Source organism: Pipra filicauda, unplaced genomic scaffold, assembly GCF_003945595.2.
Source record: "Pipra filicauda isolate LSUMZ 115617 unplaced genomic scaffold, ASM394559v2 scaffold244_size1468961_pilon, whole genome shotgun sequence".
Lineage (NCBI taxonomy): Eukaryota > Metazoa > Chordata > Aves > Passeriformes > Pipridae > Pipra > Pipra filicauda.
This window is the reverse complement of record NW_024104359.1, coordinates 1,283,466-1,427,644: the sequence shown is the minus strand read 5'-3', so window position 1 is coordinate 1,427,644 and position 144,179 is coordinate 1,283,466. Positions and strand designations below refer to the sequence as shown.

Sequence of the window (144,179 nt, the reverse complement as noted above, 5' to 3'; positions counted from 1 at the left end):
ACAGGAATAAAAGAAAAAAAAGGGGTTTTTCTAGTGTTCATTAATTCTTAATCTTTAAAACAAAGGTTGTCTTAATGCTCAGGAAACCTTCTTGCAATGCTTCACTAGTGGTACGAAATGGGGGGGATGATTGACAGAGGTTAAAGCAGCGACACTGGCTCAGTGTTTTATACATCATCTCAAGTTTTTTTAGTGGTTATACAGCACTACAACCTACACATTTTAAGCACTAAGTGCAAATCACTTCTCTCCTGCCACTGAGTACTCCCATTCATCATCTGCATTTCCCTTTCCTACAGCAGGCAAAAAAAAACCAACCCAAAAAACACTTTAAAAAGTTGCACAACCACACTGAATTACTATTATTTTATGCTCTTGAAAAGAAGGGAAAAACCTGTTTGCTGTGCCCACAGAGAGTAGGACAAGAAGGATTGAGATTAAATTGTAGGGAAGGTGATTCTGCTCAGGCATTACAAGATTTTTGTGATCTAGAAGGTTGCAGGTCTGGAGCATTGCAGGAATAATCTTGATAAACAAGGAAGGGTTTTCAGGTTGATCAGGCCTTAGGGAAGAGAGATGGACTGGATGACTCTTGATTGCCTGACATTTTCTTAAATGATGCTTTTAAACTCTTTTTTTTCCAATATGTGATGCCAACTTACCTCGAGGAAGCTGAAAGGTTTGTAGGCAGAAATGCCCACTTCATCAAAAAAAGGGCACTAAAAAAGAGAAACCCAAAGAAAAATGCTTTTTAGATAAAAAGTAATATTTTGGGGGTTTTCTTACTATTTTGCTAAAGGATTCCATTTCACTTTGTGTAAATTGTTGAAAGACTGGCCTCATAAAACCTACTCTTTTTAAGATGTCCCATGAAAAGGAAATATAACAGATCAGAAATTAAAAGAAAATAAATGAAACCTTAGTTATCCAATAAATAGTTGTTGAAGCAACAAGAATTTTTACATGGACAAGGCCCCAGGTTCTTTTAAAATATCTTTTATATGCTTATTTTGAAAAGTTTGATTTTATTTTACAATGGAAGGATGATTGCCAATGAGAGCAGTTTTGCCCTGGCTAGGCAAACAAGGTGACAACATGTCCCAGATCCTCTGAGCATGGTCAGCACTTTTCTCTTTCAGAGACCAGAGGGGCCTCCCCTGGCTGATTGTAGCTCCTGCTGCTGAGATTTTTGGCACGAGGCATTTTTGGAAAGTTCTTTGGAAGGAAGTAGGATGCAGATCAGACACAAGGTCCTTGCAATCAATAGGAGTTTTCATACAGATCTCAGATAGTTCATGTATTATTTAAAACACCGTTGTGGACTTGCCAGGAATCACTTGAGAATGCACAGACTAAAAGCAAGAGAAGCACCTCCAGTCTGATGGGAAATTCTCTCCTCTGATATTGGGCACCATTTCTGCAGATATTGCTCCTCCAAGGCAGTGGCAGATGCCACCTTTGACACCTTTAGTACATCCCAAACAGCCATGAACCTGCATTTCAGAGCTCCTGCTGAAAATTTAAATGTATCTTGCATTTTGAAAGCAAGACCAGCATTATGGAAAATCTACTTTATGTGTGTATATATATATATTTTTATCTGCTAAAGTAACAAATTCCCCAAAGGGGTGTATTTTTCCACATCCAGTCGCTGGTCGCATTTTGATTGTTCCTAAAGCATTAAAAATTAAAGAGAGAAAAGATGAACTAATTAATATCAAATGGAGAAATCGATCTGTTATAAAATACATATTGAGCACAATGAGGTCTTTAATTTGTTGGTGTTTTACTTCAGGAGCAGAGAAAGAGGGAGAATGTGAAAAAATCCCAGACAGATCAGAGATGATGTGAGCGAAGTTTTCAATATTTCATCCCCCCAAATATAAAATAAAGTAGATGTATCAGTGACTTGCTTCATAGAGGAACCTGCAGCTTTGTGGTGAATTAGGAATGCCAAACACACACAATTAGTAGGTTCATTCTGCTAAATGGTTTTAATTATTCTTGGCAGAGGCAGAACAATTCTACAAAAGTTATTTATGATTTTTTTTAATTAATTGAAGAATTTAAATGAAGCACTTTAAACAATGGTGCCCTTGATTAAATATGCACAGTGCAATTGGCAGCTGAACCCTAGAGCTGAAAAGTAGGGGTGTCCAGCCTGGATGGCTTCCAGAATTTTCCTGCACACGCAGGAATTTTAAATATTTAACACATTTATTCTCATAAATTTTATGGAATCACAGAATAGGTTGGATTGGAAGGGACCTTAAAGACCATCTTGTTCCAATCCCTGCCAGGGGCAGGGAACCTTCCACTAGAAGGAAGGATTTCACTGACTTTGTTTGAAGGTTTCAAACCAAATTAATTCTCTGATCTTGGATAAATTCTTGGAGATCCCCATGCACTTACGGATAAGATTTTTCAGGAGCACCCAGCACTTGCCTTGGTTTCTTTCCAATCCAAATAAAAGACCTATTTGTTTAGATGGGAGCAGAATTAGGGCAGTGCAGTGACTTCTGATATCCTAAAAAAGGATAGACAGGACAAACCCTTGTGTTGAGAAATGTTTTATGACATAAAAATTTACATCTTAGAATATGAATCTCTAATTTTGAAGGTCTTTTGATCTTATTCATCATCATTTATTGTCCAGTGAATTATAAAAATAGATTATTTTCAGTGTATAGCTAAAAACATTCAAGATTTAAATCACATACAGCCAGGTTGCTTCACATAACTCAACAACCCCCCTTTTTAAACCAAAATAATCCTGTTATTATTGGGGATACAAAATTAGAGAAAAGCAATTCTGTCACTAAAGAGCTTAAAAGCTAAATAAAAATATTCCTGTGATTTCTATCCCCCTTCAAGTAGTTTTTGTAGCATTTAAAAATTATTTTATTCAAAACCTGTAAAAGGGTTTTAGAGTAGGACATTGCCTTGCAAGATGCTGCAGGGTAGTGCAGGGTGTAAAACTTGCAGGAATAAAGGACTTAGAGATCCTAGAAAAAAATGGTGATGCAGAATTTTGGGAGGTTTGGATGTTTAAGGTTAAATAGAGCAGAAAAGAATAGAGGAAGTAGAAAGTAGATATTTCGAATAGAAAATAGAATTTTGAATAGAAAAATAAAATATAGAATACAAAAGAGAAGAGAAGAGAAGAGAAGAGAAGAGAAGAGAAGAGAAGAGAAGAGAAGAGAAGAGAAGAGAAGAGAAGAGAAGAGAAGAGAAGAGAAGAGAAGAGAAGAGAAGAGAAGAGAAGAGAAGAGAAGAGAAGCGAAGAGAAGAGAAGAGAAGAGAAGAGAAGAGAAGAGAAGAGAAGAGAAGAGAAGAGAAGAGAAGAGAAGAGAAGAGAAGAGAAGAGAAGAGAAGAGAAAAATAGTGTACAGAAAGTGTAAAATAGTAACAGACTGGGCACATTATTTTACTTTTTGAAACAGTTGTAGAAACTTTTATGGAATATTTTGGCTTTGTTTTCCTGGTAATAAAGGTTTTAAAAGCCCACCAACCTTCAGCACTGGAGGAGGATGTACCTTTCCATTTCACTGGGTTTATTTCTCTCTAATTATCAGGTTTTAGTACATCCTTCCACTGCCCCCAAAATCTAAAAATCATAAAAATCAGTCAGGGCTAAAAAAGAACTTTTTGGCTTCTCTGGAGCAGTGCTCGTTGTTCCAGGCTGTTTAATCCATGATCCAAACTTCTAGCATGGTGAACAGTAGGATAAGGATCCCACCATCTTGCCTGTGGATCCATCCCAAAATCCCATGGAATCCCAGCTGGAATCCCATGGGGGTTCAGGGCTCCTCTCTTCACTCAGAAGAGACCAATCCCACCTCAAATTTCAGAGTAGAGCTGGTTAGTTCTTCTATTTGTTTTTGGGGGTTTTTTGGGTTTTTTTTTTTGGATGCTGATTTACTTTTAATAGAGATCACAGTTCATTAGCTGATTACATATATAAGAAACTTTGTGACAACGACAATTATTTAAACAAGTCAGACACCTCAAGATCTATTTATCTCCTGCTAAAAGTAAGAAAGACACATAAAACTTGGGGGATGCATAAAAAACTCTCTGAAATGTCTAGTCCACCTCTGGATTTTTGCTCCTTTTTTAACCTTAGGGCATGCAGTATTAGCTAATGGATTTTAAACTAGATCTAGCTCAGTGGAGAAGGCTTTTCAATTTTATATGCAGCAGAAAAAGTGAGTTTTCACACAGAATTTATATTCCTTGCTGAATCGAAGTCCATTTGCCTTTGATCATCATAAAGAAATATAAATCAGCTGTAGCCTTCCTTTTGATTATTTACCCTTTTACACAGACCCCTCAGGCAGAAGAGACTCGTGTTTGCTCTTGATTAATTTGCTGTTGTGTCTTTTAAAGGCATGTGCTGGTTGCAGCAGAAACATGAGGGGTTTTTTTTGTACTGAAACCAGTGGACAAATCATATCATTTCCTCTTATTATTCCCGTTGCAGGAGAGGTGCAGACAAGCCATAAAACTACCAGGTTTTAAACAAATGAGGTGGGAAGTGATGGGTATGAGGGGGTTTTATAGAGCAGTTCTTATTTCACATTTCTACTGGAAAATAAAAAACACCGTAATTTCTCAGCGTTGTTCACAGACACTGTTATACCAGAAATTACCTGAAGTTAACCCTCTGCACATTAATTAGGGATTGCTTGGGCTAAGCCAGACTTTTCTGGAATCTTTTTAACATACAGGAAAGAAAAAAAAATTCAACTTCGGGGAAAATTTACAGAAACAGTTGCCTCCTTCCTGCTAATTTACAAAATCCTGTAAATCCTGGGTTTAAGGGAAGATCTTGCAAAATGAGAAAGGCAATATTGCACTGTGAGGATGGGAAAGTCTGGTCTCTCTTCTGCCTTTATGAAAAAAGGTGGATAAATGCAGGAGGAGACAAGGCCTGGGAAGGAGTGACAGGACATTGGGAATTCCCACTTCCCTGGATCTCAAGCCCTGGGACTGAAGGTCTTGAGGCCATCAAACACAGGAAATGTGGTCCCAAAACTGCCAGCCCTGCTTGCCTCAAACAACAAAGTCTGAGCAGGAGAGAGAAAGAAGGAATTCTGATTTTTTTCCATGAACACAACGTCCTGGAGACAGAGTTGGGGTTTCTGTCCCAGATTGCTGCACATGGAGCTCCTGCTGTTGGTACCATGAGCTGGAAAAGCTCTTTGCTTTTCTTGTTTCAACCTGCCATTGTAGATGACCAAATATTGGGCACGTTTCAGCTGGTTGGTGCTGTTACCCAGTGGTTTTATGTTGCTCAGCTTTTTCTTCATTTCAAGCATTAGAGATATTCTAAGTTGCCACCAGATGGTAAATGTGTTTCAGATATGCTGACCACCCTTCCTGAAATGCTTGGCAATGCCTGGGAATTTTATTTCTTCTAGCCACTGGTCACAGTGTAAAGTAGAGAAGAAAATGAGTTAATAAATGATGGATAGACAGATGGATGGATGGATGGGCAACTACAAATTGTTTGAATATGATTATCACTCTAGTTTTACCTTATAATCCAGGTTAAATATCCATATTGTTGAAATAAAGAAAGAATATTTTAGGGTCTGCAATTAATTTTGCAGGTCTTGCCTTAAAACATAGAAAACCCTCTTCTGTCTTCCCCATGTCTATAATTATGGTTTTCAAAAAAGATCAAAAAACAAGGTGGTGTTATATGTAAATTCCCAAGCTACAAACAAGGAATAAAAACGTTATTCTTGGCCACATTGTTTTCACTAAAGACCATAATGCAACACCTTAAAATATAATTATTAATCAATGTGCTGATGCTGCTGATTATCCAAAGTTACTCCTGGAAGGGTTAAATACTTGAGGCTGCATTACTGTTGGCAGCAAAATTGCTTAAAGTGCAGGAAAGTTACAGATATTCAGAAGCATTTTATGAAGTTAATCTAAAACATTTAAGTTAAATTAGGTTAAATTTGAGTGTGAAGGTGAATGAGTAATTGATAAAGGTGAAATAAAAGCAGATTTTCTAGGAAGAATGTCCTAAAACAAGTGTGAGGTCTTCAGGTGGTTTTCGAGCCATTAAAATTCACATATTTCACTTTATAGTAGTACATAGCTGTTGTTTTTTGTTTTCATGTAAAGTTCCCAGATATAATTTTAAAAAAGGTTTTTTGAAGCTCCTTTCTTAGACATCAATGTGGGATAGGAAGGTCAGATTTTGAGAGTCAACAGAAACACAAGGAAGAGGGTTTTTAACAGGGTTATGATCAGCCTAGAAGGGATATCTTGAAAGTCAATGGCAAATGCTTTCGTTGCCTTTGGCAGAGCAGAGTCAGCCTGGATCTGGTCTCCTCTGGAAAACACCTCCTTGTTTTTCATCAAAAGATCATTTGAACTATCAAACACTTGAATCTGCAAAAATAGAAATCTCCGGAGGAAAAAAAAAAAGGACTTAATGTTGACAAAAACAATGGTTGTGCTCCTTGCTTTTGATTGTGACAGGAAAACCTCCAAACCAACTTTTTTTTTTAATTTAATTTTTATTTTATTTTATTTTTTTTAAGGATTCCTGCACAGCTGCCTCTGGTTCTCAGGTCCTGAAGGCATTTGTGAGCTGCACCCTTGGCAGCAGGTCCAGCACCTTTGGCCTCAGAGCAAGCCTTCAAACGGACAAAAAGGGAGGTGGTTGGGTACAAATATAAATAAAACAACACTGCACAGTTGGCACATACTCAAAATACTGTTGGATTGTCCTTTAGCACTGCTGTCCCCTGGGAGATGCAGTGCTGTCGCTCTGGGAAGTTAAAGGTGCTCCAGGAGTTCAAACATTGAATATATACCTGAGGATGCAGTTCCTCACCCCAAATATTTGCAAACCAAGCAGAGCAGACTAAGAAACTTGTTCTCATGTCACTTCTTCTGCCTTTTGTTGGATTTGAGAAATTAATTTAGATTTTTCTGGCGCTTAGGCCAATGACTGCTCAACCGCTGCTCATTCGTTCTCTATAAATACATTAAATTGTTTAAGAAAACTAAACATAACAATTGGAAGATATTATATGGATTTTAAAGAAGGATTTCTGAACTGGAGGCTGTTGTTTGCCAGCTGATGTGTGTTCTGTGTGCGAGACATTGGCCTCCACCAGCAGCCAGAACAGAACACCGCAGGGTCAGGTGGTGATGGTGACTGCTGCTACTTCGCAATTTCTTGGTGACAGTGATAGATTTTAAAACAAATTGGTGCTTAGATTCCAGGGGAAAATCCCTCAGCAGATTACAGCAGTGTCAGGAGGGGTCAGAGCCAGGGCCTGATCCCTCTGACACATTTTCCTACCTCCTGCCTCTTGTTAAACAGCACAGGGAGAGGTTTCCTCCTGCCCCTGCCCCAGTGAAACGCTGCAGTATTGCCCCAGCCCTCCCCTAAAAACATTTTAGCACATATTTAGTGCTTTTGTGTGGTAGACAGGGAAAGGAAGCAGAGAGGAATCCCCTCACACATGAAGCTGTTTGTCCTGTCCCTACCTGCCATTTGTTACACCACGGGCCAAGATCAATAAAAAGGAAAATAGATATTTTACCTTATCTTATCCAGGCAGGACCCAAGTTGTCAGAGAGGCCACGCTGATGAAAAACAAATCTGCTGAGGACATCCAGTCTTGCAACAAATTCACTGAAAAGACCAGAATCTGAAGACCTTTAACTGGTAAAGGGTTCCTAATGGATAATTTGTGATGTAGTGAGTGATAGAGTGAATTATTGGGAAGCCTGAATTTGTGGAACACACATCTGGGGTGTTGAGCCAAGATCTGCTTATCCCCTGCCCCAAATAGCACCAGAGCATAAGCAACTTTCTGATAAAAATGTAAGTAGTGAATTGGCCACTGTCAAAAATCCTCCAGACCTAAATCCCAAAAGCATCAGAGATCAAAGAAAGTATCTGGAAATGTATGGACTAAGTGAAGGTATTGGCTGTACCTGGGACAGAGATAACTGTTTGTCTCTGCTGAGAAAAGAAATCTGCCATCAATGAAAAGGCAAAATGGACTATTGTCAAGTTATAACAGCAAAATTAGACTGTATTTACTGTTGTTTCTACAGAGCAGACAGCACTGATGGTTGCTATACTTAAGTGTTGTTATCCATGTTATTCAGCTTCACTGCAGCAAACAGGGGAAAAAAAAAACAAACCTAAAATTGAATGTTGGAGAAAATGAGATGATTGTGAGATCAGGGTTTTGCTGACACTGTCTGTCCCTTCAGCCAACACAGTTGCTCTCAGGTGACCACAAAAGAGCCTGTTGAGGAAAACACTTCTCTCAAGGGCAGGAAGAAATCATCTTTTCTTGCAGGGTTCTGAAATTCTCATTAAAAAAAGACGATCCCAGTTTGTAATTTTAACCTGTTTGTGACGATTCCCATCTACTTTGGCGTGGAACTGCTGTAAGGATGTGGCAGGAATTCCTCACTGGTTGCAAGGGAAGTTGGCACCATCGGGATCCTGGTCCACTCAGCCTCCTCCAGCTTCAGCTGCCAACCTGTTTAATCAGATCTGCTGCCCTTTGCTGTCATTGCCACAAGTGCTCCAGGTCTAAATGAGAGCCTGGATCTCCCCACCTTGTCATTAAGGAACTCTGAGAGCACAGTGGCCGTGGTAGGTGGTGATTATTTTGCCAAGGGGATCATATCAAACCTCTGCACTGTCCCAGAGCAAATCATACTTGATGGTTCTAATTGAGAGCTCCATTTCTCTAGACTGATGACTTGTGTCTTTGCAGCACTCTTTTCCAGCCTGGAATATTACTTGTTTCCTTCCTTCACTGCCACTACACGAGCAGGTGTAGGGTTTTATCCTTTGCCAACCCTGTAATCTGCTGTTATTTCTGCAAGGTAGCCCTTTGAATCAGGTATTTCAATTCCAGTGATTTGATTCCTTTGGCAAGGTTTACATAAATAAAATATGCCATAGCAATCCAATTTGGAGCTTACGTGATTGCCTTCACTGCCTTTGATCCCCAAACACTTGAAATGTGATTCTTTCCCTCAGCACAGATACCATCAAACAGAAACTTCCCTCAGCTCTGTTCAGCCCAGACCTATCAGTTTTAACAACCTTCACTTGAAAAAAAAAATGAAATAAAGTAAAAAGAAATTAACAACCTCGTTCCTAGCAAAGTGATGAGTGGAACCATTTTTTTTATGCCTTAACTTATTGATTGCCCTTAAGCATCTCATTTCAAACGTTTTCAAAGGGGAAAGCAAACAAGAGTGTGTTTTACAAATAAAAAAAATCAGTTTAATGAAAAAGTCCATAGGACAAATTGATTATGATCCTTGCTTGCGTTTTGATTAGGAATATTTTAAAACAATTTTGGAAACTATTTTTCTAGTTACATCCCCGAACTCGCTGTTTACTGAACTTCTCAATGTACATATGGATGAAAACTAAAAAGAGAAAGCTGATTAGAGAACGACAGAGATTTTCTAAAAGGGGGATTTACTGAAATGGATCCTGACTTGCTAAGGCTGCAGAATGTATTTATATAAGTGATTCACCATACGGATGTGGGAAAACGTTCAAATATTTGTGTATCAAGTTTCAGACTCTCATAAATGTTTGCTCCAGAAAGTAACACCGACTATAAAATATCTCTTTGCTCTAGAAAGTAACAGTGCCTATAAAATATCTTTTGGCTCCCAATCATACATTTAATTCAGGGAACCCAGAATGACAGCATTAACCAAATGCAGAGGCAAGGCTTTAGTACCTGGGTAGTAAATCCCTGTCGTGAGTGAGTTCATGACAAGACTCCCACTGCCAAGTCCATGTTTACATGGCAATTCCTAAATCCATCTATGCCATTTGAGGTGTTTTTCAGATCTTGGAATTATATATCCTGCCAAGACTTGGCCCAAAAGTTGATATCAACCACAGTAGCTTGTGAGTGCCTGTGTCTGCCACAAGAATCCTTGTAGGGTCACTGGCAATTCCATGTGTAGGGAAGAAGGATCCTGCCATGGTTGTGCAGGATTAGTGCTGCAAATCAGTGCAGAGAGATGGTCCATCAGTCCAGGTTAGGAAAGGTGGATGAGCTCCTAAGGTCTATCCAAAAAAGATAGATCTTAAAAGTCTCTGGTTTAACAATATCTAATTAAAAAATGGCCTGTAGGGCCACATCCTACAGCCAAAATCTCTCTGGGTAATTGGAATAACATACTGCCATCACTCTTCTCCCCCAGGATAAAAAAAGAGCTGCCCATCCAGACCTCAGGTGAAACAGAGCTTGGAGGAAGGTAAAGAGAGACAGACCATCACCAAAATTGTATTTACATTCCTAAAATCATGGAATCACAGAATGGTTTGGGTTGGAAGAGTCCTTAAAGCTCACCCATTTCCAGCCTCTCTGCCATGGGCAGGGAACCTTCCACGAGACCAGGTTACTCAAAGCCCCATCCAGATGGACACTGTGAGAAAATCTCAGTCATACAAAAACATGTTTATTTTAGTGAAGTTATTGTTAGATTCACTCTTTAGTTCTGATTTTACTCCCTGTAACATAACATGGTTTTTCTCAGCACATTGAATTTGAACGAAAAGGAAGAAAATTAATATCCCTTGTTATTTTTTTACAGTTTGGAAAACAAGAACTTAAGGAGAAAATGCAGTATGACACAGCCATTGCTGCAAACATGATATGATAATTTAGATAACTGAAAAATGCAAAACAATATAATTACCTGACCTAGTGCAGAAAAAATGCTGTTGCTGCAGTGTGAACTTAAAAAGGGAGTAAATTTGGGATTAACTTCCTGGATAGAGGTCTGGGTAGGGTATCATCAGCTGAAAATACTGTCATTATTCACAGGGCTGCAGTTGAGTTGGTGCAAAATATGTCACCCTGTCATTTAAGGCACAAAAAAAAAAAAAAATCATAAAAATCGGTTTGAATCATGTAATCACAGGTACCTCTGGGACAGCCTCTTTGTCCTAAAGAAGAACTGAGGGTATTTTGGAAAGCACATCCACTTTATGTCTTCATCCAAGGAAACAACCACAAATCAATTGGATTAGAGCCTGCCTGGGTGATCCAGGAGTTAAGGTTGTGCATGTCAGCATTTCTATTAGGTTGATAAGTAACCTGCTGTGAAAAATCTCACCAGTAGCCAGGATGGCCTCTGCAAATAAGTTGTCTTATTATTTCCTCCAAATTTTAAATCATTGGTCATTTGGAACTCGTGTCAGCTTCATTTTGCTGCTGTGAGCCTGCCAACTTCAAGAACATCCTTGTGCAGATATTTATACCTGAAATACCATGTGAGAATTGAATTTATCTGCTCAGGTTTGGAAAATGAATGCTCAGCTAGTCCCTGTTGGTGGTAATGGAGGAGTTAAGGCTCCCAGCAATTTTGGGGAATGTAGGCTTTAAAAATTTATTACTAAAAAATGATCCAGCAAGTTTAGTCATCCTGGGTTTCTATAATGAAAAGATGTTTAAATATATAAACACACAAAGCAAATATTCAACTAGAAATGATTCACAGATGCATTTTTAAAGCTTTTGTGACAGATTTTAATATAAAGTTTAAACAAAATTGCCGGAATAAAGCTGGTGGATATTGAATTCTTGACTTTGTTGTTCTTTTAGGGATATATATGTTCAACAACAGAGATCCAACCACAAAAAAAAGGTCTTGCAAAATAGACAAGATCTTAAATAGGCCAAATGAACCTTGAAGGGAGAAAAAGGCAAAGCTGCACAAACTGCCAGTGGAAACTGAGAAGACTCAATAAGTCACAATATCAATAACAAATCTTTGCTTTGTTGCAAAGGCTGTGTGTGGTGTCATTAGACAGGCAGGTAAAAAGGGAAACCCCATTCCCCAAGGTAGACTTCCCAAAAAACATTTTTCCAGCCGCTCCCCTGGAAATCAGGACACTCAGGGGCTCATTTTCTCTGTCACATCAGAGTCTCAGAGGGGCTGAGATCACCCAGCCCAACCCCTGCCTGAGCAAGGGCAGCCAGAGCAGGTTGGGCTTTGAACATCTCCAAGGATGGAGACTCCACAGCCTCTCTGGGCAACCTGATCCCGTGCTTGACCACCTGGTTTTAACGCCCCACGTTTCACTTGGTGCTTGCTGGCTCCTGGCCATTCACTGGGCACCACTGAGAAGAACTTTTGGACAATCCCAGCTCGCTCAGCCTCTTAATCATCTTCATGGTCCTTTGCTGGACTTGCTCCAGTATGTCCTTGTCTTTCCTGTACTGGGGAGATCAGAGCTGGACCCAGCACTCCAGCTGGGTCTCCTGAGTGCTGAGTGGAGAGGAAGGATCTCCCTCCTCCTTCTTCTGGCCTAAACCAGCCCAGGACAGCAGTGACCACCTTTGCTGCAAAGGTACATTGCAGCTTTATGGGCAGCTTGGTGTCCACCAGGACCCTGGGACCTTTCCTACCCAGTGTGTGCTGGTGCAGGGGTTGTTCCTCCCCAGGGGCAGGACTTTGCACTCCCTTGGTGAACTCCAGGATGTTCCTGTTGGTTTCTCCAGCATGGCCAGGTCCTGCTGAATGATAGCACAACCCTGTGGTGTGTCAGCCACTGCTCCCAGCCTGGTGTCACCTGCAGACCTGCTGAGGCTGCACTTTGGCCCCATCCAAAGCCCTTAATGTGGAGGTTAAACAGTGTCTGTTCCAAGGGAAGTCCATTTTATACCCTCACCACTAATAAATTACATTTCTACACAAGATAAGTGTTCATCAAATGAAAATGATGCTACAGCTTTTTCCATTTTCCCCCTCACTGCCATTACAGAATAGGACACAAGTGCACCTTGGGAAACTAAATTAATGTATTCAAATGGGGGGGGTTACCTTGAAAACAAGCTGTAAATATCTCTTAGAATACATTCAATCTCTGTTTAAACCATCACGAGGAACATTCAATTTGGTAGCCAACTAACCGAGCAAAAAAAGAATTTACATATAAATTTTTAACAGTGTGTTTTGAAATTAAATCTGGGTTGTGTTGACCTCAGCGTCTGTGCTGAGCCCAGGGACGAGAAAGGGACCAAAGAAAAAGGTCCCTTTGCCAAAAAAAATGCTTTTGGCAAAGTATCTTTGGAAATGTTTTTTAAAACTGCATGTATAGGGTGAAAAAGAAAAATTTAATTGCTTGGCTTTCGGTTAACCCTGGAGAATATTGATAATAATGTTTTATCTAAGGTAGTTATAATTGTTCTGTTCCAGGAAGCCACATTATAATCACATTAAGACACTTCAGGGTGTCTGCCCTAACAATGGCATGTCCTGCTGGGCCTTCTTACTCAAATGTGCTCACAGGGGCTCTCCCTGCTGACTGTTCATTTATCTTTTCCAGGCACAGATTGATCCCAACTTTCACCACGTTGTATTTATTTTGCTGAGAAGAGCTTTGATCAATGCATATGAGCTGAGACAACCAAACTCACTTTTCTAAGGAGAGTTTTCCCAAAAAATATCCTGATGAAATTTATTTATTTGTGCCACACCTTACAGTCTATTAATCCACACACATGGCAAGATAATAACCAAAGGAGCAGACCATGAGAATTGTTTCCCCATTTGGCAGGATTGCTTATTCTGCAGGAAAATTTGACTTAATGGGAGTGCAGACTCATGGGCCCTCACTGCTCATCCCAGAAATCCAGGCACATCCAGTTGGGATGGTCTGAGACTCTTATAAGACACATTGAGTTCCTGGGAATAAGGTATTTGGGAATGTAGCACTAAATAACACAGATAAAGACCAGCCACTTATTTCTGTGGCAGCTCTATTGTGAGTAGATATGAATGTGTTGATGTGGAAAGGGGTATTAAACACTACTTCACACAGGCCCCATATTTTCCAGTGTAAAAGGATATGGAAAAACAACCAGCAGCCTCCAAAGTGCCACAGCCAGATTTTTGACACCATTTCAGCACTGAAACGACATTAATTCAGTCAGTTTACAGCAGATTACTCAGGTGAAGGCAGCAAGTAGCCAAACACAATGAAGTGTGCAGAAGAGATCTAAAGTTGTTTTCATACTTCAATTTAAACAAGTTCCTCAGTAAACCAAAGCTGCTCTGAGTCCTTTCACCATCCTTCTTAAGTGGGAATCTTCCTGGGAGCACAGCAGTATCCCATGGGATACACTCCTCTGGGTTCTCTGATGTCTAATAAAGGGGGAACTGATCTTTATTCTTATTGCTTGCACTAATATCCTCCCTTTCCTCCAGCTTCTGGTTTTTCCAAAAATGGAAGGCATTTAATATCTCTGTGAACTCCCTCTCTTTGTTAAATTTCATTATAAATACTTAATGACTTAAAAAGCCATTAGTACAGATAGCTGGACAGGTAAACAGACATATGAATATGCAATTTTATATATATATATATTATATATGTGGTTCATACACATCTAAAAATTAATTTCACCTTGGACACATTAGCAATATTTTCCCACTTCTCCAGTAACATTAGAAAGTAAAATCCTCTCTAGCAGCAAATGCGATTAAAGGTAATTTTGTCTCAGACTCCTCCAAATGACAAAGCAGAAAGGCTGCCTTTTATACAGGTGAAGTACCAACAGTTTGGAAATTACATGTTTAAGTAATGAATGAATTCCCTCTTGGTTTGTTAACTCAGCATGGCCTAAATTAGTCCTGTACCTCCCTTGCATCCCAACCAAGAGCATCTGCAGAAAATGCACGGGAGGATGTAGAAACCTATAGAAAAATGTGCAGCAAAGGGTAGAAATAAATTCCTTGTGTTACTTCAGGGCTGTGCTGCTCTTCTGGGGTTGTAATGCAATACAAAATGCTTTGTTTTTAAAGCTCAAAAGAGGAAAAAAACATACTAACATTGGGATAAACATTATTGCTTGGAGTCTTCTACAGAGAAATTAAAATGGAAGCCACACATTAGTGCCATTAATGGCACTTTATCTGAGATTTTTCTTAATATTGCAGGATCCAAGGGCTCAAGTTCCACATTAATATCTGTTTTATGATTCCCCCTGCCCTTAGAACGTACCATAATTTCATTATCAATTCCAGACACCCCTGTCTGAGATGTATTTTCAGTGTTTACAATGCTTTCCAAAACAGAGCTAATGAACTGTGTGTTTTAAAGGATTCTGGGGGGTTTGCAGGCAGGTCTGGTATTAGAGATAGAAGGCAAATGGCAGCAATAAAGTTCAAATGATGCCTGGTGTACAAATAAAAGTTGCAAGCAGCAATATCTTTGCATAATCGTGACTCATCTGAGTTATCTGCAAGCAGAGGACTTGGGATGGGAAATCAGGAATTTCATGAGGGAAAGGAAGAAGTTCTCCATGAGAAAGAAGGAAGTTCTCCATGCTGGGAGCATGTCTATCACCAACTCCTTACACACATACACAGATATATATATATAATATATATATATATTACCCAGCAATATATATATAATGCACCCCACACTCACCCAGAAATTATACCCTCAGATTCAATTTGCACATTAAAAAAAAATAAGAAAAATAACAAAAATCACAATTATTTTGATTTTTCCCCCCCCTAGAAATTCTAGTTTAGTCTGATTTCTTCCACCTCTGGTTGTTTTTTGTCTTTACCCTTCCTCCTGCAGCTTCAGCTTCTCGCCCGCTGCTCCTTTGCCCAGACATGTTACCCAGATTTGATCCAGGCTAATAACCACTTACATTTCTACTTCTGATCACTCTCAAACCTCTCTCTACATCACTTTTTCATATCTCCACGGTCTATATATCTGTGGAGGTATTTACAGATATCTCCATGTGCCTCTCTGATATTTTATGCTCGGAATTACTGACACAAGAACCTGTTTCCTCATCTTCTCTAGAACACCCAAACATCTTCTCTTGCTTTAGCATTTCACTGTTAGTTCTTGCACCACTTACATCCTTTTGCAGATCTTTTTACTCTTTAGCTGCACAAATATCCTGCACAACTTCCTCAGAACTGATTTTCATTTTCACACAGAAGGGTTTGGGCAGATCAGATTTTCATGGGAGCAAAATGACCTGTAGCACCCAGATGCAGAATGTAAATGCACATTAGTGAGGAATATGTACATTAAAACCAACCAAATAAAAAAAGCTTACAGACAGTCTGGGAAGATCCTGACCTTGAACTGTCTATGGTTGGCAAGTGCTGTAACAAGGCTGCAAAGCTCCAGCCTGTGCTGTATCACAGCATGTTCTCTTATAAGCACCTTTGGAGTTGACAGGAAGAAACATATTTTTCAGGATCAGCTCAGTCATCTTAAACCAGACACTTCAAATAGGTCAAAGGATTGTAAGGGTTGCACCACTCCCCAGCCATTAATTCCAGTGATCAGCTCCAATGCAGATGTTGGCACTGTCAGTGTGCAGAGTTTGGCGAGACAGAGACTCACTCAGTGGGATTTCCCTCCCAGGAGCTTTTGTCTCTTTTCAGCTCATCCGCTAATGAACATTTGTCCTTGGCTTTATGGCAGAAACCCTTATCAAGACAGAAAGATTGTTATTTGTGCACCCAAATTAGAAGGGAGATGGTGCACAGAATCAGAAGAGAGTGCAGTGGGATCCCCCAGAGACTTCCCAGGAAAACCTCTGTACATAATCCTTTTTTCCTCTTTCAGGTTTTATCCCAGGTCTTACACCTGGACAGAAGTTTATGTAAAGCCTGTCAAACCACACTGTGCTTCAGCCAATTTTAGCATCTTCAAAGCAGGTTCAATTTTGCCTGCACCATAACATCCTTTTCCTGGTGGAGATCTGCCTTACACTTTGTTTTATTGCATTGCAGGCTGATTTTTAACTTAGCTGGAAACTGTGAACACGGCCAGAATAATGTTCTGAGACGTGGTGAGTCTATTTAGCCTGTAATGTATTAGCTATTTCCAGAGGAAATAATTCTTCAGGTTCATGTGTTTTCCCTCTTGCTCAGCTACAGGACTTCTCCCCGGTGGGCAAAGTCTTTAAAGGTCGTTGTCTGTGTGTAGATAACCTCGAATTGCTCCAAGATCTCGCTGCTGCTTTCCCTGCCACCCCTGCAGTGGGGAGTTTCTCCTGCAGGTGAGGCAAGGGCTCATTATCGCCCTCATTATTCTAAGTAAGCCAATTTAGCGGTGCTTTCCCATCTGGAGCTCTCTTTACCAGCTAAAATGCAAAATCAGGTCTGAGACAGGATCATTTGATCAGATCAGGGAGAGTTCTGGCAGAATTTGTGGGACTTTTCTCCTCAGGAAGGGTTTAACACGAGGAATGGCTATTCTTCTGACCATGCTGTCTAAGAAATGATTTTTATTTTGTGTACACAGAGGTCTGTCCAAATTGGAAGTACAAAAGAAGTGATGGAGTTTAAAAAGGGAAAGCAAGAAAAGCTGTGTGGGAAGGGTTGATTACCAACATCCAGGCCAGGAAAACTGCTGAGGATCCACACTGGGATCACTCCACAGAAACACATCCACTGCAGAGGTACTGACTTGCAATAAGCATTTTGGAGCTGGTGTCTACGGGTATTTCTACATCCTCTTGTTTCAAAGGAGATTATAATTAATTGTATCCCAGTATTTCCAACTCAACTAGGTACATCCCAGCTCCAAAAGCAGAGGAAGACTCTGGAGTAAGACTCTTTCAGCCAGGAAATGTTAGAGGGGAGAGGAGAAACAAAAAGCAAGAGCAGTCTGACTCCATCTGAGTCCTGAATAAATCTGGGATCCAGGCACATTCCAGGGTAATTAATTGCCCTGTACAGCTCCATCAGTTTCTGTTGGCTTTAAGCACTTGCCTCTTAAAATTCTTGCCCAAAGCCTGTTTTGGCATGTTTTCTTAATGCTTTCTTTTCCCTGCTGAAAACCCTGGCATTCAGTTTGTGTTGTGAACCCTGCGTTGAATAAAACCCACAGGAGAGGGGGAAAAAAAAAAGAAAGAAAGTGGTGGCAAAACACCCTTTTGTTTTGAAAGAACTTGCCCTGAATTTGGTGGTTTCTGCCCTCAGCTCCACCTTCCCACTTTTCAGAGGTGATTGGGACTGGCCTCAATTTCCTGGGAGCCTGGAGAAGGCGTTTTCCTTGCAGTGCCTTTAGCTGGGAAAACCCTCCTTGGATACCCTGAACTCAAACCTACAAAATCCTCCTACCCACTAATTTATAAACTAAAATAAGCAAACTGGGACAAGCAGCTTGAAGAAAGACTTTCAACTTATATGTTTATGTGTTTCCACACGGTGTTACCATTTCTATCATTATTTTTTAATAACAGCCTGAGTGGCTTCAGAAGGAATTTCTGGACTCAGGATATTTTAAGGGCCTCCTGTTTACACTGTGTTTGGGTTATTAGACATTCAGGAATATATTTTTAGAGAGAAATATTTCATGTATTAAAATTCTTGCAAGGAGGAGCAAACTTCTTGTTATCTTCCAAAAAAAAAAAAAAAAGCCTGAAAACAAAAAAATAAACAAAATAATTGTAATACCCGAAGGAAGGGAGAAGTAATAGAAAAATGCAGATGTCCAGTGTGATAAATATCATTTAATATTATCCATGCCGTTCTTCAGACACAAACAGCACGTGGAGAGCATTTTGACTTTGATGTTTGGTTACAGATGTTTGCTTGTGATTATTGCCACTTCCTCAGTGAATTCCACTGCCTGCACACTGGGATGTTGCTGGGTTGGGTCATTGACTGTCCTTAATTCAGACAGCAGAAATTTGTGATTGTAAAAATAGATACTTTAATTTAGTTGGCCTGTCTTGATTTAATAATTCTACTTTGCTGTGCAGCCAGGAGTCCTTAGCAACCAATGTCAAGGCAGCTCCTGAGGGCCTCCCTTGGCATTAAATGTGCCTCCAGGTCTAAGTGACCTCTGTGCCTCCATCCACACCTGCTGCCAAGGATGTGCAGACAGGTGGGGAGAGTCTGGGATGCTCTGCCTGCGCTCCCCAAAGCCATCCCAGGATATTGGACGTGCTGAAAATTGCCTGGCAGCCTGTAGGAAGGGTAGGAAGAACTAAAACTGCATTTCTTCACTGAGGGAGTGGTTAACCAAAGCGGTTAAGCTTTGGAACAGGCTCCTTAGGGCAGTGGTGGAGTCACCATTCCTGTAAATGTTCATAAATGAGTAGACAAGTGGCATTTGGTGATAGGGTTTAGTGGGCAAGGTGGGATACAGGAAAAGGTTGGAATTGGTAATCCTGGAGGTCTTTTCCAACCTTGATGATTCTCTGATTTGTGTTTTTGTGCAAGGTTGGGGCATTCCTGGGCTGGAGCTTGTTTGGAAGAGGGATGGACAGGGCTGGCTTTGCTGGGAGTTGCCCTTCCTGGAGTGCTGCATCCTCCTGGATGGAGCCAGAAGGTTCTCAGTAAATGCTGGCACCCAAACCCACCCAGAACCAGGGAAAATCAACAGCTGGATCCTCTCCTGCCCCAGGGCTCAAATGCAGCTTCAGGATAGCCACAGAATAATGGAATAACAGTATGTTTTAGGTTGGAAGGGACCTTAAAGTTTGTCTCATTCCAACCCTTACCACTGGCCAGGTTGCCCAACTCATCTTCTTTCTTACCACCTTCACGTGCCTGTTAAACAGAGAATATCATTACTGGTGGCAAGATTTATTGGCACAACATTCCTATTTACAAGGTACAGGTGGCCTTTAAGGCAACAAGACCTCAAGAGACTTTCAGATTAATTGTTTTCTGCTCAGTTGGAAGTTCATGTTATTTTGCATCAGGTCCTGGTGGGATCCCAACATTCTTAATCTCCCAGCTGCAGGCCCTTCAAAAACTGAGGGGCTTAAGTCTATTCCTTTAATTTAGTCCGAATTTGAAAGTTTTTCTAGGATCTCCTTTTAATTCATTTTTAATTCCTTTATACATTTTTAATTACATTATTAGAGTGCTTGTGTTGAAATTCACCTGGAGTGCTGCACAGAGATAATTAGTTAAAGCAGAAGGAGAAAGCCTATTGTATTTGATGCTGTTGAGGATTACTGGAATTCAAAATATTCTGGCTTTTTAACTTTCAAATTGTACACTAATACAGCCCAAATGGAAATTTGCATACAGAGTATGAACCTGGCAAATGTGAATGGGAAGGAACAAAAAGACAAGCAAACACCCACTTTCCCTGGTAATCTTATAATGCTCATTATTAGGCCTGAACCAGTAATGAGACTGTATCTGAATTTTGATTAAAAAATTAATTGCTGGCTAATCGTAAAAATAAAAATAAGAAGAAAAGGATAAAGCAAAAAAGAAAAGGGCCATTTAGAAGGATGGAATTAACTGTAACACAATGAATTCCCAACTCCAGCAGTTTAGGACATGTTCTAACAGCCTTAACAAAGTGTCATTTCCCACTCCAGGTCCAGAGTATGGGACAACAAACTCTGGCAATGTCAACAATACCAGCACATTCCTATTTCAAACAATAAGTGCTAATTTGTTCTTTATTTACAGGTGGAATTGAAAACAATAATATTACATTCATGCTATGGAGCTGTAAATATTAGTGTTACTGGTTTGTCTCTCTGAGTTTTTGGGGGTTTCCTACTGAGAACAAGGAAGACAAGTTTGGTTTCTTCTGCTTCAGCCAAGGAAAATTTATTGCTTGGAAAAGCTCATTTATTTTTAAATCTTTGCTCTCCTGATGGCCATTCCTCTTAATAGGGATTAGCTCAGAGGACTGCTCACCAGAGAGGAGTTAAAGTACAAATCATGGTATAGAATGGACTTCAGAGGAAGGTTTGGAGATGATCTTGCTGACAGCTGATGTTGTGTGCCCAGTTAGAAATTTTAATACCACTTTGCTTCCCTGGGAAAGCAATTGATTTCACTGATGTGCTGCTCCAAACCTGGCAGGTGAAACTCTGCTCAATTCATGGGGAGTTGGATATATGATAAATTCAAGATGTATGTCAGAAACTCCCTGACTCACTGATTTCCTAAAAACAATTGAAATAAATAAATAAATAAATAAATAAATGAACCCAGAGTTGTATTTGACTGTGTTCTGTACAAAAGTCCTCAAATGCTGCAGGGAAGAAAGAATTTCCCTGTGGGAGCAAAACAACAATACCTGGAATGGAAGATATGAAAAATTTAAAAGCCCACGTGCCTCGTTGCTTATTTGTATCATAAGACACTTGCAAAAAAGTTAAAAAATAGGTGAAATTAGGTGAAAGAGTAGGGGAAATTCAAAGAGCAGCAGAGAAGGTTTTTGGAAAAGGAGACTTTGAAATTACAAAAATTTAGAAAACTGAATTTTTCTAATCAGAACTGAACACTGAGATTTAAGGTTGCAGAGACTGTGCTTCAGAATTACAGTCCAAGCTTCTGTTGGTCCCTCCATCTTCAGGGAGGTTTCAGTGTAGAGCTTATTTTTGGTACAATATTGGTGATGGGGTGTGTATGAGGCAGCTCAGCAACAGAGTGTCTCAGAATTGAAGACAAAGTCCTAATTTTCCACTGAAAAAGCCACTTTGCTTACAAATTTGAGACCTCTCATTCTCTTCCTGTATATATTTTCCTTGAATTTCCTTGAATGTATTTCCTTGGATTTCTTGTCTGCTGGTTTTACTACTTAACCTGGTAAAAAAGTTCTGGTGGAGAATTTAAATTAAAGTTAATTCACCTCTCTGTTACCACGTACTTGCCGTGGATAAAGAAGAAATCTGGCAGAGGAGGAAATTCCCCTCTCTTCAAAGGATGTGAACTATCCCAGACAAGGATCTCAAGACTGGATCTTCCTTTGGGCAGTAAGATATCAAGGCATCCTCAGAGAATTTCAGAATTTGTCTTATTTAACAGTCAAAAAAAGGCCAAAGGTCCACTTTGAGACAAGCAGCACTCCAAAGCTCTGTGAATAAAGCCCATCAGTTCATAAATCAAAAATTAGGGAGTTTGATGGAGACATCAAATCTCTGTTTTTTGATCACACCACCCATGGGAATCTCAATCCTGTATAATTTTGTACCAGGTAAAGATTTTTTTGACTCGTGGCTGCAAAGTGGAACTCACAGAAGGAAACTTAAAAGGTGCTTTACCAGTTCTTCCTGCCTGGGAAGCTTGACTGGTTCTTATTTCCCTGGCTCTGCTGGACCATCCATGACTGACCCCTCTGATGGACTTGCACAAAGAAAAGCAAGTTAAATCACTTTTTCTCTCTTCATTTTTCCTTGAGGTGGTTTGCTTCAGCTGTAGAGTAAAATGTCTTTTACAAGGACATTCCATAGTTGCAGAAGAGAGAAAAATCCTCCTTTGGGGGGATGAAGGAACACATCTGAGGTGGGGGGAAATCTTCAGCTCCTGAAGGACCCCATTAATTTCTAATGGCAGGGAAGGAACAGATGGGGCTTCTGTGACAGCTGAGAAATCTGAGGGACACTTTTCAGTCTGTGCATGACAAATGTTGAAAGACAGTAAAGCCAAGCTCTATCTGTCATTGATGCAGCAATAATTACCAGTAATTTGAATTGCTGACATGGGCCTGATTCAGAACCTTTTAATGCCTTTACAAGACTTGCTCTTGGAGATAACTGGAAAAGGAGATTGCTTTTCTTTGTTTGCTCTGTTCTTTCTGAACATGCTGGGTTAGTTTTTATATTTGTGGCCAGCTGAAATGTCAGACACTCAGATCTCCATCAGACAGGTCATCAATAAATGATAATGATCTACCAGCTCGTGGCTGTGTTTTCAAAACCTTCCAACCCAAACAACTCACACGTGCTGAGGGCTTAAAATATTTTAATCCTTTTGATAGTAAGTGAAAACCATTTCTGTGAAAGTGTGGTTGTTATAACTGAAGTCTCTAGCCTGTCCTTCCTCAGAAAAAAACCTGTGCAAATGAAGCTTCTCTGGGCATTTCTAAATGATAAGTTCACTCATTTTATTTTGCATATTTAATTTCAAACATCATTCCTATCACCTTAGGTGACTAAATGCTACTTTCTTAAGTTGTTCTTCACCTTATTTTGGCACTGGCCTACCTAGAGCACCATTTTAACCTCCCAGAGAGCCAAATAAGTGTGGATCAGCTTTGGAGAATTTCGGCTTCCAGAGCCTCTGCTCCCAATTTCAAACAGCAACAGCTCCAACTTCCAGCTCAGAAGTTTGTAGCTTTGGGTGCTGGCCAAAAACGATGCTGTCAAACTGATATAAACCATCTGCTATTGTATTTACCATTTTTTTTTTTTTGGGCTCTCTATAACTCTGGTTTGGAGGTAAGTCCTTCAGCATAGTCCTTGAATACCAAGTTTTTGATGGAAGGGACAATATGGTCACAAACCATCAGTTTAACTGAGCTCAGAGAAAGTAAATTAAAAAAAATAAAATAACAAAACACCTCCAGAGCCAGCTGGGAGATGGTGGGCCTGGTGCAGACAGAGGTGGCTGCACAACCTTGCTTACTCTGGGGACTTGGAACACAAACTGGTTTTGTGATGACAACAAAGACACAAGCACAGATTTAGAGCTTGATCTTTTGCCTTATTGAAATTTATGTCGGATAAAAAACAGATAAAACCCGTTTCAAATGTTCATCCCTTTGGTGGAAAGTTGGATCTCAGCTGGATTTCATCAGAATGTTGACATTTCCACCGAAGAGAAGGTGGGAGATCCTTTCATTACAGGCAAAAGGCAGTGAGGATGTTACTGAGCAACCTGCTCTAGGTGAGGATGTCCCTGCCCATTGTAGGGGGTTGGACTAGAGGCCCATTAAAGGTCCCTTCCAATCCAAACTATTCTATGATTCTGGGATTCTACTTGCAAAAATAGCTTTCTCAAGGGGGGTCTGTCTTTGCCTAGGCTGCAGGTTTCCAAAAATTATGGATAAATGGATTATAATATCTGACATACCCCTAAAAGGGCAAACAACAGTAGTTTGTACCAACTAAATATTTTTTTTTTTAATATTTGACTTGATAAAGAGTAGGATCAAGCCATGTCACAATTTCAATTAGTTCATGACAATACAGAAAAAAATAATCTCCTTATTGTGTTCATAGAATCATAGAATCACAGACTGGTTTGGGTTGGAAGGGACTTTAAAGCCCATCTCATCCCACCCCCTGCCATGGGCAGGGATACCTCCTATTATCCCAGGTTGCTCCAAGCTCCATCCAACCTGGCCTTGGACACTTCCAGGGATCCAGGGGCAGCCACAGCTTCTCTGGGCAGCCTGTGCCAGGGCCTCCCCACCCTCACCCTCAGTAAAAAATTTATTCCCAATATCTAATCTAAACCTACTGTGCCTCAGTTTGAGACTGTTCCCCTTTGTCCTGTCCCTACATCCGCTTATAAATAGTCCCTCTTTGCCACACATTCTTGTAAAAACTCCAGAAAAGATTCTCTGTCCCAAAACCACAACCCAAACTCCCCAGTTTTTCATAAGCATGAAGTTGGAGTGAAGTGGTACCCTGGGAAGTGCAAAACTTATTTTATTCAGCCAAGTCACCTGGGTATCAGTTCTTGCCAGAGTTGACAGAGGGGTGAGAACAGCAAGATGATGATTCTGGAAAATCCAAATACTAATAAAAATCCACGAGAAGTAATAGTGGTTTAAGTAATCTACTTGCCCAGACTTTAGAGCATGTCACTCTCTAATCTCCACGAAAATAAAACATCAGTGTTTATCTGCCAACACTGCTTAATATATAGTCAGCAACCTCTGAAATAGGCCCACATAAAATAAAGTCTGGCACAAGCACAGAGGTTGCTTTCCATCCTGCACTTCTCCAAATGTCATGGAATGACAGATTATTGTATTTTGCAGCAGAATCCACTGCTGTCCAAGCACTGAGATTTAAACAGACATATTTATGTGACATTCCTGAGTTTGCCCATCAGCTAATTAATTTTCTTTTTATTTAGAAGTGTTGTAAAACTTTGGAGAATGCTGACGAATTTGTGGCAGCCTTTTTATCCACCACCTCTACTATGCTTTAAGGAATCTTTTGGCTAAACAAAATTTCTAGCCTGTAATAAAAGCAGTGAAAGAGAATAGAGGCCTTTGAACTTCCAATCCTCTCCATGTCAGGAGATTATGCACGAAGCACAGAAATTATTTCGAATCCAAACATTGTCTGTGTGTGTAATAGATGCAAAGCCAGAGCCCTTTGGCATCCAGGGCCCTCATCAGCATCACATCCAGAGGTTGCAAATCCTTCCACACAATTCTCAAAAACCCGATTACTAAAAAATGGTCGAATCTTTCCAGGTCACGTGGAACTCAGCAATCAAATATGAGCCTGCAACAGCTTATCTGATAAATCCTATTTCTAACCCTTATTACCAAGGGATAAAGTGCTAAACGAAAACCCACCCACTTTTATTTTTATCTTTGCTCTGAGTTTTTGAATATGCAGTTTTTCTGGGCTATCTTTACTACATAGTTATTTAGAGAGACGATTTACAGGAGTGTGTAGTGACAACACAGGGGGGAATGGCTTCAAACTGCCAGAGGACAGGGATAGATGGGATATTGGGAAGGAATTCTTCCCTGTGAGGGTGGGGAGGCCCTGGCACAGGCTGCCCAGAGAAGCTGTGGCTGCCCCTGGATCCCTGGAAGTGTCCAAGGCCAGGTTGGATAGGATTTGGAGCAACCTGGGCTAGTGGAAGGTGTCCCTGCCCATGGCAGGGGGTGGGACTGGATGGGCTTTAAGGTCTCTTCCAGCCCAAACCATTCTGTGATTGTCTGATTATCTAAAAAGAAATCATAGGCACGACAGGGGAGAAAAAGGGAATTTAAAAATAAGGTTTAAAGAAACTGCTCAGCAAAAAAACCCCAAATCCCTCAGAACTACCTAATGCAAAGTTCAGTGTCTGCCATTTCCCCCTGCAGGTCCCTTCCTTCTACATTTCCAACCCCATTTCTGTGCCTCTTCTTGAACCTGTGCCTTTGATGGAAGACCTGTGTTTAAACTAAAGCTTCACCACCATTTAATATCATTAAATGCCACAAGAGGTAATGATGAGTCAGGGCAGTGTCGTGGAACCAAGACCCTTGAAAACAGTGTTAAATGAATGGCAAATGTTGTGCAAAGTGTTGTGGTTAAATTGGGTTGCTCTGGTATTTCTTTGCCTCAGCACTCGTTTTTTTAGGACTGGGGCTGGTGGTGTTTGAGCAATGTTTTATTAAGACAAATGTGCATGGAAATAATTCTTAAATTATCAGTGTTCAGGAAAATGTTTGCAGATAAAAAGAGGGATTGTCCAGGGAGTAGATGTGTTTGTGTATTCAGGCTAATCAGGAAGAAGGATGGAGCTGCTGGAGAAAGGCAGAGATAAAGGCAAAAAAATCCAAATAGTAATTTGATTCAAGATCTTCTTACAAACAGTCCTAGGTACATTTTTAAAGTTGTTATAAGAAATATTGTGTTACTGGACAGCAAAGACACAACACAGCTGCATTATTTTCTGTTGCTAATCATCCTTTAACACTTCTACCAAAAAAAGCTGAATCTTTGTTTGTTCTTTGAACACAGAGCCCCTCTTGTTTTTTGAAAGAAATTAAAGGGAAAATGGCAAAAATTTCATCTCAGAAAAACATTTTCCATTCTCTAATCATGTTATTTTTACCCCCAAACCCTGTGTTGTACACTCGGGTTGGTAAATCACATTCATTGCTTATGCAAGGCACAATATATTCACCACACTGCACTCAATAGATCAGTGTTACAGTGATTGTTTTATTAACATTAAAATCATATTATTAATGAACAACATCAGCAGCTTCTTTATGATAATAATGATTAATTGCACTTCTATTTTGGAAAACAGACGACCTCCAGCAATGTATCAGAATAACATTTGAGGCTGGCACATCTCCTGCAAAGCTTACAGATAATTTGATAGAGCAGAGAATGATGTGGCAAAGCCAATCAGTCACTAATCTCTAACAAAATTCCACAAGACCATTCTTCTATAGAAGTCAGTCACTATTCTTTAATTATATATATATATTTTTTTTTAATGGACAGGCTCTCTGTTGTCACCATTCCAAAATCTGGGCTTGCTAAATCAGGAGCTCTCCTTGGTCTACCTGATGAACTCCGTTGGAGCTGCATCATTTTTTATTGAATCCAAACATTTCTGAATTTCTGAAGTTCTTGTGTGAAGGGGTGAGTGTGCAGAAACTTGTTCTAAAAATAATATATGAAATGTGGAAATATTGTTAATAGGAATTTAATTCTTAGTACATAATCAGGCAGGTTTCAGCCCTAGAGGAAGCCAAAATACCAGAAATTTAGTTTGGATTCTGAGATACCCAGAGAGAGTCAAAATAAGAATTATTAAGCGCTCGTCATAGAATTAATCCATAAAATAGTGGAGAAAACTTCATGAAAACTCTTCCTATTCTCAGAAGAACACTTCCATATTAATTTCACTCCCCAAATAGGTCACTCTTTGTTATTAAATAACTATTGCTTGCTTGATTTCTTTTTTTAGAGGAAAACTACAAGGCTGACATGAAGCTTGGGAGGTATTTTTGACTGGAACGTGCTTTTAAATGAGACCTACTTCTACTCCTTCTAGTTCTTTTCTATTTCTTGTGCTAGTTGCTCTTGTTGAACTTTCAAATTCAGGATGAGATTATGGCCTCATTTATTCCCTCTTGCTCTGGGTTTGTTGCAAGGCCTTATTTTACCCACTCTTTTCATTCTCATCATTTTTTCAAGAGGAGGTGGATAAAAGGGGTATATTTATGGCATTTATGGTATATATTTAGTCCTTTGTGATTTATCATGTATTTTTAAAATGCGTTGCGTACTGGATCAGATCCACGGATAAATTCAGGAACAAGAGAAGGCAAACAATGCTGGAAAGTGGACAACAACACCTGATTATACAAGTTTTTGGGAAATGTCTGTACACAGCCCTTGCCACGTGGTGTTTTTTGGCCCCATAAAGCCTGTTACTGCTCACTTTGGTTTGCATAACTGCAGGCCAATTAATTTTCTGTTAGACAAACTTACTTAGGCAGGAACACACACCCCCAGGGGAGTAATAAATTGCTTTCCCTTCTCATTTTCTTCCCCAAATGAACTGCAGGCACTTTAGATACCCACTCGAACTGTAAATCCCCGGAGCTTTTTAGGAGAGGTGGTCTGCAGGTATGAGGATGCCATCCAAAATTTCCCCTAAGAGCACTGGGATGGAGCCATGAGGAACAATTCCTGCAAAACGTTGTTTGAAAGGGAAACTCGAGTATATTCCCTGCTTGTGGCAAGGGGTTGGAATGGGATGATCCTTAAGGGCCCTTCCAACCCGAACCACTCTATGATTTTATGATGTTGCCTTTAATGTGCTGGGTTGAATCCTCCAGGTTTTATATTAATTCCAAGTGTTGTCAGGTCGACTCTATAAATAAGTGACATATCAGGATATGAAAAAAACCCCCCTATTTTCTTAGACCTCTGTGAGCTAGAGGGGATTGTAGAGTACACATATGGTACCTCCTCTGTGCTTGGTATAATCTACACCCCAACCAAAATATTTCTTGGATGTAGTATCCTAGGAAGTATGTGGCCCTGGAGACAGCAGAGCTGGAGTTACTGCCACAATAAGTTATGTTACAGCTAAATAATGTTACAGCCCAAAGTTCATTGTGCTACAGGAAGTGTGGGGAAAGGTTTAAAGGGAACTTTTCTTTCCCAAAGGATCTATGTTTCTTCACCTTCCATCCTCACAGACTAAAAATGTTATCTCTATTGCCTCAACAATCTTGTTGTAAGACTTTATGGGTTATTTCTGTGTTCATGTACGTTTTGGTGGCTTTTTTTCCTCTTTGCTCTCTTTTATATGTGTGTGAAAAATGAATAAAAGCCAGGCAATAAAAGATATTCCATTAATAAAAGCTTTTCAGGTCTTTATTAACCACCAGTGCCATTAGACATGGGGAAAAGAGAACCCTTCACAGTCAGAATTCCCAAGTTGATTCTCTTAGACAGCAAAAAAGGGTAAAAACTAGCTGCACTAAAAAAAAAAATAATTCAGAAAATACCAAGCTACTGCTTTCATTGCTCATGATTATGTTACTTACATTTGTCTGATGAAAACAAATACTTGCTGTAAATGTAAAACAACATGATCTGAGGCAAAAGTGTTGGTAGCCTGGCACACAATGGGACCATTTACATCCAACAGATTGCAGTTATTGCCAACAGACCCTGTTTTCCCCTCTTATTTTGTGTATTTGTGACTAACCATGCACTAAAGAACTGTACACAAATGCTCCATTAAGGAACTTTTGATAAGTCATGAAGGCTCTACAGCCATCAAGAGATTTGCTGAATATTAAAAACTTTTGCTGTTTCATCTAACTATGAAAAAAGAATTAAAGATATTTTAGAGGATCAAATAATCATGTTTTCTTTCTGCAGTCATCTTTTTGGAATCTGCAATTCCAATCTCACACCAAGAAATATTTGTCTGAACTTCCTACTCTGCATTTGTTAGATAATGTTTTATCACCCTCGTTATTTACACAAACGTGGTATTTGGTGGTAAAACACAGGAGGACACAAAGCCATCTTTCCACTTGGGATTCCTGCATCAAACTCTATTTTTGGGCAATTCCTGAGCTCACTCAAAGCCCTGTTGAGGTCGTGCAGCACAACATTCTCATACACAGTTTGTAACTACCCTGCAAAATCAGTGTTCTCTTCACACCTACAAGGGAGCTCTTTAAGGGTGCAGGGGGAACTCCTAAAAATATCAAGTGTTCTTTAAAGGGAGAGAGATCTCAAAGGTTTGGTGTTCCATGAGCTGAAGGATTTGCTTCATGTGAGCTGATAAATGTGGCAAGGTGACACCATATTAATCAAACACAGGCATGAACAATCATGGCATTTTGGGGATAACGTTTCTGAAGAAAATGAGCCTCAAGTTGTCAAGGACTTGGATTTCAGCTGGTGCTCCATCCTGTGGTGAAGGATTTGGTTTTACATGGACAGAGAGTGTTATGATGACAGTTCTTGTCCTGGTAATTGAAATCTGAAGTGAAGAACCACATGAAAAATACTGCGAGGAAAACATTTGGTGCTCCAAAAGTGAGGATTACACTGAAGTTCGAAAGAATGAAGAGAAGTGTGTGGCTAAATTAGTCTAAATACTTCAAACCACCCTGTTTTATAAACAATGATTAAATTTGAGCGAGGTACTAACCCCAGCACTGTTTGATTTGCTGGTTTTTCCTCAATAGAGGACATTTAGAGAGCTCTGATGATGCTCCCTGACCCTTTGTACCAAACATCAAAGGAAAAACCACCACTGTGCTACTCTTCAATAGAGTTACTGAAGTTTACCACACACATTCTCAACACCTCATTTCTGCAAAACCAGGAGCTGATTTTCCACTAACTGAGATAATTTTCTCGGGTTCAGTGGAGACACTCCTTATTCACACAGCCAAGAAAAAGGAAGGTCCCCAGTGTTTGCAATAAACTTTGCTTCTTGCCTGAAGATAAAGCAACTGCTATTACATTTGCAGCAGGAACAACCATGGCCTCCATCCTATTGATTTTCTATGCTATTGCAGGCCTGGAATATTGTCTGCTCCTGCCCAGCTGGAGGTGTTCTGTGAATTTCTCACATTTAAATATTTATTGCTCTTTCAGTAATTTCTCAAAAGTTTCCCTGAGTTTTTTTCAACTTGTCTAATCTACACCTATGGGGAGGAACATTTTGAAAGCTGCCAAAAGCCAAAGTATTTTTAGAGAGGGCATCATGTATTGATTATTGCCAAATCTCAGCGGACTAAGACACTGTGTTATTGTCAGCATTTTTATTGCTGCCACTGCTTTTTCTTTTTTCCCTTTAATAGTTACAAGTGACTCTAATATATTTGAGACCAAACTCTTCTACCAGCTAGAAGGCACAGAGAACTTTTCACAAGAACCAAATCTAGCTTCAAGAGACAGAAAAATGAATATACTTGCTGTGTTTCTATCACCCATTGCCAGTCCACAAGCAGAAAAAAAGAAATGTTATTTCTGTTTGTTCTGACAAGCAAAGAGAATAATCTCATCCTCCTCTTGATCTACCCATCCCTTCACAGATTACAGTTATCTTATATGTAATGTAAAAACGTTATAGGAATTGAAATGCGTGAAGGGTAGACAGGAACAGATCTATCAGGATGCAGAGAAACAAGAATTCCTCAGGGGAATTGGGCCCAGAAAACACAGGGATAATTTGTGAATGATGAAGATTCTGCCCATCTGGAAAATTTTATGGAAAGTTCAATTTGATGCACACCTGAAAGGCAAAACCCTCCTTGTTTTGCTCTGCTCTCTCTACAGTTTGGTAAATATTTACCCTCTTAAAAAGCCCTGCACAAAGCACAGGTCAAAACCAGAGGTGTCAGCTCTTGGCCCCAGACTCTTTGTGGTCCTGCTGGAGAAAAGGAGGTTCAGGGGGGACCTTTGGCTCTGCAACTCCCTGACAGGAGGGAGGAGCTGGGGGCAGGTCGGGCTCTGCTCCCAGGGAACAAGGGACAGGAGGAGAGGGAACGGCCTCCAGCTGTGCCAGGGGAGGGTCAGGTTGGACATCAGGAGGAATTTCTTCAATAAAAGGGTATTGGAAGGGGCTGAGGGACAAGGTGGGGATGGGACACAGGGTGGACTGGATGATCTCAGAGCTTTTTTCCAATCTTAATGATCCTGTGATTATCTTTATTCCATGATCTCCATGGCTAGCAAAATTTTATTTGTGTATTTATCTCTGGGAAACAGCTTTTCATCTCTCCTGCTATAATTTATTTTTAAAAAGAAAATCATATCAGAAACGTTCTCCTTTTCTTATGCCATAATTTGCTACAGACCCTGACATTAAGCAGACCTTTTTTTTTCAGATCCTGATAGAACATTTCTATTCCTAAACAGACACAGATAACCAAGGCCACTGGCAGTGAGAGGCTTATCTGTGGTGTTCCTGTCAGAGAATGCACAGGTCAAGTGAGCCAGGGCTTGCACCAGAGAAAGGGAAAATTAATTGGAAAGCCCAGCTTACATCTCAAATAATGAACTTGTTCAACTCACTATTCTCTCTGCTTTTAATATCCAGGAGCCTGAACCTGCTGTGTTCCAGCTGTGTGCACAGCATTCCTCCCTGCAGGAATGCTAAATTGGACTTTTATTTCTTCCGCTCCTCCCTGTGGGTCAGACCAAGGCAGGGCAGTGTCAGTGGGGATGGTGTGACAGATCAAACAGGAACCTCAGCACCCCCAGGTTTCCTCCTGCAGTTCGAGACGTGCCATTCCTCTGTCCTGGTGTCCTTTGTAAAACATCCTGGGACGAAGGGAGGGCGCTGAGGGAGCTCCCAGGAAAGTTGGAGTGGAGCAGGAATGTTGCAGCTGCTTCCCACCAGCACGTGGAGGGAACAGAAACCACTCCAGAAATGAGGTGTGAAGGGAACTGAGCTCCACTTGAAAGGACTTTAAGAAAACATGGAACTGCTCAAGTTACTGGGATCAGTGGGTGAAGGAGAGCAGAGCTGTCCCTCAGCTCCACGCCAAGGCCAGCCCTCTGGAAAACGAGATGGGCTGTTATCCAGGTACACAAGTTATCAACACCAGGGATCTTTGCTCAAAAAGTATTTTCCCTTCCCCTTCCCTTTTGCTTAAGTAAGAGGAAGTGTGGAATGAAAGTTGGAGTTATACAAACTCCAAGGATGTTCCTGCATTTTACAAGCCCATTTGCTGATTTTCACCTGCTCTGGAAATCACCTTCCCAGCATTGCTGCAAAACCCAAACCTAACAGTGCCATGGTGCTCATCCCTTAAAATAATGCAGATTATTTTAACCAACTTCTAAGCAAAATCTAAAGTCTTCCATAAGTTCTACACACCCAGAGAGCAGTTACAGAGCAAATAACATGGATCACATTATGAGTGTCCTCATTAAACTCTTCCTAATAAAGAGCCCAGATCAGCAGGATAGTTCTGCACTGACTTTACTCAGCAGAGTTGTCTCTGCATTTGTTACACAAAAACTTTGTACAAATAACATTATTTTCTTTTTTCCTTTGTGTGTGTTGCTCCCAGTGGCTTTTTTTTCGTGCTATTCTACCATTTCTTACAGGTTTCTGTGTGCTGTAATTATGTCAGTCTGCTTTCCAAAAATACCTTTTTTTGCTACTGAAATAGAAAGGTTGGGACTGCTGAAGAAAGGGAGAATAATTCTTACAGAGTTATTTCAGTTACTTCAGGGACTGCCCATAATGTTTTTACAGCTTTCCATAGATTTTCCTTCTCCCTCCACTTGCACATATTTGGAAGTTACTCAGGCAATGTGACATCCTGAATATCACAGCTTGGGAAAAGAAACTGCTGTGCCTGGATGAGCACAGAATGGAGTCTACATGGATATTTTACATGAGACAAGTGGTTATTGTTAACCAGACTGGGAATATCTTGCCTGAACATTTCCAGGCTGGCTCTAGGCCTGTATATGCAGCAGTAGCAGTGATGGAGTGGTTACAATATTCCTGCAGCACACAAGTTCCCTGCACACGTCAGCAGGTTTTATCAGACTCCCAGGGAATGTCTGGGCTGTTTATTGCACTGGTGAAGTTTGATTTGAATAGCTCAGACCAGATTAGGCTTTTTGAAAACCCCGACTCTTTAATTTTATATTTTAATGCTTTTTGACTGGCAATGGATCTGAAGGTTTGGGGGGTTTTTGCAAATTTTTATCAGAAGCAAACAAACAGGCAAAATATTTCCCAGAGATTGCTCTGCAGTCCATAATCTTATGCAATTTTGGGGCTGAAATGTGTAAACAATGTGATTGGGCAACGTGACAAATGCCATATAAGATAAAACCCCCAAGAACTAAGTTTCTAATATTCTGAGCAGACTTTGAGACTGGCAATATTTAAACATATAAACTCCAGCTCTCTTAAGAAAACCAACAGAAATCCTGTCTGCACTGAGGTGGACATTCAGAGAGATCTGCTTTAAAATATTTGTTCATCAGTACGGGAGACCAGCCTTCCTGCGGTAGCTCCAAACTCTCCCTCCAGCAAGGTTATGGAGTGGCATTATAATTTCATAATAAGATGTAGTGAGGCATAGGATGAGCACAGTCTTCCCAGTGATATCTATTGGGCTGCTCAGAATTGGAGGCACAAGGAGGTGCCTCCCATTAAACTCCGGGAAATTGCAGAGCCCTGTTAGAATAGTGACTTGGAGCTTTCTGCAGCAAAGTGCTTCGGCTTAAGTCCATCCTTTTTCAGCAGAGCACTGATTTCTGTAGGTAGCTTTAAGCACCAGTACAGTCAGTTGATTTTAATAGAGCCGTGCTGCAGAGATGCTCGCTGAAACCAAACCCATAAAAGCAGTTTAGAAGGGCAGTTGTCCTGGCAGAGGCCAGGAGGTGGCAGCTCTTCCATTTGCTCCCCTCTCTCTCACCCCTGAAGCACAGAGGAGAGTGGCGGTCTGAAAAATAAAAGCTAGACTCGATTCCAGCATGGGGAAAACTGGAATGCTTTACTGAACACGAGAACACAATTTTAAAGGCATTTGGGGCTAAACATGTTAATGAAGGGGACAACCTATGTTAATTGGGGAGTTACACAAGTTTTTACTGCAATTTCCAAATAGTTAATTTTTCTTCAAGCAGAATTACATGGGGGACAGAGGGATTGCAGGGGTTTAGACATGGTTTTAACAATCATCACAAAAAGTCCTTTCTTAATTCTGCTTGGAGCCAGGTTTATATCTCCGGGTTGCACATCAACAGGTCTCAGGACAAAGGTCCAAATTTCTTGAATCACAAGATGTTTGTCAGCCTTGTTTTCTAAGGTTTGTGATTCAAATTTACCCAGCTTCCTTTTGCTGAAAGCTGGGTTTGGGCTCCTACAGAGGAGGTTTTGCTGCCTGCCAGCACAGCACCTTTGCCTGTCTGCGAGCCCTCAGCTCCTTTGCTGGCCGAGGGACAGGTCTGTCACTGTGCCAGGCTGGGGAGGAGATGCTTCGCTCTGGGACATGACCCAGGGCAGAGGCATTCCTGCTATTCCCTGCCATTTCCCGCCATTCCCTTCATTTCCCGCTCGCCTCTGCCCCGGCATAACTCCTGTGCTCACTCCCCAGAGCACACAGTAATCAGATATCTGACTCCATTTCCTTCCAGGCACCTGCTTGCAGTGGGATTAGAGGGATAACGAGCTAAATCTCCCCCAGCCAGCTCTGCAGGGGGAACTTACAGCCCAAATATCCTGTCCCGCACATGATCCAGGATTGCAGTGATCCTGTTGATGGCAATTTACTCACACACACGAGATTAAAAAAAAAACAAATCTGTACTCTTAAGCCTTCTGTTACACATCTCTAAGGCATTTAACCACAATGATTTTGAAGCCATAGCTGGGTGATCTCCACAGGACTGGACTTGGCAGTGTCACAGGTCGCTGGTCATGGGATGGGGAGAAGTTTGGAGCAGTGGGTCTGTTGTCCCACCACGAGGTTTGTTACCATGTCACTGATCCCAACACAGACCCTCAGGAACTGCTGAGATCTCTCTGGTTTGTAAGACCTTTGTGCAGCAGTTAGTCTTGTCTTATAGTATGTTATTGATATCATAGGGTTAGAAGAGACCTTAAAAATCATCTGTTTCTACTTGCCCTGTCACGGGCAGGGACAGCTTCCACCAGACCAGGTTGCTCAGACATCCACTCAAACTGGCATTGAACGCTTCCAGGGAAAGGGCATCTATAAAGCAGGGGATTCACCCTTTCTAATAATAAGAAATCGCTCAAAAAATAAATGAAACAAATTAGTAATAAAAGACAGACCTCAAGAGTATTAAATCCAGATTATCCATCCCACATGAGGACTGGAGGCAGCTAATGGCAAAAGACTTTGGTCTCTAAATTGAAATCCTATGGCTGAGTTGGTGGCTGTATTATAACACTATTTACAGACACTGTGTGAAATCACAGGCATAATAAATCCAGAGAAAGAGCTCCTGAAATCGAGAGGGAAATTCACACTTCATTGAATTCGATGTCAACTTCCATTAAATTCAAAGGGACATGAGAGTCTTCACGGGGTTACTGAGCATCTGTAAACACTTCCAAGCATGCCCCAAGTTACAGGTTTATTTTTCAGTTCAAAGAAATTGGCCCTGCAAAAGAAACGTTTATTTCTTATTAAAGAAATAGGAGAGCAAAGAAGGATGAGATGAGAAGCTTCATAAGTGAGGAAAGACATTTAAAAAATTGATCAAAATTTTATGATATTTGCGGTGCAAAACAAATTAGGAACCTCATTGGAGGTGGGGGACCTAATCTAATATGACTTGTGACTTTTTTTTTACAGTTTTGGCAGCACATATTCATTCTAGAGTGCCCTCAAAGGCACTTGTCATCCTGACATTTCAGGGCTGATGTGCTTCATGTCGAAGCACTGGATTAATGGACATGTTTCACAGAGTCACAGGATGGTTGAGACTGGAAGGAACCTCCAGAGATCATTTGTTCCAACCCTTCTGCTTGGGCAGGACCACCCAGAGCCAATTGCCAAGGTCAGGTTGGATGGGACTTTAAGCAATTTGATCTGGTGGGTGGCATCCCTGCCCATGGCAGTGGGGTTGGAATGAGACAATCTTTAATATCCCTTCCAACCCAAAATATTCTATGATTGTGTGAATTGTCCAGACAGATTTTGAATAACTTCAGGGGTGGAGACTCCACAATCTCCCAGAAAGAAGGTTTCCAGTGCTTGCTCACCCTCACAGTAAATGTGTTTCCTGGTGTTTCTGTGGTTCAGGTTTTGCCCATTAACTCTTGTCCTGTCCCTGAGCACTGGAAGAGCCTGGCTGTGTCACCTCTGCACCCTCCCTCCAGTGATTCACACACATCAATAAGGTCATACTCTCCAGGCTGAGCAGTCCCAGCTCTGTTTGGAGACTGTTTCCTCCTTAGCTGTCTTCACCAAAAGGCAAACTGCCAGGTCCTCTCAAGGCAGGGCCAGCAAGATCCCTGGAGTTTATATTAATTAATCACAAGTTTGAAAGGAGAAAAAACATTGCTATGATGAGGTTAAAGAGCTCTTGTTCAAACAAAGCTCCTTGCTTAAATAGCACAGGGAGAAAGGAAGAGAGGAGAGATGGCTCAACATTTCAATGATAAACCAGATTTAAAGGCTGTGTCTCTCCCAGCACAAATAGGAGAGGCAACAAATGTGAAGTTGGCACCTCATCCTTCTGTAAATCTTCCTGTGGGAAAGGTTATAGTCAACAAAGCATTGAATTCTTGAGTGTGTTACTTACTTTCAACCTAAGTTATAAATACATGTTTAATTGCTCTGCAGCTTGTGTGTGTCCGTGCCAAAGAACAACCCATAGATCCACTGTGGATCTATGATTTGGTCTGGCTCAGCTGTTAAATTAAGCCTGACTTTAAAGCCCACAAACTTCAACTGAAAGGCTTTCGTTGACTTCACCTTACATGAGGTTTCTAGTGCAAAATATTGAAGCAATTGGCAGCAAAAAAAATCTTAGAGAATGAAATCAAAATATGACTGAAAATAAAACCATAAAGTTTTCTTAAACTCATGGCTTTTAATTGCTACTCAGAGCTAAAAGGGCAAAGAGAGGAGCTGGGGAAACCTCTCCCAGCTTGAAGCCTTAATAGTTATAAACAACTTGGAGTGGCAGGAAAGGCAAAATGAAGAAGAAAGAATTAAGGAATGAGCTGCAGTTGAATTCTGTGTATGGGAACACCCTGGTTGGCAACCACTATGGAAAATCAAATTGTCTTTCCTTATGGTAAAGGAAAACAATACAGAGGAATCACACAGATTTCTCCAAGTTTCATAACACTGAACAACAGTACAAAGGAAACAGAGAGGAAAAGCAAGAAATGGAAAGGAAAGGGCCAAAAATACATGAGTAACTGAAACCTTTTCAAAAGGAAAATAGAGAGATTACTTAGCTGTTAGTAAAAGATATTAAATAATCTGCATTTAAAGGAAAATGAAGTGGGTTTTTTACCATAGAATGATTTGGATTGGAAGGGACCTTAAAGATCATCTAATTCCAACTCCCATTCCATAGGCAGGGACACCTTCTACTAGACCAGATTGCTCAGCACCTTGTCCAGCCTGGCCTTTAACACTTCCAGGGGTGAGGCATCAAAAACTTGACATGTCCTACATTTTTGTTATGTGAAGTTGGATTGAAACTGGAGATTAAAAATTATCCCAATCAGGTAAACTCCAGATTCTGATGTAGAAAAAAATTATGTGTGTTCATATTACTTATCTTGCTGGATTTTAATCATCTGTATATTGACAAGGAGAAGTGTTATTCTCACACACAGAAAATAAAAAAGCTTTTTGATTAGGGGGAATGGTTCTGCTCTTTGAAGATTTTCTTGATAAACGAGTTTCCTCTTTTACTACTGCACTTTTCAGGTTAGTCACAAACCCAGGTCTGAATTTCAGTGGCTGTTGAATGGGGTCGGTGGAGATGTTGCGTCTCTGGTTGGAATGTTTGATGGGACCGAGTTCCACCACAGGAAGCAGCAAAAAGTTTTCCTTCATAAAGCAGGTGGAAGCGACTTAAAACCACAGTGTCAGCAGTTCTGGCCACCTCTGGCTCTGTTTGGCACATCTGAGCTCTGCCATCCATCAGTGAACCAAACTTCTCCCCGTAGCATTGAATTACTCCGTGTCTCAGAAGCTGCTGAGATCCCTGGCTGGGGGACTATAAAGTGAAGTCAAGCAGACCAGCCCTGATTCCCAAACAGCGAAGGAGAAGCTCCATAATTCAAACAGAAATACCCTTGGAGCCCAGCATGTATTTATTGCAAACCACAACTCATTCCTTTATATTTTATTTCACAAATTCTCCATTACTTGCCTCGGTTCCGCTGAAATGGCCTCCTGTATTTCAAGGTATTCCGAGCTCATCTTGTGCTTCTCTTTTGTGTGTCAGGAAATATTCAGACAATTGAACAATCAGAGCACTGAAAAGCTGTTCGGTGCCTCGTGATGCAAGGAAGTGTGAGCTATTTAAGAACTAATGTGAAAAATGGCAAATTATATGCTATCAGGTAGGTCTAAAAGGGGAAAAAAAAAAGGAGGAATAAGTCAATATGATTAGACAGGGCTATATTCAATGAGCACGCTTTTGCTTTGAAATTGTGCAAGAAGGATGTTATTCCTTAGGAGATTTTCCTTGGGAATGTGGAAGAAGATACCTCTGCTCTGCAAGATGCATTTCGCCCCTGGAATCCCCATATTTGTATGAATTATCTGATTTAAAAGAATTGGATGCACAGAAATAAGAATTTTTTTCTTTTACACTAGAGAAACCAAAATGAATTCTCGCTATTAAAATAAACAAAGATTATTTATACAAGAAAAGAAGTGTCCAATCAATCATTGTTCAAGCAGAAATGATGTCAGAAAGAAAAGTGTTGCATTAATGATCATTATTTGGCCACTCTGCAGAGGTTTCTTTGGAATGAGAAGTTGTTGAGTTAATCTGAGTGGACACACCACAAAGCCATTACTTCAAACAGCTGGTGAGTTTGGCCAAAGGACTAAGTGAGGGTTTGAAACCAAGTGCCACATAAAAATTGAATAAAATTAGAATTGCAGAGTGTGTTTTGCTGTTCTTTGTCGATGGAGATTTTCCATGCCTTTAGTTGGGAATTAAATCTGTTTGTTCTGAGGTTCAAAAGGTGGGTAAATATTAACAGAAGAATTCCCACAACACCTACAGGTAACACGAGAGACCAGAGGTTTAAATGAGCGTGTCCTTCTTTTGTACAAACTTTGGGGAGATCCAAGAATGTCAGAGACTGTTTTCAATTCTTACAGGATTTTCTGATCACAGTTAATTCATGAAATCCAGTTTTCAAACACTGAGGTTCTGTTCCAACTGCCAAACTTTTGCTCCCCAGTCTCAAAAATGCCCCCCTTCCACAGATTGTACAAGTAAACAGCCTGAGTTTATCTTCCCAAAATTCTGCCACTCCAGAACATATTTGGGTTGCACTGAAAGTCTACATCTGGCTTAGAAGGGACAAGGAAATTGGCCCTGCAGAAAATTCAGTAATTCATGAGCCATGTGCTCATAAAGCGAGAAAAGCCTTATATCAGAAGATACTTTTTTATAATATATATCAGAAATAAAGTAGAAATTGTTTAATAGAGTCTCCAGGATGAAAATATATTCTATATTTATTAATATTGGAAAAATCTAATTGTTTATGTTTGTTGAAGGTGGAGTCAAAAGATTTTACCGGAGTGCCCATTCCCATCAAATTTTAAGTCTATGACAAATTATTAAGACACTTTCATGAAGCCCAAAGGATTGCAAAGCAAATGTAAAGATACTTTTAATTATAGTATTTTCTATCAATATATACATTTATACTGAAGTAGATACACTCTACAGAAAGATGGCAAGTTTTTGTATGAAGAAAGGTGAGGAGGGTCAGAAAAGATGCACATTCTGCAGAAAATATGGAATATGGGCACTGTAATTAATGGATCAAATTGCCAGGGAATTGTAAAGAGGATCAGAGGGCACAAAGATAATTAGCAGATCAAAGAGTAGGAAGCCAAATGTTGAACTAAAATGATAGTAATGGAGACAGCTAAAGAGGAATTATTGACCAATAATTGTATTGCTTTAGGCAATGTGTGCTTTGATAGAACCATTATGAAGAAGGTTTTTAATGGACTAATCTGCTTCTATAAATGTGGAGTTATGAATGTCAAATGCCATGAATTCATTTTAGAGCCAGAGTGCACTAACAATAATCTAGATTTTAGGAGTTTGTAACAGGAATATTCATGGAAATAGAAGGAATTCAGACCCTTCCTTTGAATAGAGAAATAACAGTGTGATTTTCAGTGACTTGGCTTGTTGTGGTATCAACAGAAATTACACAGTTTATTCTGGAGTGGGAACACCCTGAACTAAAGCTTCTGTGAATCCTCTCCATTGCTCCAAATTTTATTCCTTTTGTTACCCAAAAGAGTTCAATTTTCCATGTTACAGCACACCTGCCTCCCAGGAATGAGGCTGGATCAACAGAGGGAAAAGCTAAAGGGCATCCAGGGCGTTCCAATCGTCCCCTGGAGTCCTGTATTGCTCAAAGTGCAAGATCTCTGCCTGAGTGGAGATTTCAATCCTGTTTTCATCCCCACACTGGGCTGGGCACGGGGTCTTGCTATGGCAAAAAACCCTGGGATGTGATTAACCAGGTAGGAAGAGTAGGTAAGACCCTGTTTGTGCCCTCTGATTTTGGACTTCAGCGCTACAGGCTGGGGCCAGAGTGGCTGGAGAGCAGCCAGGCAGGAAGGGAACTGGAAGTGTGGATGGACAGGAAGCTGAACATGAGCCAGAGTGTGCCCAGGTGGCCAAGAGGGCCAATGGATCCTGGCCTGGCTCAGGAACAGTGTGGCCAGCAGGTCCAGGGAAGTGATTCTTCCCCTGGACTCAGCACTGCAGATCTGCAGGCTGAGTTTTGACTGAGATCTGCCTTTGCAGTCTGGACTAACAGGGACAGTCCCAGGCTTGGGAGCCCCTGGAGTGGTTGGGTGTCAAGACAACTCTCTAGAAATGAATTTTAGGATATATTGATGTTATTATTTTAAATAATATGTACTTTGAGTGTGGATAAAGATTGGAACTGCTCCAGGGGATCAGATTTGTGGTACAGTGAAACTAAACTGTTGAGAGCTTTGATAAAATAGCAGAGGACCCTCAGGTGGCTGAAATCACCACCAGTTTTTTTCAGGATGATTTTGGTTTCTGTTTCCATTTTTCAGAGTCCGTCCACTAGGAAGATATAGAAACATGGAATATGTAAAGTAAATGGCATCTTTAGTTAGAACCTGGTGGATTTTTCTCCACAAAGAGGAGTAGATAAATACAATTTGTTCACAGCTTTGTTCTCCCATTTAGCTCATCATTAAGAGAAATCTGTGGGGAAAAAAAGGATGTTCTGAGGTGTGGAATTTTTTTCGTATATAGTAAATATCTCCCAGATTATTAAGTGATAGAGAAGATTGAAAATGTCACTCAAAGGAGCACTTGTGCTTCTGCTGAAGGCAACAAAAAAATTTTCATTAACTGAAAGTCACCCAATTGTCTAAAAGTGGGAGTGCTGGGTCACTCCCAAAGATAGATGGATATGGAAGTTTTATGGAATGGAGGCAATGGTGAGTGTGTCTGTATAAAATTGAGGGTTTGGTTTCTAATAATTTTTGCAATCAAAATTATCCCTGCAACAGGATTACAATCTTATTAAAAACAGAGTTGGGGAAAGTTCTAACTATGCTCATCACTGTAGTCCTGAAAATGAAACATGAAATGGGATGAATGTCTAGATAAAATATATATTGAAAGATAACAAAGCAATGCTCTTTTTTTTCTGCAGTTATAACTCCTAATTTTAAGAAAAAAATATAAATATATCTGTTTTAAGTCAGGAAAAATGAGACACGGTTAAGGTTATTGAATGACTGATGTAATTTAGTGACTGTAACAGTATCTATAAAATTGATATCTCTGTGATAGTGAGTGAGAAAAGTTTAATATTTCAGAAGTATCATTTTGGATGTGTAATTCCAGCTGCTCCTCAGTGCTAAATAAGGTCCCTGTGAATTACTTTCTAAACAACTCTTGATAAATGATCAGTCACATCTTTTGCTGCTTTTTCTGCGTTAATACCCTAATTGTCTCGCATATGAGATGGTGAAATAAGAGCAGGCTTAAAACTCAGTTGAAATGTATGTATTTTGTCAGAAGTGGTTCTGCACAGGCTCTAATAGAGAGAGGATGATGAGGTGCCCTGGAGTGATTAGAAATGCTGCAAGAGGGAATTTAATTTGGAAGATTGAGAGGTGTGGTGATAACTCCTTTCTGCCTCCACACTTTTACCACTACTCAGTCTAACTGAGGACTTCTAAATACTTTATGAATTAAAGAAATTAACCCCAGCACTCCCAAACTGAAGAGACCCTCCAGACTATTTGTAGATGGTTCTAAACATCAACTCCTGCAGCCATGGAATATCTTGAGGCAGAACTGAAAATAGCAGAAGGTGCTGTTCTTTTCCAGGCAAATATATGGATTTGGAAGGAATAGACAATTTTCAGTTTTAATATAGCAATGCTTTAACACAGCAATAATTACCTGGCCACCTCCAGATCCCTGAAAAGAACTACAGTATTTTTCAAAAGTGATATATATGCAATGGCCAGATTCAATAAATCCCAAAAGACAATCCCCACACACAGCCTCTGTAAGTGTCCTCAACTGAGAGGAAGAAAACTCTTTAATTGTTCACTATTGTGTTGGAATTAAGCTTCATTTTCCCTCCTAATTCTCCCTAAACTAACTGAAATCATTATGTGACTAAACCCTCCCTCCCTAGGCCAGCACTTCTTGCCTCGAAGCCTTATTTAATCTCACCTGCAATCCAATTAAAAGCCTCTCAAAACTTCACACCTGCACTAATTGTGGATTCACATCAGTGCTTTGCAGTCATTAAGTCTATGAGTTAAAGTTTTTTATGAGTGCAACTAATCTGGTTTATCAACAAAGCACTGGAAGTTTTCCCTGCTAAAACAGGATAATCAGTGCTCAGGCTCTGAGATTTCTGCAGGGGTCAGGAAGGAATTATCTTGTCTTACCAAGCATTTCAAAATGCCTAATTATGTTTGTTCATAAGACTTGCTCCTGAAACGACTGAAATCCGAGGAAAAGCTTTTGAACTTTTAACTGTGAATGACTAACTTGGCTGAGGTGTTGATTTATGTCAGGAAGTCTTGTGAGTGTTTTATTCTTCAGTAAAGACCAAAAAGATACCTGGTTTGTGTTTTCAAAGTGGAACATCTAAGCTTCCATCTTCACATTGCTGGGAAGGTTGGGACCCTATATTTCCATGGATATATGTGTGCATGGATGCATATTCCCTGAGAGACACATGGTGTGGTCCCCCCCAGCTCACAGAACAGAGTCAAGGTGAATAAATATCTGTTATTACCAGGGTTGTTAATAACTGTGCACACAGTTGCCAAATTCCTGTTGTAGATCCCAAAGTTCCAGTATGCAAATACTTCAAATTGTCTATTTTGCTAAAGATTTTCTTTTTTAAATTAAATTTCTTCCCCCTCATCCAACAGCAATCACTCAGCAATGGAAAACCCACCTAGAGCCATAGATAAATGAGGCTAAACAAAAACAGAGCAAGGAGAAAGAGAGAAGTACTTGTAATTCAGCCAGGAAGCTTTTTTTTTTCCCTTATGGATTCTTGCTCCTAATCCACCCAGAGTAAATCAACTCGTTTGTGGCACGTACTCCAGCTGGAGCAGCCGTGGGGAACATTCCCAGCTGCACAGATCCCTTACACAGGTGCTGGGCTTTGGGCTCCCTGGCTGGCCAAGGGCAGGGAGTTTTTGGCAAATGCCCATAATTCCATGGACTGGAAGAGAAAAGGCAGGGAGAGAGTGGTCAGCTGGCACCAGCACTTTCCATACAGCCCCAAGCCCGAGCCAGACCTGCCTGTCTCATTCCTCGCCCCGTATTCTGAATCACTGTCAAATTCCTAAACTTATTTGGCAATTCAGTGGGAGGATTTTTGGCTGGAGTTACTGGAACGGAGACATTGGAATACTCAGTATCTCTGTGTATGCTACTAAACCCTTCAATTGTTCATTCTGGGACAGAAGGACTTGTCGGGAGTCTTCTCCTTTTTTAGTTTTTTCCCCTCCTTATTTTCTGCTCTCCCCTCAGTTTTTGGGTTTTATTCCATTACCCTCTTTGGTTTTTTTCTTTATTTTTTTTTTATTCCTCTCCCTGTTTTTTCATTTTCTTAATTCTCTCCCTCAGACATTTTAAACTATTTTTTTGCCCTTTCATTTTTTTTTACTCGTGATTTTTTTTCCCACCCCTTCCTTGTTTGTTTGTTTTTTTAATTCTTCCCTTTGGATCTTAACCACTTTTTCCCCTTATATTTATTTCCCCCATGCGTTTATTTTGTCGTGGTTTTTTTTTTTTTACACCCTTCTTGTTTTTTTTGGGGGGGGGGGTGTGTTTTTTGAGGTTTATCTTCCCCCTTATTAAATTTTCCCCCCCACCTGGAGGGGAAAGGAAGGACAAGAGGATTCTGTGGCCAGGCTGACACTTGGCAGTGAGAGCTCAGGCTGTTCTTCATGAGCTGGACACGCTGCAGGTGTAACTCAAGCACAGTGACGCTTGTTATGGCCCCTAAATAGCTGCTGCTGATGTTGCAGAATTGGTGCTGAGCCAGTAGAAATGATAAACCATAATTAAGCCCAAAACCACGACATTATGATGTTGATAGAGACAAATATACATCTCTCCTCTGTTAGTGCCACGTTCGGATCAATCCATGTGGGATCTGCACACGAAAATGGGCCCAATCACCTGCTGATGGTCTGTTGGGAAAGGCACATTAGAAGGGCCTCCATCAGGCTTTTTTTGTAAACTGAGGTAATTTTCTCTCCAGCACTCTAATTAAAGTAATAATTATATTTAAAAAAGGGTTAGATTCCTTATGTTGCAAAGATACTTTTCCAGCTGGGAGCTGACAGAGATGAGTTGTCTGTTCATGAAGATCTAAACTGGGCACGTCTTGTCTCTGTGTTTATAGAGCTCTAATCTCTGCTGTATAAATAACCTCTAGTGACCAAAAAAGGCCAAAAAGCAGACTTCCACTTCAACAGAAATTTGGCTTTATCAGTGTGATAAACTTGGAGCGACAGCCAAGGTTTAGGACAGCAAGGCCTGAGCACCCACCCCAAAAATCCAAGCTGTGTGTCAAATCTGCAGTTGGGAGGATGCCTGGAAACCTTGGGAAGGCCTTACTTGTGCCAGAGATGACTTTTGGTGCCTGAAGACCCCTGTTCAAGGAGAAAAAACTTCAATACTGGTTGGTCCAAGTTGACTGGCTCTAGACAAGGTACCGTGAACATCCCAACTCTCTCCAGCAGGAGAACAGATGGGATTTCATTCAAATAATTCTTAGCTCTACTGACAGCTTATCTAACCCAAATTCCTTCAGACAAAACATTTAAAATGAAAAAAAAAAAATTAAAAATGGTGGTTTTATTGAACAGTTTTCCTGGGAAATATCTGACTTCAGTCCCTTCTAAAATATGTGTGAATTGTCTGTCATTTAACCAGTGTGCTGGTATAGATTATAAACCTAACGACAATTGGGTTAATGCCAACATTTTTGTTGGCACTGCAGTTCATTTTATTATAACCTTTCAGCAACTCCGTGACTAAATTCAGAATCCTTGCTTTGGATATCAAGAATGGTAAGAAAGAATCGACATATTTTCTCTGGTTTCACAGAAAAACTTGTGGGTTTTGGCTCTTAAGAGTGAAAATAAAACATAATTGGCAACACCATATCTTCAGTGAGGCCTGAGTGAGACATCCCTCTAATATCCCTCTAATATTATCAATGACACAGGTTTTTCTTTTTCCTCTTTGTTACCTTAACCATTTACATCCAAGTACTTAAGGCTTTCCTTTTATGTATGTGTGAGACATGAATATATACATAATATAGTGATTTCATATGGATGATAAATGGAGATATCATTTCCCAGCATGTGAATAAATAAAAAGCTACCAACTCACACCGAGCAAATCAGTAAAACCGCATCTCAAAAAGTGGTTTAACCTTTGTTTTATTCAAAAAAAAGGATACCTTCCCAGCAAAATATTTTATGAACTGCTTCTCCACCTGTCCTTTCCAAAGGTTGTTTTACATCTTAATTGGCTCAGATATTTTTCTCCTCATTGATTAGGCTGATCAGACAGATGGATGGGGAAATATATCTAAGAAAAGGATATCAAAAGAAACAAATGATGCTTTTAAATGTGCTGCTGGTGCTGTCAGTGCTCATTGTGACAGATCAGCACCCAACAAATCTATGAAGTCCAGAAATAAAATGGGCAGTGCCAGAACTGCTCAGTGATGGACAGAAAGTTCATCCTCCTGTGTTTATTTTCAGCAGCTCATCACCAGCACCAAGAATATTCAATAAATACCCAATGCACTATAGACTGACACAGCTCTCCATGCCATTATTAATAGCAGTAACTATGCTAATATATGTAATGAGCTACTTATCTGTGCTATAAACATGTAGGGCTGCATTAAAAGCACTTTTTAATCCCAGGTAATTTTAAGGTTTGATCAGCTTGTTCAAAAATCAGATTTTTTTTTCGTTGTGGAGCTCTGACTGCAGCCTTTGAAATCCTGTGCTAAAAGGTAGTTTCCCATAATGTAGTCAGGAAATAATTGTGTTCTCTTGGAAATAATTGAACAGATGATAAGCCATCATCTCTTGCAGAACTTGGCCTTTCTGTATAAATAAATCCTCTCAGTGCAAGGATCCTGTGTGGTCAAACTGATTGCCAGAAAGAGAACACTCTCTGTTCATTATCTGGATCTCTTCACTCTACTCAATCCAAAGAGGCATTTTGCAAAAGCTTGCAATCACCAGAACAGAAAATAGATGCACTGAGATGTTATTGCATTTACAGAGAGCTCCAGGATAATTTATTTATGAGATGCCTTGTTGCTTTTACATACTACTTACGTTCATCAAATTTTTGGCATTTATTCTTCCCAGTTGGGCCAGTGAAAAGCAGCCAATTAAGGTGTTATTCAGGCATAAAAATTCCAGCCCCATCATCACAGAAGCAGAGAAGTAGGAAAGCGAATTATCCAAGGGTTTGTTTTTTTTTTTAGAAGCTTCTAATAGGTTCAGCTCAGGTAGGCAGAAAGGGGTCTGGGAGGTGGCAGGTAGAGCTCAGAGCTGGGTCCTTCCCACCAAGGGCACAACGTTCCTCTGCAGTGATGCCCTTCCCAACCCTCTCCAAGAGCAGTTTTTGGCAAGGTTCCACTCCTGGCTGAGCACGGCTGTCATGTCTGGTTCTTGATGAACCATTTGGGTGAAGTATTTGGACAATTTTCTTCCTGTGATCCGTGGGGATGTTCCTGTGTAGGGCCAGGGGTTGGACTTGATCCTTGTGGGTTCTTGTGGGTCCCTTTGAGCTCAGCACGTTCTGTGATTCTCTGAACCTGCCACCACCTGTTCTGCAAGTGCAGAGACTTGTCTGTCGTGTTCCACGGGGCTGTCCCTCCACGAGGAGGCAACTCAGTGGACCAAAAATGTCATGATTGGAGCTTATCTCCACAGGAGAGACTTTGACCAGGTGAAGTCAGCGGGTGCCTGAGCAAGGAAAAGCTGTGAGTTCATCACTTGTGAGTCTGTAGTTCCTCACTCCTTGAAAAGCGAGGATGGGGGAAGCAGAGGTGTTTGGTTTTCTGCCTTGTTTCACTCCAGCACTCGCTGATGATTTAGGCTTTCAATACATAGTTTGAATCCTCTCCCACCGTGGCTTTCTCCTACAAATTTGGCTGTGAAGGAAGTGATTCACGCTCTAATGGCAGCCCTAAAACTTTTTTGTCCAACAAACAAATATCATTTTGTGTGTCCAGCAAAGTTATTGTACCTTTATGTTTATGGCAATTCAGTTATGTCTGAAAGAAGATTTAAGTGTGGTGGTGTTTCAGTTAAAGATCAAACTCAGCTGTGTTTTGCATGGTAACACTCTAAACCACTGCTATTTCTATTAAAAAAAAAATCCATTTTCCTCTAACAGATTACATTGTTTCTTTGAAGTGTGAATCTAAGTAGCTAATATTTATAATAACATGTACATCATTAATCTTCAGACTTTATAGTCCTATTTAACCCAGTGAAGCTTCAAAGGGTACAGATGCCATACACTGTTTATTGAGATAGGAGGTAAAATCTAAATGAAAGATCTGAGGAATCAAAATTATATCTGTAACATTGGTTTTTAATCTGCAGAACACATTTAATTCCAGACGTGGTACAAAGCTACCTGGATATTTGCCTGATGAACAGTTCTATGGACACACTGGAAAGGGTAAACATATTAATTAGAGCTTGCACAGCTCCTTCTTGCTGGTGTAATCATTAAATTGATTTTTCCAGTCTGACATGTAATTGTTCCAGAGATGGAATCCTGCTTTCCACTCTTGTTCTGCTTCATCAATATTTCCTGTAAAACATGAAATGGGTTACATTAATCTAAATTTGAATCTCTTTGTATGCTAATTGAAAAATAATTTTGATTATCAATGTCATCTGCTCCAAATACATTATAGGCTGGTCCTTTGCTTGTTTTCTTAAACCTGGAATGACTGAAAATTCAGTGATTAATGCTTTGTCTTTACTTCAGGAAGAAAGAACTGCAAAGATATCATTCTGGAACATTGCAGGGCAATAAATATACTTATTTATGGGCTTGTGGCTTTTGGATAGTACTTCTGTCCATCAAATTCATCATTTTAAACCCACTCTTTTTTATTTTTTTAGTCCTCAAAATATTCCTTTGGTTCAATATACTCTGCAGTGAGAACTCCATACCCTAAAGACTACAATATGTAAAATGAGATAGATGCTTGTAAAGATAGAATGAAGTCACAGCTTTATTCCAGGCAATTGCCATTAGTTTGGATGGAATCTAATGGATGGCCAGGATTTTACCCTCCCCTGGAATAAATCCCTGAGTTAAAAGCAAAAAGGGCCCAGGTTTGGAGAAGGAACTGTGAAATGTGAACTATGTCAACATGAAACCATCTTCTCTTTCCTGTTTCATCCCAGCCTATAAAGCATTTACTGACTAATCCCGTGTCCCAAGGCAATATTTATTGCTAAATTTGTTATGAGCATCAGAACAGAGGGTGAGGATGAGAAGAGTAATAAAAATACATCATTTCACAAGGTTCTCAGAGTGTTTTACAGACCAGGATCACTCTCTCCAGCCCCAAAAAGTAATTAACCCTCCAGGGAAATGAAGTGACCTCTCAGGAACAGCCCATACAACAAGGATATCAAAGGTAACACATGAGGGCTGTGTCACACCCTGGGGCTCATTAGTTTGTAGCAGTTGTGGACTTTAGGGAAAAGTTTATAAACCACTGATGATCTCTGAATGCTTTATTCATTCTGGACCTGACTATCTGGGTGTCCCTGTTGCCATAGCTGGCTTCCAAAAAAACTTGGTAATTGTGTTCTGGAGAGAACAGTTCCATGGTTTCTTTATGCTCTTCTGACTTTATGTTCTTCTGCTGCAGTGGAGCACCAGCCCTTTCCCTCCATAAATACACCCTTTCCCCCTTTTTTATGATCTACCAGCACTGTAAGTGTAGCTGGTGATGGGAAAATGAAATACTTTTGTGTTTTACACATCAGTAGAGAAAATATTCAGGAAAGAGAGTTAACTGAATCAGAGATTTAGTCTGGAGAAGCATCCAGTAATTTGGTTGCTTATCTGCAGTTTAGCTCAACATTTCCAAACCTTTTTGGTCTGGAAATCCAGATGGCAATTTAATGAGAGTTTGAAATGAGATTTACATTGCTTCTTGGTTTTAGTGAGACCAGAAATAAAACCAAGAGACTTTTTCTTGGGAAAGTTCTGTGTTTCTATGTGGTTCAAAAGGGAAAGTGTGGAGAACAACTATGGGAAAAAATCGTTAAAAAATTAACCACACTCTTCTCCCTCAGTTCAAAGTCGTAAATAAGCTTGGTTATATCAGAGATCAAAGAAAAATTCAGATATTTTTTAATTTTTTTTTTCTTCAGGCTACAGTTGCCATTAACTCAGAGAGAATTTGCAAGTGCTGGTAACAATAAAACCTCATTTTGGTTGCTAAGCCATGACTCAGAACTATGGGGAGAAGACACACACATCATTGTGCTTTCCTGATTCTAAGAACTCTCCTTTAAACATTTTTTAATTTAAAGATGTAGGCAGGGTCTCAGGTAAAGCCAAATTTTCCATGTTAAGTCAAATGGATTGGTAATTTAGTGTATGAAGCTGTGTTAATATTATTTGGAGAAAAATACCTAAATCATATTTCTTATCTTATTCTTGATTTTGGGTATCCAGTTTTATTTATCCAGGTAAAGCCTCAACTTATGAATTTAAAAAAGACCAGTTCCTTCTTTAATTATTCAGGTGTAGATGTGCTTGAAATCTGCCCAGACTTTAGAAACTGGAATATCTCTACCATAGACATATCTTGAATTAAAAGTCACTGTTGTAGGGTATAAATTATGGGGTATTTCTGTGCTTCTTAAAGATTATGGTGAAGAAAGGAGGCAGCTAGAGAAAGCAGGCACCAAAAAATTGAGAGTAGCCACCATTATGAATCTAAAAGACAAAAGGGGAAGGAAAACACTGAAATAAGAACTTGGATTCCAATTCGTTTGCTTTTTTTTTTTTTTTTTTTTTTTTTTTTTTTTTTTTTTTTTTTTTTTTTTTTTTTCCCAGTGATAAGATCCAAATTGAAGTCACAAGTCAATGCATCCCATTATCACCAACATCATCAATCTCTTTGAGGCAACCACCCATGACTTAGATGAGCTGACAGCTGGGAGGCAGAGCAGGAAAAGATTAGAGGATTCGAGCTGACCCATAATTACAGCTCAGAGCTCTGGGTGACTGCTCTGGGCTGAACTGTCAGGGGGGCCACTAACAACCCACAGGGGGGATTCTGCTCCCTGCAGTCATTTAGGCCACCCAAACTTTGGAGTAATTCTCGTTAGCCCAACGCAAAGCTCAGCGAAGCCAACAAGGAGAAAAGGGGAGATTCTCCAGGCAATGAGTCAGAGCTCTGAAAGGTCCCAGTCATAGAATCATAGAATCAGCTGGGTTGGAAGGGACCTCCAAGATCATCAAGTCCAACCCTTGATCCAACCCCGCTGTGGTTCCCAGCCCATGGCACTGATGCCACATCCAGTCTGTCCTTAAACACCTCCAGGGATGGAGAATCCACCACTTCCCTGGGCAGCCCATTCCAATGGCTGAGCACCCTCTCTGCAAAGAAATTCTTCCTAATATCCAACCTAAACCTCCCCTGGCACAGCTGAAGACCCAGCCCTCTTGTCTTGCTGATGGTTGCCTGGGAGAAGAGACCAACCCCCCCCGGCTCCCCCCTCCTGTCAGGGAGTTGCAGAGAGTGAGGAGGTCTCCCCTGAGCCTCCTCTTCTCCAGGCTGAGCCCCCCCAGCTCCCTCAGCCTCTCCTCACAGCACTTGTGCTCCAGTCCCTTCCCCAGCCTCGTTGCTCTCCTCTGGCCCTGCTCCAGCCCCTCCATGTCCTTCCTGAGCTGAGGGCCCAGAACTGGACACAGCACTCCAGGGGTGGCCTCACCAGTGCTGAGTCCAGGGCAAGAATCACTTCCTTGGACCTGTTGGCCACACTGTTCCTGATAATCCAAGGGTTCTTGGATTCCTCAGCAGTGCAGACTCTGCATTTCCTATTCTTCCATGCAGCCTTTTCATGGCATTGCAGCAAAGTGACATTTATCACCACACCGTCCTTTGAGCTGCTGGATGTGCCAATAAAGTGCTAATCTTCAATGTATTTTTGTGCATTAACATTAAGATTGGGACACAGGCATGTAGCTGTTATGATATAATAGAATTAATAAGGGATGACAAGCTAGGATTAATTTTTGTGTCCTCAAGAGCTCATAATTAAAGGTACTTTAAAACTTCCTGATTCATTAGTGTGATAAATGCTGCAGGTTTGTGCTGTAGATTTTCATGGTGAGAGTTTCACAAACGTCCAGGAAGGAGAAAACAAAATCTATATTCTAGGATCTATATTCTAGTATCTCTATTCAGTGTTCTTGTGACCCTGCCTTGGGACTGGAGGATCTCCAGAGGCCCCTTTCCAACCCCCTGTGATTCTCTGATTCTTTAAATCACACTCTCTGAACATCAAAACTTTATTAACCCCAACCATATATTCATTTTCACATGTATGTTTAAGAACTTCAGATTTCTTTCTTTATTGTTTTTCTTCTTCCAAACATCAGTAGAGCTCTCTGGGAGAGGAATTATTGTAAAGGCTGGGATCTTTCCAATGACATGGGATGGAAGGTACTGGAGTCAGAAAGAAATCAGATTGTTAAGGTACAGAAACACACTGCCCATAGGTGCAAAGAGTAAGTTTTACTCTGTCAATAGGTGCTGTAGTATTGGTGAGGTGACTTCTGACTAGTTCACAATTCTGTGGAAATTTAAAACCAGTTGTGAGGATGAATGTTCTATTTAGCCAAATTTTCAATATTCTTACTCCCCTGAGTGTTTAGCTCTGCAGAATCCAAACACTGCTTGGAGGATCACAGCAAACACAATTATTTTTGTTACTCACTGGCCAAGAGGTTGAAATTTCTCTGCCTCCACATCTGAAATCTTTTTAGGGTGGTTTTAAAACTTAATGTATTTATGGCACCTACTTTGATTTCTCTATAGATGATACATGATGCAGTAATATATATAAAAAAAATAGAAAAATATGTATTAGGCACACTAAAATAGTAATGGACCAGTAATGGAAAGCTTGGCTGCCTGCAGCTTTCTATAATCAAGAGGAAGCAGGCATATATAAATAACTAGGGCTCTAGATGCATTAAAGATTGTGTTGAGGAGGTAGAGACTAACATAGATGCTTTTATAATTAACATATGATTGCTCTAAAAGCTACTTAAAAGTCACTTAGTGTTTACTGTCCCTCCAGTGTGTTTCTTGTAGAACCAGTCACCAGCAAAACTTCTGGGGCTCGTCCCAGTGCTCTCACCCTCCAATGGAACATTAAATCTGAGTGCTCCCAGCTTGGCTGGGGCTGAGGGGGATGGAGGGTGTGCCCAGGGCCTTCAAAATGGGGTTAAAATCCCGGTGGAAATTGTGTCTACTTGGAATTTAGAGCTCATGTGAGGCAGGTCTAGGGCCAGTTTACTTATCTAGTGATTGTTACCAAGTGGGGCACAAAACTGAGAGCTCTGACCCAATGATAGGTTTGAGTGTTGAAACTCAAGGAGAAGACATTGAGAAATCTTCCAAAATCATACAAAGTTCTCTAGAGAGATCAAGGCCATGTTTTATATGTGGCTGTTACTCTTGTGTTACTGTGTGAGGTTTAATCTTTCCTTATTAATTTTTCTAACCCGTAACCGTGATTTTTTTTTTTAATGTATCTGATTCAGTTGCTTGAGGAAAATGTAAATTATTTAAACCTAAAGATGGCAGGGGCTAAATATTTTCCTCTCTCATATATTTTAACTGCCTCGAGGAACTTGTCTTGCCCAGCCTGTGATGGGAACAGGCTTGTTCAGGTGCAGGACTTGTTTGGAGCTGGTCATTAAAAGCTGAAAAGATCTCAAGGGGTGGCAAGGCTTGTGCTTGGATGGGTCAGGAACTAAACAAGTGGCTACCAAGCACATCCTGATCACTTTACACTGAGAAATCATTGCAATTTCTGTAAAATAAGTTGCTTTTGTTGTCCTCTTTGGGTTCTGCCTGATGGAATTTTACCTACCTGAACCCCACTTGAACTTGTAATAATGATAACATAAAATCTCCTTACTTCTTCTTCTCTGTTGTCTTACATCACCTCGTGTTAAAGCAACCTTTATCTAAGACTATTGCAATGGAAGGAGTAATAGAAAAGAGACACCCTCAGAAAATGAGAAAATACATATATTTATGGGATTCACTGTCCTTTGGGCATAAGAGGAGAAAAGAAATGCAAAACAATATTTCAGTGAGGAGAATTATTGCAATATAAAGTATTATATCATGGTCTTAAGCAGAATTATAAAGAGATTTTTTTTTTGTCAGGATGCTATAACGTTGTATAGGGATCATAATGGAAATACTCTGTTTTTATACTTACAGTATTTCAAGGACTGCCAGATGTAGACACATGACAAAACAGTGCTACCTCAACAACATTCCTGTCTCAGCTCTACGTTAGGATCCAGACACGATGATTCTTTTCATTTTTCCTGAGAATATTCTCATGAATTTCTTGTAATTGGATGCTGTAAATTTATGTTGTAAATCACTGATTATGGCCAAGTGATGTGTTTCTGTCTCCTGGCAGATCCTGGGTGTTGCTCTGTCATCCCTCCCACCACGGGACCGTGCAAAGCCACTCTGGGGTTGGTCTCTGCCCGGGGATGTTCTCCCTCCTGCTCCCCCCCAGAGCACTTGGTTGTGCTCAGCCCATTTGTAGGATACACATTTTTCCACAGGGATTCCCAGCCAGGTTCAAAAAAACACGAAAAACAGTTCAGTTCTCCTGGCTCAGCACAAATGACTTGTCAGAGTCTTTGAAACCTCCCCAAAATCCATCTGTAATTTGGTACACTGTGATTTTAAAATCACAGAGTGAGGCTCATAAATTATTCATTTTACCTACTGATTTTGCTTCTCCTGATTTAATTGAAAAACATCTGTTGAACTGAGAGGGGATAAAAGTTGAGCCATAATACAGTCATAGACTCAAATGAGGAAGGAATAAATTATTTCAGAAGGAATCATCTGTGCACCGTGACAGTTTACATATTTTTAAGACTTCGCATATTTTTAAGACTAGCACTCAAACTGAGCCTTACAGGAAGATTTTAAATTACTAATTAACATTTTAAACGTGTATCTTATTTCTGAAACGAGACTTTCCCCCAGTCAAACTGCAGAATGTGGTTCCAGAGCTGCAAAATCACTTTATAAAATCAATTCCTTTTTGAAATCCAAAGCACAGAGGCTTGGTCTGTTTGCTGGGCTTTGTGAAAATGGTGATGTTTGCCTGCTAACAGTTGAGTTCTCCCTGTTCAACTGGACTTAGAGTTTCACACAGCTCCTTATACTTTTCCAAGTAGTGAAATCTCAAACCCCCATTTTACACAGGGTCAGGTACAAATCAGTTGTTTAGTTTAGGCAGATCTTGCAGTGTCTGTTTGTCATCAATGGCTGACACTCCAGAAATAAAACACGAGGCTCTCACGTGAGATGGAAACCAGAATCCCCTCTTGGCAGCAGCAACACACTTAATATCCTCTGTGGATTAGCTGCATAATAATAGAATCCCATAAATAATAGATAATATAATCCAAATATAACAACCTTAGACACAAGAAGTTTATACAGAACATCTAAAGCTTCCAAAAGTCCCTCCTTAAACACTGTTTTTCCTGCCTTCTCCAGCATCCAGGAACCCAGAGCCTGGCAGCACCAAGGCTCTTCCCTTGAGAACAGGGATTTGCAGCACTTTTAATGCCTCACATTGTGGCTGCATCTGCATTTTGGGCCAGAGAAACTCCACATCACAAAGTCCTGGGCCTTGGTTTGTCCCCAGTTTTTGTCCTAACACCAAACAGGGTGGTGACTTCTGGAGAGAAGCACAGGGTACATCCTGGGATCCTCATTATGGACAGTTTTATCCAATACCTGGACACCTCAGCTACAAATAACACAAAGATTTGAACTCAAGCATCACACCAATATCCTTGCATAAAAGTTTCCCATAAAAGCATGCATAAAAGATTTTTTTACCTGTCATTTCCAGGACTTTGGGGAAAAAATATTTCCAGAATCGACACTGCTGAGCACGGAGTTTTGTCAGGATCTCTGGAGTGCTGGTGTTTAGTGTCAAATATTTCTGTTCATTGCTGGTGAAGGCTGGCCATCTTATTCCATTAATCAGGGTCCCATTAGGAGCCCTAAATGAGAAAAGAAACACTTCATTTGGAATGAGAAATCACCTCAGCACACCAGTGCAGCATTATTTGGTCTTACTTAACAGTTATTTCAGTTTAAGTGTGTTAGTTTGGATTTACTGGTAAATCCTTTTGTAAGTAACAGGGGGGAAAAGGAAGGTAAATGTGATTTAGTCTCATTTGAAAAAAAATATATTTATATTCCCCTTTTTAGGTGTTCTGGGTTCATCTAAGGGAAAAAGTTAATAAATGACCATATACAAACTACTTGATGAATTTGGAAATTCTCACAGAAGATATAAATTTTTGTGGATTACTCAAGAACAAGCCAAGCCACAAGTCTGGGAGGTTGAGTGGTTTATGATTCAATTTGAAGGTTGCTGATCCCTTTAAATACATTGGACTAAATAACTGGGATAAACATGCAAGTAAAGCCACAAATAATGTCCAAACTTGAAGAGAAAACAATTATCCCTCATTAAGCAGAACTGTTCCTCCTTGAATTATGTTGAGCCCTGTTAGTAGAGTGACAAATGGGAACAATTTGAAATCTTCTGGAAATTGGGAAGAGGTACAGAGTGCTTGACCCTCTATAAAACAAGCTCTGCATGTTAAAGGATCACAGCTGTTGGTGCTAAAATAGTTTGATAAATATTTATCAAACAACAGAATTCATGAAGTTCTAGGGCCAGGCATCCAGTTTTTTACCTCCAAAAAAGACAGTACTAAATGAGGAAAAAAAATGGTTTAAATATGTAGAACAACAAGAGTTTTGCATTAAGGAACAAATGAGACAGAACACGATTTTCAGAAAAAGTAGATAAGTACTTCAAACAGTCACAAATCACCATTAGCTCAGAAGAGGTTAGGAATAGAAACTAAACATCTTATTTCAGTGTAAGCAGAAGGAGTCATTCTCTTTTCTAGAAGCCGATATTGAAGAACCTGGGATTTAGGGCAGAACAACAGTAACTGATGATTCTTGGTGGGATCAATTAAGAACATTATTAGCTAAGTTAACTTGGTTCTCTCTGCTTTATTTTTCACCAGAAGGCAGCAGGCAAAGGGAAGTCCAGGGTGTGTGGAGCCCATTTTTGGTTTCTGCTTGCCAAAGGTGGAAATTGAGGTGCCAGGTGCAGGTGGGAGCAGTCAAAGCACAAGATGCAGCTGCTGAAGTAATATCAACATCTCCCAGTTAACTCAGAATTAACCAAGTTTTCAGACCAGGTTTTAGTATTCTGGAGTCTTTGGCACTGGCTGCTTAGAGAAACTATGTTGGGGTAAGAGCCTCAGCGTGTCATTTCCTCAATTGCTCCCTTCTTTATGAATTTTTCGTGACTAATTCAGCTCTGATTAACCTGCAGCACCTTTTTAAGCTGCACATTTATTTGTGGCTCACGAGAATGATGACTTAAGCAGAGCTGACTTGCACTTCAGTTCAAGATCAGAACACTAATGGTGCTGTCAGTATTCATTTAACAGCTTTTATGCTATGAAATAAATCATGACATCCCACATTATAATTTCCAGGTGTGTGGGGGGATTACACAATGGCTCAATGGCTACAGATGTATTTTACTAAAAAGTGATTGAAAGAACTGTCAGATGAACACAGCACTTTGAAATCCATGAACCTGCTGATTATGCCATTCCCTCTGCATTTCCAGGAAGTTTATGACTCAAAGAAATGTCCAGTAATTTCCTTCTTAGCTTCATTATTGAAAATTTCCCAAGTTAAAAAGCAGCTCCCAGTTAGAGCAAAAATGGAGATCACAGGAGCATAATTTTGAACGGGGAAGAACAAGTTATGATTATAACCTCATTGTTCCCTCACAATTGCTTTCATTCCTTCTTGCTAATAACTTCATGATGAGAATTGCAGTGCCCAGAATAGGCTATAAAATTCCCTGTTCTTTGCACCAAATTCTGAGTTTAATAATATTCATATAGAAAAGGAAAAAGTATGGTGAGAATATCCTTAGTGAGCAGACAGGAATCCAAAACACTGCACAAACTTCTGTCCATCGGTGTTTGGATGGACAATCTTTGCTGTTACATCACAGGAACTTGTTTGATTTCCATGGAAATCTCCATCTTATCATCTTTATCAGTTCCTCAGACCTCTGCTTTTTCATCTTCTGGTACTCCTCAGCCATCTCTGCTTTACTACCTTCCAGTTTTGCCCTCTCTGTGCTGACACTGGGGCCTGAAGGTGTGTCCTGACAGTGTTTGGATCATGCAGCTTCAGGGAGAACTTTTATCTTCTGCATCTGCCTTGTCAAATCATCCTTCTTGGACCTCTCTCCAGATCTACAAGCTCTAGGCAGGGAAAACCTTCATTTTGTTTGGAGAAAATCATCAAATTGTTTGGGTTGGAAGGGACCTTTGAAGGTCATTTAGCCCAACCCCCTGCAATGAGCAGGGATATCTTCAACTAGACCAGGAATATGAGCTTCACTCAATATTTTAGAAAGAAACTGGTTCCTTTTCTGCACAGTTTTTCCTGTTTACAGGAGCAAGTCTTAAGGCAATTAAGAAACACAATTATTTGAATTGCTCCCAGAGAAGAAATGCAAGAGATAGAGAGAAAAAAAAAAAGACCAAAACAAACTCAAACCACCTGTGTTTAAATTCTGATGTGAACAGAATTTGTCTCACTATTTCAGATATTTTTTTCCTTTGCATATGCCCTGAAGTTATAGCTGGACTCTCTCTACTCTGATAGTGATACAGCAGCTCATTTACAGTTAATTATTTTGTCTTTAGGGTAGCCAAACTTATTTTCTCCTTAACTGGAAAACCAGAGTATCTTTGTGGGCTCAGTCTCCAGTAAAGCTGCTCTCGTGTTCTACCTTCAAACTCACGTGTGCTGTTATGGAAATTCATGAGCATTATTTAATCTTGTGCCCAGTGGAAGTTGCTTGGCTGTACTTGTTGTTACAAAGATCAGGTTCATCCCCCTTTGAGTATTTATGTTCACAACTGTCAATAACATTTAATTTTCAAGATTAATTTATAGTAAGTATATTAAATTTGACATAGAAGTGAAAAGGGTTTTATAGGAGCTTATTCACTGATCACTTCTCTGCATTTAATGTTCGTCTTCAGCAACTTCAGAAGGAGAAAGTTAATTTCATTCAAATGGAAAATGCAACATGAACACAGTTCTGTTAATCATAATAAACATACATACATTACCATTCTCATTAATGTGATCAATATAGCCTGAAATACAACCCTAGCTCACTGCATATTTATTTATATTCAGATAGCATTCCTTTTACAGATGGTCTATCACACAGATTTACAAAAATACGTAATTCATCATCTGACTTTTTTTTGGTAAAAATTCATGTTATAAAGTACTTGGGAAATATTCACTTTATTTTGTGAGGGAGCTCTGAATAGCAGAGCGAGAATTCATAGAGTGCATTCCATCATTTAAAAGAGGTTGTTCTTTTGTACTTTTAACTTATATTTTGATATAGTCCACAAAGAAAAATTTTCTCTGCTAACTCTCCTGAAAAAGTTTTTAGGCTGTTTTAGGATGAGTGTTGTAAACCAAGTGTAGCACATGCTATCTCAGATGCTCCCAAGCTTTCACCATACTCCTCTTTAGCTGCTCTATTTGTGAACAGAACTGATTAACATGTTGTGAATTTCCCCAGAGCACAAGAAAACCAACCTGCCCATCATTTTAGCTGCTGGGTTAGACCAACCCAAACCCACCAACAAATTCAGAAGCTGGAACACACTTTTACCTCCAGTCCCTGGTGCAGCCCCTTGCTCCAGCCTGACAAATATTTGCTCTGCCTGGCTGGAGCTGTTGGTGGAGGGATTGCTCCCTGTGAAGCCTCATGCACTAATTTCACCTGGAAATCAAATGCAGACCTGCCCCTTCCTAAATGTGACTGTTTTGGCTTCAGCCTGGTTGGAACTGCTGATGCTTATTTTCAACTTGGCCCTTTTTCTTTTAACCAGCTGATTTTAAAGGAAGGAGAGAGCGAATGTGAATCATTTTTATGACCTTTTGTGATTCCTTGTAGCTGTCGGGCAGCGCTGGCAATCAGCAGGTTTTTATGGGATGGTGTTTTATGGTGTGTTACCGTGAGCACCACACAACTGGGAGGGGGAATGGCCTTGGAGCTGCAACAGCAGCAGTAACCCCATCTCTTGCAGGATTTCTGCAGCTGCATTACAACACCTCTAAGAATGATGGAAACAGTCAGCTGGGCATCAAACAAGAAGCACGCTGGAAATGTTTCACCCCAAAGGAAGCTCTGGGAGCAAGGGGTGTTTCTGCACGTTTCTGCACCATATAGACACACCTATATATGTCTGCACCATCCCTGAAGGGATTTAAAAGACATGTAGATGTGGCTCTTGGGGACACTGGCAGTGCTGGGGTAATGATGGTGATCTCAAAGGTCTAAACTGAATAGATGAACCTCTTTTTCTTTTTCTTTTTCTTTTTCTTTTTCTTTTTCTTTTTCTTTTTCTTTTTCTTTTTCTTTTTCTTTTTCTTTTTCTTTTTCTTTTTCTTTTTCTTTTTCTTTTTTTTTTCTTTTTCTTTCTTTTTCTTTTTCTTTTCTTTTTTTCCTTTTCTTTTCTTTTCTTTTCTTTTCTTTTCTTTTCTTTTCTTTTCTTTTCTTTTCTTTTCTTTTCTTTTCTTTTCTTTTCTTTTTTCTTTTCTTTTCTTTTCTTTTCTTTTCTTTGTTTGTTTGTTTGTTTTTGTTTGGTTGGGTTTTTTATTTGTTTGTTTTTCCCCACACACAGTCTGGAAGAAAACATTTTGTTACTTTCCCTTCTATTCCCCATGGAGAGAAGGACCCTCCTAACTACCAGGAATGCTGATGAGGAGCACCAGGCTGTGCTGAGGGCTGGGAGGTGTTTTTGGCATTAGCCAGGCAAACTTATCCAGATGTATCACATAATTTCTAAAGGCTATGATGTGTAAAATTTATACCTGTGTTCACCTTCCCAATGCAACACAACAACTGCCAGATTAATATCAATTTTGGGTGGTGGTGGTGGCGTGGTCCCCACAGGGCACACGTTTGTGTTGGGCTTTGCTTGGATAGCACAACTGGGAGCTTAACAGATAATTCCAGCCCAGTCCCATTAAAAAGTAGAGCAGGTTTTACTGTTAACTACTGGTTGAGTCTTCTCAAACCCTCAAACAGTTTGTCTTATTACTGGGTTCTTCATCCCAGGCTATTGGTTTCAGCTGACTCACTGATAAGTAGACACCAGAGAGGGCTGTGAGGTTGAAGGCTCAAAGTCCTTAACCTGAGGAGCTGTCCTACCTCCTGCAACAAAGAAAATGTACATTCCCTGGAAACTTTCCTAAAAAAAGTTAGCCAGGGAAAGGATGAAGAAATATCTGTAAAAAAAAACCAACCCAAACCATTAACTGTAAAACATCCCCAGAAGCTCCAATTCCTGCATAAAATCTCCATTCAGAGACCGAGGGCTGTATAAATCTGGAAAGCTCTCTCTGTGTGAATATGCAGATTGCACCTGATGCAATATCACCATCAATTGGGTCAATATATCCATGGTTCAGTATAATGAACTTATTCTTAGCTTTTTTTTTTAAATTCAGATAGTTATCCAGGACCTTTTCCCAAGCCAGTCAGCTCATCTGCCACCCATCAAAATGACTTGATGGGTCTCCCTGGATAAAATCTTTACATTATGCCAAAATATTTTACATTAAATTGTACACTTTGAGGCTGTTTGCTATTAAAAAATGCAAAAGCAAAAAGAAAAAAAAATTGACAAGGGAACTTTTCAGTTCATTATCCAAAGTTTATGAGTGGCCCATTTGGAATAACGAGTAAGGGGGAGTTATATTGGTTTTAATGTCACTGCTGCTACCAGTTGGTGCTCTTTATACATGATACTGCATAAAAAGTTAACTTGCTAGTTTTAATTTAATTGAGGGGCCCTTCAGAGTACTCCTTAATATCAGCTAATCATGAAACATCTTTTTTTTATTGAACTGATGGACCCTCTGTACAAATGTACTGCCACACTTCATATTTTATTTTATAAAACTCTCTTAAGGCCTTTATCTTCTTAGACTGATGGGACAGACAGCAGCAATCTAATCTATCAACTGAAATTATTATTATAATTATAAGTATTATAGAATAATAATAAAAATATTACTACTAATAATAGCAATAATAGCAACAATAACGACTAAACTTTAAAAACTATCACACTGGAAGGTAACAACTCAGATAGGGGTATTGCCAGCATGTGCAATACTGGGTGATTGGAAAGTGTCCATGATTATCTGTTTCATAAACTAAATTTCCTTGGAGCCTTTGGCATCAGTGTTCCCAAGGCCTCTGTGCCTGTGGTACTATGAAGAACTGCGGAACTTGGAAAGAAAATCAAAAAAAAAAGGTCATATTTAAAATAAATTGATTTTTTTAGAAGTGAATTGTTGTGAGAATATAGTAACCAGTTTCTGAAAATCTAAGTAATTAAACTCTTCTCATTTAGTTGTTCCTTAACAAGGTGTAAAAATCCTAATTTTGTGACATCAAATCCCAGAGTAGTGAATGGAAGGACTCCTATGGTGAGCACTACAAGTCTGGGAGAGGTGGAGATTTGAATCCTTCAAACTACATTTATTAAGCAGCCGGTTCTGGGAAGTTCATTAAATCCTGTTGTGCTCAGCTCTCACTTCCAGCTCCCACATAGGAGTCCATAATCCAGTGACCATAAAGTGCCCCTGAGCCACAGCAAAAGGAAACTGCTTTGCAAGTCATATCGAAGGTAAATATTATTCCTTCTGCTGATCCTTGAGGAAACCTGTAGGATCCAGCTGGCACAGCCTTCAGCTGACAGAAACCGCAGAAGGACCTTTGCAGCCAGGCTTTCTTACACCTTCACTGGCTAAATAAAGCTCAGGATATTCCTTCCAGATTCCAGCTGGGTGACAACAGATGAGTGCTTAAATGTCTTAAACTATAAATTATCATGCTATGTGCTGTTACAACCAATATCAGTTTCAGGAAATGAAGCAACAAGCTGTTGCTGCTTTGTTTTGGTCTTATTGTGTTCTGCTCAAAAGAGAAGAACCCATCAAGTTGAAATGATTCTTGATCGTGCTTGGTACTTATTCATGAATCCCTGGTGTATATATATCAGATGGGTCTTAAGGTATTGGCCATAAATAATGGAGTTTTTGAGAAATTCAGATCAAGGATGTTCTGCCTGCAGCAGGGTATGCCTGTTATGCATTTAGGGTTCCTCAAATCCCTGGCTCCTGCATTGGAGCCTGCTCTGCCATCAGGAGGAATATTGAGCTGGGTCAGTTGAGCCAGAGCTAACGAACCCTTCAGACCCTGCCTGGGTATTTCTGGCCTCCTGGTCCCACCCTGGCACTCCTGCACACAGGGATCCTCCGCTGGGAAAGTATTCCAGCAAAGTTTGGGGCTCTTCCAGGAACCCTTGCCCCAAACTCCACACAGAGGGTATGATCAGATGTGATTTTATCATACCAGGTCTGAAACTGCCCCACTGTTCCAAGAGTCACTGCCACAGTGATGATATCACACCTTCTCCAGGACTCCAGGTTCTGGTGTGAATATTCACATTTACATCACTTTTGAATAGACATGAGGGAGGCAACACCACAGCTTAGCCCCTCTTTATTCTGAAGGAACACTTTTGCCTTCTTTTTTTTTGAAATGTTCCTGTAAAGTACTTTGTAAGATCCTCATGTCCTTTGGTATGGGATCAATTTTAGCTTTAAAGGGCCACTTTTCAAAGCTGTTATTTCTTAACACTCTTGGCTGCAGCAAGAAATCAAATGCAACTGTAGTTTTTAGTCTTAGCTTGTAGAAGTTGGAGAGGGCTGTTTGGAAATGGAATAAGGTCCTGAACCCTATTGAGACTTTGAAGGAGGAAGTAACTTCCAAAGAAGGTAAGTAAAGGAATAAATAGAGAGGAAGGCACATGGCACATGTCCTTTTAGTCATCCTCTGAGACTGGTTTATCTCCTCTACCACATCTTTTCTTTCTCAGGACCTGGGAAAAAAAAGCTTATACAGTATCTTAACCAGAATTACTCCCTTGAACAAACCTAAAGAGTGGGTGTGAAGGGAGAGAAAAATGGTTTTATTGCTATGGAAGTATTAATATTGTGTTTTAAATTCCCACTGGCTTTGGTAAAATCTGTCAGCCCAGTTGGTTGTGAGAGAGAGTGGATACTGTGCTCATGTGTGTATGATTGCTGGTTCCATCCCTTCCTTCCTCTCCCATTAATAAAGTTCATCCCAGGCACCCAGGAATTGTTAGATAAATGTGTTCAATGCTCTCCTTATCTCCAGAGCTCCAATTTTCAGTACAGACTGTGCAGTTGATACTACAGTAGGATATGATGTTTGAGATTTGTTTTCCATTGTAATTGCCCTAGTCATGATTTTCTTTTCCAGGTAGATGCTCCACACAGCCCTGCACCCAACAAAATCGTGTGGATTCAGCATGTCCTGATGGATTTCTTCATAGTGGCATTTTCCTTTTTATTTTCCACTACTGCCACTGCTTTATTTCTCTGAGTGGGAGGAAGTGCATGAGTCACAAACTTTCACTACCATGTAATCCAGGCCAAATTGAGCAGTCCTATAAAGGAAACTATTGGGCACCTTTTGGGAGGGTATATATGTGTTACTGCTTCATCAGAATCAGAACTGCTGAAACTTCATGTTGGAAGATGTAAACAAGAACATAGAATGTTCACAACCTCCTCCAAAGATATTTAAAAATAATAATAATTATAAAAATGATTAAGTTATTTTCTTATCTGTTATAAATTCGTTGTAGGTTTGACATTTACAAATAGAAGTCACATGTAATTTTCCTTGATAAACACATTCAAATTCTGTCCCAGCATTGTAACATCATCTGAGTCTGATTTGAACTATACCAAGAGGGAGGTACCAACATTTGGACTGAGAGTTATAGAAGACATGCCCTCAAGAAGAAAAGGGGGGGATATCTGCACCTCTTCAAAGTTCTCTTTCAAAATTGAGGGGGGTTTAGTGGAAATTATGGTGTGCAACTATTTCACAACCAGGAAAAAACAACTGTTAAACCTCCAAGCATTTCCAGTTGTACAGAAAATTCACTTGGAGGCCAAGTGAATGGAGAACATCATGAGTGAGATGCGTGAGAGGCAGATATTTAAAACTTCATTAGTTAAAATTAAAAAATCACAGTATTTGAACGGCCATTCCAGTAGGAAAAGGATCCCTCTGGTGCAAATTTGAGGCAGCAACCTTTAGAGTTTGTACTGTATAAAATGAGGAAGTTGTTTAATATTCCCTCAAGGAAAGGTAAAGAACACAGATGGGGATCAGAGATGTCTGGAAAAGCAGAGGATGGAAGCTTTTAATTTTACACAGAATCATGTAAAATTTGGTGGAAAAGCCTGATTTCTACTAAAGCAGCTTCTAGATTTGTGGGGACAGAACCTCACAAAACCTGTGACTAAATTTCCAACTGCATTTACCCAGAAGTGCCTTCTCTTGCTGCTGAATGAAAAAAAAAAATTAAACACCATATTGAGCTACCTTCAAAAAATATGGTGTTGGGTAACCTCTGCTGCTCCTCATTTCCTCCCTTCTCCCCTTTGCCACTTCTCTGAAATAAGCCAATCTCTTTCTTTGGGGAGTAAATTAAAGTGTCTACTGAAAGGTTTCCATTCTTCTCGTGAATTTTCTCAGCAGGACTTCAGATTAGAGTTCCAGAACCACCTGGAAAAATGGGGTTTGCAGACCTTTCCAACTGCAATTTCTATCGTCTGATGATGAAACAAGGACTAAGCTGCAGAAAAGCAGCGTGGAAGAAGAGTGGCCCTAAAAAGAGGATTAACTGTGAGTGAACATTAATTAGAATTTCACAGTGGCTTCTGCAGTGGTGTATTTAGGTGTCTGTAAAAGTTATGATATAGGGGAAGCAATCTTAATCCTAAATTGTCTCTGAAGGGTGTTGCTTTTATTAGTGAACCTGCCTTACACATAACTCAGAATAAGTTCACGTATGTCCTTCCTTCATTTCTCCCTTCACAGATTTCTTCACCCCCTGAAATGCTTAGAAGTCTTTCAGATATTTTCTTCTTTCATATATCAATCTCTTTTTGCTCTTTCTCTCTTCTCTGTGTGTTTCTTGGTCACTGACCTCTTGCATCAGTCAGCATTTCCCTCTCTTGCCTTCCCATTTTCCTTCCTCACGTGCTTTTCTTCCAACACTAAATTATTTCCATTCAGGCTTCTTAATTCCACTTCCAAATTTGAGTAGCAATGACACTATGGTTTTATTTCAACTCTTGAAACATTTGTTTGTCTTTGCTCCTCTCCTTTCCCTGGAAAATATCCGTGTAGCCTCTTTGCCAGGTTCTTGGGACAGCAGGGAACCATGTCCAGTGTGGGCTGTTCTACCAATCTCTGTTGTGAGAACAGGTGGAGCCACACCCAAGATACAGAGTCACAGAATCACTTAGATTGGAAAAGACCTCTGAGATCTTCCAGTCCAGCTGCCAATCCAGCACTGCCAAGGCCACCACTGACCCGTGGTCCGAGTGCCACGTCTGCATGGTCCCTCTAGGGATGGGCACCCCACCACTGGGGAGGGCTGGACAACCATTTCCGTTAAGAATTTTTTCCAAATATCCAACCTAAGCCTCCCTTGGTGAACCTCAAGGCTGTTTTCTCTCCTCCTGTCCCTTGTTCCCTGGGAGCAGAGCCCGATCCCCTCCCCGGCTCCCCCCTCCTGTCAGGGGGTTGCAGAGCCAGAAGGTCCCCCCTGAGCCTCCTTTTCTCCAGGTTGAGCCCCCCCAGCTCCCTCAGCTGCTCCAGCCCCTTCCCCAGCTCCATTCCCTTATCTGGACACACTCCAGCCCCTCAGATTTCCCTCCCTTCTTTTACAGGGCCAGCTAAAGGCAGCACAGCTCTGCAAAAACCCACCTCAAAGAGATCCACTCCTTCTCTTGGACCCTGTGTGGGGGTTTGTGTGTCTCTGCCTCGGCCGCAGACCCAGGGAGTTCACCTTGCTCCCTCCCAGGACTGTGAATCATCACTGATGGTTTGGATCCCTCAGCCTTTGACAGTTGAATTAAAGTTTCCCCTTCTCCACAAAGCATTGCCAGTCCTCTCTTCAAGGCAAACCTCTGCATTATGGTTTTAGGTTTTTAGTTTTATGTCTCGCTCAATTACTCCTACAATATTTGGACATTTCCTTAATAGATGTTCTCATCTCCTGTTTGAAAATAATAGTTTGACTCATCTGTTGTAGGGAATAAAATCTGTGTGGACCAAATTGCATTTACTGCACAAGACATCCTCTTGTAATTGCAATATTTGTAATAGCATTAAGCCAATCTAAACAATTTTATATCCCAGGCCTATTTTGAAAAGAGGACTGAACCAAATACTCCTGTTTTCAATTCTGAAATTCTATGACAGCTTGTCAGCTTGTAGCCAGAAAGAGAGAGATGCCTGCCAAAGCAGGGCTCTAGTTACTGATTTTTTCCATGATGCACTTTTTCCAAATAGTTTGCTACAAAGGTGTTTCCATTACTGCTTCTGAATGTAACAATATATATGGACCCTGCAAAGATGATGAGTCACTTTTAAGAACCTAAAACTGAAGGTGGAGAAATAGAAATAAAGTTTCTTAAAATTTGACCTTGTTTTACTGTTTTGGTTTTTTTTGTTGTTCATTACTGTGATTTCCACAATTTTTTTTTCATGGCTCAGAAATTACTCACATTAATGGGAGTCTGTGTGAGAATAAACGTGCCCTTTTGGGCCAAAATGAAAGCTTTGGTTTTCCTTAACTTGGGAAAGGAAGACTTTCCATATAATTATTTTTACTTTCAGAAACTCTTCTCGTGATTTGTGGTTTTTTACCTCACATCCAGAAATCTTTTTTTCAGGATTCTTGACCTTATCAGGGAAAATCACTAGTTAAGAAGAAAAATGACTTTTTCTAGATGAATGTGAGATGTCAGGAGCATCAGCCTCAGGAAAAGTCTCCTCTTGGTGCCCCTGAGTTCTGGCTCTGGCGTGTTTGAAGACCCTGTGAGGATCAAAGTGGCTCCAACCCAACCACCTTCCTCTCTCCATGTGGCTCCCTGGAAGAAATACAGCCCACAATAAATTTCTGACCTTCAAGTGGCTTAGTGGTACATAAAACTTGCTACTTCCTGAAGTATAAGAAAATTAAAAGTGGTTGGAGTTTTTTATTTTTACTTTTTGCCACTATATTCAGTCCTTGCCATATAGAGTATATAGGTCCCCAGTTCAACTGCTGTCTGGACTCTATATGAGGCTGTTGGTTTTGTTCTCACTGGTCTGAAACTACTCTCTATAAACAGGTTGTGATAAGTTGGTAACAAAAGCACTGAAATTTATTATATGTCTACCAGAGGAACATCAGGGAAGGGCAATAATAACCAGACAAAGTGCTTCAGAGCTTTAGTGGGACAATCAAAGCCTCACAAATTCCCCTAAAACATAGCAGGAAATATTTCAAAGGCTTCACTTTATAGAAAAAAGCTGCAAAGATTTGTTTCAGCATTTGTTAAACTGGCAGCCAGACAAGTTTTGCCCGTTTCTTTTTATCCAAAACATTTTTCACAAAGCCTTAAAAAATATTATCTTTGTGTGTTCCGCTGTACCCTTATTTGAGTTCTCATCCCATCTAGTTTGTCTGTCTCATGACTAAAGAACAGTTACCAAAATAAATGAAGAAAGTAATGGGAAAAGCATAACCTGGTGCCCACTGATTTGGGGGCCATCTAGTTTTTCATGTTAAATAAAACTTCTCCTTCCTAGAGGTGGCAGAGAATTCTGCTGCTTTCTGATTGATAGTAGCTGTTAGTGTCACTTTACTTTTGAAAGCTTTCTGAAGAATAACAGAAGTGCAGCAAAGAATTGAACTTTAAAAGTGTTTAAAAAGAGAAATTGAAATTTTTTTTCACCACAGGTGGAGCTTAGAATAAAGTGTGCTGGAAAGAACTCAGGAGAAGGCCACTGAAAACTGACATTATTGTTAAAATGAATGTTATTTACACATGAACATGATCATTCTGAGCCTGATCCATGTGACATCACACTGTGGTTTCTTGTTGAATCCAATTTGACCACATCTCTGTCCAATTTGATGATATGTGGTATTTTATCAAATGATTTTAAGGCTAACAATTGATATTCAACTGCCAATGTTCTTAAATACAAGAATAAGCTGAGGAGACCCTGGGTCAAGGTAAAGGGAGGAATTTAAACTCCCAGTGTAAATCAAATGCATTGATTTTGGAATCTGTTCGTTCTTATAACCCAAATATTTTATTATGCTTGATTTATTCAGACAGCAGGAGTAATAAGTCTCTTTCTTCCCTTGCTGGTAGAACAGAGGTTTTTTTGAGGGTATGATGAAAATGTTGTTCTTTCAAGGATCAAATACATGCAAAAAAAAAAAGTATTTTATGAAATTACATTAACTGTATGAGGAAAAATGGGGATACATGGCCAACCCTACTTGATAGCAAAAGTTCAGCCATGAAAAATTATAATATATTGAAATAACAGAAATTTTCAAGTGATAGAAAGGAATTATCATTCCTGGAAGCTTTTGCTTCCAGTCCCAGGAAATCATGGGCAGTTTATTAGTAGTTTAATTTCTCTGCACCTTCATGGACATCAGTATCCACCTCCAGACTGACCTCACACTGCTCAGCCAACTCATCCCTGCCTGTGGACTCTCCCCCTCCTTCCAAGATCCCAAGGGATAACCTGTGCCCCTGATACCTTAGATCTGCTTTGGAAGTAAATCATGGGCATATTGGATATTTCTGAGAGAAGAGACACTGGGAGTGTTTAACTGGGGGATGAATCCCCCACACTGTCACTCTGCTTGGCCACAGCTCCAGAGTGGGGGCTCCCCTGTGTCCTGTGCTCTGTCCAGAGCATCAGGGGCAGCATTAGCTGGCAATAATCCAAAGGGCTGATCCTGAACATTCCTACCAGGAATCCCATGGGCCTCCCAGTCTGTTCTTTCACCACAATACTCCATGTTCAGACCCAAAATGTCATTGGTTTGTTTTTTTTTTCATACTTCTCAAACTATGTGATGTGATAAATCTATGATGCAATGAATAATATGGTGTGATAGAATAGTATATAATATAATACTTCATACTACATCATACTGAAATATACTACAATATAGTACTAGATGATGTGATAATTGGGATTGTTCAGAAGAAAAGCTTTGGGGTGACCTAATTGCAGCCTTCCAGTACCTGAAGGGGGACTTTAAGAAAGATGGAGAGAGACTATTTATAAGAGCCTGGAGTGACAGGACAAGGAGGAATGGCTCTAACCTGACTTAGAGAAGGTTTAGATTGGATATGAGGAAGAAATTCTTCCCTGTGAGGGTGGGGAGGCCCTGGTACAGGTTGCCCAGAGAAGCTGTGGATGTCCCATCCCTGGAAGTGTCCAAGGCCAGTGAGAGGAACCTGGGCTAGTGGAAGGTGTCCCTGCCCATGGGAGGGGTTTGGAACAAGATGATCTTTAAAGTCCCTTCCAATTCAACCATTCTACAATTCTGTTATAGAAAATAACCTTATTTCTCTGGGTAAATCCTGCAGACAATCAGGTAGTAATGGCTTCCCCAGCTCCAAGGGATTCCCAGGTTGAGGAATCCTGTTGTGGGTAATGAATCTGCAGGGTCTCTCGTGGCTGAAAAGCAAAGGCTGATTGCCAAAGAAGACCATCTCAACAGGATATTCACAGGAGTTACAGACTGTGTAAATATATGACAGATTCCTAAAAGTGACACTATTCCCAGGGGTCCAGAAGAGGGATACTGGAGTATAACAACAGCACCTAACTTCAGATATTTGCTCCTGTCTCCTACTGAATCATCTACATCTCCCATTCCCTATTCATATTCACAAATAAAAATTCTTGATGCCTGTAATTTTCCAGGAAAAGTGGTCACTTATCACTGATATTTATTTTTAGCAAGGATGTGAAATAAGCAGTGCCTGGAGATTTGGAAAATTGCATCTGCTACTGATAGGGGTGGGGGTGGACTGGGAAAGCCTTGGGCTGGCTGACAGTCTCCTTTTAGTTACTGAGAAAGGCAGAAATCGAGAATTTCACATATACTCTTGGGATGCTTTGAAGGAATCACTTCTCCTTTTCTCCCTAACGACTTTACTTTTGTTCTTACATGACTTTGGGCATTTCTCAGGTGTTTTATTGCTTTTACCCTTTAGATTCTCTCCCCCATCCCACTGGGGGGGGAGTGGGTGAGCAGTTTTCTGGGGTTTAGGTGCTGCCTGGGGTTAAACAATGACAGAAGCAGAAAATGCTCCTAAAGGGCATATTTTTAGCTTTTTCTATCACCAATTTCATTCCTCACATGAGAATAAAAAAGAAAGACCACTAAGGTAAAAATTTGGGCTCGAAGACTCCTCTGAGAAACAGCTCTGCCACCTCTCAGTCCTTCCCAGTCAGAAAACACCAGGATAAATATGATTTCTCCCAGTTTTGTTGACTCTACCTCATCTCCTTCCCTCTGCAGGCTCCTCTTCCCTCCCTTGTGCTTTTGTACTTCTGCACATTAGAATATTAGGTCAAACGCCCTCACTAAAAATGTGCTGTACAATATTTCTCATTTTCATCTTTTCTGCTTGATTTTCTCCTCATCTGCTGGAGACATCAATGGTAATTTTCCCCTCAGAGGTTTGCCCTTTGATCATACCAGAGTTTCCTATAAACATTACATCAAAGCAGGGCTTCCCCAGTTCTTTATAAATGTTTACCATGTGCTCAAATACGCCAGGAAAACAAGAATCACTTATTAATCTTGGAATTATCAGCAATTTTTATTACTTCCCCACCCATTGTACACTATGAATAATGTGTAACAGAGCCTGAGGTGTCTGTGCTCTGCTCAGGGAGTAAAGTGTCATATAGTGGGTTAATCCTCACCTTTTACTGTTACAAAAATTGCACAATTTTATTGTTTATCCAAATAGTGATGCTTTTGATACTTGTGTGGAAGCAAAGAGAGGGATTATTTTGCTCTTTGCTGTGGAAACCACTTGAAATTCAATCTGTAGGGTAATCTAATTATAGTGTGAATGATAATCAGACTAGATGACAGGACTGTCTTCTACAAACTTCAACCTGAATGTACCTTATGTTGTCTATTTTTAGCAGGTTACAGTGACAGGGACAGTGCCCTCTGTTTGCACAACAGGTTATTGAGATTTATATATATATATATATATATATTCACATAAAAATTATGTAGATGAAAATTAAATATATATATATGTAATCCAGGGTTAAAAAGAAGTTCACAGAACTGCAAATGTAGTTCTGCAAAATTTAGTATGGACCTGAATTTTCTTTTTAAGAAATACTTGTGTTTAATGGAAAGATCTGCTCTCTCTGATGTAGGATCCTGATCTCAAACTCCTGTAGGGCTGGAGTGTGTAACAAGGAGCCTTCACTCACTCTGCTCTCCACCAAGGACCTAAAGACACCAGTGTCAAAGTCATGTTGTCCCAGCGTGTCTTCACAATGCAGGAGGTGTCACCAGGCTTTTCCAGACCTCACTGTGCAGATTTCAGCCTGGCAATCCTTCACATGCATTTTTGGCATCGATAAATCAACTGCACAGCTCAGTTCCAGAGCCTGCAACCTGCTGAATGTTCCTCTCTGCACCACAGCCTTTCCCACCAAATTCCCGTGGAGCGGTGTCAGCAGGCTCTGAGTGGAGAGGGAGGCAGGAAGAGCCCAGAGATTAAAGTTTAGATTAAACTTCACAATAATAAAACCTGTATTAAAACACTGTGCATTGATGAGTACTGTTGTTTTCTGAGTTTTAGTACACTAAAAGAAATATTACAAGCTCCAGACATATAAAGGGGATTGGAGTTGTTAAGGTAATTAATATTCCTACAAACGAAAGAAAGTAATCAATCAATCAATCAATCAATCAATCACATCTTGGATAACACGAAAACCAAGGCAACCTTTGGATGACTAAGCAGGGACTATCAGGTTGAACTAGAAGGGATAGATGACACCTTTGATTACAACACCTTGGGGACAACAGTGTTTAATTCCAACAAGGAAAGTTCCAACAAGGTGTTGATGAATCACAGGTTTAAAGGTAGAGAGTTATTATTTAAGGAATTAGAAAAAACCCACATTAAAGTGAAAGGCTTAAGAGTACAACCTGGTTTATTTAACAAAAAAAAATTAAAAAGTATTAAGGGTTATTAAGGATTATTTGAATAGACCCTTAATAAAGATATTTATCTCTATATGGAAAAAAATCATAAAATAAAAATTATCAAACAAAACATAGTGCTTGGAAAACTAGAAGTAGAATAGGCAAATTCAGACTAGAGACAAAACTTATTTTTATAACTCTAACCCTTTTAAATGTAATTAAACTGTAGAACAACCTACCAGTGTTTGTTCTGGGTTTTTAGTCACTGGAAATGTGTAAGTCCTACCTGTGTTTTGAGTTATGTACAAGGTTGTATGGACTAAATGAGCACAGTGGTCTCCCCTGGTTTCTAATCTACTAAGAAAATTAATTAGATCCTCTTACAATGCTGATTTCAGCCTTTACAAATCTATATATAAATCCAAGGAATGGTTCACCTTAGAAACAGAATTAATGCACAATTTTGAAATTCAAGTTAAATAAACACTTTGTAGTGTGAATTAAGTGTTTGGTCGTGAGTTCTAAAAGGCGTCTAATTTTATATATATGATTTTCTCAGGAGAGAGCACAAACCGAGCTTCTGGAACAAAAGATCCCTCCCCATCTCATCAGGTTTGCAGCCTTGAGACTAATCACACATAACTGCAGCATTGGATGGTTTTCTTGTTGCTCTGAAATATTTTCATTTCCCACTGAGTGTTGCACTGAGAGCCCAAAACTCTGCTGAGCAGAGCAGGGGCTGCCTCACTTCTCCTGGACAGTAGCAGAAGGCACCTAACGAGGGGTTGTATTTAATCCATCTCAAACATCCAAATTAAATATTCTGATTTGCTTCTTGTCCAGGCTTGGACAACATGAGTCAATTGGAAATTTCACTTACAGATGAGTCGAATGGAAATAGGGAGTGATTTGTCACCAGGATCAGTGAGGTCCAGGCTCATCCTCGCAGCACACATGGGAAGAAAGGCTTTCTGGGAAGTATGTCCTGAAATCCCAATCTCTCCATCATGTGTACATAACACACCTCTATATTAGAAACCTGCATGTTCTGATCAAATTACTTCTTCAAGGAAATTGGGTTTTTTGCTCCTACTTCTGGTCCTACTTCTCTGTTTCCCAGAGTCTGAAATATTTTGTTTCTAACACTTGAAACCATTACCTTCCTTTGTAACCACTGCTGCTATGGCAAAAGAAATGTTTTGTACTTGCTTTTATGGGTGGATAAACATTGTTTTCTTAAGTTTATCCAATACAGTGAGCAACACATTAACAGTTTATTTTATTAAGACAGTGTTTTTAGCAGAACTAAAATAGGAATTTTGAATAACTGAACAATAAATCTCTTCTCATCATTCCAGGCAGCACCAAAACCGTTAAGCTTTTCCACTGGTGAAACAACAAGCAAAAATCAAACCAATTTCCACAGCAAACTTACCCAGTTTTGGCAAAAGTTGCCCAGTCTCTCATCATGGAGCGGCTCAAGATTTCCTCAGCTTTGGTGTAATTCACCTTTCTCTCCAGGGGCAACCCAAACACAAACTCAATCTCGTAGCCATGCATCACTCCCATCCACTCAGGCCAGGGGAGCTTGGAGGATCGATGTTCAAAGAAGTAAAAGAACACGTTGTTTCCCAGCTGGGCGAATTTTGTGCAGAATTCCATGACAGGACAGATTATGTTGTAGTCCCCGACGGCGTCGTCCGCAGCATCACAGTAGTGCTCTGGCTTGTGCTCGTTTTCCCAATCCGTGTACTGAAAGATTATGGATTCTATTGCAAGTTTGCTCACTCCTGGGAAGGCCAGAGTTAAGGCTGTCTCAAACTGGGTTTTATTGACCAGGCCATCGCTATCCTTGCTGAAGCCAGGGACTCCATATGCTAGAAATCCTGACCCTTCATCTTTGTTAACACCCACTAAGATCTGTGTTTGTTTGAAAAGGCCTTTCTCAATCAATTTTTCTGGCATGTCTAAGAGAAAATTGCCATCCACCGTTGGACAAAAATATACCTGCAGAAAAGAGCCACCTGGAACAGCAAAAATTTCGTTCTCCAGTATTTCCTTCGGGTCCTTGTCTTGGAGGCAGAGAATTAGCTCTGTCTCGTTGCTGGTGGGACACTGGAGCTGTTTAGCTAAAGCCACTGTTCTGTTTCTGGCTTCAGATGCTGTGATTGTAGCCCAAGGGGCATTGGCAGATCCACTCTGCATGATGGCTCTGGTGAATAAAGGATGGCTTTTGGGGGAAAGGAGGTGGTAGTTGACAGAAGCCGAGCCAGCGCTCTCCCCAAATATCGTCACGCTTTTTGGGTTGCCTCCAAAGGCTGCTATGTTCTCCTGCACCCACTGAAGGGCCAACCTTTGATCAAACAAACCTGCATTTCCAGGAGCTTCCTGGTTTCCTGGCAAAGCCAAAAATCCTAATGCAGCGACCCTGTAGTTCATGGAAACCACAACAACTCTTTCTACCCTGGCCAGAAACTTTCCATCGTAGACAGGCAGGGCAGTGGACCCAGACTCGAAGCCACCTCCGTAAATCCACACCATGACACTTGCATTCTTGGGCTTGGGAGAAGGAACCCACACGTTAAGGTACAAGCAGTCTTCACTCAGGTTAGTTTTTGGGTTCCACATCTCTGATCCAGCAAACCCCGGGTAAGTTGTATCTATATGCTGGTAACAGGAGTTGGCGTGTTTTGTGGCGTCCCAAACATCCGACCACTTCTCCCGAGGTTCTGGTTTTTGAAACCTCAGTCTGCCCATGGGTGGCTGTCCATAAGGTATTCCAAGGAAGGCTGTCACAGTTCCCCCCAGGACCTGCAGGTTTGTCCCTCTGACTCTGCCTTTCTTGGTTGTAACGATGTTGTCTTCAGGCACCACCTTCCTGATGAACATGTACAGGAGAAGAAACCACATCAGAAACCTGGTAGAGAGACTTGGACCATTTGCCCAAATCATGATGCCTGAAACACACGAAAAAGAAATTCAGAATTAGTGTTGCAATATGTTACTACCAGAGCCAAAATGATCTATTAAATAAGGGTGTAGGCCATCCCAGGGGCTTTGGAAACAAGATGGTGCTGCTGCACAAAGCTCAGAAGTATTTAACCATAAATTCTCGTTTGTCCGTTGTGTTGCAAAGATTGTGTTTGGTATTGTGTATTTAGTCAGTACTTCAAAAAAATTCTCTTGCTAAAAAGCACAGAACTGAATGAGCCAGACCAGGGAAGGTAAAGTCATATAAACAGGCTCTGATTACTCCAGTTAGCAGGTGACTTAAATGCCAGTCAAGACTTAAATGAGTCATGTCTTTCAAGATCTTGTTTCTCTACAGGAGTTCAAGCAAGTTTACAACCATCAGAGTCCTACAAAGTAGTAGTCAAACTTCTGCTACTTAGAATGAACATTAAAATGCTAAAACATCAAGGACCTTTGAATACATGTAGATGATGCCTAAAAATTTACATATTGTCCACTGATTGGTTCCTGAGAACCTTTCCAATCTATAATTAGTATTATCTAAAAGCTGGAGGAATAAAAGCTGATTATATACCACATATAAGTACTAATAGTCTGATTTACCCCAACCTCCTCAAATGCTATAAAACCATAGTACTGTCCTCTTGAAAGTGAAAATTCAGACAAAGACTATTTGCATAAATCCATTTCTGTGGTTTACATGTCTGAAAATGCTCAACAAAGCTCCCTTCTATTTTTCGCTTGTTGCCCTGTAGTACATCATGTACTCTGTCCTGCCCCTTTAAACAGGGCACTCTTTGTTAATGAGGAGAATTTGTGTCCTTAAAAGGAATGAGGCCAATTTGTATGGAAAATACAGCTGTGGCCTAATTTGAGCTCCTCCTGATTGTTAGCCTGTTCTTGGAAAGAAAATGCAGAGGGGGGGGGGAAGGGAATATTTTGTGCAAAGAGGTTCCTAACTTTGAGACAGCACCAAAGGAGCAGGGGGGAATCTTCAAGGATATTTTTATCATTCATCAAAATAGGTAGAAAATAGATAAATTTTATAAGCAGGAACATGTTGTTTTATCTTGCTGCTGTGTTAAAAAAAAATAGGTAGGGTGGTGAATGGGGACAACAGAGTTGGTGTCACACTCCACCTTCAGCTTGACTTGCAGAAATCTGCAAGTGACCCCTGTTTGCTCAATTTTAGAGATGTGAGTTGTCAACTCATGTGGTCCAGCAATTCCCAAGGAGCTTGGGTGAGCAAGACTCGCTCTGGCACAGACAGGAGGCTCACTCACATCAGTTAGTGGCATTTAGCTCCTCTCCCTTTGTGGCCTTTGAGAATCATAGAATATTCCGAGTTGAAAGAGACCCACAAGGATCATCCAGTCCAACCCCTGGTCCTGCACAGACACCCCAACAAACCCACCCTGTCCCTTGAGCTCTGGCAGCCTTGGGGCTGTGCCCACTGCCCTGGGGAGCCTGTTCAGTGCGTGACCACCTTCCAAAGGGAAGAACCTTTTCCTGAAATCCAGTCCAAACCCCCACAAGGACCAAAGCAAGAGCCTGTATTTAGTTACCCTAGTTTGCTAAAACACTCAAGCCTAAATCCCACTGTCTTTGAGAGAATTTGGCATAACTTAACCAGTCTGCTGAATATTTCCAGCCTGCCAAACTGACACGGATTCCACTCTCACTCGGGATCACTTTTTAACACGGTGTGTTTAATTTTGAAATTTTCTCAAGAAGATTTAAGAGATGCCACGGAAGGAGAGGAGAGAAAAATAACCTGGTTTGCTCAGTGAATCTGCTCTTAAAACTTCACTGGTTTTGAGCACCCCAGGGCTCATCTCAGCCCCTCTGCGAAACCAGACCCAAACTCTTCCCCCAAGATCCTGAAAACCCACCAGAGCTGGGAGAAGGATGATGATGGAAAAGGGATGGAGAAGGGATGAAGGCATCCAAGGCAACTGGGATGACTGAGAGGAATGTTAATATTAGGGATCTAGTTGGGTATTTGAGCACCCAATACCACCGTGAGATGGGAGAAGTTACTTCTATACATTCATTGCTTCACTGACGCTGTCACTTCACTGAACATGTGAAGAAAGATCAGGGTCAAACCACAACAACAAGCTGGAAATAATAAGATATTTCAAATATTGTCGATACAAAGAGAAAATAACACTAAGAAAAGCAAGAGGCTTTAAAGTTTCTAAAGCTTTTACTATCTCAATAGTAATTAAAATTAATTCCCCCATGCACTTTCCTGTTAGTTAAAAAAGGAATGGGATGGGAAGAAAACACTGTAGCATTGCAAGATATGAAACTGAAGAAGTTTTAAACAAGAATATTAGAAAGAAAAAAAAATAATAACAAAAAAGTCAGTTGGGTACTTTTTAAATTAGCTCTGCAAATTTCAAAGAAAAAGTTAGAAACAGATCAAGCTTGAAAAACACAGCAGTTTCATACTAGTGAATGAAAGGACTTGTCTCAAGCTACTCTGCCAATATTAACAGAAGGAGTGACAGGGGATTATTATTACACCTCGACTGCATGGCAAATATTACATTTAATAAGGTTTTTAATGCTGCTTTAAACCAAACTCAGCAGTGTAAAGCACACTGAGCAAAACAAACATGACTTGATTATTACTATGAGAGTAAAAGGGTCAGAAATTGCTTTAGTTCATCAACATTAACCCAGCATAGTTATATCCTACAATGTATTTGCATATTTTAAAAAGCTGCTGCTGGAGTAGTTTCCTCCAGCAAAAGTTAAACAGACTCTACTTTTGCATTCTTATTCAGCAAGGGAACACTGTTTATTTCAATGACTGTTTCCTCCCCTTGCAAACCCTTACCCAGCCAAAAAATCTATACACGGGGCTATAAAATCACTATTTAAATAGGAAAGATGGTTGAATTAATAAGTGATTTCTAGCTCAGCTTAATTTACTTAGCCCAGGATCCCTTGAATAATCCCGAGGTTGGATACACACGCCGCATTCCCAGAGCGGAGGGAGTTTTCCCAGGAGAGCAACAAATGGGCAGAGCAGAACGCTTTAAAAGATCCCAATCCCCGTACAAATCAAGCTGAACTGTAAATTTGCCTGGCAGACAGAGACATGGAAAGAGAGAATCACTTACCCCACTTCTATTACAAGAGCTACAAAAGTTTTTAGGAGTCGGGATCTTTGGGTACCTCAGGGAAATGCAGTTGTGCAGCTGCTGCTTTAAGCCCGTAAATTGGCCAGTGCTGACATTATAATCAAGTGTTTCTGACATAAAGCTCGCGAGAGTTGGCAGCAGCAACTTGATCTGCAGGCAGGCACTGCTTCCCACCCGGCATCTGCTCCCGGGATAACGGGATCACTGTGGGAATGCCATGGAGGGACACCCGCGCTGGGCAAAACCAGGCAGGAGCTTCCAGGGGGCTGGGGGAACTCAGGGATGTGTCCTTTGCATGGGGCAGCTGGTTTAGGAGCTGGAAAGATAAATAGAATTGCAAATATAATAAATCCTGCCCGTCTTTGCTTAGAGCTCTCTCCCACCCGGGCTTTTTTTGCCCGAGATCAGCACCTTTGTTACCCACCGCAAACTTTGCACTGTAACATGAGCGGTTATTTTTGGTTTTAAGCAACTGTGGCAGATAAAACAGGAGTGTCCTCTGCCCAGGCATGTCACAACTGGCAAAGCATCAGGTGTGTCACTTGACTCGCTGCCATCAGGGCTGTGGCAGAGCTCTGCGTGGTCCTCTGCTGATGGTGGGGTTAAAAATGGGACCCAGACAGTGTCACATGCTGATTTCTGTCTTCTTGGGCTCCCAACAGGAAATCACCCACGGTGCTTAGGACACCTGATACCCTCATTTTGCCCCAGCCTCCTAAACGCTGTTCCCACCAGAATTCCACACTGCAGGTACAAAGCCAGGCTTAACAACAGGTCAGGTCCTACAACATGTGGAGGGTCTTTAAAATGTAAATATTTTGGGGTACAAATGAATAGAGAAGAGGGGTGGAGAAGAGAAATAAATTATGTACACCCTCCCTACAAACTGTCTTGTCAAACCCACATCCCTGAGCCACCCCATGAAACTAGAAGGTGACTCCTTGGTGGTGGGACTCTTGCCCCCCAGGAGCATTTGCCCTCAACTTCTGCTCTGAAAAAAAAGCAACTTTTCCACATTTTAAGTTTCTTTTTTTTTTTTCTATGAAGCACCTTTACTTCCCCCTGTACAGCCAAATACAATTACTTTCCCTGTTTAATAATCAAACTACAGCTCTGCTTCAATTACACAAAAGTAATATTTGGCAATGCAGAGAAGAGGAATAAAGCAGAAATAAAAAGTTAAGTGTGAAGTTTATAGACCTTAATATGGAGAGTACAAGTGTTTTGGTTTTTTTTAAAGCTAGAATGGGAAATGGTGTTTTAACAGAGGAAAGTTTAAGAAATCATGATAATTTCATTTCTCCGGGTAATTCTGCAGTCTCCCTTTAGGTGTATTGCATGGACAAGCTCACTGGAGAGAGCACGTCCCAGTCTAAACCTAAACCACCATGGCAAGGGGTTGGAACTGGAGGATCTTTAAGGTCCCTTCCAACCCAGGATTTTCAAGGATTCTATGATTCTGTGATAAATCCCTAAGCTTTCAGCATGGGAGCGTCCATTAAAGTTGCCAGTTGGGAATTTGGAATTCTTAGCCAAGATTGTTGTGTCAGCAATGCAAATAGAAATATTTAGTTATAAAATAAGATTAATTCAGAATTAACTCGAGTGACAACTCTTGCTGATTAAAACTTTTCAAGTGCAGTTTCCTGCAGGAAACACCAAATCATGCTCTTCAAATTAAGGCAATTTCAGTGTTCTCTGATGTGCATTCACTGCCTTTCTCTGATGCCTCTTTACCCCCTTTGGAGACGTGGCCAGCTGACACACATTTCTTTCATTTCCATGACATCAGAGGAATGAATCACAAGCCCTAAATCTTGTCAGAGGCCGCTTTTAAATAAGGTATTTCAGATGCCTGTGACTAACCACTGCATTCTCAAACCTCTTTGCCTTGAGCGGCAGAGAAACCGCAGGACACTCAAACACTAAAAATGCAGTTTCTGGCTTTGTCTATTTTCCAGCATTGTCTGCCTTTTCCTACATCTGCCATCAGGGCTGTGCCTTCCCCTCTCCTCACCCCTGTCTGCTCCTCTTTACAGTGCCCAGGGCACCCAAACACACCCTGCTCTCAGGCAGAACCCTCAGTAAATGCAAAACGTGGAGCCTTTGTGACAAGGTGACCCTGGGATAAGTGAATCGACTGTCTCAGGCTGTTTCTGAGGCAGCAGAAAACACTGAATTCAGCCTTGGGGTTACCTGGGTGTCCTCAGGGAAGAGTGGTTGGGCTGTTAGACATCTCAACTATTATCCTCCAGTCTAATGTTAGACTATTATGCTGCACTTTTAAAGAAAACTAGACCCTCTTCTATAATTTTTTCCCTTTAATTAAAAAATTAACATATAAATTAAAGTTTCACTACTGTGTGCTGCGCAAGGAAACACTTCTTTTAGTTATTGCTGAGCTTACTAAAAATACCTGGGTGAAAATTAGAGCTTAAATACATTTAATGCCTTTTGTAATTCTGTGTAGAATCGTTGTTTTCTCAGTTATCCTTTGGGAGCTTGAAAGGGAAGGAGGTATAAACCAGTGCATGGAATATTGTATGTGTGTGTGTATATATTTATATATATGTGTGTGTGTGTTGTATATATACATACACATATATATTTATTCTGTTACTTTGAAATATCTCCATCCATCTATCTAATGAGGTTTTATGAGGTTATATGATTTTTTCATTTAAGGTTCTTAAAGTTCACTACAAACTATAAAAGTGTCTTTTCCTTATTTCATGTGTGTATGTGAAAGCAGTGTCACACTGTCACAGGAATTTTGATACAAGAGATGTCTGTCCAGGTGTCTTAAGAAGTGAAAGCCAAGGTCAGCTCTAGGGAAGGTTGATATTTATCAGGCTAAGAAGTTTAGAGAATTATAGTTATTATATATAAATACATAAACATACATGGAAATACATAATCAATATATATTATAAAATATATTTTTGCTGTTATTTAATTAATTATTTAGGTGCCTTTCAGGATATTATTTCAGCATATGCAGATTTTTTTGAAATTATTAATATCTCAAGTCATGCACATTCCATGTTATCACAGGATCATAGCCCTCTGAGCTTTCAAGGTCTACCTGCACACAAAGAGCCCCATTCACCAGAGCTGGTCCTGCCCTTCCAAGCCACCTACAGTTCTGGAAGAGCACCTGGGCTCCTGTGAGGATAGCTGGGCTGAAAAGCTTTGAAAATGTCCCTTCAAAATAAAGGATGTCACATACCAAGTGTCTGCATGTCCAGGGAAATATTTACATGCTCATACTATGTAAAAGTAGGAAATATTCTTATTTTTTAAGTGCTGGGAGGGTAATCAAAAGGCAAATTATAGCTAAACTCTAGGTAATGTCACTTGTGTGAAGATGTGGGGAGGTTGTTTTAAACTCCAGCTCTAAAATCCCTTGGGAGGGTTCAGCTCTCTCTGATCCCTGGCTGAATTTTCACGCTGAGCATCTGTGTGACCTTGGCTGAGACCTCTGAGAAAACCACCACGTTGGGAGAAAAAAAAGCTGTGAGGAAAAACAAGTAAACTCGAGCTGCACAAGATGCAAAAGGTGAAATTGCAGACAGGGGTAAGATTGCTGAGAAGGGGACACTTAACAGCTCAAGGACTCGCAGGGAAAAAACTTCAAAGCTGCAAGCTGTGAAATTTTCAGGTAAAAAATAAAAACACAGAAGAGGGAGCTCAGCGGCAGCAAAGAACTACTGATGTTCAGCTTTGGGGCTTGCAGCCATGATATTCTACTGTGAATATTAGGAAATAAATCACTGCCTTTTGTTTTGAATTTGCAGAGCATCTTTTCATGCCCAAATCCAGTGACCACACTGGATAAAGGGCTACACCTCTCAACTCTTTCCTTATTCCTTTTGAAAATATGTTTGGTACGAGACTGATTGCTCTTACTGCCCACACACCTCTGTATATCCATGGATGTAAACCAGGGACACCCTAAATAAACCTGGAGAGAGCTGAGGTGTTGCTGCAGGCGATTGTAGCTGATGGTCAGACCAGTCCGAAATTCTGTTGTTATTCTGATTATTCCAAGAAGCCTCACCACAGAGTGCCTTCCAGGATGAGCAGAAGTTCCCAACAATGGATCTGAAGGGTAATTTGATAATATTAGGAAAGGTGTCTTAGATACACACCAGGAAAATAGATACCAATTTATTAAGTATACAGGAGACACTAACACTCATATAAGCCATTAAACATGATTATATTTTCCCCTTATTGGTTCAATTATGATCCGCTGTGCCTTTTTCCTTATTACTCTAATTATAGATCAGTATAATTTCCTCTTTATTAGCACAATTATGGTCTGTACTTTTATAAATGTCTTGGAGAAATCAGAGCCAATGAGAAGATATAGCCAGTTAAAAGATAAAGGTATTATTATTATTATTATTTCTTTTGAATGTTCATGTATTCTTAATTCCTTGTGGTATTACATAACTCAGTATTTTGTCTCATATGGGGATCAGGTTCAATAAAATATGATTAATGTGTACAAAATATGTCTTTCATGACATTATTACAGCCTGATGTTTACCTTGCAAGAAAATAGTCAAAATTGAAGCCTCAGCAAAGAGCTCATCTTGTGTGAGCTTTTTAAAGCTAATTAAATTACAAGTTAGGTTTCTCAGATTTCTGCAGATGATTAATTAATTGACTATATACCTTTTTTTCCCATTTCTTTCCAATGAACAGTAAAGCTCTAATTGTTTAAAATAAGGATATTTGAATTCCCATGGTCACCTGCCAACAGCACATTGAAGTTCATGATATTATGTTCTCTCACACCCAAACTCTGTGAATAACTAAGAAGTTTGGTGGATCAATGAGCTCCTTTGCATCTCTAAAGTAGAATTTCTACCTGAAAGGTGGGAATTCTCCCCAGTCCTCCCAATTCTCACTCTTTATTTTAGGCTTTCAGTTTCTACATCCACGAGAGAAGGAGCATCTCTAATGAAAAATGCCACAGGGATGTTCAAAGGTTTATCTTAAGTCACTGCTGTTTTCAGATTTCAATTTCATCCAACGTGGTGAAAACAGGAATGAAAGAATTGAGCCCAGCATCAGGACCTACTGGAATCTGTGGGAGGGAAGTTACAGAGCAAACAAGTTCAGTGTGCCCCAAAAATGGGTCACAGCACCCGAATGTGTCACAACTGTGGATTTTAGTGGAAATAACGAGGTGTTTGGCATGAGATAAAGTTTCAGATCCACTGGTACCCTGTGGTAGGTCTGAAGCTTTTGGGAGAGAAGGTGTGGGAGGTCACTGTACCCTCATGCTGGAAAAGCCCTTTCCAACAGCTTTGCTCAAGTAGAAGGAAGAAAGTGTTGATGGAGGGATTTAAAAGATGTGTAGATGTGGCACTTATGGGCATGATTCATGGTGGCCTTGGCAGTGCTGGGTTAGTGGTTGGACTCAATGATCTTTGAGGGCTTTTCCAACCACAATGATTCTGTGTTGGTCACATCAGGACACGTTTCATTTTTCCGCACTAAAATTGCATCAGGGCAAAACAAAAAAAAAACATTCCAGAGCTAGTTTTACTTTATTTTCTATAATTCCCAGCAGACTTGATCTCTTTGCCTTTGTGTTTCAGGAAAGAAATATAACTTTGGGAAAAAACCAAATGACCCTGGAAGAGGCTGCGCTTGTTTTGACACCGCTGGGGCACCACGGGCCGTCCTCTGTCACAGGGTCATGAAAGCTCAGAGCCACCAGAGCAGCAAACTTCTCAGGCTGGGTGACTTCCCAAGAGAAGGACTTCCCCTCCTTCTGTGGATGTGCAAGTGTTGTGGAATCATGAAAACCTCGTTACGAACATCTGTGCAAATGTTTCGGGAAGACGCCGCGATTGGTGAGTCCCAGGTAATCCATCACGGGGCCATCTGCCTCAACAACAGCCTTGTCAGAGCAGGTGGCTGAGTGCTAAAATACAGGAGACCCCCTCTGGTCTTGCTCTGTGTTTATATATTAAGTACATAACATTAAGTGAAGGGTAATGTGATGCTCCAAATGTGAGGATCGATGCGAATTTTGAGGACACGAGTCAAAATATTAAAGCCATATTAATTCCAACAGTGTTCTTAAAACATTAATCAGGTATAACTATTAGAGAACATTATATTATAAAGGAGATAGAGTTATTCTACATTAGTTTAATAACAGTGCAGTCTGCTTATGATTATCCCACCCTATGCAGATCCCTGATGGTTTCACCCACCCCATAACCTCATCTTTCCTTCCTCTCACCTTTGTTTGCACGAAGGAAAATGTACAAGCCTGAAACAGCACTGACTTCTCCCAATCCCTTTCTCTCTATCATATAGGAGCATTTTAACACCAAAAATGATCCCTAAGCCTATTTTCCCCTAGCAGGAGTTGCAGCAGGGAAGGAAAACTTCAGGGCAGTGCTAGAGAACCTGGCAGTGTGAGCAGACCCTGCCGACCTCGGGGAGAAGAGGCAGATTTAGTGGTTGCAGGAGTGTTACAACTCTCTGCTCATTCTCTCCCTTTTGCCTGAAGGCAGGTTCAGTACAAAATGCACAAAGACAGTCTACAACCTGAAAGACTTTCTATTTAAGTTATCAGACCAAGGATACTGGGAAATTGAAAGATGTGCCCAAGATCATAGAAAGTCTGAATTGCATTCAGACACCCAGGACTTTAAGACACTGTTCTTTTTGGTTTGTTTTAAATACCCCACTTTTATAGCTACAGTGTGGTAGGTTTTCTCTCAATATATCACTAAAAATAAAGAATTTGTGATGGTAATCTTGAATAAAAGAAGCATTTCCATCTATTTTCCACAGTAAACAGAAGTCAGCCCTTGGAATTCAGAGATTACATTTTCTAGAAGTCACCACAGGCAATACCCAAAGGAAGATAGTGAAGAATATCTCTGGGCTCCCAGGAAAGCCACCTGGGAGCAGCCTGCCCAGGAACTGCCAGTGCTTCTTGTTGGAGCCACCAGCACAGCTGTGAATCTTGTGTGCACAATAATCAATCATAATAAAGGTTGTAGTGAGGATTCGGTCTGGAAATGGATTCAGGAGGCACAGATGGAATAACATGGCACAAACCCCTGTGCCTTCCTTTCTGCCAAAGCAGCAACTCACTCACACTGAAGAAAACCCACAGGTAGGTGGGTGGGTGCTGCTGGCTGAGATTTACATGGATTGCTTTCCAGTGCCCATCCCACAGGAGCACAGCTTCCATAGAGTAGAATCACAGAATCATTTAGTTTGGAAAAGACTGTGAGTGTATTCCCAGTGCCCCTGGAGGAATACAGGATGGCTAAGGCTTGCTCAGTGAAAGCGTTCAAGTGAGTTTAATTTTCGTGTTCACGCCAAAAAAAAGAAAAAAAAAAAAGCAAATCTCACCCCTGGCTGCTGAAAACATGGAAAGTTTGGAATGTTGCACAAAGAGATGGAAGTGCCTGTGGTGTTGATTTTCTGATCAAGCACACTTGTGCTTATATCAGATATGAGCTGTCCTCCCCAGTGAAAAGGCATTTACCAGTGTTTAGGATTTAACCATGTGAAAAGTGAAAAGCAATTTTCTAACCTTCCTATGCTGCCTTTTCTCTCCTCTTTTCATTCTACATCTCCCCCCACACACCCCAAATTTTAGTTGGCTATTCATGAAGCCAAAAAATCTGCAGTGATGTCCCCATGCAGAGTGTAAAAAATAGTTTCCCCAGCAAATGTTAACAGCAGCCATAAAACAGCAAAATAAAATAACACTAAGAAAAGCAGTCGATAAAAATCTGTACAAAAATTAAGTATTGGTGCATGAAATAGGAAAAGGGGCTGAATCCAAATGTTTTACAGAGAAACTTTGAAGCTTTTTCCAGAGAAGATGGGCAAGGAGTAAAATTGATGAATTTTTGCTGACATAATTATACCAGAACAGACAGAAGCAGATTCAAAGCAGAGGATACAGAGGTGCTTCCTGTTCATCAATGGATAATTATTCAATAAAGTGGCTGAAAGGAAGGCATATTGCAGCCTCCTCCTCCTCCTCACCCAAAAATCTTGAGGTAGGAAAACACCAACAGCCAACAGCCTCACTTGAATAACGGGGTGAGATTCTCCAGGTATGGTAAACCCAAAATATTTGCTGGAAATGACAGTGACCCCAGAGTGAACACCCCATCAGTGATAATAACCAGCATGGGACATAGCAAACATTCAAAGATTTATATGGAGCAAACCTTTCACTTGGAAAGCTGTGCTGGGCCACTCCATGACTGGATTTTCAGTCAGGATTTTCAAGTAATGCAAAGAAGATCAGTATGAGCAGCCTTGGTGACAAAAATCTTTCCATTTAACATAAGTGGCATCTGGTGGGAGCAGAAAGATGGGACTCACACACACTGAAAACCACAAAGTAACATTTGTCAGTGTATAACCAAAGGAATGCAAGGCACTGGGAGGTGACAGTTATGTGGAATTGTTTATAGGAAGCTCCTTGCCATACACTGAGGAACAGAGGGGTGTTTGCCTGAGACAGGATCAGCCAGAAATGGAGTCTGGAGCTTCTGGCATTTCCCCAGCAGCGAAAACAAGAGGTAGGATGAGGGCAGGCGTTGAGGACAAGTCACTGAGAGGGAAGCAGGAAGGACTCTGGCACCATCAGGATGCACTGAGCCAGTCCCATCCCAGTTATTAGCATGTTCACCTTTGACAGGATGCCTGAGGAGTTTCTCCATGGGACAGCTGCTGAATTGCATCATGTCAGGGCACAGGACAGAGCTATTAATGACTTTTAATGTGATACCCTGTATCCTGACAATGCATCCATTCCATGCCATTAGCAATCCTTAATCCCCGGATCAGGGACATTGATACACCAACCCCAAGAGCTCCAAAGGTGTGCAGTGCCCATGTCTGCAGCACTATATACTTAAACCATTAGGCAAAGACCCAAAATATTCTTTAGTTCACAAGAAAATTAGGACATATCCAGTGTTTTCTGAATTTTCCCTTTCCAGGTGTCCACCTACTCCTGGGTTAATGAGAGAGTGTCACAACCAGCTTTTCAGAAGTATAACCAAAATATATTGCTGCTTATTTTCCTGGCAGACTGCTTGCATCACTTTAATTTAGGAAGCAAAGCATTTCACAATAATCACAGACATGTAAATGAGGCAAAAAATGGTGTTTATTCTGTTGCTTTCCAAATTTAAGCTGACCTAAATAATTTAATGTAAAATTTACAGCAATGAGAACACACAATTCGGTGGACAAATATGGGAACACATTGAATTTGTTCTACAGAGCTGTTGCTCCTCCTCCTACATGTACTGGAAGTGCTGATATAACATTTATTTTCAGGGCATAAATGGCACTGTGAAAACAATACAGACCCTCTCCATGTTCCCTCCATTTACAGGGAGAAGGGAGAGCATGAAAACTGGGAACGTGACTATTCTCTGAGAGGGTTTTTGATACTCAGTTGTCAAGAGTTTGCTCTCTACAACACTCTGAAAGGAGGTCAGAGCCAGGTGGGGGTCGGTCTCTGCTCTCAGGTAACAAGTGACAGGACCAGAAGAAATGTCCTCAAGTTGCCCCAGGGGAGGTTAGACTGGATGGTAGAAAAGCTTTCTTCACTGAAAGGGTTGTCTGGAAAAGAAACAGGCTGGAACAGAGGGATCACCATCCCTGGAAGTGTTAAAAAAAATTGAGGCTGTGACCCTTGAGGACATGGTTGGCAGTGCTGGGTTAATGGTTCGACTCTATGGTCTTGGAGAGCTTTTCCAACCTGAATGATTCCATGATAGGAAGGTGTCCCCAAGGAGTAGAGTAAATTATTTCCAACAAATTCTTTCTGCTAAGATGAAAGTATGGCTTAACTTTGGCAAAGTTAAGGGGAAGCAGAGTGGAGGACTCACCCTCCCAGAAGTTTCTGTGCTGCCCCAGACATCACCCAGCAGCTGTGGCAGGAGGGGCTGATGGAGACATGTCAGCTCAACCCAGCTGATCTGAGATGCTCCATCCAGCAATCAAAACTGTCTCTGCTTCGGGAGCAAAGCACAAATCAGTGTCTCAGCTGATGGGATATAATTAGAGAGTGATCAAAGCACATCAAGCAGATAGACTTGACATCACCGTGCTCACCAATCCTTTTCAGCAAGCTGGAAAATAATCTGGAGTTCCTCCACCCTGAAGCAGGATGTGTGGGAAGCTGGTACAAAGCCATTTCATCTCAGAGGTTTGTTTGCTGTCCATAGCTGTGGATACCTGTGGCAGAACTCAGCATGATTCCCATACCTGCTCCAGTGGGATGCAGGAACCACATCATCTCCCTGTGCTTTAGTGGGCTATAGGGAAAAGCTGTGGACAACAGCATTTGGTCTTTGATGATTTTGTCCTCTAATTTGTCACTCAAGAAAAAGAAAACAATTCTTTCTCTTATTTATCTTTTCCTTTTTTTTTTCCCCCTATTCTACACTTTTCCAAAGGTCTTTGTACAATTTTTCAGAAGTGTCATCACTGGGCTTCAGAGTATTTTGTCCTATTTATGTAATAATGTGTTTCCTCTGTAATAAACCAAAGCAGAATAATAATCATCTTCATGAATTTTGACACACTTTATATATTTGATCACCATAAAGAAATAAAACTTGAGCGAGTTTAAATGCATTAATCACACTTCCACATGGACTCAGTGCTTTCTTGGACCAGGACTGTGAGTCATTCTTCAACCATGAGCTGGGCTAAAGGACAAAGATGAAGCAAAGAGACACCTCAGCATTTCTTTGTGGGGAAAATCCTGTAGGAATATTCGCTGCATAAATATAATACTACTTTTGCCCCAGAGCACTTTAGTCCGTCAGTGTTTCCGTAGGTGTCTTTTAAAATCCCTTTGCTCTCAGGTCCAAACCCACCCAGGTGAAATCAAAGGTTCTTTCTATCAAGCCAAGTAGGACTGAGCAGTCTGTGTTTTGGACACAGCCTGAAGATAAATAACTCAGAAGGGCTGTGGATTCCCAGTCCCTGGAGATGGTGAAGGTCAGGCTGGATGGGGCTCTGAGCAACCTGGTCTAGTGGAAGGTGTCCCTACCCATGGCAGGAGTTTGGAACAAGATGAGATTTAAAGTCCCTTCCAACCCAAACCGTTCTATAATTCTGTGATTCTATGAAAAAGCCTCTCACAATCTCAATAACAGCCCCAGCACTGTACTGGAGCCCCTTTCTAGTTACAGTCAATGGCTTTTGTCCCCTTCTACATGATCAATAAATGACCTGAATATGTAGTTTGCAAGATATTTAGTTCAGCACCCACAGCAGTGCCAGCTGCTTTGCCAGTAATAACAGCCTGTTCTTCAGAACCCAGTAAAACACAAAATGTAATTAATTTTATTTGGAAATTCTGTCTGAGCACATTTGCCACCCGTTTCACTTCACTACCACATCAGAAGATACACTCTGACCAACGTCACTTGCCCCGAAGACACAGAGGAAAGAAAATAAATGTTATTATTGGTGTCTGAATATTCCTTCTGTGTAAATGCATTTTATACTTTGCTTGGCTTCGACATAATAGAAAGAGCAAGACAAACTTGCATTTTTTTCTACACACACTTTCCTTTTGTCTATTTTTCCAAAATTTTGCATGCTGCATATTGCAAGCTTTTCTTTTTAGTTATACACCTCTAGCTATTACCTTGGAATAAAAATTCAGACACACCCAGCACGAACTGCACCTCGAGGTTTCACAGACAGTGATGTTGGGAAGGATCTGCTACTTTATCTTTTTGCAGTGCCCTGACAGTCTGGTTTTTTTCTATTTATTCTGAAAACCTCAGGTAAAATAGTATCTTAGGAATGAACTAATGAAAGCCAGCTGCAGTTCTGAGCAGGTTTGTGGGGAAGGGATATTTCTGTGTTTTCTGTGCAGATACCTGATCTGATGCATTAGAATAACCATAAACCACCAGGTTGTGCTGTTGCCCTTAAGCAATATTCATCACCACAGAGCTGGCTCATCTCATGGCTGCTATTCATCTGAAGTCCTAGAAAACCAGAAGGAAAGCAAGCCCCTCAGACTCATTTTGCTTCTGATTATACAGCTCAGTATTTTTCACAGGACTTCGTCTCACTTCGAAAACCACCAGCAGCGTTTGCTGAAATTCAGGTACAAAAAAAAAATTAAAATAAGCAGTAGAAGTAAAACTATTAAAATAACAAAAATAAAATAATAAAAATAAAATAATTTAAAATAATAATTAAAAAAAGGCTCAGCAGCAGCACAGGCTTAGGAAGCAAACACTGCACAGCTGACCCTGGTGTTACACACAGTGCAATTTCCAACGAAGCTTCCATTAATTTCATAGCTGCACCTAATTTTCACTACTGCATTCCTACCCCTTGCATAGACCATTTCAGTCTTTCAAAACTCTACATTATCTCAAAAATCAAGAGTGTGCCTAGGAGAGATCTCTGAGGATGCCTTGGATATGTAGGGATTAATGAAGATGTTGGACATGGTATCCCTTTGCAGTTGGAACCTCAATGCACTGCACTAACCCTTTGAATCTTATGAATGCTTCTGCCATGCTGACCTCATCCATAATTTATTCAGAATATTTTTCAGATTACCCTTTTTGATAGTTTATACCTGAATATTTATTTTCCTTGCTAACTTCTGAACAGATTTAATCTTTCCAGGTTCCCCGTTACATAGTTTTTAAGTAAATCACAACTAAACAGAGAAGATTTTTTTTTCCCGACAAGACTGGTCACCTCAGACAGTGGTGTGATTCAGGATTACTTTTCCACATGACTAAAGAGACACTTTGTATGTGTTAACTGCAGGGATATGGTAACTGCAGGGAAGTATTAACATTTTTAATTAAATGAAGAATGTGCAAGAATGGTCATGCAGAGTCTGAGCAAAGGTAAATCAACAAATCATAGAATGACAGAATGGTTTGGGTTGGAAGGGACCTTAAAGGTCATTCAGTTCCAAGCCCTGCCATGGGCCGGGACACCTTCCACTAGCCCAGGTTGCTCCAAGCCCCGTCCAACCTGGCCTTGGACACTTCCAGGGATGGGGCAGCCACAGCTTCTCTGGGCAACCTGTGCCAGGGCCTCCCCACCCTCACAGGGAAAAAATTCTTCCCAATATTTAATCTAAACCTCCCCTCTTTCAGTTTGAAGCCATTTCCCCTTGTTCTGTCCCTCCAGGCCCTTGTAAAAGTTCCCTCTCCAGCCTTCTTATCATCTCCCTTCTGGAACTGAAAAGCCACAATAAGGTCTCCTCAGAGCCTTCTCTTCTCCAGGTTGAACAATCCCAAATCTCTCAGCCTTTCCTCACAGCAGAGGTGCTTCATCCCTCTACTCACCTCTGTGGCCTTCTCTGGACTCTGTCCAAAACCAGGGAACTTTGCAAAAGTAAAGTAGAAGAGCAGACAAAACATAAACTGGTGCAAGTAAAACTTCCCAGCCAGCAAAAAATGGAGTCTCAGTAAGAGTTTTTTGCCTCCTGTTGCCACCCAGTTTTTCTTCCTAGAATTCAACCAAGCACTTTTTGCAACCTTGGAAACATTCAGCGTCCAGAACATCTGGTGGCAAAATCCACTGCACTGGGACATGAGCCATGAAAAATGGTTCCTTTCAGTTTGCTTTGAACCCACCCCCTGGGAGCTACACGTGAGATAAAGGGAAAAGCAAACCTGGTTAAGATTCAAGGCTGGGTCCTGATAATTTCCCTCATAAAACTAGGTAATTCCATAAAACCAGTTTTATGGGCTTGTGACACAAGAGATAAGACTGTCCCACAGCACAAAACTAAACCAGGATCCCAAATCTTTAAACCTACATGAAATAACTGAGAGTCACTTTTAGAAAGGATTTAGTTGAATTTTAACATCCAAATCACTAAGCATTTGACTATTTATTCTCTTCTTAATATTCCCAAACATTTTAGGATTCTTCCTCAACTACCCTTCAGCTTTTTCCTTGGCTCTGGGGAGCTTTTCCAGGCTGTGTCCTTTCCTCCTCAATTGATGCAACACATACCATCCTCTGCCTTCCCTCAAAGTACTCCAAGAAAAAAACCTTTTAGCTCAGACTAAAAAGAAGAAGGGGAAAGGCTCCTTTTCTTTCATGCACCTCAGTGGGAATACACAGGATCAGGGATTGTTGTAACACAAGAAACACAACTCAGGTTATTCAGCTCCCAGTGGGGAGCTGGGACCATCCTGGCTTGTGGATCACACTGCAGTGGCACATTACAGGCTGCACAGTTGCTCCCTCTCCTAAAATATTCTCCCAGAGGATACCACCAGATTTTTAGCTACTGAACAGTAGCACTTTATAGCCTGTTCTTCTGTCCATCTATTTAGAAGTGAATCTGTCCTTTCAGGAAGAGGATAATTATATGTTGGACATTTCCAGATTTCCTCCTGTCCAAATTATCGACAAGTAACTCCTGCTGTATCCAGTCCAGTGTTACAAACACTGATAAATGTGAATATTAAACCCCAGAACATTTACAAAGTGGTGAGAGAGGGGGAAATCCTCCCCCCTCCCCTTTTGGAATGGTTAAAAATGTTGCCCCACAGATCTGTTGAGTGCCAGCAGAAAGGTTCACAGAATAAAAACCAACCTAAGGAGATCATTCAGTGGTACTTTTAGAAGGCTTATGACCCAATCCATCACCAAAGCCTATTACAGAAATTTGAAAACTACAGTGTAAAAGGTAAATTTCTACCATGGATTAAAAGTTATTCATGAGATAGAGAAAACAAAGGAGAAGAAAAAAGATCTAATTCTTGCCATACAGAGAGGTTAATATGGAGTGCCCCGAGACTTGCTGTTGGGACTGATTTTTTTTTTTGTCCCTTTAAATCCCTGGCATAATGCAAAAAGTCTTGGCTTCCTCAGCAAATATTCTGCACTCCTCTCTTGCAATAAATACTTGTGCTTCAGCTCAGATTGGAATAGCACCCACCAGACTATCAGGGCACTCAGGGAGGAAGCTCAATCTCCAAGTGGTTCCACTTCAGCAAAAACATCCCAAGGGGGGGATCTCCCCTTGGTTGCTCATAAATCAGAACAAAGACAATCTTTCTTTTCAACATTCCATGTGTCTGAAGCTCTGCAAGGCAGATAAAACACATTTTTCCCTCGTATATATTAAAAAAAAAATAAAATATGTGGGAGCCATGCTGCTGTTGTGGAACACATTGCTGTTATATCTGAATGAATGCCATGAAGCATCAAAAGGAGTCTTTAAATACAAAGTAAAACCTTAAAGGTTTAAGTGATAACATGCATGTATGCAGATGTTCAGCATGGAAGTAATGATATATATACTTATACAGCTCATAATAATAAATATATATATAAAAATAGTGAATATATATATCTATTTATTTTTATATATATACACACACATAGCTCATTTTCCAGTAAATGCAGCTATCTGGAAAAAATAGTAAAGGAAGTTTCATCCAGATGAAGATTCGTGAATCTGCCAATACAGACATTAATGGATTCAGATTAGCAGCTGAGAAATCTTGATGGTCCCTCTTCTGATGGAAATCAACAGTGGATTTCCCCTTTGAAAGGAATTCAGGGAGTATCCCTGATTTTATTGGCATTGGTAAGAATATCTATAATTTTTTTTAAATATGGATTTTCCAGTGCCTCCTATTCCTTTCTCTTGTTCTCAGATAGAAAGATTATGGTAAAGCTGAGTTTACTTGTTTATTTTGTTAAAAATGTAGCATCTCCCTTCCCTTATATGCCTCAGTGTTACTTAGCTGATAAGAATAAAGTTTAATTAAGCTAGAGAGGCCCACTAACCATAATAAACCCCAAAACATCTGTTTGCTGGAGCAGGCTGGTAACTTCTGCCCATTTTTTTCCTTCTGAACATGTTGTTAACAAAAATCAGAATTGGGTTTTTTTCACAGCACAATTCATTAAGACTTACTGTGCCTTGCCCAGATCTCCACTGTTATAAAAAAATCATCATATATTATTTCACACATTACTTGATTTAGCATAATCTTATAGTTTCTCGCCCACTTTGCTCCTAATGTAAAACCTTTAAAAATCTCAGTCACTGGTATTAGAAACCTTACTCCCCTTTCCAGATAAATGTATACTAAAATTTCATTATGAATTTTATAATTTCTTCTTATATTCTGTCTTCCTGGATGGTTCTTTATGGTTAGATTTATAAGAGGGAAACATCTTTATTAGCTGCACCGTATTTCTAAGCCGAGTCAATCTGTTTCAGTCTATCAGGGTTTTTGGGGATAACAAAAAATTTACTTTCCCAGCATCACCCTGTCCCTATTTGAGAGCATCATTCTTGATGTGGAAGGATCAGAAATATATAAATACATCATTATTTCGTTTTATTTCTTAGAGATCAGCTCAGACCATCAAAAGTGATAGTGCCAAGACTTACATAAATAAATACTTTTGAAAAACAGTTATTCTGCACAGAAATGAAGGTCCCAAGAGTCAGTCCTTGTACCTTCCTCATTTGGTGTACAGGACCCCTGGAGCTGTTCTGGTCTCATCCACCCAATCTACTTTACAGCTTTGTTTTGGGGGGAGAAAAATGAGAGAAGACCATTTCTTGAATCAGAGAAACTCTGGGAACAGGGATAAAGAAGCAAAGGAAATAAAAGCAGGGCAAGTGGTGCAAAGCAGGGCTGGGATGTCCTGGAGTGAATATTGAGACCGAATTTGTCCTGTCACTGAATGGTCTGCAGGCTGTTTGCATGGCACTGAGACAGGAGGAGCTGGGTATCCAGACTCTTCTTTTCCACATTTCTGTCAGATTCCTTCTTTTCTCTGCAGCTTTGCACCAATATTCCACTTTGCCAGGTACTGAGAGAACTGATTTGGTTCCAGGCAGGAGGCAACTGTTTTCCCTGTGCAGACCACGCACCCACACGCCCCAATACACACACACCCCTCAGTGGAAACTTCTCCAGCTGTATTTTCTCTCCAGAAAGCTGCTTTATGTAATTCCATATTGACTGAAAGGATTTTCGGGGGAAAATACATCCAAATTAAAATCAGCCACTTTAAAAACATGGAAAGAAAATTGCTGTGTAACAGTCATACTCCTGCCAGAGAAAACCAGGTGTAGAAAGGGAAGAAAAGCCTTTCTAAGGGTTTTAGAGCTGGGAAAGCCTGGGAACTTCATTTTTAAGGATTCTTAGAAATGCAATGATTTACTGCTGTTGCTCACTGAAAGTGTGCTGGCTATGGAAAAATGCAGAGAGGTTTATGCCAAGGTGGAGAAGATGAGGAGCTCTGGGATCCTGACAGAGCAGCCTGGCTTCTCCAGGGTCCAAAAACCTGAGCACAAATGCTGGCAAATCTATAAAATGAGATCAATCCCAGGAGGGAGAATGCAAAGATTTAACTGACCACTACTGCAACATCACACGTGTTAATCAGAAGTTACCAGCAGCATCGACCCCAGGGCTGTGGCAGCTAATAATTAACTTAATTGTGCCACAGTCCACCCCTGGCTGCTACAGGAGCCCTTGGGGCCAGCTGGGAGACAAAAGGGAAAGGAGAAAGGAAAAGCTGAGCACAACTCCTGTGTCCTGAGGAAGCTGGAGAAGAAGGAATAATCACTCAGAGCTTGTCTCTGAGCAATCAGGCATGTTACATTATGGCCGGAATTTTTAACTGGGGATATCAGTAGTGCCTTGTTGAGCTGTGACCAAGGATTAGCTGCAAACAACCTCTGAGGAGCTTCCCCAGCCCTGAAAGCTCAGAACCCTCCCAGCATAAGCAAAGAGCACGCTGGGAAGGCAGCATGGAGTGCTGGTAAACCTCAGAGTCTGAGCTTTGCTGATCTCACGGCACGACTGCAGCACAAAGAAAGACACATTTGAAGCATCCACCTTTCTGCCACCCCTTCTGTGCCAGTGGAGGAGCAGGGAATGAGCTCAGAAGTGTGTGGCCCGTGGGTTCTGTTTATAACCAGCGTGATCAGCCAGAGAGAGGAAGAGCTGCAAAACTGCAGCACAAGTGTGAGTGCATTTATTATGGCTGGAGTTTTGATGGTTGGGAAACTCCCCGTGGGATCTGGGCGATGCAAGCAGCTGACATTTAAAACATTTTAATTCCACCTTCATGTCCCGCTAGCACTTTAAAGAGAAAAGAATTCACGCAGTTTCCTTCCACTCTGATGCCTCATTTTACCTCATTCAGTTTTACACCACCTAATGCTAATTCTACATCCAATATTTTCTGCAAAGGCTGACATTGATTTTTTTTTTTGCACCCATTTTAGGTTTTTTTTTTTAAATGTTTAGATTTAGAGGATGTGTTTTGCTCCTCTGCAGCTCTGGTAGTTCCTACACCAGCCCCCTTTGCACAGGGGTGACCCCACCTGGGTGAAAACCATCCCCTTGCTTTTCCATATGTCTGTACATGTTGTAGAGTCTCTCGGTGTCCCCCAGTGGGGCACAGAGGTGTCTATATGTCCCTTTTGTGGTCTAAGAAGAGATTTTTCAGTAGTAAAATATAATAGTAGAGTATTGCAATATATATAAGAGCATATGGGGCCCTGAGCAACCTGATCTGGTGGGTGCCATCCCTGCCCATGGCAAGGGGTTGGAAATGATGATCTTTAGAGTCCTTCTGACCTTCTGTTCCTTTCCATGATTTAGGGTTCCTTTCCATGATTTAGGATTCCTTTCTATTTTTTGCATTTTCAACAATAAAGAGCGTAGAAAGGACCAACAACATAATATTTTTAGCCATCAGCAAACAGTTCATTCTAGTTTGGAGATCCCAAAATAGAGGAAACACACACACACACCCCCCGATTTCCTGCTTAACACCTTTAGTCCATGCTGTGTGAGCAGCTCAAAGCCCAGGGCCAGGCACGTCTAGCAGCCTGCCCCGGGCTCGGGGGGCAGTTCAGTTCATTTTCCCAGATTCTCATGGCTGGTTGGAGCTCGGAACACCCTCCAGCTCTTTTGGGCCAGTGCCAGAGGCAAAGCCTGCAGGACCAGCATCCTCCGAGGGGCTGGTCCAGAGTTCAGGATAAAGGACAGGGGAGCACCCGGAGCCCTGGACGAGGAGCTGTCACAGCTCCAGCTGGTGCTGCTCGCACCCTCTGCCCGCCGAAATGTCAGACCCGCGGAGGTGGCATCAAATTAACACAGAAATGAGGGGGAAAGCAGCAGCTCTTCGTTTGTTTACTCCGACCCGCCTGTCTGATCTCATCAGACACCTCTCCCGCTCTTAACACTCCTGTCTCTGAAAAGGAAGCAGAAAGGACCAACCTTGAAAGCTGATTTTTTCCCGTCTGGCTGCTTCTCCCGTCGAATAGAAGAGCCAAGAGCCGGCTACCAAAGTAGCCAAACTATTTATACCCCCAAATGCTGGTTAACCCCCGAGATAAGCGGGAGGTTGGGGAGCCAGGAACAGCACATGACTCCAAAGATGGGCTATTTTTTCTCTGTAAATAAAGTACTGAAGCAAGGGCGCTTCGGCAAACAACTGAATGAACCACACACGTTTCTGCTCAGCTGTGTTTACTCATCTGTGCTGTTCCTGCTTTGCTGAGACCTTTCCCAGTTATTGCATGTTTTTATAGTGACTGGTAGGACCCGAGTTTTTTTATTTGTTTTTCAATTCCTTCCAAGCTCCAAAAGAAGCACATGCAGATTTAATTGTTTTCTATAACTGTTTGCAGTTTTAATTCACAGGATGGATTTGCCATTTTTAGATTCCACATTGCTTTTATTAGAAGTAAAGAAGCATTAAAATCTAATATAACAATGAGGGACACATTCAACTCAGTTATTCAGTTTTCGTGGTGTTGCTTGGCTGGATGAGTGGTGGGACATCAGTGAGAAAGGGCTGTGTTCTGGTCAGGTCCCTGCTGGGGTATTGAACTACTTTCTTTTCCACTTCCAACTTTTTGAAGAAAAATAAAACTGTTTTGTTGTGGGTTTTTGGTTGAGTGGTTGGTTTGGTTTGTAGTTTTATAGAAGTATTTTTGGTGAATATTTTAATTGAATATAAACCCCCAAATTTTCTGCGGAAGGAAAACATCTGAAAAATAATTCAAGTTGAAGAAACTCCATTGTTCAGTCCTCAGCAAATCTACAACGTTGTCACTCTCACATTGTCACTTGACTGTATTTTAGTCCTACATGTATTTGCCATCTGCATTACAAACTCTTGAGCCTGAGCCATTTATGTCCTGAGTTTTGGCCAACTAAAACAACACAAGCAAGTTCAGCTGGAAATAACATTTACCTGACTCCAGCTGCTTCCATGATCGTCCCCAGCGTCAGTCTGGTGTTATTATGCTCTTGATTCCATGTAATGAAACATGAAACATTTTGAAAGGATCAAAGGTGACCATGCCCTAAGCTGCAGAGAGAGTGGAGCCACTCAGGAAGTGTCCAAGGCCAGGCTTGGAGAAACCTGGGCTAGTGGAAGGTGTCCCTGCCCATGGCAGGGGGTGGAACGAGATGAGTTTAAGGTCCATTCCAACCCAAACCAGTCTGATTCTGTGATTTTGTGATTCATTCAGTGGTAAAGCACAAACAGGTGGCACAGCCAAGCCATGATTAGCTTGTTAAGCCAATGGTAATAATTAACTGGTAACAGCTGGTAGTGATAACACCAGAAATGGGGGTAGGAACAGGTGGTGTGGGTGACACAGACCTTGAGCCTCTTGAAGGAGAGGAGTGCTGGGACCTGGCTGGGTTTTCCAGGTGCCACCAGCTGGTTTTCCAGCTTTAAATCTGTGCTGCTAGACCTTTGTTGGTACCTGTTGTCCTGGGACTCCTCCCACACCCTGATTCTAGCAGGCAGGTCTTTCCCCCATTACACCTGGAGCAGTTTCTGTGCTCATCCTCTGCCCGTGCCCACACATCACATTCCCTGCTCCAGAATGATCCTGTTCAGCACCAGCAAACCCACTCCAGAGGTTTTATTGAAGGTATGTGTATTTAAGATGTTAAATTACAGATGCATGTTCAGTTTTCAGTGGTGTCTTGCTGACAGTTGGACCAGGGAAATGGTTTTTAGGTTGAGAAACTCATCAGGAAACTGGACTGGAGTCTCTCAGTTGGGGTTTCTGTTTATTTCTACAGTATTAAAGAAAACATGGCTTGGTTTATGTAAGTTTTTGGTAAATATTATTGTACCTAAGATATATTTCACTAATGCCAACAGTGTATTATTTTACCCAAATGAACTGCTGGCATGATTCTTTTGATTATTTTTCTGTGAAAAACGTTCACTGAGGCCATGATATTTCACTCCTGGGTGTTAGATTTATTCTGTACACATTAAGACAGCTCTGGCTTTCAGTATTGTAATTTGGAAATATAATCTAAACACACTTCACAAGAATTTACTGTCTCTTTTGATCCTTGACCTGTTTATATGGTAATTATTAACTAGCCTAATTCTGAGAACTGTGTTCACGTTACGTTTTTACACAAGATACCTTGGCATGATAAAATGATGCCTAATACAAGTCAAGGTTGCTTTTGCTCAACCAGAACAGTCACATTAATTCTAAATTCAGTGTAAGCAAGAAGCAGAATAAATGTTTTCCAAGTAGAAGAACAAACCTGGCAAGGAATAAAACATATTCATGCTTTTAAGTTCATAATATGAGTGTGCAGAAATACAGAATCTCGGTTTTCAAGGATGTCAGGACATTTTACAGGCTATGGTTTATATATTGTTTTCCCTTTAATTTTGAGCTAATTCTTTATTTTAACCAGTCTTAATCTATTCCATTCCAGGTATTTATAATATGTACATATATCCAAGATTGAATTTGGGGCTGATTTTGAATGTCCTTTCAGGCAAGTGCAAATCAGAGCACAGATTGAATTTACCTGGGGATAAAGTGCCAGCACAGAAACCCCCCACTATGAACTAATTCTGACTCACATAATAGCAAGGCTCCAGTGCTGTCAGTGATGCTATCACAGTCTGTGTAAGGATCAGACGAGTTACTGGTTTTAATAACTTATTATTGCATGATTTTTCACATCACTGCTTCCTTGACTTCAAGAAAGTCATCTCCTACACCATACTCAGATAAACCATATATATTCAGTTTTATAATTCGCTCTCTATAAAATGTCTTTTCCAGACATCCTACTTTTCATTTTCTGAATATTTCTTATTTTCATTGTCAGTTTGGAAATTAGGCTGCAGAATTAAACAGATCATTCCAATAATGGTCTCCATGGACAAGATGCCACCTCTTCCCTGCTTCTTCTTCTTCCTGTCCTTGCTCTTTCTTGCAGCACTTTGCTAACACTTTATATTCAGCTTCTTATCTAAGATCCTTGTTTCTGCAGTGCAGGATATGTTGATTTTCTAAGCATAAATATGTGACATTGCAGATGTATAGAGCATGTTTGTCTACAGTAAAATATATGTGATTTACACTTGGACGTGGCAAACCTTCCCCAGTAGTTCTTTAATCCATATTTCATTGTACATTAGTATCAAATCAGAAATGGCCAGAAACTATTTTTCAATGTGTTTTAACATAGATTGTAGTAGTGTGAAAAGTCTAAAAGCAGTGGTTTAATGTTGCCCAAGTGTACTATTGATCATTAAAACTGGTACTAGGGTGAGTGAAGTCCTGTACTTTAACACCTACTGAAATAGCAGTGGTATAGATCCTCCTCTAGTGTAAATAGTCATGCTGAAATCAAAATGAATAAACCTGTGATCATTTATGCCAAGTAAGAGCTGGCATTTCCTAAGTTTACCAGTATTTAGCTGTATTTTAAATTGCCTTTTTCATATCGAAAGGAAAAAAAATAAAAAAACAACTTCTTTATTTATCCTCTGAAATTTGTCTTTGCTTCCTACGTTTGGGAACCAAAATACAGAGGGTGGAAAAAAGGCAGGAATTGCTGAATAGAAATAGCTCCCTCCCCTGTCATGAGCTGTGTTATGGCATAGAAGTCAGCTTTTTACATTTTTCTCTTTGCTTAATATTTCTTAGTCAAGCTCTTTGCTGTGCAAATGAGTGGGCACATGCAAATAAACAAATTTACTAATGGCCTTTAATGTTGTCAATAATTTTAAAATCTAAAGACTTAAGAAAATAATGTGGCCAGAGAGGAAAACTCCTGAGAAAGAGTCTTACACCACCTGTAGGCAGCGTTTCTAGCAGAAAAAACCAACCAGTCTCAGACAAATCATGGTAAAAAATGTCCTCTGCCAACAAATCTTTGGGTTACTGCTACAAATACCCTCATTTCCCATCCCAGTAAAGCCTTTTTTTGCCTCTGAGTGGAGCAAAACAGTTTGAAGATAATGACTTGAATACTACATTTGAGAAAAGACTGTAATCTTAATCAGGGAGGGGTGGAAGCAGAGAGAAGATTACACAATCAAAAGATAGGAAGAGTGTTTATTCATTATTAAGAACAATTTATCCTCTGCTATTTCTGCATCTCCTGGTGCAGGCTTTAAAACATATGGAACTTGCACAGGAAGGGGCTGGGAGGAGACAGGAATCTTTTTAAGGCAGATGTATTTCATGGCATCCTGGGGAATAGGAAAGATTACTCTCTGCATTTCAATAGCTGGCATTCAATCTGATTTTTAGAAATCCCAGACCATAGGACTTCCATCTCTTCTATTATTCAACAGTTTAATATGCTGCATTTCTTGATATTTACATCAAATGTCTTTCATCCCTTGTAATATATTCCCTTCACCTGTTAAAATTCTACTGTCATATAACAGAGTGAATAATTATTATCCTTTCTACAGGCTTATGTCCTCAGACACTTGAAAGCTGTTATTGTGTTCCTGCTTATTCCCTATTTGGCCAAATTATAACTGCTTAATTCTCTTCATTTTTCTTCCCACTTCAGTTCTCACAAAACCCCTTAATTTTTTATTCTGTCTCTTCTCTGATTCCCTTCCAATGCAACATCTTTCTGGGAGAGCATTTCTCAGAGTTGCCTGCAATGGCCAGAGCAAGGTTGCAGATAATCCCTGCTCTGTGACTGCCATCCATGGCTAAAATCCTTTGAAGTCCCTGGCTGAGCTTCCAGTGGATGCAAACGGTGCTGGATCTTAAACTTGCATTTTACTTTTTATTCTTCTTGTGACATCCTCCAACTCTCTTCTCCATTACTACTATTCCATTTCTTAAATTGCTGGTTCATCTTCTGATTGGTTCTGTGCTTTCTGTTCGCTTTGTGTTTGCAGTAAAATAATTTTCCTCCCTTGCTGAATCTGTTTTGGCCAATGTGCACCCACGCTTCCTCTCAAAACCTTTTTATTTCACTCTCCTTATTGACATTTCAAATCTTCTAGAATGAGCATAATCTGTGTGTTTAATTAAGATCTCAATTATGTCCTTTTTCTAAATCATTAATGAAGATATGAAGTAAACCCAGACTAACAATCAGTGTGTGTTACCCCACTGGACATTTCCAACCATCTTGTTTCACAGCTGTTTGTCGTCATTTTTTTCATTTGTCTTTTAGCCAATATTCAATCCACACACCATTGTCTCCAGCCAAGCAGACTTGAATTAATTTTTCAATTAAGATTTCATGAGACAGTGTCAAATGCTGTACTAAAATCCAAATATCTGTCAACTCCCATTCTGGGTTTTTTTTATTATTTTTCTTTACTTTTTTTTTCCCCTGCTCCATCTGTTTAAAAGTTATTCCTTCAAGTGCTTCACACAAAGACATCAACAACTATCCCACATCTGGATCACTTTAAAATTGTGCTTGTCAGCAGGTAGACTTGAATTACCTGTTTGTCTAAACACCATTTAGCTGAGGGTTTGCAGACCATGAAGAGACATCTCTCTCCTTCACTCTGCAGAGTGACTGATGAAAGCTGGAGGAGTTACAGGCTTGTTCTGACTAAATCCACTCTTAGACTCCTAAATCTCTCCATTATTTTAGTTTACACAGATTGAAAATACTTTCTGTCCCTTCCTTATCATGGTCCAAAAAGCAGCAGATGAATGTGTAGCTGCAGTCACTGATTTTTATGCCAACTAGAGAAATTTCTTTCCACCTCCATCATCTGGTGTCCATGGTGTGCCCTAACCAGGAAACCCAGCCTTCCTAAATCCAGGGTGCTCCTCCTCAAAGGGTCTAAGGATTTGAATTTTGACAGTTTCATTCCTTTCCATTAATCCTCTGATATTTCCATTTCTTTCAGAGGGACTAATCATGTAGAGAAGTGCTGTTAATGTTAATTAAAATAGTCTAACTTGGATTTTTTTAGAGCTGCTCTGTGCTTCTCTTGTTGAGGGGAAAAGATGATAACCTGTTGTATTAACACATTATTCAATTTAGTTAATTCCTTTCATTCACTGAAAACAGCCATGAAAGTAATTGTTCTTGTCTCTGTTAACTCGCTGTGTCCCGGATCCTCACTCTTTACTGAGTTTCATGTGATTAAAAAGATAGTAAGTTTCTATGAACATATCATTTGTGTCCAATTAAAAGTAAATCTCCAGCCACTAGAATGGATTTCAAATTAATTCAGTGACTAATTAGAAGGCATTTCTTCATTTATTCTAGAAGAATATTACCAGAAAAACATTTTATAATATATTCACACTCCTGCCAACACAGAGGAACCAATAAACAAGTTTTGAAGTATTAAAGTGCTTTCTCCTTCTGTGAGAGACCATCAATGTCCATTTTTTCAGTAGCCAGAGACTCAGATTAATTGCTGAAGGATTATGTATTTCTTTTTTTAAAAAATCACATCTGAATCTATGAAAGATTTAAAGAGGCTTTTGAATAATGAAGAAAGCCACTGAAATTAAAGAAAGCCAATGGCTTCTATTTTATTGCAAACATATTTTAAGGCTTGACAACAGTTGCAGTGTTCCCCTAATTTTTGCTGTAAAAGGGAAGTAAAACAATAGTTTATTGTGGCAATACTTCATACTGCCCTACTTCTGTAAGTTGTCTTTAAGCTCTAGGGTAAGGACAGAACATTCATGTTTTTAAATTGGATACAAAATGCTGTTTCTATGCAGTGGCTGCTGTAGCATAAATTGCTATACAGAGACTACCAGGTATATCTGAACACAGCGATGCTCAGCAAGTTGTGGATGTTTCTTGCCTTGCTTTACCTGCAACGCTTGTAGTCTGTGCTCCTTTGAAATGTTTTCCAATGTTTGGAAGGTAGAACACAGACCTGGAAAATGTTTCCTGCTCGTGGGAAGTTGCAGAGTTCTCCTTGAAACAGCCCCCAAACTCTCCAAGCTGTTCCAAAGTTTTGCAATGTTTTAGCACAGCTAATTTATAATATAAATTGGGTGACTGGTGTGAACCCGGATCTTGCACTGGGAATTTTTTTATGAGGACATAACTTTCTACACACAATAATGGAGAGAAAATAGTCCTTATTAAAGTTTCATTGGAGAGCAGCAGAGGGTCATGTGTGGTGTCAGGGAGGTGCTGCTCTCTCCAGATGCCACTGAGGATGGGCCAAAGGGTGGCCTTGCCTTGTGCCTTCTTGGACAGGCAAGAGCAGGGTGATGGATTCGGTGTGTGGGGTGGGTGCTGTGCTGGCCCAGCAGGAGCAGCACCTTCCTTGGTGTCCTAGTTAGAACAGCTGGGACCAGTTCATCACTGGGTGGGTGTAACCCAAAACTGTGTATTCTAGAGCCTTCCATGCCATTGCCCAGAAACTGTTATCAATAGAGCATTTACACCCTCTGCCCAGAGCAGCCCTGACTCCTCAGGCTATAAACTGGGTGTTCAGAGGCCTGTGAGACAGGAGGATGCTCCTGTCCTCACACCCAGTGTGGAACTACCTGCCCTGAGGGAGGTACTGGACATTCCTGCCTGAACTGGAGGATATATAATCCTGGGGTCTTGGGACTTTTTTAACCACTTGTGGGATCCAGAGGAAGGCTGCAGATCACCAGTCTCAACCAGACTGAGACCACCACTCTTGACCAGACTGCACCACCACTCTCACCAACAGGTTTTCCCCTCTCCTTTTACTTTGAACTCAGGGGGCCCAATGAACACCACTCTGTTCATGCCCCAGAGTGCTGGGTTATACATTTGGGTTTTGTGGGTGAAAACCAATTGTTTGTCTGTATAATCGTATTTATTGTATTATTTTATTAAATTGTTATTCTGACTTATAATCTCTCTTTTGAGTTGGCCTCATTTCCCCTGCTGGTTTACCTTTAAATCAGCACACTTGGGAAAAGGTCCTGGGAGTGCCCAGGAAGCAGCTGAACGTTTTTGCAGGTGGTGGGATGCTGCTCATATCTGTGTGATATTCCAGATGGCATCTGGAATAATTACATTTAGTGCCACGTGAGGAAGGGAACTGTGCCATTAAGGAGCCCTCACTAAAGCTGTTTGAACTGCTGCTGCAAGTCAGACAAGTGCATAATGTGATACTGAGCAATTAGACATCGAATTAGCAATTAGCTACTGAATCGAGTAGATCTCTGCTGTAGATACCAACTGTCTCTGGAAACTCCTTCCTTGCTTGTACTTTCATTACACTTCCTTTGTTATTCATTACAGAGCAGGCTTTTACATTCGAAAATACATTTTAAGGCTATTAAGGGCTAATGATCACATTGTAGGGTCCTATTGCTTTATTTCTTTATTTATTTAAGAGCAGAATGAGCAGCAGCAACTTCTCCCTTTGAGAACTTTGGGTGAGATGAGGCCATTTGCAAGAAGAAACAGGCAGCTTTTGCCTTCACAAAGGGGTGGGAAGGCCAGCTGGTAACTGCAAAATTAACAACCTAATCATCTGATATTTTAAAGAATAGGGGACATCTGAAACAGGAGAAAAAATTAAGCCCAGCCATGGATGAGAAAACGTTACCTGAAAAATAGGTACGTATTTAGAGCTTAGCAACAGATGCTGCACCTGAAAAAAAGGTATTTACGAAGATGTACAAAGCTGCCTCTGCACCTTCCCTCCAAACTGCTCTAAACTTCACAATAATTACAAATTAACTTCAGAGAGGAGAAATGTGCACATGCAGCAGCAACCAATTGTAAAACAATTGTTCCTTGTTTCTGAGATTAACACGTATATTGAGGTTTAATTGGCATCGATTTATAACGAGAAGAATTTTGAAAATAACAGCATGTTCTTATTTGGTTTTAGCGCTTGGGTACTAGATTTCTTTTTTTTGTTACTATTTATTTCAAATTGATGTTACAAAACCTTGAGTTTGCTGTAATAGGAAAAATAGCATTTTTCTTCAATGCTGTTTTCTGACTCAGAAAAAAGTGAAAAACATGTCTATCGACTTGTTCACTTCAGAAGACACAGCACAGTCTGGATACGGTGGAAACATGTATCTCCATATAGTTTCCATATCTCCAAGCTAGTGCCTGGTTCAAAAGCAAATCTTCAATTTACAGCAAAATGCTCAGCTTGTTGTGTGGATTTTCAGCAGCTGCACTTGTTGAGTCCTTTGAAGTCACCTGTAATGTCAGCCCGGTGGGTGGAATTAGGCCTGTACATTATTCATGGAACTGTGTATTCCCAGCCATCTCCAGCCATTCTTCCTGGGCATTAACCTTTGGTTTTGTCAGCTCCAACATTTTCTATTTTCCTGAGTGTCTATAAGCTGGAAATAAGAAGGCAGTCAAGGCTGATGTTAAAAATACAATCAGCTGTCTTCTAAGCAGGACCTGATTTAATTAAACTTGCATTTTTAAAATCATGTTTTGCTCCTCATAGGAAACTATTGTCCTTGATATCAATGCTGTTCAAGAATTATTCCCAAAAAACATGACAGTCTTCAGATATAAGTATACAGCCATGATATACTGTTAATAATTAGATTATTTTTTGGACTCTCTTTTAGAAAAGAAAGAGTTAAAAGACTTATGACCTATAGCTATAATGTGTTAAAAAGGCTGGGTTTGAAGAGAATGTAGCTGTGGCAGGTGCAGCTTTTATCATCCTTACAAAAAATGAGGGCACACAGGAGAGAAAGGGTAGGGAGATGAGATATCTACAAATCAGACTCTAAATAGACAACCTTTCAAAAATATATATATTTCTTACAGTTAAGAAAGAAACAGATCTCATAAAGTGATTTTTCTCTATATTTAAATATCTTATAATGTTCTGTAAAAAATAACTTTCCTAAGGCTCCAAAGGCTGAAAATATTATATTTTCCTTAAGACCTAAAACTCCTTACAGACTCCATTTATTTCTAATGGCATCAAAAAGATGTGAATTATGGGCAGCACAATCAGTACATTAATATTTCCCAAAAGTCTCAGATTAGAACTGCAGACGTGGGTAACTTTTGCTTTCTTAGTGTTAAGAAAGTTTGGTCTAAAACATCCCATAAATGGAGTCCTGCAGCAGGTTTTGGTGCTGGTTTTTTGGTGTTGTAGAATGATTTCCCCTCACTGTAAAAGAGAATGTTCACACAGACAAACTGGCTGCATATTCCACTAATTCATAGGATACCAACAGTAGGTTAGACAATATTAGTTCAGTCCTTTATTGTTGTTGAGACTTTCCCTGGATAAATGTCCTCATATCTCTGATGATCAGGTATCAAATATATGCTGTTATCTCATCTTGGCTGCTTTTAGTGGATAAAATGGACAGAGAGCAGAGAAATAAAGTTTCATTTGCAGAAAAAGCCTGTCTGGGTGATGTTATATTAGCCCAGACTTAGCATAAGAGAGGCGTTTTTTGCAGAGTTTGTTGTGAAAAAGAAGTTTTATTTACTTATTACTTGTATTCTGATGCAGATTCCAAGAGATTAAGTGAATATGAAAATGTGGGGATTTCCATTCATGAAATGATGGTTCTTATCTGTTTGTCCCTAACACCATTAGAATTCCCAGAGACTCAGACAATATATTAAAGCTCATATTTGAGTTATCAAATGTTAGTTTCCAAGATCTGGATGACATCCCGATTGTGGGAAAATCAGAATTGTCCCTCTCTCTGGACTTCAGGTGAAGGCAAAGTATTTTCTGATCTCTCTAGGAATAAAATATTCAAGCAGATTTGACCTCTGTTGTCCAAGGAAGAGGAATTGTACATTTTCATGACAATCACAAGGTGATGCTCAGACTAAACCTGGCTTTAACCAACTGGGAGTGCAGATGAATCTCTGAAATTTGTCTCCTCCGTTCCTGCATTTTAGGCAGCTCCAAAACAGCTATTCTACTTTATTTTATGCTTTCTAAATAGCACCTAAGAAGCAGATAGCCCATAAAGAGGTAATTTTATGTTTTACTTCAAGTGTGCATCATTTTATTATTCTGTTGTGACATTGATTTATGTATTATGCCAAAAATAGAGAATGTGTATGGAAAGAGCAGCTGCTTGCTTAGAAACACTCAATTCAAGCATTCCTTAGCTTGCAGTTACTCATGGGATTTTAAATCACATCACATGGTTATTTGCTCTGACATCATCTTTCACTACAATACACTATTTTTTTCCACTGTATCTTGCCACCTTCAGTTGATACAATTCTCACTACTCTGTAATGTAGTCAATAAATATTGCATCTAATTCTTGATTTTTTTTTTTTTAATTTTAATTGCATAATCTTCAAAATGAGGTTGTTATTCCTAAGTAAATGGGGGGGAAAAGCCTTTTATGACATGATTCTATGATTCTGGGATCTTTTATGATTCTAATTCTTGGTGCTGCCCTTGAGGTGTTATGGTCCATCCTACATCTCTTGGCCTGCAGAATGTCTGTTTAAGCATCCACAGCACAAGTTGAGGTTTGTTGCTCCAGCAAAAAAAGAAACATTTGGAGAGGGTTTTTTGTCAACATAAAATCCATGTTCTTTCCAACATACAGAGAAAGATTTCCTAACCTGGGGCACTTACCTGTCTCCTTAGTGGTACGTGCAGAGCTGCCCAAACACAGCCAGTTTGAGGTTCTTGGACACACAAGGAGCTACAAATTGGATATTTCCGTCTCTCAGCAGCACAACCTGCACCAGCCACAACATCTCTACTGGATAAGGCTCTCAGAAAAACATGGGCATGGAAACGGGGAGTCCAATCTCTCCTTTACAACTTAAAGAAGCACCAGAAAAAAAGAAAAAAGGTTAATCCCTCCTTTTATCTTGTTTATAACCAGATCCCTGCTTCCCTATTTAATTCTCAAGCTCCCAGCCTGTACCTTGCAGGAGGAATGGGGGGAAGAACCAAGCAGTGTGTGGTTTGACAGGAGGCTGGGAAGAGGGAAGGATGTTGCTTTGCTGGCAGTTTAACACCAGGAAACCTCAGTGAGTGTGAACCAGAGGGAGTAGGGATGTGGGTTGGATGCCAGGTCTCAGCTATTTGCTGACCCCACAAACCCTGAAGCTCAGCAATGAGTTGCCTGGGTCTTGCAGAGGTGTGTGTTGCAGGGGGTAAATGCCTGTTAATTCCTTACTCCAGCTGCCTCTAATTAGGCCCTTCTATAATTTTGTGAAGGTTTGTTTTACTTTTGTATCTCCACAGACGTTTTCCCTGTGTTTTTTGAAAGTGCCTTTGAACTGTTGCAATTATCCCTCTGCAGAGCACAGTGTGGCTCCCTCCCTTCTCCTTCTCTCCTTTCTGTCTGTACCTCCATCACCCCTCCTTTCCTCAGCCACAATTTCCCACTTCTCCTCTCCATTTACTCCTGCTCTGTCCAACTTTTGTTGCTCTGTTCCTGTTCACAGTTGTTGTTCTTGATGCCTCCCAGGTTCACCAGTCCCGTGTCTCCTGTCAGAAATTTTCCATGCTTTTCAGAGGAGCAGGAGGACCAGGAAGAGCCCTTTGTTTTGCTTTTTGCCTCCTACCACATTGGGCCTGGCTGGAAAAATCTGTTGAAGGACTTTTGAGCAGGGCATGGAGTGACAGGCCAAGGGGGAATGGCTTCAAACTGAAAGAGGGCAGGGTTAAAAGGGATATTGGGATGAAATTCTTGCCTGGGAGGGTGGGGAGGCCCTGGCACAGGTTGCCCAGAGAAGCTGTGGCTGCCCCATCCCTGGAAGTGTCCAAGGCCAGGTTGGACAGGGCTTGGAGCAACCTGGGATTAGTGAAAGGTATTGGGGGTTAGAAAATTATCTTTAAGGTCCCTTCCAACACAAACCACTCTGTGCCCATGAATTGTCTAATTAGTAAATAGGAGCTGAGAGAGGCCACAGCACAGAGAGTGGAAATGAGCTGTCAGCTGCTTCTTGGCATCTTGTCTTGATCTCTAATGAACAACTCTGTGCACACTCAGTTTTCAGAAGCTTGTTATAGAACCAAATTTGTGTTGGGGAGGTAATTTTAAAGGGTTTCCCTACCTTAAAAAGAATTCTGTTAAATGAAACAATCCCTTACTGGCTTCCTGTGCCTAGAAATGCTAAATTTAAAAGGTCCTGGATTTAGCAATTAGCACCATTCCTGACTAATGTTGTGTTAATGCAACATGACTAATTTAATTCCCTGTGCTGTTGTGCTACATGGCTTCCAGTCAGGAACACCTCAGCACAGCAGTTCAGGAATGGTTCAGCAGAAACTGGTTCTAAGAAATACTGACTCATGTGGTACAGGTGTTTTTTTATCTCTATATTTATATCTCTATCTATATCTGTGTTTACAACTTGTTCCAGTGCATTGAAATAGTGTTTCTCCATGAAACAGCACTGAAAGCAGTTCTCCTTTAACTAAAAAATGTTGGAGGTATTTTAGAAACCAGATGTGGTTGTACCATGAATTTTTAGAAACAAGATGTTTCTAAAATACCCCAATTTTCTGGTGTAGAATATACCCCTTAATAATTTGGTTTGCAACAATAAAACCAGGTGAAAGTGAGCCCTTCCAGTAAAAAATTCCAGACAAGCACAAGGGCAAGTCACCCATAAGAGAAAATGATAAAGTGCTTTTGAACTCTGCGCTACCATCAGGTGTTTTATTACTCCATGTCATCTTAGATATTTTCCATGTACTTAGTGTTGCAATTAATAAAAATCCTGATATAAAGGTAACAAGGTGTCAGCTTCATTTCCAGTTGAGTCTGTCTGTTGATTAAAAACTACTTCACAATGACATTAAGCTGCAAAGAACGAGTCAAAAAAAAAAAAAAAAAAGCATAGGCCCGAGACACGCACTGTCAGTCCCCATAGATTTAAATTTAATTAAATGAGAAAACTGCAGGACTCTTTTTGCTCACACTGGAGATTCCCAGAGCTATCCCATGAGCAGTGTTCAGTTATTGCGAGTCGTGAGCTCAGCTTGGAATATTGTTTTATCATTAAGGCTGCCAGTCATTCCCCATTAGGTCCAGGCTCTGAAATGCCACGGTGCAGTGATGAAAATAAAAGGCCTTGGCCTTGTACTAAAAGCATCCTGAGGATGCAGACTGTGTAATCACATCTCTTTATCCATTTACTAACACAGCCAGCCAGTTGTTTGGGATGTGAAATCCAACACTGGAGTGCTGCTATTTTGAGAGGTGGTGACCACCTGCTCCTGGATGCAACAGAGCCCTTCATTTTGTAACACCCAAAACGTGGGATTGGGAAATGATGGAGAGGAAAATGGTGCTGTTTTATCTCCCTTTAAAACCATGTCCTGGACCCACAGCCATGGGAAGCAATGCCCCATCTTCCCCCTCTGCTGGTGTCCTCATTCCTCAGGGAGCATGGAAAAATGCTTCATGTGCTCCCAGTAAATCTGATATTTTTCCCACAAAGTATGAGAAAGAACCTGACAGTGCTTCCTAACCCCTGAAAATAATTTGCTGTCCTTTGAAGTATGGAATTATTCATCTGACATTTCATCTTGTCTCTCTACCAGCACCCTCAAGTCAAATATAACATCTTTTAAGTCCGGTTTTCTATTTTTCATTTTTTTTTTTTTTTATTTTAGCTCTAATATTTGTAGGTTTTCTGTTCTCAGAGACAAATTAGGAAATAAATGAGCCTGCAGACAAAGCTGAGAATATACTATATGATAACAGTGATGCGCAAAGATGAACATGCAAATGTCATCAGCATCATTGCCAGACATGTTCTTGTTAATCTTTTTTTTCTTTTTTTTTTTCCAGAAAACTGGCTTATAGTGTTGGGGAGAGAAATAAAAAGAGGCTGAGGAGACGAGAAGAAAGAAAGGAGAGAACTGGACAATCAGACCTCCCCAGCCCTTCTTACTTGCTCCAAAAAAGGTCATTTTTGTCTGTGTAATTGCTGAATTTTCTAAACTGGCCTGATCTGGGTGAGGAACTGTCCTTTCAAGCAAACACTGTGACTTTTGGAGATTAAAGGCCAAACCATGTGTTCATGAATTTTAATGTAAACAAAACCAGCTTTTTTTCTCCCAGTTTTGAAGATCTTTCTTTCCTTTGTTGTGTGGGGTGAAGGGCAGGGGAGTAGAATGGCCAAAGGCTGAGCTGCAGTGTGCTGGGACATGTGTTCTCATCTCCAGCCCAGTCTTACCCTCCATGCTCCAAGGACATCACATTTACAACAAAGAGACCTGAGGGACTGACACCAAATAAGTACCTGGAGCAAAGCTTTTCCCAAACATCACTGATGGAAAAAGAATACGAGACAAGATTAACCCTCCTGCTCTTCCCAGGTTTCTCTGAGTCTGCTCTTTGTTAACAGACAAAATATAAGTTTCATAATGCATGATCATTGTGGATTTTTTAATTAATTGGAGGAGGGGGGGAAGTTCTTCCTTGTGTTGAATTAATAATATTGGACATTAAGTAGTTGTTTGTTGCAGCTCAGTCTGCTCTGAGTATCATGGGTTAAATTTGCACCTGATTAGTCCTGAGTGGCAAAAATACAAATGTTTCTTCTCAAACACGGCAAAATTTCTTTAAAACCTCAGTTGATTCAATTCCCTGCCTAAATGAATCCACTAAAGCAAGTTGCTTTACTGCAACGATAGTCATTAATAATATCCATTTTCAGAGCATTTTTAACTTATTCTTCTCAATTCCAGTGAAGTAGCTGAACATTTCTGGCTGGTTTGTCACCGGGGAAGGAGCAGGGGGAAGCAGAGCTCTGTCCTTGCTCTGCAGAAATATATTGACAGGCCTTTGGTGGGACCGTGGCTGTGGCAACTCCATCCCAATTATCCTCAGCAAATATCCAGGCCAAGGTGACCTGTCAGAGGAGTTCAGACAGGACTCTTGCAAGGCAGCATCTGCAGAAGGTACCAGCCATGGTTTCTTACATCCTTCCTGTCCTGTGGGTCCCTCAGTCACAGAATGTGTTCCCAGCACTTATTTTGAAGCAGAGCTGATTTTGCAGGGCAACTCCCATCCCCAGTCTTTGACTTCTGAAGCTCTAACTTACGATGCTGACGCACCAAAAATGCCATCTGCCATTTCAGCACTGACACCTGCCCTGCACAGAACTCCGAGCATCTCATATGGTAATGCCAGAAACATCCAGGCTTCAGTCTCTACCATCCACCTCAATCCTCCTCACACATCCCTCCTTGTTAGATATTCCTGTACCTACATCCCTATATAGCTACACTAACATCACAGAGATGCTCTGGGAGTTAAAAATTCAGGCTCTATGAATATTTTTGGGAAGGAGCACAACTCCTATTTCTTCAGAACTTCTTCACTTTGAAATCTGCAAGAAAAGAAGTACCTGCAATTTATTTTATTGCTCTATTTTAAGGGTACATATATTTTTTTTCGTATGCAAAACAAAAAGTCTGGATGAGTAACTACATTTTGAAGTATATTTATTCTAAAATAAAACAATTGTGCAGCTGGTTTTGACACCTGCAGTATAAAGGTACTGAAATTCTGAAATTGTAAAGAACATTATAACTTCTTGTAATACATTGAAATAATATTTCTATTGTGAAAAAATGAGTTCATGTCACCAAAAAGTGTCTGAATTAATATTTGACCCCTTTAAGCTGAAAATGCTCATTCCAGCCTGAAGTTCTCCAAAAATTCATAGAATTCCCAGATGGTTTGGGTTGGAAGAGACCTTAAAGATCATCCAATTCCAATCCCTGCCATGGGCAGGGACACCTTCCACTAGCCCAGGTTGCTCCAAGCCCCGTCCAACCTGGCCTTGGACACTTCCAGGGATCCAGGGACAGCCACAGCTTCTCTGGGCAACCTGTGCCAGGGCCTCCTCACCCTCCCAGGGAAGAATTCCTTCCCAATATCCCATCTAAACCTGCCCTCTTTCAGTTTGAAGCCATTCCCCCTTCTCTTATCAATCCATGCCCTTACTGACAGTCCCTCCCCAGCTTTTTTTTGTAGCCCCTCTAGGTCCTTTAAGCTGCAATAAGTTCCAAATGACAACTTTGTGTGACTACAAACAACAACACTGTGTCAGCAGCTTTAAGTCCTTTTCACAATCTTCTACCTCCATCTCTTCAGATATTATTATTTTTGGTCCAAATTCCACTTGATACAACCCCGCACCTGAAACCTGCCCAGCTCCAGCAGAGCTGCCTTGGCTGAGCTCCCCCTGAAGTGAAGCTTTTGTTTACAGCACTTGCTCTGCTGCATCCCCGTGTTTGTGCTGGAAAAGCCACTTGAGTGATTTGTAAGGAGTTCAGCCTCTGTGCCAAGCATGAAGCCACAGCTCTGCAGGAGGAATCAAGGCTCTCAGCAAGGCAAAATGCAGCAGCACTGGATGACTCTTCTGCACAAGGACCACTCGAGAGCACAAAGCTCTTCTTGCTGCCACCAGCACAATGGGATTGGTTATTAAGGTTTCTTTTTCAATCACCACTTGAAATTTCTGCTCTGAATCTCAGTAGCTACAAGTTAAGATTATTCTCACCCTCTCCTAACTTTTGTCCATCATCTTCATTTCAACACAGCGTGATGCATTTTTGTTAGCAGGTGAAAATTATTCCTGTTCCTCTGTTCTCCACTGTTTTTTTCTCCAAGCTCAACTATGTTTGCTCCTAGGGAAATGCCAAAGGACTTGGTAGACTCTAAAATGTTCAGGCCTTATGGGGACAGTGGGAGTGAGGATGCACAGGAGCCGTGGTGCAGTTGGGATGCAGCAGCTGCATCCTGCAGCCCTCCTTGAGGGATGCTTTGAGGAATCAAATTATTTCTGCAAATGATAAAAAAATTGATTCAATGGTTCAAATCACTGAGGAATGATCGATTCAAAATTGATTAAAAGTTGATTCAATGATACAAATCATTGAGGAATGATTTGCATCTTGTGGCTGCTCAAGCATGAAGGCTCAGCCTGGGAGGAACCCAGTTTTGGGGCATGGCTTTTAGAGCTTGCTAGGCATTTAAACTTTCAGACCTAAAATATCAAAGCGATTTTAATTTGTTTTTTTTATTAACAAGCTAAAAAGAGTGAATATCAACCCCAGCCCCCTCCCCTTCCACAGAGGGGATTGTTTTAGTGCTGTGAAGCTGATATGTTTAAAGCTGTGTGTGCGCTGTCTGTTGTACTACACTTTTACATTCTGTGCATCAGAAAGGTTATACAGAATATAAATAAGTTTAATGATAAAAAGACATTGTAAAACAAACAAATGTAGAGCACCTGTTTTTAAATTGATTTTACTCTTAGTTCCTGACACAAATAATGGTCAAAACACGATTCTCTTGCATAAATCGTTTCCATTTCAATGAATCTGTGGTTGCCAGCAGGACAATATTTACATCTTTGCTTGTTCTATCAGCTTCTGGATTGCAAATATGTCTCAAAAGAGCAGCTAAGCAAAAACCTTTTGGGAAGCTACAAAATGAAAAAAAGATTTTCTTGGCCAAGAGAGAAAACTGGAGCGATGAGCTGCTTGAACTCTAACATCTCCCATTTAGTGTGGAAGCAACAGCAGCAGTGCAATGCTGAATTGACAAAAATTACTGCCATTCAGTTCAGCCATCCAAACTATTTTGGTTCCAATTAAGCAGAAGAGAAAATGCAGAAAATTGGACAAAAAACATCGACAAAAAAGTCTTGATTAGCTCAACTGAAAAGGCCAGGATGAAAAAGCTCGACTGCACAAGGGCAGAAGAGAAAGTTGAACCTATATTTGGAAATGATAAGAAGGGTGGAATAAAAGATGAGGGTGGTTATATTTATTTTGGTTTTCACAGTTCTATCTTAACTTGAAATGTTTGGAGGGTAAGGTCTAGGAAAGATTGCCAGCAAGAGATTCCATTTTACTTGTCAATTATTTAATTCCTTTATAGGGAAAAAAAAAAAACAAAACAGCAAAAAGCTAAAAAAAAAAAATTAAATCTGGCCTTTGCTCCCTCATTTCTTTGATTGAGAAACTACATAATCATTTTATAAAATGGAGCAACTCTTCTTTTATCCCTTCATTAGATCAGCTGGTTCACTGTGCCAAGAGGGTGATGGAACCACGAGTTGAAAAGTGGTGTAAATTCGGAAATTGCTCTGTATTACAAATTCCTTTGAGTACAGAGTTGCTGAAGCAGCCTGGGATCACCAGCCAAGATATTCTGTGGTGTCACAGCAGCCTCAGCCCCTCCAGTGCTGAATGTCTGCTCTGTTTGCCCTTCACTTCATGATGCAGGTGCTGCCCAGAGGTGCTGGGAGGGCTCCAGGAAGGGATGATGTGACTCAGGTTGTGCTCTCAGAGCTCCTTTAGCCTCAGTGGTCCTTTTGAAGGAAGAATGGATAAAAAATGAGGGGAAACCCAGCTGGATCTATCCATCAATCTACCTGTAGCACATCCTAAAAAATCCACATTTTGTTAGGAATTAGCTGGTGGTGTTTCAATACATTTCTCATCCAGCTGCCATTAATATCACATTCCTGTTACCTACTATGGAAATGGGATTTAATGCAAATATTCTGCATAAAAATAAATGTGAGGAACTAAAAGAAGACAGTCATTGTTATTGCTGATCCCTCTCTGCAACTTTTTGCCATGTGCTTTTGTGTTGTTTTTTTTATTTCCTTATTGGCATTTTGGGAATATATGTCAGTGTTCAGCCACAGTGTGTGTAAGGAAAAAAATACAGCATAAAAATAAGAGTTATGAGCAGTGGCATATATTGCCATAACAACAATATCAGGCTCCTTCCTGGCACTGTTTGCATAAACATTGAACAAAATGTTCTTTATGGAGAAGCCTGACATTATTTTCAGTTTTACTGTGAGGCCTAGAACAAATCTTGATCTTGATTTTATACTCTTGTATAAAATTAGACCTTCCGTAGCACCAATATCAGACCAGATTTACTGAAAAGTATCTAGTTCATATATAAATTCAAGTGATGTTCACAGCATTTGTTTATTAAATTTACCAGATTCCAATGAGAAAAGTATTTAATAGGATTAGTTAGGAAATAGTTTGTTCAATTTTTAATTAAATTTTAATTAACATCTCAAACGAGTATCCTCACATTAACTTTTCAGTTTAAAACTGCTGAAATGTTTTATAGTAAAACATTTCAACTGATTGTCTTAATCAGTTGTGTTGATTGCTAATTTTGTGTTCCCCTTGCAAATGTTTCTCAGCTTGGGAGCTTCAGAGCAGAATGTGTAGCCTGGGCTTCTGAAGTTACAGAAACACAGAAATGGTAGTTTATTTTTGTTTTTTTTTTTTTTTCCTCTTGCATTTCTATTTTTATTTAAATTTTTGCATCAGACACTTTTTTTACTGTATGTTTCTGGTTTTGTTTGATATCATTATCTTAATTTCTGCAGCACTAATGTGATGCAAGATGTTTGATACTTTTGGCTTGCAAATATTTACTGTCACTTGTGTTGGAAGTGAAAGTCTGAACTGGTTTCTCTGGCAGGAGTAGCATTTTTATTAGTTTATTTAGTCTGCCAAGAAGCGCACTGTTTACTGCCATCCTACCTCTCTTATTCCCTGAGTACATTCCAACAAGGTGAGGTACAGCAAGAGGTGTGAGGGGATCAATCACCACACACCCACAGACTTTGCTCTTTACATCATTCAAAAGCCGGATTTTGACCCAAGCCATGAGAGTTTGACACCACTTTGGTCATTTATACAAAGGGAATTAGTAACCTCCATCCAGTTGGTAGTGCAAGTAGGCCTCTGCATTCAAATACTTAAATTAAATTCATACCTTTGTCTGGAAATCTCAGTAGAGCTTTCAGATTTCAGGAATGTGACAGGGGTTTGTCTCAGGAACCGCACCGTGCCCTGTTAGTGTTTACCCAGGTCTTACTGGGCTTTATGGATAACTTCCCAAATATTTCTCAGATGTGGTTTCTTTCCATCTGTCTTTTATAGAGAAAAGCACGACAGTGGTCACAGCCATCAGGCGGGACCAGAAACCAAAGCATCAGCTTCTTTCTTTACAACTTATTTAGGTTGGTTTTTTTTGCCTTATTCCTCCATTTCTAAAATTGAGGAGCAATAGCAGCACTGAGGATAATGTCAGGATCCCACTGCACTGACACTAGCTGTGTTTTGTCTCATTTCAGTACTTTTTGCACCTCAGAAATCCCCTCTGATTCCCCAGGCAGGTGCGTTGAGGAGGATCCCACCCCACAAATGCCTCAAAAGCGGCGACTCCATTGGCACTTTCTCCTGATCCTCAAACTATGACGTTATTTTCCGTGCCACGTGCAGGAATCCACCCCAAATTTGATTTAATTAAACATTTATAGCACACCAATGTAATGGTGCTGTTGTAGCAATGCTCCTGGCAATGATCCAGCTCCCTCGTTGGAATAAACGGTGCAGGCTTTCGGCTCCGTGGTTTATTCACTCAGGGACTGTGTTACTGCCTCATAAAACAGTGAGATAGTACTATTATCACTTAATTATCCAGCAAGCTTTTCCAGGCTTCACGTCCACATCAGCCACAGCACATTTCTCTGAACCCCAGAATGTGTGGGAAATACAAATTGGCCTGTTGGAACGTGCAGAAATAAATCTCGGGAAGGTGTTTTGTCAGGACTCAGAGATTTATCAGTGTATTATACTCAAATGTGATAAATTCCTGCTTTATAACAAACCAGCGAATATATTCCTAATAGAATTAATTTTAACAGATAATTCTGAGTCATCACCTGTAATACTTCACATAAAAAATCCCAGTGGCAGCAATGGGCTACTTATCTGGGGAATGAGGGTTCACTGAGGAAAAAGAGAGAAAGAAATGCTGAAATTTAAACTGCATAATCGTTATCACTAATTGTTGGTATCTGCAATAGGTATTTTTGGAGGTAATTTCAATAATAATAATACCTGAATGTCACACATGGCCACAATTTATTCCAGGAGATCAAGGTTATCAGTACTTTTTTCTGTTTGGTGACTAACAGGCTTTTCTTTTGTGTTGAAGCACTTGTTAAAGTGAGGAAATACTGTTGAAAAAGAAGAAAATAAAAAATCTAAGTTAAAACAATATAAACTTTCCCTAAGTTCTTATTATTTTAGGTAAGTTTAAGACATGATGTCACACAAATTAATGTAAAGTGTAGGATTACTTGTTTCATATCTTATTTCTGTAGTAGCTGTTATTTTTTTCATTCAATGTAATAATTTGTTTATTTATTTAAATTCATGCTGATTTAATCAATGCCTAGAATGAAATTTGTGCTAGGTTTATATTAAAATGGGAGGTTTTTACAACGTAAGGATATGAAGCAATCCATATCTGTCTGCAGACTGACAAAACTGTTAGGACTGCCAAACGTTTAATTTCCCTTGAAACGGGTTTGGAAACGAGAACATTTGACTTAAGTGACTAAATAAAGATTCACACGCTTGAGTTTTAAAGTTTTAAATGAAGTGAGTCCTCCGACTCTCTCAGTTTAACGACCTCATTCAACCCCTCAGGTCCTTAAGGTCGCTCCTGCTTTGGTGTGTGGTGCAGGGTAGGTGAGTCCAGGTGGCTGTGCCAGCAGGGACAGCAGAAGAAGGGACTATAAAATGCTTCCCAGGCAGTAAATTCTGGTGCAGGGAAGGGCTGCAGGCACTAAAGAGGAGCGGGATGCACAGCATGTCCCACAGGCAGCACTGTGATACACCAAAATCTCCCAGCACTGCTCTGTTAGCAGGGAAAAGATCCACCCTCACCTGTACCCTGCTAGGAAACAGAGGGCAAGAGGCTCTGAAGGTAACTGCTGATCCTCGAGCCAGCTGCTTTTTCACCATGGAAAACTGAAAAATAAACGAAAAAATGCTGAACCACAAACTCAAGTAAAGGAGTAAAGTTCAGCTGCTGCATATTCATAGTCTGAATAAGCCCTTCTTGCACTGACACAGACCCTTCCTGCATACCAAATTCAAATGCTTGATATTCATAAAACACTCCCAAGATTTCAGCATTCACAATTATTTACTGCACAGTCCAAATTCGGGTGGCATCTCATTTCCTACACTGTAAATTCATCTCCAGCCCTTGTTACTACACCCCGTGCAGCTGCAGAATCCTCAGGTATTTCACCCCTGAGGATTTTATCCTCAATTATTCCTCAGCCTCCACGTTGCAGTTCTTCCAGCATCGTGCAACACAAAGCCAAATTTATCTCCAGGTACATATTATCCAAGCTTAGATGCCTATAAGCATAAGTAACCTATCATGCTGCTAATTCTGGTTTTAGGAAATAGGCAGGAAACGAGGCTCAAAACATACAAAGAGGCTCGTGTTGGTTTTTGCCAACAGTGAAACATTTCTGGTTCTTTGAGTCTGAAGAACTTGGAAGGTGAGTTTCTGGGCTATAGACAAGCCAATGCCAACAGCAAGTTTGGCAAAAATTATGAAATATCTCCTAAATTAATCTCATGAAAACTGCCCACAGCTCACTACCATGATATTTTTCCTTTCTTTCTTTTTTTACCCTCCCCAGCACTAAATATAGAAACACGAATGCACGAGGTGCCAATTTTTTATCCTTTATTTATGGAAATCAAGAGGTGTAAAAATAACTGAGAATGACTAAAAGTTATTCTCTGGTGCATTCCTGACAATTGAGTTCTCGCTCCACATCACTTACAGTAACAGTCTAATTTTAAAAAGCAAAGCATTGTTCTATTCTTTGAGTATTAACCTGCAGGTCTGTATCCACCTCTAGCAAAGTAACATAAATAAATATTTATGCTTCTTTTTTTTGGCAGTGGAATGGTTAATCATGCTTCCTAGATTGAATTAATATCCTAGGAAAATTCTAATTTGATTATCTGTTCTCGCAATGGCAAAATTCAAGTCATTTGTTGCCATTTACAAGAGGAGGATTTTGTCTTTAGAATGTGAGAATTGATTTAAAAGGAAACATTCAGGCTGCAAACCAAGATATCCAGAGACAAAGAAGGAAATCGAAGCATTCCAGGTTCCAGATAAGGCTGGCAAAGATGCTGAGGAACTGCAGAGAGGCCCTTGTTCCCTTTTAGAGGGACACAGGAGAAAATTAAGCAATTACTTTTAGATAGAAAGTCACAGAGGGACAAAAAAAAAAGCGGCAGCTCAATAATAAAATATGCAGATAAAACCAGAGCTGGAAGAACTGAATCTCAGCAGAATCATTTCTGAAGAAATCCAAGTTGTTGAGGGTGAATATTCCACATCCTTCTGGCTGCTGAGGAGATTCATCCCAGAGATGGGTGGGAGGTACCCTGAGACATTTCCTCTCAGATTAAAGTGAAAATACAGACACGTCCCATTGTACTGGCTGAAGTTTTGTGACAAAAGCAAGACTGGGAAAAAAAATTAAGATGCCAAATGACACTTTTTCAGTATGAATAACTAATCTTCAATTCTTATCCACCGATGGTCGAAATAACCTCCTTGCTATTAATCCTACCCAGACAACAGCTCAGACTTTATCCTGTAAGCAGTCATAAGATGCTTGTATTATTTATTTCACAGTTATATATCAGATTTAATCTTCAATTCTTTCAGGTAAAACCCACTTGTTTGTTATAAGCATTGGCAAACCCCTTGCTGGAGAGATTCCAAGGGATTCGTGACTTCTCTTCCATCTGTAATTGGAATACTTATTTTTCTTAGGCTTTAGCTGGGAAATATTTAGTTTACTGCTGTCTGTAAGGACCAGAATACGTCCTTAATAACATGTTATTATTTAGCCCTAATTTTTAAGCTCTTTTCACATGGGAATTTGTTATTATTTTGGTGGTATCTCGCCAGGATACTTTATTCATGAGGTAGCATTACTTTTTTCAGGTAGCAAATGACAGTATATATTAATAATAAATGTCATAATATTTAAATCATGACTTTAGCACCTGGATCACATAAAATCTGTATTACAAAAGTGTTACAATGCACGCCAGCAAAATAGTCCTTAAAAATAGTCTTTAAAAGTGAACTTCACTGAAGGAAAGCAGTTTAAGATCTGAGACCGTCTTTCAAATATTGACATTATGATCTATTTATATAAAGACCTCACTCATGAACTCTACTCAAACATCATCAGACTCTTTTCGTACCCACATTTCCATAATTCCAAAGTTTTCTCTGCCCAATATCAGGTATTTGAGCCTGCTATTTTTGTCCTTTGCTCAAAGAAGACCGTTCAAAATGAAGACAGTTGGGTGAGAGATATCTACAAAAGCAAATATCAGCCAGACTGCTGCTCCAAATGTGTACTGAGGGAAATGGAGCTCCTTTCACTTGCACCATGGAAGGACCTGGCATTTTGTATTCTGGCAAGGCATCAAAAGATTTCTTTCCTGTGAATCATCCACAACCTGCAAGAGAAATGTCTCAGAAACATGTGCTGCCTTCCAAATATTCACGTCTCGCTCTTATTTAAATGAAACTTCCAATAAAAGAAAAAGTTATCTCTTGGGGAGTAATTCTTGTTGAAAGTAAATATATCTCTGGAAATTGCTTTAGGAAAGCAAAACTAGCCAAACAGCCACTCTATGATTCGTTGCAAGAGTTAACCTTTTATTTAGGATTATGGACTTAGACCTACTGCCATTCCTCACATGAATAACTTCTCCTTAAGTAAAAAGTACAACTGCATTTCAAAGGATTTTCACTAAGTTAAAAAAAACCCCCAAACAGTTGGGCTGAAACCTCTCTGTAAAAAACATGTTCTTTTAAATTAAAAAGTGTTTGTGTAGGGGAAGAATGGCCAATAAATTCCAGTTAAAGTCAATTCTGTTAAAAACCTTAAATGTCTGCTCTAATAAAGACTTCAGGGAAAATAAATGGTACAAAATACTTCACAGGAGGGTTCAAGTGCAAGGCATATTTTCAGATAACTAGACAATCCATACTAGGATTTGTTGGAGGCAAAATGTGTTTTTATTAATCTTTCCAGAAGTCCATTCCAAAATGGGTAAGAGACTTGAATTTAGGCTGGTTTGTGAAACATGCAAGAGGATTATCCTGGGCTTAATATGCAGATTTTTCTGGACTCCAAAAAATATTTACTCTTGTAAAAAAGTTGTGTATTCTATCAGGTTGCAACCTTGGCTACAGATTTTATAGGAGTTCAGAGAGGCAAAGGACAGGGAAATTTATTTCAGTGCCATCCCCTATTAGTTTGAGTTCAGAACTCGCCCAATTTGCTGAAAGTTTCAGGTGGAGAAGTTGAGGTTTTTTCCTCTTCAGAGAAACTTCTTTTAAAAGATTTTTACCCTATAGAATCTTCCAGTTGATTTTGCTAATCCTCAGGTTAGATTAGTGCCTGGTGTGTGACTGGGGATGGGGTGACTCAGTCCTTGCTGGAAGTTCCCTCACCCTACAATATATAGAGAATTCCCTGTGGTGGTCTGACAGAGAAATCCTCCTCCTCTGGTGGGTGATGACATTCCAAACCTGTTGTTTGTGCTGGGAAATTGGGATGTTTTTTCCTTCAGGGTTTTTTTTTCCCTGCAGTTCCTTTCCCTTTGCAGATGGTTGAGGTTGCAGATGGACGTGGGAGCATCAGGCTGAGCAGGGCAGCTGTTCTTCCCATCCCTCTTGCTATGATCCCGGTTTTTATGTCACTGCCTCTTTGGTTTGTTTGGTTTGGGATTTTTAAACACTTTGTTCGTTGGAAAAAACAAAGAGGGAAGGGCCAGCTGGCAACTAAAGCTGAGCTGGAGAGAGAGAGAGGAAAGGATCAGGGTAATCACATCTCTACTGACTTTTTATCTGGGGTTGGAGATTTTGTGGTTATACTTAAGGAGTGAGCAATAAATCCCAGTAGGGGAACGTAAGGAATGCAAAATTCAACATAAAATTTTACATTTAAACTCCTTCTTTCCATCTTTGTTTACCTGTTCTCCAAGAACAGACTGAAGCAATCACTGAAACAATTACAGAAAACATGAAATCCAGGCAATATCCTTATTTTGTAAGTGAGGGAGGGCACATATTTTCCCAGAGGAGTTTTTGGTGTTGGGAGGTTGTAAGGTTGTGGCACGGTTTGGTTTTGAAAATGAGGAAGGCAGCCCTATATAACTAAGGGGGAATTTTTGACTAAAATTCCTAAGTGCTCAAGAATAATTTAATGCCAACAGGGTGTAACTTGCCTAAAATAGCTACATGTCTCAAAACTTGCTAAAATTGTTACTTTATCTGGATTTTTCAGTTCCCCTGATAAGACATGGTTTGTCTGATACTGATAAGCTGGAATTGATTCTGGGCTTGTGTGAAACAAGGGAAAGTCAAGGGGAAGGTTTTGCTCTGTGGTGTGGGGGAATCAAAATGTGGCAGAACACAAAATGCAAGGTCTAGTTTTGAGATGATTGGAGAGAATATAATTAACTCAAATAAACCATCATCTCCTTCAATTAGTAAAGAATACATGGAAATAGAAACTAATGTTAGCTCTATTATTTCAAGGCTGGTTTAGATTAGTAGCCCATTTATTAACCATCATGACACTGTTCTAGCTCTTTTCTGTATGAAATTCAGAGAAATTTTTAGGGCTGAAAATCAAGGTTTTAAGCCTGGATTTCTCTTAAGTTTAGTCTTCTGAAAACAAAATAAAGCAATTTTACTCTGCCCTGTGTTAGGTCAAATTCCTGTACAGGCTTCCTGTTTTCTTAGAGTCTCCAAAAACATAAGACCTGATTTTTAAAGGCAGCTTCTCATTTGCTTTCACAATTAACTACAGGCACAAATATTCAACTACCTGCCTGCCTTTGACAATCAAGCAGCACAGCCCAGTTTTTCTCTGCTCATGTTTAACACAGGCAAAAAAAAAAAAAAGAAAAGCAATTATAAATATAAAACCCATTAAACCCATATGTACAGATGAGAATCAGGTTCTGCCACTTTTTAATGGTCAGGAACAGGGTTTTTTGGGGTTTTATTTTGGTTATCAATGGGACCAGCTGCTAAAGAAATTGCTAATACTGGTAGGGGAGTAAGATTCAAGAAGGCAATCCTGTGTGAATAATAACCTAAGTACCCATTTAACTTTAAGCACTTCTTTATGGTCCTGGAAGTTAATGGCTTTACACATTTGGTCAAAGTTAAGCATATGTTTAATGCCTGCCTGAATTAGAAATTAGATCTTTGATCTTCAGTTTTGCTTACACTCTGTATTATTTTGTTGGGAGGTTCATTTTGGGAAGGCAGGGAAATAGCAGTCACTCCAAATGATATCCTTTTGCAATTAAACGTTGCCTGTACAGTAGATTCAGCACATCAGCACTTAACATATTTCTTCTTAATGTATATTTGACTGTATAAGAGCCATTAAATGGAACTAACTATACAATTGTTTCGATTAAATTCTCTAGTTCTCCAATCCAAGCAAAACCACTCAAAGTTAAGAGGAAAAAATAACCCAGCTTTTGAGTGACTATAGTTTTCTATTTATTATATCAAAATTTAGGCTCAGTTTTTGCTTTGTGTAACCTGGCAACTCATCATAATTCCCTGATTTGACTTAAATTTGCTCAGTCCCAGCTATCATACCTGATCTTACACCCCTATAAACTATAACTTATTAGAAGAACTATGGAAAAACACTGTTTTACCCTGTGTTCAGTTTTTATTTATCATTTAAATACCCTCACCTTTATTGTACTTATTGGGAATTAGGGAGATCAATGCCTTTTTCAGTAATAAAAGGCCATTCCACTTGCTCATAGTCTTCAGAGCAAGTTATGCCAGTCTTCAACACACACATAATTCTAAATATCTTCTTTCTATATGCAGTGAGATTTTAGAGCCTGAATCCCACAATAAAACCAGATTTAGTCTCATCAAATAAACCAGAAATCATGTGTTGCTTGGCAGAAAATACAAGATTTCTGAAATTGTGGGGGGTCAGGGTTCAAGTCCTTCAAACTTCCATTTGGGGACTGTGGTATCCCTGTTTTCTGGGAGCACTGGTGAGTTAGGACGGGTTTTTGGTGGCAGAATCCTGCTTAGAGGTCTGAAATTAGTGGATCTCTACAGCTTTGCCAGCAGAGGGATGGGGAAAATGGCCTGCAGAAGGTACCAGTACTCATAGGTAACATGACAACATCCCCATTAATTAATTTAATTACTGCAAAATAAGCAGACTCCTGCTGGTTTCAGTGGAAGTTACATCAAGAACAGAATACTTTGCTATGAGCGAAGATAAGACTTTATTTTATAAGAGTTTTATTCATACATAAGACTGTCTGAAAGGGAATTACAGGAGTAGCTGATCCTCTTTGTTATGCTGAATTCTGCAATGTGAAGACATAACTGAGGCCACTTTCTGCTTTAAAAAATCAAGAGTCTGCCCACAAAATCAGAATTATCTCCACAAGAGCCTTGCAAGTCAATCCTAGACATTAACAGGCAGTCCAACTCCAATTATCCTTAACTAGAACCTTCCAAGTTCATCTTCTTCTCCTGTCCCCGAAATAACACTTGTGTTATCTCATATTAATATTAATATTAATATGTATTGTTATTCTAATAACTAATTATCAGACTCATAATGCTAATGATGGCAATTCAGTTTGTAATCTCATCTGTTCACTTTCCCACAGTTGTTTATTTTCTTTCCTGCTTTCAGAATACTCTTGATTTGTAATTAATCACGCATTTTGACTTTTTTTAATTAGAGATTCGCTGGTTTATTTTAAAATAAAGGATCAGGAGGAATAAACAAGAGCTGGCATGGCACTGCAAAGAGAAAACATTTCTGTTCTCAGTGACGAAACAGCTGAAAAAAATGTGGCTATAAATGAAGGATGGAACAGCTGAGTAACTTGTAGCAAAGAAGAAGTAGATAATTTATAAAATATTCCTACAAAGCCTGTTGTTATTTTCTTTTAAACTTTCTCTCTTTCACTGGGAATCTTTAAATTCAAAAATATCTATTTTGCTGATACATTTATTGTGTTTCATTCAATATCCAGAAGGCAAAGGTGACTAAAACAACCTGATGGAGAAAGTTTCCATTGATCTCCCGGAATAATTGTGTTATTCTATTCTGGATGTATTTTAGTATCTTCTAAGAGTACTGAAATGAATTGAAGGTAACAAAACCTTCCTTCTCTAACTGTTTTATACATTTAACTTAGATATTATTTCTAAAACCTTAAGGTAGTCTGGCAATCTTTTTCTCATACCTTTTTTACTCTTTAGTATGTTTTCCCACTTCTCAATAAGCATAAATTTATGTACTCTCAAGCTTAATCCCATTTTCATTGAAAAAAAAAAAAAGTAATAGTATTTGGGGGTTTGTTTTGTTTTGCCTTTTTTTTTCTTATGCTCTTTTAATTTACTACAGTTCCTACACTTTTAATAAACTGATTTTTCTCACCCTCTGCTTTCTCAGGTGTGCAGCTATTACTGTGAGGACCAAGAATTCCCTCCAAACAGTTAATAAAATCTCCATCTGTATTTTTGTTCCCTTGAATTTTAAATGTATCAGTGCTTGTCTGATTGAATGCAATGAACCATCTGCAATAGAGAACAGGAGAAGGTGTTTTTTTTCCCTACCCTCAAAATGCAGCAGCCACTGTGTCACATTACTCTGAGTTTTGTGAGCGTGTTTTTATTGTTGGTTCCTTGTCAGCAAAACGTCCTCTGCTGACCATGAGGCAAGAAAGTAATTATTTCTGACAAGAAAAAAAATGGATTCTTCTTTTATTTATTAATTAAAAAACCCAAGATACACACCTTTCCTTCAGCAGTGCTACGATCAGAAAAGTTGGATTTAGACCTTAATCTGCATCCCTGTGTTTCAACACAGGATCAAAGCGATGGGTTTGCTGTTTGCTCCGGATCTTTTATCTGTGGTGCAGTGGAAAACATCAAACAAATCTCATTTATTTGCAGCTAACACATGCATAAAGAGGGCAAGGCGTTGTAATTACACTTGTGTAATGCAAACTGAATTCATCTGCAGCTTTGTCTGCACAAATGCAGTATATTCATACTTTCAATATTCAGGAACGCTCAGCCCTGTGCCCTGCTGAGACATTAAACAGCTTTAGGACCGATATTTTTATTTTAGAAATGTTTTTTGGTCCCCAACGCCAGCCCAAGTGGCTGCACTGTGTTTTATTTATTTAGCTGTGTTCCCCACAAACAGCTCCCCAGCCTGGCCTGTTGTTTGGTTCTGCCCCTCTGACTGACTCTGTGGCTAATCAGGATTTCCAAATGCTGGGTTGTTCGCACACGAAGCTTAGAGGTGAGAAATTCTGTCATCACCCAGGGATTAAGCAGAGATTTATTCAGGTAACTCAGAAAAAAATTCCTCTATGAGGTTTAAAACAGGCCGTGCATCTCAATTTTCAAACTTGCCCTGCACAACTAAACACCCTCCCTGGTTGGGAGGGCACTGCCCTTTGGCCAGGGGGCTTTTTTATGGTGTGTACCTATTTTTTTATTATTTTAAAATATGCACAGAAATGGTATTAATGATAAATTAAATTTTTTTTTAACAAGTTACCTAAAAAATAGCAATTACAGACACCTATTGGAACTATTCTCCAAAACAACCTCTCTGTTAAATGATGGACTAACAACAGGGAAGTAAGAGCAAGGGGAAAAGTGTTCTCTTACTGAAAAATTTGAGGTTTCCACCAATACCTCTGGGTGCAGAACGTGAGCACAGCCCCAGCTGGTGACACAGTGAGTTTATTGAGTGAGCAGCAGAACCACCTGGACACATATTCACCATAAAAGGGTGATTTTTGGCTTCCAAAAAAATAGAGCGGGGGAAAAAAAAATTCCTAAGCACTCCCGTGTCCATACTGTCCATATTGCATCCCATCCAGTCTGTCCTTGCTTGGGTGAATTCCCTAATTCTGGAACCTCAGTGCAAGAGGTCAGTGAGCACTTTAATTGCATGTGAGAGAAGATCAGCTCCTGGCACAATTTATAACTAAGGTAACTAGTTCAGAAATCCATGGCTCATTTAATTTTAAAAAGAGGGTCTAGTTTAATTATTTATGCTGTATAAATAATGAGATTCCAACAGGCTGAGGAGTCACTGAAACATTATGATATTAAATCTTTGCAAAGAGACAGGAGGTGAAGGGAGAGGTTCTTGTGTGTTAGAAAGTGTGAGGATTAGCAAAATGTGAATTAGTAAGGGTCTGCTGCATTCAATATAGAATTTAGGGTGAACTATTTACTGTTGGCATAACTTATTAAAGTTAATTATTAAAGTTACTTATTAAAACTAACTCTATGAGCTGGTAAATAATAGAAAATGCATTTGATGAAAGAAATGCTAATTTTTTTCCTAAGAATGCTATTTGAAGTTATTTAACAAATTCCATTTGCTATTATCTATTAATAAACAGTAGGAAATATTCAATACCCCGTGTTCAAACCTTGAAGCATTTGAAGCAGATGGGTGATATTTTGGGTTTCATCATTATTTTTTTTTCATCTGTTCAGATTTGTTTGAAATTAAACTCATGCAAGATGAAGGGTGTGGGAGAGAAGAAACACTTTTTATCCCAGGATGCTGAGCTGAGAAGTCAGCACGTGGTTGACTGTGTTGATGGCACTAAAATAAACCAGGGAGAGCTCTCCTAAAATAATGTGTGGTCTATTAATCTAAAGATTAGGCTGGAGTGTGACAGCCAGGGGGAAAAGCAGGAATCTATTCCCAGTGACAATGAAAGCCCTCCATGCAGTGGGGATGGAAAGGTGCATTATGCTCTGTAGGGAAAAGCACCACCAAAGTCCTTCACAACTCCCAAGGAGCAATAAACCTCATGGGATGTGACACAGAGAGTGGAAAAACGTGGGGGAAACAAGAATTGGCTGCTTTGTCTCCCAGAAGGCTCACAAATCTGACACCAGAGGCAACCAACCAGTTGTTATTCCTAAATCTTGGACCCCTACAGCAGAATTTCCAAGTCCACATTTGTCCCTGTTTTCATAGGTCCTGTTCTGTGTTTTGTTACCTTGATCCTTTATTAATTCCATTTAATTACAGGGTAATCAGTGCTGCAGTTTATGTTGCTGTCACTTGTTTTGCTTCTGTAGGAATATCCATCAGGAATCTCAGCCCCTCCACACGTCAGCTCTCCCCTATTTTTCATTTTGACATAGTTTATAGCAAGTGTCATCATGGGATTGCATTTAAGCTGCTGCTGACAGCGTGTCATTGTTCAATTAAGTTTTTTGACACCTCTTCTAATTGTATATCTCAGCACTTCATATTCCTACGAATATGCTGTTTCTCACCTTCCCCAGTTGCTTAAAAGGCAGGGAAATCTCTCTCCTTTCCTCCAAATGTGAAGATTGTGTCGAATTTATTTTGTAAATGTGGCATTAGAATCGCACTCAAAACCACTGCAAGTTGATGCAAACTTTCCTCAGGAATCTGAGGGATGGAGTTATTCACCTACTGCTGGAAAATTGCAGAAGTTCCTGGAAATTTCCCAAAAATGCTATTTTGGGCAAATTGCTATGGATAAAGGCACATTTCAAACAGTGTTATGACGAAGTCCTTGATCGTTCTGCTGAAGTACTTACAGACCATCCCAATTTCAAGGTTGGTTTTCTTTTTCCCACAAAAAAGAGACCTATTTCTAAATATTGTTAAATGAATAAAAAAGTGAAAAAAAATTTCAGAATCCCAAATCTGACTGAATTATCTTGCTGAACAGAGGTAGTTGACCTTGTACAACACAAATACAAAGGAATTTTTTAAAAATTTTTTTTTTGCTAAAAGTGTATTTGGTTTTTTTAATGCTCATTTGTGGCCTTGCAGTTGGGATTTTTTTTTTCATTTCTTTAAGAACAAGCTTAGATTTCCACAGGGTGTCTCTTGGAATGCACCAGAACAAAACATTTCAGAGTCCTAGAGAAGGAAATCTTTTACTACTGAACCTTCATGGAATGACTAACTTTGAATTACAGTGACTGTGAATCAGCTGGGAAACGAGGTAAACGTTTTTAATGACATAAAGTTAATTTCTGGATGTCCTTGAAGGCTCTTTGGCTTTAAAACATTTCTTCTAGACTGGTCACACAGGACTCAATTCTATTTTGGGGAGAAAGATGAAAATACTGATCTTCTCTTTTAATTTTTTGACAAGATGAACACAAGAACTGAAACAGGTTGTGCTTCCTTGAATAAAAGAACTAAAACTAGCTGGATCTAAGTAATGTAATACCCTTATAATTATAAATGTGCATTTTTTTACAGCCAGCACGGAAAAAGTTTTTCAAGCAAATGGAATAATTCTATTTGTTTGGTTGGTTGCTTAGTTTTTTTTTTTTTCCATAAATCAGAACTTAATTTATTACTGAAAACAACAAGTGTGGGTAGGAGGCCTCACTGGGGAACAGGTTTTTAATCTTGGATCTCTGTTTAGGACAATAAGCAGAAGCATCATGAATTCCCTTTTTAGAGTTGATCTTTAATATTCAGCAGTTTGATTTTCCTTCCACTTTCACGAGCAGGAGAGACTTTGTGGTGCCTTCCCAGCACTTTACAGCATTGGGCTGTTTTTCCATGCAGTGTGAAAATACATTTTCATGACACACTATTCATTTTATGGGAGAGAAAAACACCTGCTCAGCACCTTTGTGAGAAATAGGAATTAATGCTGCAGAGGAGGCTCTAGATAAGTTTAGATAATGTTCAAATTCCAGGCATGAAGTTGTGATGTAAATCAAGAGGTGCAGTGAAGCTGATGCCAAACAGATCAGCTCCCATTTTCCTGAGGGATCCAAACAAAAGCTTTCCAGAGGCTCTCTGAGATATTCCATGGAACTGTTGCAATCTCATCCTCACCAACACCCTCAAACTGAAGCTTCATTAAAGCTGGAAAAGACCTTTAGGATCCTCAAGTCCAACCATCCACCACCACCATGTTCACTGATTAACCACATCCTCAGGTGCCACATCCACACATTTTTCAAACACTTTAGGAATGGTGACTCCACACCTTCCCTGGGCAGCCTGTTCCAAGGCTTTACAACCCTTTCCATGAAGAAATTTTCCCTAATATCCAACTTAAACCTTCCCTGAGGCCATTTCCTCGTTGTTTAGCGTGCAAAGCAGACACCAAGGATTTAAAGAAATATTTCCTTGCCTGGTAGGATCTTTGATTGAGTGATACAGCAACAAGCATCTCTTGAAGAAATAATTAAATATTAAAAAAAAAAAAGTTATGGCAGCAAACCACTTTTCACCAATATTGCAAACTGGTTGAAATGGACATGCAAACCAACACCTTTTTTAGAAGTTAACATTTTGAGTGAATAATTATTTCAATACATTTCTGGAGATTTGGCAGTATTTCTAGTGCTAATGGGGAAGGTAAGAACATGTGATAAACCTTTGCACACCTGCTAGATATTTATTTTCATGCTTTCTCTTATTTTCCTTTAACCATTCTTTTTTCTTCCAACTGCTACCTCCTCTTTATTAAAGGTTATTGTATTCATAACCTTTCCTTGTAGTACATAAATTTTATTTCTTTTAAAAGTGTCTATTCAAATACTCTGAAGTCCATATCACCTCCTTTTTTTTTTGATTTTCATTAAGCTGAATTATTTCCCATCTGGTACAAATCATTCTATCTTCAGAGCTTTTGTTGTCTCTGACTCACAGATTCTAAGATAAGACTTGAGATACTTCTGGGGTTTATTTTCTTTTACTAAATGCTTTTTTTCCTGTGGTGTTTGAGTTGGCAAAAATCTTCCTGTGTGGTGGAAAGGATCTGACTCATGTTACTGCTTCCTAATAGATAATAATATTGCCTGTGGCCAGGATTTTCCAGACAGGTAAATCACACACCCGGCTCCCATCAGCTTTTATTGGATCCTTCCTGACCTTTGAAGAAGATTGAGCATGCATTAATTTTTATTTTCTTGCTTTATAGTGTGCATTCCTCTTACAGGAAGCACCTCACGAAAGAAGAAGTGAAAAGCAAATATTTATCTAAAGAAAGGTGAGTAAGTAAGGGAGCAACAGGCCACAGAAAAACTGTGTTTCCTCTGAGAGGGAACAGAGCAATAGAAAAGATTAAAACCAGCAACAGCAGAAATTCTCATAACAGGAGAAATTATTACAGGGTGAGATCCAGAAAGAGAAGAAATGTTCAATTTAATGTAAACTGTGTCGAAAAACCTAATAAAAATACTTCTACAAAACTCTACAATTTGGGTGAGGAGGATTTCAAGGTGTTCAGTCTCAACAGCAGCATTTATTAGTTGTTAATTGAGGGATGTTAAGGGCTTTTCATTTCTTGAATTCTCTAAGTCAACATCAGGTATTTTCATGATAGACCAGGTGTAGCTCTACAGTGTTGGGTCAAAGCTGTTGGCTCTGCTCTTTAGAGGTCAGACTGGAGAGTCTGAAAGGACCCTATAAAATAAATTAATTTTATTTTACCAAACTAATTTTATTCAATCATTACAGTGTTATATGTATGTTTAAGAAAAATAGCTTTATTTAAAGAAAATAAAAATTATAACAGAGTGATTTATACCTACTTTGGCCAGACCCACAGAACTGTACCAGGAAACCTAAACAAATTGAGAAACCTTCTGCACTGTCTTCAAGTTTATCATGTTCCTCAAGGCAAGGTAGAGGAAGAAATAAATAAGGTGGCAGCTCGGGGGGGAGAAGTGTCTCTGGAAAAGATGTCATTGTCATTGGGAGAACTAATGAGGAGGGATGACACGCAGGAGAGGAATTAGCAAAACAGCTCTTGACATTTGTTAGGAAGAAAAGAGCTCCCAGCAGCTGGAGACAAAGCAATCCTTCAACACATGTAGGAACAGCAGAGGAACTGAGGATCCAGTAACTGCCACTGGCAAAGAAGGTGGGGATTTAAAAAGAAAAAAAAATAAAACATTCCATTGCAGTAAAGGAATAAATTTCAAATTTCACCCGGTTGCATTGTGGGGTTTGTTGTTCCTCAAAAAATACGTCTCAGGATAAAAAGAAGGGAAAGCTCCAGTTGTAAACTGGGACGAGCTGGGTGTGGCTCAAGGGCATCATATGTGACAAACTGCAACAGCAGCTTTGCAGTACAACTTCGTTTTGAATCTCTACTGCCTTTTCTAGAGAGAAAATGCTCTTTCTGGGCCTCCCTCTCTCTGAATTTCCATTTGCTTTTGAGGGCTGCAAAGTGATGGAGAGATTTGAGAGATTGATCAGTTTTCCTGAATCAGAGCTCACGCTCCAAGCAGCTGCAACAGATGTTTCTGGATTATACTGAGCAGCCAGAGCATGAAAAAAAATCCAGTGTAGGAACAGAAACAGGAGAAAATGATGGTCCTTGACTCCAGGAAAATAAACGCAGAACTTGACAGATTCAGGTGTGAGCTCTGGTAAGTCACCGGTCTAAATATTCATAAGAAAAATGAGTATTTGATTACTTTTAAATTGAATCCTTAATCTCTGTGGACCTCTTCTATTCTTTTCCTGTCAGAAAAGCGGTTTAGGAAGTACAAAATGACATATTCTTTTAAGCACTTAAAACTGTTTAGAGAAAACATTTTCACTTAGGTACGAGAGGAAAAAAAAGTTCCGAAATAGGTAGCGGTTCAACAGAAAGCAAAATGAGAGAACTTTGGAGACTGCAATTCATTTTCTTCATGGTGGATTCGTTGAGATTTATATGGGAGCTCATAAAAGGCAGAGGTGGCGTTCCAGAATTCCAGCAGCGAGAGCAGCAGCGGCTTCTCGGTCTGGGATTTGCTTTAACTGCCTGAAGTCTCACAAAGGAAATTAAGTGCAGTCAACCAGACAGCCTGGTGCACTGGTCACCACTTCTGCATTCCTATTGCAGTTGGATTTACCTCCTGACCGGCTTTTCCTTCGCAGATATAAAAGTTTATGGCTACAAAATTCCTCGGACGAGTTACGTTTGTGAGTCCCGATGGCAGAGATGGAAATTCAAGTCTCCAGCTCCCTTATGCAAACACTTGGATGTGAAATGCCATTACCAAAAGCCTTGCAAATGTGCATTTTGTGAACTATTGTAACACCAGGAGAGATATTTGGCCCTTACTTTACCAACATCTACCACAATAACAGGCACTACCTCCTCTTGCCTATGGAATTAATGATATTTCCAGAATTTAAAGGACGATCACTTCTAGTTTTACCATCTTGTGTTTCCTGGGAAGTTAATATCAGTGCTAACTTTTCCCATAAATTGCTATTTGGGCTGGATTTTAGGGGAGGGAAGAACAGATTCTAGATTTTGGCATTTCTTTTCCAGGTCCGCGTTTTCCAGCTGCTCAGTGCAAACCCACAGGTAAAGGACATATTTTTCTGAAGGCTTTTCTCTGTGGAAAGAATACTAGATACATTGGGAAGTGGAATACATGGGAAAGGGATGTTTGGAAGCAGAAAATTCCCAGTAACCACTAAAGGTCCAGCCCCATGTGCCATCAGGGCTATGCTGGGAGCAGAAGGGAATCATTCCTGGACAGCACCAGTGGTCCTGGCAGGAGGTTTCTCCCAGCTGCCCCATTTCCCAGGCAAACATATGGAAGCCAAATGGACCTCGTAAATATTTGTTTCCCAAATCAGTTAATGACAGAGTATAAAAAAAGCTCGTGAAACTTTAATTTGATGGGACATTATTATGGGCTCTCCAGAAAGCACAGACATAAGTAGTCAGTTGAAATTATGTCCAATACAGATGAATTTTACTTCTCAGGGGGAAAACAAACAACCAATATCCCCCAACAAACAAACAAAACAAACAAACAAAAACAACAACAACAACAACAAAAAATCACAACCAAACAACAAAACCCAGATGTGCAGGATGAGCTGCACATGTTAGACAAGGTTGCTGATTTATGGGAATTGGCACAAAAGTAACAACCTTTGCTTTGATTATATCACCAGAGCACCAATGTGCAAGTAAATTTTAATCCATTACATTTTCAACTTATAAAATTTATTAGACTTGAACTGGGATCTTTATTCATGCCAAGCTCTCTTCTGAATTTATGGCAGTTCTACAATCATTACTCAGCCTGAATGGAATCATATATTTCTATGAATTAAAGTGAGAGGTAGCTTCCTAATTAGCATTACAACTGTTAATGAGAGATCACATGAGTTGCAGTGAACAGAAAGACATAATGTTATCAGACATTCAGAGTCAGACATATTTAAAATATACTCTTCCTCTTTTCTGAAATTCCCACTCCCAGAAGTCTCCAGAGTTTAACAAGATCATAAAACTGGAGCAGTATTTCATGGAGTTCCTTTTAGTTAATATCACAGTATTAAATAAGATCTTTCCTGCAAAGGAAAGAAAATGATTGTTCTCTCTCTCCTAAGCTTACTGTGTAAAATGTTCTTCAATAAAATCCAAGAAATTAATATTCAATGATTTACAGTAAATCTCTTGAGCACGGGAGGTTTGCTCTAGACTGGAAAAGCAAACACTTATGGGTACATTATTATGATGGCTTATGCTAATTAAATTGAAGCAGAAATGCTTAATTTATGCTTTACCATCAAGTGCAAAGGGGAAAATTCTTTCTTGGTTCAAGCTTTATCTTGTTAAGAAGATTTACCTCCTTATTTCCTACAATAAAGAGCTATTTTTGAGACTCTACTGAGAAGACAGAGGCTGCAGAGCTTTTCTGCCAGTTGCCATGACACTTTGGATCTCAACCTCCAGTTCGATACAATAGCTGCAATTAGGTAATTAGAACATTATCTCAAAGTACACAGCTATTGTACAAAAGAAGAAACATTCTCACTAAATATGCTGCTTAGTCACCAATAAATGATTTTTAAAAAAAAAATAAAATTACATTTTCTAATTATAATGAATAATTTATTTCTCCTGGGGATGCTTGACATTTAAATATTGTACCTCAAAAAAATAAATACAGGATCCATCCAATATCTTCTTAGGACACGTGAAATTTCTCTGACCTTTTAGTTATTTTTCTTCAATCAAATATTGAGAGATAAAAATATAGTTATTTTTCTTCTATAAAACATTGAGAGAAAAAGAACAACTATAATAATGGGTTATTCTGGTTTAGCTCATTGTTATTTTCAAATTCAAAGGCCTTAATGAAAAATTAATCCATCTTTTATTATTTTTTTTACTATCTCAACATCTAGAAGGTTTTTATCCAGATGGAATTGATTGTGCTGGGTGATGTATGATCCCAGTTCCCTGAGGTGTTCTGCCCAGGGCAGTGGTGGAATCACCATCCCTGGAATCATTCAAAAACCCTGCAGATGTGGTGCTTTGGGACGTGGTTTAGTGGTGGCCCTGGAAGGTCTGGGTTCGTGGTTGGACTTATTGATCTTAGAGATCTTCACCAACCTTATTGATTTTATAATTCAAATAAACAAAGGTCTTGGTCTACACACACACAAATGCCTGGCAGGTACAGACTAATAAATACAAGAAATAAGGAATGAAAATGAGTAGCCTGGTGAGTTGGGGTCTGAGGCCATGAGGAGCCAACTTATCTTCCTATTGGTTTTCTAATAATTATGAAAAGAAAAGCTCTGAGGAGAAAAACGAAATATTTGTGCATTTTCTGAAAATTCAGCTTGAGCACAGAAGGAAAAGGTACCAGGAGCATGTGGATGAAATGCAGCTCCTTGGAAATCCATGGGATTTCTGTCACTGATGTCAAGAGAGGCAGATCCAATTTTTGAGTTCCCCACGTAAATTGTTGACTTTAAACTGTTAATGACCCGAAATAAATGTTCAACCACCTAAAAGTATTTTGTCTGGCTGTACCCAAGTGACACCACTGGCACTGAAACCACCTGTGCCACAAAACAGGTACCTCTGTGCTCCAGCCAAGATTCCACCCTGTCCCAGAGACCAGCCCAAACTATCCGTGTGTTCTGGTCTCCAAAACACATTTAAGTTCCCTGCCTGTTTCCTGGAGAGGCTGCACATGCTGCACAAACCTGCCGTGGGCAAAGACTTCCCAACATACATCTCAGGAATGTCGTGGCTGTCGCTGGGAAATATCAAATGCCAAGGTCTTCATCATTTATTACGGAATATTTGACAGGAAGGGACTTTTCGAGGACAGAACTCTAAATTTAAGCATTTGTTTCTGCCTTTTTTGTGTCTCAGATTTGTTCCCATTCCCCACCCCATTTATCAATCCCTTTCACTAATCATTACTGCCTATATTTATCTTCCATAATCACCGACCCTCATTTCTCCACGTCTTGAAGATAAGAAAGTTGCTGTCAGATATTATGCAAACTCTGAACATCCCTGGCACGAAAAGATGGAACACCAACCCCTAACAAATGAACAAAACTCTCTTAACTTCAAGAAAATTATGTATTCCCTGATAAGAAAAGTTATCAGCCAGATGCTGAGCTAAGCACATGAACATAAGTCACCTACGACTGAGTTATGGCACTTTTGGCTTCCAGGATGTTTGCCCACAATCCAGGGGCAGAGTTCACATTGTTTAGGACTTCTTGATTTTGTTTTTATTTCACATCTACACCAGTTCAAACCTCTCAAGTCCTTTTTTTCTTTTCTCTTTTTTTTTTTTTTTTCCTATTTATTCATTGATATTCAAAGGATGATGCTCCTTATAACCCAATTCTTTGGTTTAGTGAGGCAATCAGAAGTTTGCTGACCGGGCAGTTTAGATATATCTGGCACAAGCTAAAAACAAACTCAAAGATAAATCCAAAAGCACATAAATCTCAGCTAACACAAAATTCTCAGACAGAACAAGTGCACCAGTAAATTCCAACTTGAGCCCAAATACATTATTTTGCATTGTGAGCAACCTTGAGGACTAGCAGAGCAAATTATTTCAGACCACAAGATGAAGCATTTTAGCAAAATTAGGTCTTTTGGTTTCTTCATTTAAAGAAGGAGAGGAAAAAAAATAACTTTTACATTAGTTTGGATCTTCAGTGGCCTTGTACTTCATGGTTATGCCATTCAGCTCCTCCTAGAACCAAACCTGATTCAAATTCATCATTTTCTGTTCCTATTTCTTCATTTGACCTTTTCCATTGCTTCCCTCTTCAATAATACCTGTTCCATGTATTTACAGGATATGTGCCCAAGTGTATCCTACATAATACAACACATGGTATTATTTGAATGAATCACAGAAGAAAAACCAAAGTTAATATCTCTTTCCTATGCTTAATCAAGCAACATAACCATAACCCCCTAATCAATTTGGAGAGGCTGGAAAACTGCCGTGGGAGACACTTCCCATCTCAATCTGCAGCACTTTGTCCTCCCAGCTCCTTTCAGCTCCCCACCATGAGAGCCAAAATAATAACAGTCACTAAAGTTTGAACTCCAAGTAGTATTTGGTCTCACAGCTGAAACTCTTTAGAACAAATAAACAAGGAAAAAAAAAAATCTTCTATTGTGTTTGTCAAGGCAGTGAAATCTGCAGGGGAGACAAGGATACAATGACAAAATGTGTTGCTGTGGGTAGAGTCACAAAGATCAAAGAAAGCAAAATGTTAATTTTCCAATGTTACTGTTCCTTTCTCTTCTGCTTTCACTAAGTTTCAGTAAAATCTATCTCCTGCTCTTCTTCCAGGCAGCTCTGGCTGCTGCTGCCAACCCAGCTCCCGTCATTCCGATGGTGACAGACTCCATGGAAATCTCTCTCAGCTCCCTATTTCTGCTCGTACTTATTCTAAATCCATCCTACCACAAGTGAGAAGGTACATCCTCGCCTTATCCAACGCCTTTTTCCCTCTTCTCTCACCCTGTCACCCTCCCTGTGCCCTTTGTCACCTTTTTGCTTCTCTCCTCTTAAAACCCCCTCGCTTCACCCAAAATCTGACAAACCACAATCCCTCAAACCCCAGCAGTAACATCTTCTGCCACTTGTGATCTGGAAACCATCAGACACCCTCTTGTCTATTTATATTGCAAATCCTTCCATGGAGAGGTGATCCATTTGAGCAGAGCCTGGTGCAAATGGAACCCTCTTCCCAAACGGTCTTTTGGCGAGACTGAAAAAAAAAAAAGGAAAATCCACTTGCGTGTCCCTGACAGGTGGTGACATCCTGGCAGGATGGAAAAGAGTTTTTTGGATTCATTTTTTCTTTTTCTCAGCCTTCAAGTGATTTGTCATGCGAGGTCTGTTCATAATGTCACCGACTGTCCTCGAACAGGAGTTCTCTCTGCAGGTCTTTTTGCTAATAATAATCCAGCACCTCTTCCCTCCCCAGAGCTGCCTCCTCCCTCAGATTATCTCCTCATTCTACTGCACTTCTTAGAAATAATTAGGAAAGAAAGGATGCAATGGTTCTCAGAACAGGAGAGATGCAAAGGAACAGGACAGAGGAAGAGAAGAGAGACCCTCAAAACCCACCATCCTTGAATCATCCTCATCATCATCAGTATTGAAAGGTGAAAATCTAGCAGTGCATCTCTCTTGTATGATACAACAGCCCAGTCCCTGATTTTACAGCATTTTAGGTACCCACACCTCAGCCTACCAAATTATGTCAAATTTCAAAGCCATTTATGACAAATATTCATTTGTTAAGAAAAAGGGATATTTAACCCCACCAAGGTGATAATGTGTTTTTACCAGGATATCAAAATCCATTTCCATTTTAATCTGTGAAACAATGTCTCTCAAAACTAAGGTTTCTGGCCATCAACTCTCAAAAATTCTGTGTTTCCTACAAAACCTGTGCAGAGGAAGTCGCAGGTCCCTCACAGCTCTAATGTTCTACAAGGTTTGGGCAGGTGTGTTTGATTCCTGGTTACTCAGTCCATCCAGTTCTATTAAAAAAAAGTGACAATTTTTATTTATTTTATCTTTTAACATACGTTAAATCAACAGACATGCCATATGTTCTTACTTACAGCAGTAATTCCCATTTTCCTTGAGTCTTCTTTAATTCATGGATTCAATGTAGCAATTATTGATTTTTTTTTCCCCCTTCTTTTAGTAGCAGTAAATGTTACTTCATTAGTGCATCCGTCTTGGGTTTTCTTCACAATAAGTTCTGCATAAAAGCTGCAGCCAGGAAACAGAGAGTACATATTTTTATTTATTCCAGGGGCAATAAAAAGCACCAGGGTCTTCCACCTACAAGGATTCCATGGCTTTTGTTCCCCCTTTGCTTCTACAGGCTCATTCAGTCCAAATTCGAGCACACTTAGAGATTAAAATAAAGTCTTTAAAGGGAGGCATGAAAATGGTTAAAACTAGAATTAGAGAGGGAGAAATACAAGCAAGGAAGCAAATTCTCCCCATCAGTTCATTGCTTCATGACCTATCACTTGTTCCTTGTGAATTTTATGTGGGAACTGATTTACAGGGCAAATCAATCACTCTGGCAGAAAGAAAGCTGTCCTTAAAGCTGGGTGAGAGCGTCTGTCTGTGGCAGCAAATGTGCAGCAGGAATAAAGATTGAGTACAAAGTTCTTTGCTTTAGAGGCTTCCCAAAGTTTTATATTAAAAAGGTAAAAAACCCCAACAAGAAAACCCCACTCAAAACACAAAGAACAGAAACAAGCTTTCAAACATTTGCCAAAACTATTAAAAAAAATCAAACCAAAACAAAATACAACAAATTAAAAAAACCCAACACCTAAATATGTACTCAAGTTATCTCTGCCCTATGAGCACCTGCTTAGCATGTAAGTACTGGGAAAAGGGAAATTGGTTAATCCTTGTATGCATTAGAGTACAAACAGATATTTTAAGAGGTATTTTGCTGTTTATGAGTAGTAGAGAAGTACTTACAAAGCAAAGTTAGGGGAAAAGCCTTAACTACACCCCAAGGTGCAGCACAGGTTACAAAGCAAAGCCTTACTTCAACAAGTAGAGCTGAAAGAAATTAATTCTTAGTTGGTTGTT

At 40.0% G+C, this 144,179-nt stretch overlaps 1 protein-coding gene across 2 annotated transcripts; it reads right to left on the bottom strand.

Annotated features, from left to right (window-relative positions):
• Positions 1-46,687: 46,687 nt before the first annotated feature.
• BCHE (butyrylcholinesterase) lies at positions 46,688-99,417 on the bottom strand. Of its 2 annotated transcripts, none has more exons than XM_027724699.2 (4): positions 99,337-99,417; positions 75,343-76,864; positions 56,467-56,633; positions 46,688-49,118 (listed from the first exon to the last, which is right to left on the bottom strand). In XM_027724699.2, exons 2-4 carry the CDS (start codon positions 76,857-76,859, stop codon positions 48,997-48,999), a joined length of 1,806 nt encoding a protein of 601 aa, XP_027580500.1. In that variant the 5' UTR covers positions 76,860-76,864; positions 99,337-99,417; the 3' UTR covers positions 46,688-48,996. The 2 variants fall into 2 exon arrangements, with proteins under 2 accessions (XP_027580500.1, XP_027580501.1); XM_027724700.2 differs by lacking the exon at positions 99,337-99,417 and adding an exon at positions 80,015-80,121.
• Between the last annotated feature and the right edge of the window lie 44,762 nt (positions 99,418-144,179).

Bases quoted from the DNA above. Each gene is read 5' to 3' on its own strand.
- BCHE (XM_027724699.2), bottom strand. From the start codon at position 76,859: ATGATTTGGGCAAATGGTCCAAGTCTCTCTACCAGGTTTCTGATGTGG. The intron at 56,634-75,342 runs GTAAGTTTGCTG...TTTCTCATTTAG, and splicing joins GCAACTTTTGCCAAAACTGG to GGCTCCTAATGGGACCCTGA. The intron at 49,119-56,466 runs GTAAAAAAATCT...CATGTTTTACAG, and splicing joins CAAAGTCCTGGAAATGACAG to GAAATATTGATGAAGCAGAA.